General features: G+C 45.3%; 1 protein-coding gene and 1 pseudogene across 7 annotated transcripts; both read left to right on the top strand.

The window, feature by feature from the left end:
* Positions 1 to 45,058: 45,058 nt before the first annotated feature.
* ANKRD52 (ankyrin repeat domain 52) lies at positions 45,059 to 120,132 on the top strand. Of its 7 annotated transcripts, none has more exons than XM_088473041.1 (29): positions 45,059 to 45,270; positions 63,266 to 63,352; positions 69,079 to 69,157; positions 69,654 to 69,724; positions 70,481 to 70,681; positions 70,910 to 70,997; positions 71,361 to 71,503; positions 71,765 to 71,977; positions 74,250 to 74,328; positions 74,514 to 74,628; positions 74,745 to 74,827; positions 75,868 to 75,985; positions 80,376 to 80,444; positions 81,105 to 81,245; positions 89,833 to 89,880; positions 92,477 to 92,557; positions 95,264 to 95,375; positions 95,457 to 95,528; positions 97,499 to 97,700; positions 98,207 to 98,294; positions 98,629 to 98,746; positions 98,830 to 99,049; positions 99,168 to 99,255; positions 99,342 to 99,425; positions 100,850 to 100,995; positions 101,094 to 101,176; positions 109,151 to 109,233; positions 111,396 to 111,487; positions 119,062 to 120,131. In XM_088473041.1, the coding sequence occupies exons 1-29, from the start codon at positions 45,244 to 45,246 to the stop codon at positions 119,295 to 119,297; spliced, it is 3,267 nt and encodes a 1,088-aa protein (XP_088329167.1). In that variant the 5' UTR covers positions 45,059 to 45,243; the 3' UTR covers positions 119,298 to 120,131. The 7 variants fall into 7 exon arrangements, with proteins under 7 accessions (XP_088329167.1, XP_088329168.1, XP_088329173.1 ...); XM_088473042.1 differs by having other exon boundaries at positions 119,065 to 120,131; XM_088473047.1 differs by lacking the exon at positions 119,062 to 120,131 and adding an exon at positions 116,503 to 116,632.
* Positions 104,203 to 104,383, top strand: LOC148523477 (U2 spliceosomal RNA; annotated as a pseudogene).
* Positions 120,133 to 144,179: the final 24,047 nt, after the last annotated feature.

The raw sequence follows: 144,179 nt of genomic DNA on the forward strand, positions 1-144,179 counted from the left end.
CTTTCAAAAGCACTTTTGTGTAAAACATGACATTGGGGACACAGCTATAGCTCGTCTAATTAGGATTTAGGTAATTGAGTTCTGATGCCACTTACCACCAAATCTCACTTGTAAGATTACTTTTTAAAACAAGTTTTGTATTTTTTTTTGTATTTTATTGTATGTCACAGACATATAAACTAAAGTTTAAATAAAAAATTATGTCACCATTTAGTTACAATCTATATTACACTTTTATTAAGCATGATCTTAGGAAAATATATTAGGTATCTCTGTAAATGTTACAAGTAAAATACATGTAGCAGTGTATTTGTAATTTCATATTAATTACCTCTATGTAATAAGTGAGAAATTGTGTGTCCGTACGTTTGTCCTTTATGCATGGGCAGAATTTTGAAGCTAGCTCCATCAAATTTGGCATGGTGGTGTAGTTTGACCTGGATTAGGTTTTTGGCTATGTTTGAAGCTCGTCTGGGCAATGGAGGTCTACATGGTGCCCACCAAGTAGGCCGTGGAGTCTCTGATTTGAAATGTTGGTTTAAGCAAGAGCACTGTCTTCCAGTGCTTAAACTGCACTTATCTGAAGGCACAGGCTGATATGTACTAGTGGGGGGCAGGCAGAGATCCAACAGAAGAGCAGGAGTCGGAGGATCAAGTGTCACACTGCACCTGCACTGACAGTTACTAAGTTCCTCCAAGCACATGTAAAAAATTTAAGCTGCGGATGTACTTCAAGATCCATTCTTCAACCCGGGCATCGTAGGGTATCCCAGCTAGTTAATCATTACAATTCTGAGGTAAATACTTGAGCAGCCTCACAGCACTGAGGTTATGGGTTTGATTCCCACCACGGCCCTACCTGTGTGGAGTTTGTATATACTGTCTGTGCTTGCGTGGGTTTCCTTCGGGTACTCCGGTTTCCTCCCACACTCCAAAAATATACTGGTAGGTTAATTGGCTCCCAACACAAATTAACCCTAGTGTGTACTGTATGTGTATGCATGTGATAGGGAATATAGGCCCTCATTCAGAGCCGCTCGTTAGCGGCAGTACGCTCGTTCCGAGCGATGTTCGCACATCTGCGCATGCGTACGGTTTTTAGTACGCATGCGCGAACCAGTCAGTGCGACCGAAAATCGTTTGTACGCTATATAGCGAGTGCCTGCTATTTTGAGTGACAGAATGAGGCGTATGTGGGTGGTAACGGGAAGGTGCTTGAAAACGGGGGAGTGGAATTCGAACGCAGGCGTGCTTAAAGGTCGAAACGGGCGTTTTAAGGGTGTGCATAATTAATCCAGCAGCGTCATTGACCACGTCACTTGGTTTTTTTAAACTCAGAACTGATCGCAAAATAGCGGTTGAAAAAACCAACCACAAGAATAGCGAGCAGTTCATATGCTGTTCGATGTACTCGATTAATCTAATAAATAGCGGACATGACGTATGGTGCGAGCGGCCAGGGGGCGTTTTTATCAAATAAACGAGCGTATGTTTTGCCCGCTCGTTCAGACGTAGTGGTGTGAACAGACTGCAATGTGCGAACGGATCATTTGAATAGCCACCCCTTGTTTTTGAACGAACGACCGCAAATGGCGAACGGCTCTGAATGAGGGCCATAGATTGTTAACTCCACTGGGGCAGGGACTGATGTAAATGGCCAAATAGTCTCTGTAAAGCGCTGCGGAATATGTGTGCGCTATATAAATAGCTGGTAATAGGAAAAACCTAAAGCTATAGGTTTTTCCTATCTACAGTGAAGGTGCGTATCCACTACGCGACATTACTGAGCGGTTGCACGATTACGACATCGTAATCGTGCAATCGCTCAGTAATCGTCCGCAAATCGCGTATTTAAATGTCAGAAACGGCCAGCGATGTGTGTGCCCGCTGGTCGTTTTTGACATCTATAATCTGCCGTATATGCTGATGAACCTGATGATCACGTCAGGTTCAGCATGTACGGGGATGATAGATGTGCCTACACTGAACGTTCATTGTAGGCACATCACAGACTGAAACCACAGCACGATTACAATGTTGTAATTGTGCTCTCGTTTCTCCGTCTGTTATTGGATACGCCCGTTATGTCATTCAGATCAATTGCAAAATATATCGTATTCCTTGTAGAAGAGAGAAATGTGAAAATGGTCTGGTCACTTGATGGAAATTGCAATGGGTTACACAATGACCTTTTCACACTGCCCACTAAAGGCCGAATTCAAATAGCCGCAAGAAAAGTTTTGATTGCATGTTAATTACACTTAATGGATGTATGCTCTCCCTTTTAATACACAATTCAATTAGAAAATGCTTATTCCAGCGTTCGCGCAATAATTCTTGATGGTAATATCCGTGTTAAGCGTGGGTGAAAATTGGGAAATCAGCCTCTACCCCCTAAAATGCAAACTAATATTGAATAACAGTTCAGAAATCTGTAAGTGGCCAAAAGCAAAGTATTTGGGGTTCTTAAAATGTGTCAAATGGCTGTTATATGCATTTTTCAAAACCAGTGAAAAAATGATAGAAAGCAAGTGTTTTTCTGCAAAGTAAATGCTCTAGACAAACTTGGGGTGCATAAAAATGCCTTTAAGTAGATATTTGTGTAATTTTAAGCCACTTTTAAAAATGTGTTAAAACCTGTAATACCCCTTTTACACCGGAGCTAAAACCCGGGTTTTTGAAGGGTTAACCCGGGCAGCTCCCTGGTGTAAAAGGGCAGAGGGTTGGATCGCCGGGTCGAGTGACCCGGCAATCCAACCCAGGTAACTAGCAGGGTTTAACACGGGCGTAGCCCGTGAAACCCTGCTATGGGAACAGCGCACTCCGGGTCACGATGACCTGGAGTGCGCTGCTAGCCGGCCGATTGGTCCGGCTTCAGTGGCGCTTGGAGATGACGTCATCTCCAAGCGTCCACTTTCACTCCGCAAAAGCCGGGTCTATGCAGACCCGACTGCGGTGTGAGCGGCGCTGACTCGGGAATATCCCGAGTCAGCACCGGCAAAATTCCGGGTCTGATCCGGATAGGAACTTTGTTCCAACTCCGGGTCAGACTCGGAATTTAGGTGGAAAAGGGGTATAACTCCCACCTGCAATATTAAAAACTTCTGTCCCATTCATACATCACCCCCTTATACCTGTCCAACATCTTGTAACCCATTATTCTGCATTTTGCAGAATTTCACACCAAACATGGCAAGTAATTATTGGCCAAATTAAGCTAATTAAAAACTTCTTAGTGCCTAATTAATCATTAAGGAGGGGGTCCCAGTGGTTCTGAACCAAGTCCCAACATTTTTACTTTAAAATATAGATTTTCCCCTGCTCAGGAGACCTGAAAAAAAAGACACGTTAACTTCTATGGAGAATTAACGCACGTTATATAATTGAATAGCTTCATATTTTTGTCTTCTGTAAAAAGTCACATTTACACCCATTAATGGGTTATCGTGGTTAAATGAATTCTGCCCTAAGTATGTGTACATTTTGAGGACACACTGGAAAATGTTGTGTAATGTTTAACAAGTATTTCTTCTTCCTCCATTGGGGACACAGGCTTTAGGATGGGTATAGGTTGGTGAGTAGGAGACTGGCACCAAATAGTTAAAACTTCTTACCCATCAGTCCCTGCTCCCTCACCCCTATGACCTGCCCCCAGCCACAGGCAACTCAGTTGGTGCCGAGCTGAGGCACCATGTTTTGGGTGCTGCTGTTAAGTGGCCCCTGTAACTTTTATTTGAATTTATTTATAACAAGAGTGGGCAGTGCAGGGTGTCCTGTAGGACACCGTCACTGCCGCTCTAAAGTCCCCAGCGACGGTGGCGGCAGCACTGGCGACTGGGTCGTGACCTCCACCACGAGACTCAGGGTGCATATATGCACACCCCCACCCATAAGCCGGACGCATGGGGGAAGGCAGGTGCGGCTCCCTGCTTATATACTCGCAGGTTAACACCACCAGTGAGAGAACATTGGCAATGCTGGTAGTGTGGGTTCTAGTTGTCTCTGCTCCACACACTAGACCACCAGGGCACTGGGTAACAGAATGCCGCTGGGAGCTGTGAGGGCCATGTCCCTGGGGCCCATACCAGAGGGGACTTCCGGTTAACCCCTCCCCCTGCTCGCTCACAGTAGTCAGCTTGTCCCAGTTTGTTTACTCTCTCTCCCCTCCTATTGAGAAACGCTGGGCTTCCATTTACATAACGCATGCCTCAGCACATCTCTGGAGAGTAGTTGGGCTCCTGTCTCCATGTATACCTCACTATAGTTAGTCTGGTATACATTTAACTCCTTTCTGCTCTATTAGGGCTGGTTTGTTGAGCACTATTATTGGCCATTGGTCTGTGCCTTGAATGTAATGTGTGTAGTTTTATTTTTATGTCCTTGCGGAGTATGTATATATATGTGCATATATGATGTGGACATGTTTATAACTAAATACCTCATTAGTAAAGCAAGATGGAACTGTGCTTTAGGTGATAGTGATTGGACCGTTAATGTCTCGGTCATTTTGAAATTTCTTAGCATCAGTATGATCTGAGTTTTCTCTTTATAGAGAAAACAAAGGAACAGGGAGCGCTACTATGTATAGCAATAATGAACCTGAATAGGTTGAAAATTAGATGATTGAATATCTTGATAGATTAAAATAAACACATAAATTGAAAAAATTATCTAAAAATATATAGACATAATATAGTACATTGACACTGGTAATGGACCAATTAATCAACAGTTGATAGAATAATATACATGCATGAATTATAGTAAATAATAATGATAAATGAATCTGATTATTGGTAAGACATGTGCTTAATAGTCACAGTTCATCCTGGCCGGGAAACAAAAAATAGTGTGAATAAAAAGGTATACCTCTTGCGTAACTTTGGCGATGATGAGTACTCAGAGATGTGATACCAATTCAGAACAAATGTTAGTAATTCAATGGAAAGCTGTGTCTCATATAGGGATGTCTGTGATGATGGTGAACAGCTTAACCCATAAGCATCAGATGTATGCTGTCTGCCAAGGTGAAAAAAGTCACGGCAATGGTCCTGTGTGGAACAGCAAGCCGCCTGGTATAAAGGGTCTCCCGCGACGTGTGTGCCGATGCCCAGCACTGTGGAGCGGTCTCCCACAGCACGTGCAGCGGCCGTGCAGCTGCTCTGTGTGTAGCGGCAGTCGGGCAGCTGTTCTGAGTGGCAGGAATAGACGGGGTGTCTGGAATGTCCTGCCGCGTCTGCCGCTCTCCTACACTTATGCAGAAACGTGGTTCTAGGTGGCAAAGGAGACCGTGAAGTGCGGGTTGCAAGGAAAGTGGATCTGGCAATCAGACCGGTCCGATGATGAGAGTCCTGTTTTAATCTATCAAGATATTAAATCATCTAATTTTCAACCTATTCAGGTTCATTATTGCTATACATAGTAGCGCTCCCTGTTCCTTTGTTTTCTCTGCGTAGCACATGGATTAGCCTATCCATAGGTGAGCTGCTGTTTGTATATACACATTTAGTATTTGGTGCGCCCCTCATTGTGTTGGCTTTGGACGTTCGTTTGTCTCAGGGTTCGAAACACAATGGCATAGGATACAACCTCGGTGCCAGGTGTTTCATAGCAGTGCTGTGTGGAGCTTCCTTTGACCAGGGCAGTCAAGGAAGCTGGTAGAGGTGACCAATTACAGGTAAAGTGTATGTTAACTAACCAATTTGCAGCTGACCCAGTTAGAACCTTCTGTGGTCTGGTGGTCTAATCCACAGGTTTCCATTCTACAGGGTTCACATGTGCCATACAGCCACAAGTGCAACACTCCTTCACTTACTCAGTACGGGAGTGGCACATGTTAACCAGCGAGGACATAACTCTGCACAGGCCTTCCAAGCCAGACAGCTCTAGGCCTGACCAATTGTGAGTCTGCACCTCGGCCCAGGAGGATAGTCTCCATTAGTTTAAAAGGTTGAGGCTCTTGTAAGGATATTTCTGTAATTCTAAACAGAGCAGGCCCCTGGTCCAGAACCCGGGTACTTAGGTGTTAGCGGAGACTTCTTTAAGTACAATTGCTTTGGTTAATCCGCTACCAGCTATAGGTCTGGCATCTTGGGAATCCTCCTCCCTCTGGTGGTTGCTCTTGCCCAACTTATTACATTTTCTATCCTGGGCAGCTGTATAGTCTCCACAGAACGTTCTGTTCTAGTGCACATCCTTCGCATTCGCTTGGGTTGCTAGGGCTCGGGGCTGCTGAGCAGATGCCCTATAGGATGGTCTTATTTCAAGGGCCAAGTTTTGTGTCTTGTGGGACAGATGGGCTACTACTTAGTTCTGATAGGAGTATTAACTTCTTAGATGCTGACTTCTGCCGTGGTGGTCAGGAAGTCCTCTAGCTGCATTCCTGGCTGGCTGTCACGGGCTCTAGGAGCATAGAGGCTCTTCTGTTTTTAAAGATGGTCTGCAGTTGGACAGGACAGCCTCCAGGTAGCGTCTGCACCAGACCCTCTAACTTCTAGATTAGGAAGTTCCTCCTCTTTGGGCCCTCTTATGGGACAGTTGGCAGGTCCGTTGCCACAGGTTGGGGTGGAGTCCACCTGGACAACCCCAGCATGGGTGGATGGTTTCCGGGGTTTTACATAGTGTAGAGACCATGAATGACGCCTAACAACCTAGCTGACTAGTCACTCTGGGGTAGTGTTTGTCACGTTGCTAGTTTTTTACCTTGAGACTTACCCCTGCCAACTGTCCCGTGGATCTGTATGTGTAATTCGCCTGGGAGATCTGCTCTAATCATGTTGGCTGCAACACTTCTGTGTTTACATTTGGACTATGCTCTCCTTTCCACAGTGATTATTCACCTGGGCCCTTTTCTGTCTGTGAACACTGCTACCTTGATTGAAATCGCAGGTGTAATTCTGACTCTCAGTACTGCTGATATGATTGCTTCCTATGCATGTTATGCTCTCCACTACTCAGAGTGCTTCTGCCAGACCACCTGATTGAATTCACCAATTTCTGCCAGACCCAGGGTATAACAATCCTCCTCTGATAGCATTCAGTGCCTGAGCATCCCGTTACTTCCCGTGGTGTACAGATTGTGCTACTTCTGTCTCCCTGTGTACAAGTGTATCCCAGGCTTCCTGCTGATTCCCAGACTAGTTCATCCAGTAATCCTGCTGGCAGCTATACCTGGCACATCCAAAAATCTTGCTGTTTCCCAGACCAGTTCATTCAGTAATCCTGCTGATAGCTATACCTAGCGCATCTGGAAATCCTACTTGTTCTCAGTCCAATTCTGCAAGCCGACCTACGGGTACCCCGTACAGCTCAGCAAGCCTTCCTGCCGGTCCCAGTCTGGTTCCTCCAAGTATTCTATTGGTTCCAATCCAACGTTACAAGTTTCCTGTTCCTGTCATTTATCATCAAAGGCAGTTCTCACTGCCATACAATTCATATGCAAATAGAGCTATTTACATCATCCATGATTCCCAGTCAAGCTGGTCTCCGCTGAATCCAGTTCAACACCTGATTTACCTAACTCTCAAACACCAATCGTGACAGTGTTCCTGTCTTTGGATCTGCACAGCCCTGGTTTGAGTCTCATAGGGACTCATACATTAGTGGGTTTCCTGAAATGTGGGAGGAGCATTTAAAGCTCTGGGAGACTTTATTTGCTCCCCTCTGGCCTCCAGAATAATTGTCCTGGTCCCCTGTCTCTGAAAGTGTGAGCTCCTATACCAGCCTCTTACTGGTCAGGCGACAGACTGCTTGTGTCAGCCCATCCTTATTCTCTGGGCACTAGCGGGAACTTCAGGACACTTGCGTACCGCATGAAATCGCTTTGCTCCATCATACTAATTTTGAGGCCTGGGTGCTTCTTGGCCTCCTTTTAATATCCAGGATGCCTATTTACATGTTCCCATTCAACTCAGTCACCAGCGATTCCTCAGGTTTGCTGTTCAGAAGGAACTTTCCAGTTTCGGCCTTTGCCATTTGGACTTTTCATGGCACCTCGTGTCTTCTCGAAAGTCTTAGCAGTCATGGTGGCTCATTTTCGGAGCAGGGGGAATCCAAATTCTGCCCCATCTAGATGACCTATTTCTCCTGGCCCAGTCACCGGAGGTCCTCGGGGAACTCTTTTGTTGCACGGTGGGCCTTCTCTAGGCTCACGGATGGGTTACCAATTGAAAAAAAATTAAGTAAATATAAATACTCTCTCAGGAGATGTTTCTTTTGAAGGCCTTACAGGACTCCAGTGTTCAGCGGGTGTTTCTCCCTGCAGACAATGTGCAGGACTTACAGACCCAAAATTAGTATTTTTCTGTGTCACCGCCGAATGTTGGTACACACTTGCATGCAGCTTCCGGAATCTCTGGTCTCTACCTTTTGACATGAAAGAGTATGCCCACTTTCAATCCTGGCTTCTCCATTTGGAGTTTCTGGCCCGGTGGAGCAGGTCCCATTTGCAACTCAGGTCACGATCGATTTGTCCTCTCTTGGGAGGCGCATCAATCCTGGTGGTGACTCCAGAGGTCCCACCTGGTCAGGGGATGCCGCTCCTGGATTCAGGACTTGGGCTTCCTAACTGTTGCAAGTCTTTGGGAGTGAGGGGCGGTGACCTGTCATCGGATTTTTCAGGGTCAGTGGTCAGCTCAGGAATAGTCAGCTACTGATCAACATTCTGGAGCTTCGAGTGGTCTACAAAGCTATCTAGCTGTACCTCTCCTCCAGCATCATCCATTCCAGGTAGAGTCCGGCAACACGATGGCTGTCGCCTACATAAACCATCAGGGGGGCACTTCGCATCCTGGCGCCAGGTAGGAGGTCAGTTGCAGTCTCCTTTGGGCAGAACGGCATCTTCCGTCAATGTAGAGGTAGTCTACATCCACGAAGTGCAAAATTGGGAAGCAGCCTTCTTAGGTCGCCAGGATGTTCTTTTGGGTGAATATGCACTGCATCCAGATATCTATCAAGTCCTGGTTCTTCGCTTGGGGTTGCTGGGCAATGACGTGATGGCATCTTGGCACAATCACCAGCTACCGAGGTTCTGCAACGCACCAGGATCAGGATGCTTTTCTGGTGGACACCTTGCCGGTTCGGTGGGCCTTTCTTCTCATGTGAATCTTCAGTCCGATCTCTCTGTTTCTGCGGGTCCTCCGCAGGTTGAAGTTGGAGGGCGGCACAGAGATCCTAGTGGCTCCCTATTGGCCTCGAAGGGCATGGTACGCAGATCTTCAGGTCCTCTCCGTCGACGCTCCTCTGTGTTTTCTACTGCAGCTGGATCTTCTATCTCAGGGCCTGTGTTTCTATCCGATTCTGGCCATCTCTCTTTGACAGGGCTGTTCTTCAGACATCCATCCTGAAAGCTAAGTGGTTCTCCAGGTCATTAATACTAGGCTCATTGCCCAGAAACCCTCTGTGGCTAGGTTTGGAGGACTTACTTTGTCTGGTGTTCGGCTGGGAGCTGTCATCCCAAATCGTTCTGACTTTCTCGAATCCTATTTTTCCTGCAGGCAGGACTGGATTTGTCTCTTGTTGGTACAGGTTTCAACCCTTTCTGTGCTATTCCAGCGACAGTTTGCACTGTTGCCTGATGTTCGGACTTTCCTACGGCGTGTCCTCCAGGTACAGCCTCTGTTTATTCAGCGTGTGGCTTCATGAAATTTGTCTGTGAGCTTTATTGGAGCTCTTCAGTCTTCGCCTTTTGAGCCTTTGGACAGTGGCTGTTCGTTAACTTAAAAGGAAAAAATTATGCGCTTTCTGTTCAAGTTCTGTCTAGTATAGACACTTGCAGCTGACACCAGAGAGATTCCTGCAGAATACCCTCACAAGGAATATATAGATAGAAAAAAGGTGTCTGCGCTAGTGTCAATATATGAATCACAAGGCTGTGAAATATTAATATAACATATAAATTTATTAAACATATAAATGAACTGCAGTTCAACTTGTTATTAAAACATATATATCATCACACATAGTAGATACTTTGGACTGTGTACAGTGCAAAAGTGTGGCTAAATAAATGCAATTGTTAAAGCTCAGACACAATGTATCACTAATGGCTCTTGATCAATGTTGCAACCAAATATAGATCATTAGTCCCAGTGTCACAGTATGCATATGAAGATTGCAAACAAGGCAGTGTATTAGATATAGTCACCATACGTAGCCCAAGGCCAGAAGCGATTCCTCAATGGGTATAGTGTGTGGATTGCACGGTGTATAAAACCGGAGGGTCTCCTCACCAAATCCACGCTCCCTTGTCTCCCTTGTCCCAGTGGTGACAATGGTTCAACGGACTCCCCAAATCTTGCCCCGCCAGGAGCTCCCAATTGGTGTGTGGGAGCAGATGTATATGGCTGGGTCGCGCCGCTCCGGCTGCTACCGACCAAGGTGTGAGAGGGATAAGGTGGTTGTCCGGCTGTGGTTAGCTCACCGTAGCAGACGGGCTGCGGATGGGGGAGGTGAGACCGAGGATGCAGGCTCCACGTTTGGAGCCAGAGACAGCTTCAACTAGCTCAGGCACTAGTGAGTGTGACGGCAGAGACCGCTAACAGCCAGTGTGTAGGTATTCCAAATCTGGGCACATACTGTATGTGGTGGTGGAAAGCAGTCCACTCTATTCCTTGACGCGTTTCTCCCCTCTAACAGGGGTTTTTTCAAAAGGCAAGTGAGATGACATTCCTCAAGGAAAAAGGCCTTTTTTATTCTGTATCTAATTGATCAATTAGTTGTAATTCAATCCATCAGTGTAGCTACCATTCGTTAACTTACCTGGAAGACTGTCGTCTTCTTCCCAGGGGGTGTAGATTTGAGCATATTATTCTGTCTGTCTCAATTTTTGTTTTTTCTCCAGGACAGGGCTGTCCTTCGAACATAATTGAGCTACCTTCCTAAAGTTGTTTCCAGGTTCCACCTCAGTCAAGATATCGTGGTACCTTCTTTCCATGTTCCGGATTTTACATCGGAGGATGCCTCCTTGGAGGTCGTACGGACCCTCCGGATTTAGGTGGTTAGGACTAGAGATCCTCGTAGGACTGATGCTCAATTGTCCTGTACAACTTTCACAAACTGGGCTGGCTGGCTACTAAACAGTCTTTGGCCAGATGGCTCCGCTGGACTATCCGCCAGGCTTATGCTGTGGTGGACCTTCTGATCCCGACCTTTGTGACGGCTCGTTCTACCTGGTCAGTGGCAACTTCTTGGGCAGTTTGACATGGCGCCTCTAAAAAGCAGCTTTGCAGAGCCGCCAAGTGGTCCTTTGCCCATACGTTAAGTTCTACCTTTGATACCTTCACCTCCCCTGTTGCGACTTTTGGGGGTGAATAGGTGGTCAACGCAGATCAGGAGCATCCCCTCCCTTAGGAGCTTAGCTTTGGGACATCCCAGCGTAAAGTCTGTGTCTCCTATGGAGGAAGAAGAAAAGGAGCTATATGTGCTTACCTGTTAAATCCTTTTCTTCAATTCTCTGACACCTGGCTTGCGGAGCTTTGTTCTGCTTCAGGCTCCCCTATTTGCATCTGCTGTGTGTTAGGACCTGTATGTGAGGCGGTCTTCCTTCTCCTCCATCTTGATCCTTGCTTTAGGCTTGCTAACTTAACTGAGTTGCCTGTGGCAGGGGGCGGGAGCAGGGGCTGATGGGTAAGAAGTTTTAACTATTTGGTGCCCAGACTCCTACTCACCAACCTATACCCAGGCTGTGTCCCCTATGGAATCAAAGAAAAGGATTTAACAGGTAAGCGCATAAATCTCCTTTTTTTTTTTGACACAATTTATTTTAATATGTTCTGTTTATTAAAAAAAAAAAAGCAACAAAGTTTAAATCTGTACCATACTTTTTAGATCACTTATGTGCATTGTGCCATCCACAATTCTTGTACTATAGCTTTCCTTTATTTTTATTATGTTTTAAACACACCATGACGACAGGAAAATAGTTATGCATTGACAGCTGGGGATGTTCCTTTGCTAAAGTCGTGCGGCAGTGACAATATGTATGCTGCTCTAGGGATTGGCCCCTCAACTCTAATTTATCTTCTGCATTAAAGGTTAAAATCTGATATTCTGCTGGAATGTAGCAATTTGAGGCACAGTGGTCAACATTGCTGCGCTGCAGCTTTGGCACCATGGGTTTTGTTCTGAATAGGGCATATGGGTTGTTTATTGTCTGCCCGTGTTCCCTGGTGTTTTCTCCATTTGCTCTTGTAGTATGCAGTCATATTGTCGACATTTAGAATGTCGAGACTGTAATGTTGAATCATTCAGAATGTCGACAACATCGTCCACAATGTCAACATTTTTAAAGTGTCATCGACATTATGCATGTCTACCTTATCCATACTTACCTACTCTATTGAGAGTTGTTGGAGGCTCCCCAATTTTCAGGTAGCCACTCGCACCCGCAGAAGAGTGTCCGGATCTCCCACATCACACCCCCTTCCTAGTGAAGTGGGCAGGATGGGGAGATGATTGCTGGGAATCGTGGCTCCGTATGATAATTCCGAGAACTGTGATGGGATGGGGCCTAATGACATAGGAGCCCAGCCCCACCCCCCAAAGAGGCCAGCTTCATCTCCTCTCCGGGCTTCTCACGGAGAGGAGACCTAAAAAGTCGGCAAGTATGACCATGTTAGTGTTAGCATGGTGACATTCTCACTGTCGACATGTTGGGACAATGTCCACATTCAGACCATGTCGATATGCTTGTGTTGACATTAGGATTGTGCAACTGGTGTACCACAACTGCTTTGGTGTCTTCCCATAATCCATAAATATACTGTTAGGGCTTCTAACGATGTAGTGGCAGATATGTAGGGAGTACATCTGTTTGTGGAGCATATCTTGTATGTTTTTGCAGTGCACCTGCTCCAGGACCAATATACATGATGCAGAGTCATACGTATTTCAGTCGCATCTCAACTGACTGGGTGTAACTGAACTGTAATAGTCTTTCCCGCATAGAAAAAGTTTAAAGAGGTCATTGCAATTAAATATTCATGTTTTCAGTGTGTATGCTGGTTTGCCCTGATTATGATGATGACTGGCATCAAACTTAAGAATGGGTACACATTAGCTGACATGTACCCACATCGGCCAGTGTGTATGCACTACTAACAACCAAGCACATTCCCTTTTGGTCCTCAGTCGCAGCGTCAGATCGGCTCTACATGCAGCTCAATCTGACAATCTGGCTGACGACCACATGCGACTGGTGCCGACATGTCAGACATCGGATCATGTAATGTGTGCCCGTCGGTGGAGCGGTCATCAGTCGCATCGCTGTGTACAAGCATCATTAAGTGTTTACCCAGCTTAAGGCCCAAATTAAATTTGGAGTTAACGCAGATTTTAGTTTGCATCTCCAGAGTAGGTGCAAAATAGGACAAACAATCCCTGTTGTTGGGAATTGGTTCAGAACCCCCCCTTCCCCTTACTATAAGGTACTTACAAGTTTTTCGTCAAATCTACCTAATAAAGATGTCGTTTTTTAGGTGATTTTCTACAAAATGCTGAATAATGGGTTAGATAATGTGGGACAGGTATGCGAGGGTGTTGTATAGATGGTTCATAAGACTTTGTAGCTGGGAGTTACATGTGTTTTTTTTCAAAGTGGCTTAAAATGACATAAAAATTACCTTACAGACATTATAATGTACTCCAAAGTGCATTACAGGCTGTACTGTGCTGAAAACACTTAATATAATGTTTGCACTGTTGATATAAAAAAAAAGTAAAAATCAACCATTCGTCACCTTTTAGGACCCCAAATACTTTGCATATGGCCACTAACCGCCTACTAGACTACCCTGACATCTTATTGCCCATTTTTTAGGTGCTCAGGGTATTTCTTCAAATTTATCATGGGTTAAAAAACCATGCAGACTTAAGCTGGCCATCCACTATACAATTTTCTGTCAGATATCTGTCCAATCTGGCTGGTTGGAATGAAAACCTGGTAATGTATGGGAGCAAATTACAGTCAACCATATGGTTTTAAACACTGAAAAAAGGAGAAAAACAATTGTTCAAATTGGTTAAATTTGTGTGTTTTAACTTGTAACCAATTTGTCTGAACATCCAGTTTTTGCTATTTTCCAGTGTTTGTGAGCAAATGGATGACTGTCATTTGCTCCCATACATTACCAGGTTTTCATTCCAACCAGCCAGATTGGACAGATATCTGACAGATAATTGTATAGTGGATGCCCATTTACTGTGCGATCCTCATGATAAGCATTATCTAATTGAATAGTGATTATTACAAGAGTGCGCTAATGTAACCCTCAGAAAACAGCCTCTTAATGCGGCTAAATGAATCGGATATTGGGCATGCGCACCGCAGGAATGCGTACTGCTCTGCATTTGTGCGAATATACAGATTTATATCTGGGCACAAAACAGGAGCATTCGTGGTCTAGTTGTGTTCAACTCTGCATCAACTCCATAAGCTCTAGAGTCAATCAGGAACTGATGAGAATAACTGAACCTTCTTTGTATGGTATTGTATAGTATTGCATGATTATATGTATTATAATTTGCTGGATCAACTTTCAATTTTCAATGTGCATCAAATCGTGGATATCCGTAATGGAATTCTTAGTTATGGTTCTCCGAAACTGATTTTTTCTTTTTCCTCTCCCAGTTTCACTCTTAGGGATTAATCCAACAGTTTGCGAAGGGAGCGATCTGCCATTGCCAACGCCATTAAAACGCCAGCAACTGCACCGCATCTCGCACTCCCCTCTGCCCCCACCGGACCCGAATTTGCATAATTTTGCTCAGAGTCCTACGGGGTTGCGAGCACTTTTTTTGCTAATTTGGGCTGCCGCCAATTGTGGCTGTTGTCCTTAGTTCTGATTCTGTATCAGCAGTGAAGTATGTAAATGCAGGGCACCATTATTATCACCTTGGACAGCTTTGCGTAACATAGCATTATGCGGAACAAAAGGAACATTCCTTTTGGATTTACTTGGTGAATTCATATGTATAACTTTTGTTAGACAGTTTGTAATTAAGATGACTATGAATATTCAATATGTGTTCTTGAGAATGCTAGTTGAGTTCCTTTGGGTGTTTAATAGTGGATTTAAGATCACAGCTGCTTTCTAGCATAACTACTGGCTGCATAACATAAAAATACAGCCTCTAAAATGTCTAGTATTCTTTGTGTTGTACTGTATATGCCGCAATCTAGAAACTTATGAAAAGTGATCTGCAAGTTAGAAATGTTCTTTTTGCACACTGCCAGTGGCTCCCATATCACATATTCATGGGTGTCCTGTGGATAAGGTGCATTACAGTTTTGCTGTACTTGGCTCTGTGTTAAGGCCACCATACATCTGCAATGGATTGGGGCAATTCTCCATTTTACACTTCTTCTTATTTAAATACAGATTTTAACAGGTTAACTAACCACTTGTCTTTCTTCTAGATATTTATGTACTTTAGTTTTTGGTATTAATCTGGCTTTGTTTAGAAATTGAAACTCAATTTTTAACTTTGCTAGTCAAAGATTTGTCTTTCAATTATTGGTACTAGCAATTGGAATCGGTCTTTGTCTCCATCACATCTGATATTTTTGTTTCTTCTTCAGGGTCCATAGGGCTCCACAGGGATGTAGGTGGTGGTTGAGGACCGGGCACCACACAGTTAAAGCTTTCAGCTCCCAGGATGCACTGGTCCAACCCCCTATTCCCTGCCCCCGAGCCACCTCAGCTTTGTCGGTGCCCGGCCGGAGTCTGGTCACCATTATGCAGTGGGCTGCTTAGGCAGCCTAAATAGCTTTATTTTTATGAATTTATTTTTAGTATTATATCTGTTGAGCGAGCAGCAGCAGACTGTCCGCAGGACGTCTGCGCTGCCACTCCATCACCCCTCCAGGCGCCGCAACGGCAGCTTCAGCTGGGGATTTCGTCAGGCATCCGGGGGTCCTCGCTAGCCGGCCCCGCGGACAAACCCAGACTGCAGCACGGACACAAGGGGACAGGTAAGGAGGGTCATTGCTCGCGGTGACCCGCGGATTGGCAGTCATGCCTCCGGTCTCAGGGGACAGTCCGGAGGAGCTAAGAATGAATACAGGCTTTGTCCACAGTGATCCACTAGACCACCAGGGTAAATATGGAGCGGGAATACAGCGTTCCGGTGGTTAAAAAATCAGCATGGGGAGGTCGGCTTTCCCCATTAAAGCGCCCCCTCAGCTCAGGGCGCCATACCTCTGAGGTCTCGCTACCCTGAGCTGCTATCCTCCGACCACGCCCCCTCAGAGCTTTCCGGCGCCCATTTTATCCTGGCTCAGCCACAGCTCTCTCAGGGAAACGCTGGGTCCAGTCCCCCTACATAACTCTCCCTGGTGTCAGGTTATGTAGCGCTATAGCCTACCAGATGTTGAGTCACTGACCACAGAATCTGTGTAGTTGATTGTAGTGCCATTCTGCAGTTATATTTATTTATTTATTTTATTTAGTAACAGTTTCTTATATAGCGCAGCATATTCCGTTGCGCTTTACAATTGGAAACATTTATAGAACAAAACAGGGTAATAACAGACAGACATAGATGTAAGAGGGCCCTGCTTGCAAGCTTACAATCTATAGGGAAATAGGCATTGATACACAAGGACAGGTGCTATATATTGCAATTTGGTCCGGCCCGAATGCAGAGTTTTTGTGGGCTGCATGATCCAGTCACACAGGAATGTCGGCCAAATGTCTGGAGTATGTGAAAGAAAGACTATGTGAGGTTATGTGTGGACTGTGAGAGGGGATGTAATAAGACATGGAAGCTATGAAGGTTATGTTGTCAGTTCTGGAATCTGATAAGCTTGTCTGAAGAGATGAGTTTTCAGGGAACGCTTGAAGGATTGAAGACTAGAAGTAAGTCTTATTGTGCGTGGTAAGGCATTCCATTGAGTGGGTGCAGCCCGAAGAAAGTCCTGTAACCGTAAATGGGAGCAAGTAATGCGCGGGGATGAGAGACGCAGATCTTGTGCTGAGCGGAGAGGTCGGGTTGGGAGATATTTTGAGATGAGTGAAGAGATGTATGTTGGTGTAATTCAGTTAATGGCCTTATGTTTAAGTAACAGTATTTTGTATTGAATACGGTAGAAAACCGGCAACCAATGGAGGGACTGACAGAGCGGGGAAGCAGACGATGAACGTTTGGCAAGGAAGATAAGCCTCGCAGCTGCATTCATAATGGATTGTAATGGCGATAGCCTGTTTTTGGGAAGACCAGTAAGGAGACTATTGCAATAGTCAATGCGGGAAATGAGTGCATGGATTAGAGTTTTTGCAGTGTCTTGTGTGAGATATGGTCGAATTTTGTATATGTTTTTTAGATGTATGTAACGTGATTTTGAGACAGATTGAATGTGGGGAACAAAGGACAGTTCAGAATCAAGGATGACACCAAGGCAGCAAGCTTGTGGGGCGGGGTGGATTGTTGAGTTATCAACAGTGATAATATTGTATTTATGCATTGTATGTGACTTATGCTAGCGCTGCCTGTTTGTTTATTTCTCTATACTGTTAGCATATATCTTTCCCTTTTTTTTCTGACTTAGCCCTAACATACAGGTGTATTCAGGGTTTTTTCCAGTACCTCACATCTCTACAATTAATGTATTGGTGAGGGTTGTCGCATACAGTTGGTTACTGCACAGTGTCATATTTGTGGTGTGCGCTCCTGCAGCTTGCCCAAGACAGGATCAGTATATTGCATTCCTACTTGTATCTTACATACCCAGTGGCTGCATTATACCCAGTGCCATATTGTGTGCTATACTACTCTACAGCTATGTCTAGCAAAGGCAAGAGTAGCAAGCAAGCATCTGCACCCATACTGCTATCATACAAATTATGTGCTGCAGGCTTAAGTGAGGAGAATTTGATACAAGATGGGTTATGTGTTAAATGTTATACTCCACCAGGCCCATCAGACCCCAGCTCCTGCACAAGAGCCCCCCTGGGCTTCTTTTTCTAAGGTGCTGGCTACTATTACAGACTGCCTAGCGTTACCGACTGTAATTTCCACTATGGGGTTAGCACAGCAGGCAATACTTCCCTCTCTGGGGCTGCCACAACAGGTTCATGCAATACAGGTACCTCCTGTGCCCCCTCCTTGGGTAGACATTCTCTAGCTCGGTACAGAATCTGGTGTCTACCTCTACAGACTTTCAAACGAAGTTGCAAAGCGAGAAGTCCCTACCCAGTAAGCCTTCTAAGCGTCCTGTATTATCTTCACAGTCCACGCATCTCTCAGATTCTGAAGTGTCATCTGAGGAGGCAGAAGATACCGATCTCTCTAACACTGACTCCTCTCGGGGAGTCAGTCCACTCTAAACTTAATATTCCTGCCTTGGTGCGAGCTGTTAGATCCATGAGCCAGCCAGCCCCTAAATCAAAGCACCCACTGTTTAAACGACAGAAAGTGGCTTCAGCAGAATTCCCTCTTTTGGATCAATTCGCTGAACACATGGCAGCAGCCTGGCGGTCGCCTGGTAAGAGATTTCAGCCCCAAAAACATCTGGCCTCCTGTTATCCATTTCCTGCGGCTCATTGTTCAAAATGGGAGACTCCCCCTGCGGTATATTCGAATGTTACGCGTTTAATTAAAAGCGCTACGTTGCCTATCCCTACGGTATCCTATTTGAAGGACCCTACGGATAGAAAGGTTGAATCTTGCCTTAAATCAATATACTCTCTTTCAGGAGCTGTTGCCCGTCCGACCATGGCTATTGCATGGGTGGCTAAAGCTATGGAGAGCTGGGCTGATGCACCTGTAGACTCTTTTCCCTCAGATGCTTCTAGGGATCATATGTTTTTAGTTGCTCACATACGAGATGCAGCTTCTTATATTGGAGAAGCGACTTTGGATGCCAGTCTCCTAACTTCCAGAGTCTCGGCCACGTCAGTGTCTGCCCGCCGTACCCTGCGGCTACGCACATGGAAGGCGATCGCAGACTCCTAGAAAGGCCTAGAAGTGTTACGCTATAATGGGGAGATCTTGTTTGACCCAGACTTTGACAAGATTGTAACCACATTGGCGGCATCAAAAACTGCATTTCTGCCTTCAGCAACTACTACTGCAAAGCCTCAGACTACATCTTTTAGGTCCTCTCGTTCCTCAATGAAAACCTAAAGGTCAGTCCTTTCCTAGGCAGTCTGCTTCCACTAGGGCCGCCAAGCAGGCCTTGACCACCAGACACCCTGCTTCAAAATCTGAGGATAAGCCCTCAGCCTGACGGGACTGGCCTCCCACTAGGGGATCCCAGAATGGGAGGCCAACTTCTTTAGTTCGTCCAGTGCTGGTGTCAAACCACCACGGATGCTTGGTAAGAGAAGTGGTCTCTCATGGGTACGCCCTCTCATTTCTTCGACGGCCATACCCCACAAGTTTTTCTACACAGGCCCACCTTCAGACCCAAGCAAGGCCTTAGAAATCCAGAAAGCCATACAGTCCTCGCTGCAAGCAAGGGTAATTGTGCCAGTCCCACTATCTCAGTGGGGGACCAGTTACTATTGTACTCTTTCTGGTTCAAAAGCCAAATGGGTCTCATTGGCCTATCCTCAACCTCAAGTCCATGAACAAATTCCTCAAGGTACCCAGGTTCAGGATGGAAACCCTACGTTCCATCATCCTAGCTAAGGAGCCTGGGGACTTTATGGAATCTGGATATTTAGGACGCATACCTACATGTACCTATAGCACCCTAACATCAGCGATATCTTCGGTTTGCTATACTACAGCAACACATCCAATTTCAGGCTCTGCCCTTTGGACTATCAACAGCTCCATGGGTGTTTACCAAAATTATGGCTGTCATGGCGGCCCACCTGCGTGGTCAGGGTGTCCGACTGTTGCCATATCTGGACGACCTCCTGCTCTTAGCAGGATCCCCAGAAGTGCTTCACCGCCATCTGAGGCTAACCATTGCTTTCCTGCACAATCACGGATGGTTAATTAACTGGAAAAAGTCCTCCATGAATCCCTCACAGAATGATTTATCTGGGAGCCCTGCTGGATTCTTAGGATCAGTGAATCTTTCTGACATCAGACAAGATCTGCACACTTCAACTACGAGTGCGCAGATGTCTCCACAGTCGCCAGGTGTCGATCCACTCAGCAATGTGGGTTCTGGGATCCATGGTGTCCACCTTCGACATGGTGGAATATGCTCAGTTCCACTCCAGGCCTTTGCAAAGGCTGATCCTCTCCAGGTGGAACGGGTTACCCCATCGGACCAAAGCTCAGACAATGGTACTCTCTCCGTAGGTGCGTCTGTCCCTCTCTTGGTGGCTACTGACATCTCATCTAACCAGTGGATCCCGGACTGGGTATTCCTAACAACGGTCGCCAGTCCCCAGGGCTGGGACGCAGTGACCAGTCCACACTCCTTTCAGGGCCGCTGGACATCGGTCGAATCAACCCTGCCATCAACATATTGGAACTTCGAGCTGTCTACAGGGCCCTCATACTGGCCCAGAGTATACTTCACAGAAAACCTGTACAGGTACAGTCCGACAATGCCACAACAGTGTCTTACATCAACCATCAGGGAGGCACTGGAAGTCGGGCAGCGATGACTTGCTGACATGGGCAGAGAGTCACCTCCCGGCCATCTCTGCGGTGTTCATTCCGGGAGTTCTAAATTGGGAAACAGACTTCCTCAGCCATCTTGACGTGTATTCCGGGGAATTTTCTCTTCACCACGAAGGTTTTCAACTCCTAGTGAGCAGATGGGGCATCCCAGAGGTGGACCTCATGGCCTCCCGACACAATCACAAACTGCCAGTGTACAGGTCCAGAACAAGAGATGCCTTTGTAGATGCATTATCAGTGAAGTGGACCTTCCAGTTTGCGTACCTATTCCCTCCAGTCTCCCCCCTTCTTCCTCGAGTTCTTCAGAAGTTCAAATAAGACGGAGGCACTGTCCTGCTGGTGGCTCCAGCTTGGCCCAGACGTCATTGGTACACAGATATTTGGAGTCTCTCCATCAATACTCCATTCCTGCTGCCTCAGCAACCGGACCTGTTGTCTCAGGGTCCTTGCCTTTACCCGGACCTGGGTTGTCTTTGTTTGACAGCGTGGCTCTTGAGATGGTATGCAGTCGGGAAACCGGCGGACCTAATCCCGACAGCCGGCTTCCCGACTGCTTAATCCTGGTGAGGGTTAAATGGCAGGCATCTAGACGCCTGTCATTTTACTGACGCCGGGAGACCGGCGCCCGGCATCCTGATCGAAGTGATGCCGAGCACGGACAGCCGTGTGGGGGGTGGGAGGGTTAGGTTTAGGGCTCCCAGGGGGGATTTAAGGTTAGGCACAACCCTGGGAGGTTAGGGTTAGGCTAGGGGGGAGGAGGGTTAGGATTAGGCACCCCAGGGGGGGACTTAGAGTTAGGCACCCCCCCGGGGGACTTAGGTTTAGGCGGCGGGGAAGGGGGGTTAGGTTCAGGCACTGGGGGGAAGGTTAGGGTTAGGCACCCCTAACGGAGGGTTAGTGGGTAGAATTAGGTTAGTGAATACTTACCTAGGGACGATCAGGATTTTCATCCTTGTCGGCCAGCCGCTGTCGGGATTTGAGCCGCCAGCCAGGGGTCCGGCGGTAAATCATACCGATTCCCTTGAGATATCCCTCCTGAGGTCCAAAGCATTCTCTAGCTCTGGAGTCGAAACTATGCTCAGAGCGCGTAAGCCAGCCTTTGCTCGGATCTACCACAGAGTGTGGCGTGCATATTTGGTATCAATGGTATCGTACCAGAAGCTATGACCCCGAAGTGTTTAGGATTTCCAGAGTCCTGGCCTTCCTTCAAGCTAGATTGGACCTTGTACTACGCCTGGCCTTACTGAAAGTGCATGTCTCTGCTCTATCCTTTTGGTTCAAGCGTAGACTTGCTCCACTTTCTGATGTCCACACCTTCCTCCAGGGTGTCCTCCGTATACAACCTCCCTTTGTCCCTCCAGTGGCTCCTTGGGATTTGACAGTAGTGCTTCGTGCCCTCCAGGGTCCTCCGTTTTAACCCCTGGATTCTGTGGAACTCAAGTGGCTCACAGTGAAGACTCTTTTTTTTTTTTTTTACTTCTGGCTACGGCGTTCGCCAGAAGGATGTCAGATTGAGGGGCGCTCTCCTGTCACTCCCAATTTATGATATTCCATCAGGACAGGCCTGTTTCCTTCCTAAAGTAGTTACTAGTTTCTACATGAATGAGGAAATTTTAGTCCTGACCTTTCAATCACCAGACCTATTGGCAGGCGAAGCCTTCTTGGATGTGGTCCGTGCCCTCAGGATATACGTGGACCGTACCAGTTCCCTTCGGAGATCAGACTCCTTATTTGTGCTCTATGGATTTCACAAGAAGGGATGGCCTGCCAACAAACAGACATTGACTAGATGGCTTCGCATAACTTTCTCACAGGCTTACACGCAGGCAGGCTTTCCTGTACCGACTACTGTTACTGATCACTCTACTCGCTCTGTAGGTCCTTTGTGGGCAGCTCGCTGTGGCACCTCAGCTGAACAGCTTTGTAAGGCGGCTACGTGGTCCTCTCCATACACTTCTGAGGTTTTATGCCTTTGATACATTTGCCTCTCATTTGGGAGCCGCATTCTCCTCTCAGCTCAAGAGTGTCCCCACCCTTAAATTACTGCTTTGGGACTTCCCCAAGGTCTCCCTGTGGAGCCCTATGGACCCTGAAGAAGAAAATGAGTTATGGTAAAACTTACCTTTGTTAACTCTCTTTCTTTGATGTCCATAGAGTCCACAGGGAACCCGCCCTGCTGCACCTGGCTTCATAAGGGCTATGTTTCTGGTCACCGGTTTCCTGTTTCCTTCTCCGCGAGAGTTTGATTCTTGTGTGTACCAGTCTTCCTTCTCTCTTCTCCTCCTCCAGCCTTTGGCTTGGCACGAACTGAGGTGCCTCTGGCTCGGGGGCGGGGTATGGGGGGTTTGACCAGTGCATCCTGGGAGCTGAAAGCTTTAACTGTGTGGTGCCCGGTCCTCAACCATCACCTACACCCCAAGGTCTCCCTGTGGACCCTATGGATTTCAAAGAAAGAGAGTTAACAAAGGTAAGTTTTACCATAACTCTCATTATTTTGCTGCATTGGTTTCTTCTTGTTTTCCTTACTTTTGTTGCTGTAGGATACACACAGGTGACCTATAGCACTTCAGCTGTTGTGGAACTATTCCAAGCATGCTATTATGTAATGCACCGGCCGGTATGCTTACTGGAGTCTGGCATGCTGCTTTGTATCTTCCTGGTGGGGTTGGTGCTGCTGCACAGGTCCTTGCTGGGTGCTGCTGCGAAGGTCCTTCCTGGAAGCCTCTGTTGTGTTCTGCCCATGCCGGCAGTCATCTTGCTTCACAAGTGTGTACCTCCCCACTTTTTAAATATGAGATGGCATACTCTGACCCATTTAGCACCTGTAATTTGGGCCCCCATCTCCTGGCTCCTGCTATTTGGTTCCTGTTACTGGGGACCCGCTATTTGTTCTTGATTCCAGGTCCATTACCGTCGCCATTGCTGCCTAGCAATTCCAGCTTTTATCTCCTATACCTCTTTTATACCAAAGTTCTAGGTCTGACCCGGGGTGTGGAACAGGGTTCCAATCCGGATCAGACCCGGAACTTACCCCTTTCAAACTGCAGCGCCGACCCAGGATATTTCCGAGTCGGTGCCGCTCACACCGGAGCCTGGCCTGCAGTGACCCGGCTCTTCCGGTGTTGCAGTGGATGCTTGGCAATGATGTCATTTCCAAGTGCCAATGAAGCCGTCCTAACGGGCGACGTGCGGCACGATCCAGGTCATTATAACCCGGATCTCTCTGTTTACACTGCAGGGTGGCACGGGAACGACCCGTGGCCAACCCTGCAAAGTACCTGAGTTGGACCCGGGTGGATCAATTTATACAGACAAAAATCCCGGGTTCATGCGCATCAACCCAGGATTTTTAGGTCAGTGTAAAAGGGGTGCTAGTTTTCTTGGGTCTGGAGTTCTGGCACTGCTCCTGTGTATCTCTATGTTGTGTAATCCTAGTGCCTGCCAATCGCATGTGGTTCCACATTAGACTCCATGCCTCTGCTACAGGTACCGTCAATCCGAGTGACTGTATCGGATACACTATACTCCTGTACGATTCTGACACATGGTACTTGACCGGTAATGCCTTATGTTTTATTGATCTGATTAAGCTTAGTCTTTCTAAAACTCTTTTCTTCTTCAGGGTCCATAGGGCTCTACAGGGAGATATTGGGGTATAGGTGGAACCTGGAGGACTGGATACCAACAGCAATGTTTTTCAATCCCAGGATGCTCCTGTCCTTCCCCCCCCCTATACCCCACCCACAGCCTGAGTGCACTTCAGTTTCGTTGGTGTCTGGCAGGAGCTGGACCGCCATTATAAGTGAGGGCTGCATTAAGCAACCCAAGCTTTAATTTTATGATTATTTACTTTTTAATTTTTACCAAATGGGCGAGCAGCACCAGACTGTCCTCCAGACGTCTGTGCTGCCGCCCCATCACCCCTCCGCGGTGCAGTGACACCAAGCCTGTGCTAGGTTCTCCCGGTGGGGCTCCAAGGGGGACAAACTAGCAGGTTCCCTGGACCCCAGACTGCAGCCCGGAATCCAGGGGACAGGTAAGACGGAACCCCGTTCGCGGGGACCCGCGTCTTAGTGCAGTCTTGCCTCCGGTCTCAGGACACTGGCTCGCCCACTACTCCACTAGACCACTGGGGCATTAACATACTGGTGCAGAGGCATATTATTAAGGCCAGGGGACCCGGTGGTTAACGTCAGCCAGGGGATACGACACTCTTCCTGCAGCCCCTCCCCTAGCTCAAGGCGCCATTCCACTGCGGGCTGAGCTGCTCCTCCCTCACCCTCCGCCTCCTCAGAGATGCGTGGCAGCTATTTTAGGCAAGCAGGTCTCCGGGAAACGCTGGGTCCAGTCTCCCTGTATACCTCTCCCACGGGCCAGGTTATACAGCGCTATATCCTACCAGCCACTGTGATCTGTGTAGTTGATTTTAGTGCCCATTGCAGACGTAATGTTTTTCTGCGTTTGTATGTGACTTGTACTAGCGCTAATCTCTATTTTCTATACTGTCAGTTTATACCTGTCCCTTTTTGCTGCTATACCCTGACATACTAAGGTATTGGGGGTTCATTGTAACTCACATAAGCTATTTAAGTGTGAGGACTATTACATACTATATAGCACGGTTGCACACTACACTGTGCCATATATAGCGTGGTTGCACACTACATTGCGCCATATTACACATACTGCAAGGTGTTCATTGCACTGTATTATACTGTGTATTCTATTATTCTTGTGACTATGGCCCTCATTCAGAGCCACTCGCAAACAGCAGTACGCTCGTTGCGTTCCGATGTTGACTAACCGCGCATGCGTCGGTGTAACACTGTGCATGTGCGTACGGCAGATTGCGAGTTTTTTTGGCCTCGTTCGTCAAATAGCGTACAGGAAGTGACCTGTCAAATGTGATTGACAGAACAGGGCGTTTTTGGGTGTTGACGGGGGTGGAGATGGAAAAACGCAGGCGTGGCGAGGCGTTTTTGGGGCGTACATACATTAGCAGATGCGAGCGTAAAATGTGTACGGACCGACTCATACGTCACTGGATGATCCTCTTTCCCTTCAAAATGCTCGCACAGCTTAGGGTCTGGATTACTCGACCACATTGGCGATGGCCTTCACCTCCATCCCGGCACTCCTCGATGTTGCTGCGATTAATCGCGGGTGGTCTGAACAGCAATTAGTGGTGGATTGAAAACCGGCTTGGTATGTGTATTGAAAGTAGTTTTTTGTGTTAGCACAAAAGCGTACGCAGGTGGAAATCATAGCTGCTAATGTGATGATTACACAATCAATTTACGTACATTTGTGGTATTTTCTTTGTGGCTCAATTTGTTGGTTAGGGCCTATTGTAACAATAATGTCATCATGTTTTTTTGGTTTTTCCCTTTTTCTTTTGGCCTGTTGAATTTGCCTCGTTATGTTAAATTTGAAACGTTCCTTAAAGAGCCCTTTTTTTGGGAGGCATGTAAAATGTGGTTCTTGCCAGTTTGTGCCTTTTGGCCCAGGATTAAATGTAATCCATTGTGACAATAATGTGAGAATACAATGTCAGTTTTTTATTTTTTTTTTATTGCTCAAAGAAAAAAATCACAATTCTAAAATTTTTGGCCAAAGTTTTTTTGCAGGGTTCATTTCCAAAGTTACAATAATTGGGCCAAAATAAAAGATTTATGAAATGTAGAACACAAAATTAAAAACAATTCACAAGAAAGGAGAGGGAAGTTTTGACCAGAAAGGAATATGAGCCAAGCACAGAAGGAGTGTGGGAAAAGTCGCCATTGCTTTCACCGTTTTTTCACCCGTTTGGCTGGGGGAGGGAGGGCGCCATACCGGGTCCGGGATGTCATCGGGCTGGCCTGTCCAGAGGCAGATGTTGTGGCCTCTGGACTAGGCACAGGGCTAGGCACATTTGGAGGATTGGCTGATGTTGTGCCAGAGGTGGAGGATCCTGATGTTCCGGCAGGAAGGGAGGTCGGCTCCACCATGTGCTGGCGAACGAGCTGCTCCAGGGCATTGGCGATGCGGATGTTGGCCCTGGTATTTTCCACCAGGGCCTGACCAATGGTCACGTTGGCCACAGCATTTTGCTCCAGGGCCTCAGCCACCCGTAGCAGACTGGCGTCCATCCTCTGCAGAATCTCCGTATGGAAATCCGATTTGAAATTGAGTTCTGTGAGGAGGGCCACTGCCTGCGAGGGGGATTGCCCTGGACTGGCTTCTGCAGGGTCCTCAGCCGGATGTACTGGTTCCTCCCCTGCAGAGCCAGCAGAAATTCGGCGGCCAAGGCTCCCCTCTGGAGCAGACTCATCCGCCTGTGTCTCTGTTAGGAAAAATGAGAAAAGACTCACATTAGAATCTACATATTGGCCCACTAACATTTCAGAGTTGGTGACATCACAAGATTTACCTGGGACAACATGAGGAGCCGCAAAGTCTGGCATGTCCGTATCCATGTTGGACACGCCAAACACCTCCACAGGCTGCACACACCCCTGTGCCAGCTCTTCTAAATCCGTCAACTCCAATGACACAGGGGTGGGACCCCCACCTGTCCCCCTTGCATGCCTAGCCCTGTCCGACAGTTTTTGCTTTAGGCGATATTTGAAGTCGCCCCATCTGTGGGATAAAATGGAAGCCATTATCCTTTTGTTTAAAATGGTGTTTGTTTTTAGGGGGGGCAAGTGTTTACTTACCGCCGTTTGACATCCCGGGATTAATTTCAGTTTGGACGTATCATGACAATACCCCGGCATGTAAGCAGCAATGGATGGTATCATCAAGCTAAGTTGTTCTTAATTTTCTTTGGGGGTGGGTCCAAAGCCTTACATTCCAATCTTGCCATTTCAGGTTGATCTTGGGCAGATTGTTCTGGCCATGCTTCCGGAAGCCGACCAACCTCAATCTCGTCCCAGGCGTAGGCATCGTAGGCGTGCAAGGCCCCAGATATTTCGAACACGTGTCACCCTTTTTGGAATGCCCGATGATGAGGTTTTAAGACGCTACCGTCTTCCTCCCAAAATCATCATAGACACTCTCTCATTAATAGAGAGTGATCTTGAGCGGCAAATTGACAGTCCAACAGCAATACCACCACTTACGCAATTGATGGCGGTGTTACATTTCTGTGCCTCAGGATCGTTTCAAACAACGGTGGGAATAGTGGCGGGCATCTCACAATCCTCCTTTTCCAGGATCCTGAGGGCAGTGATGGAGGCACTTTTCAAGCACCTCCATCATTTTATTAAAATGCCTTTGGATATGGGTGCCCTTAGTGTGGCCAAGGCCAATTTTTACCAAATAGCTGGCTTCCCACACATCATAGGGGTTGTGGATGGTACTCACATACCACTTCAGCCTCCAGCACGGCTGGAGGCAATATTTCGCAACCGTAAACACTATCACTCCCTGAATGTAATGGTGGTATGTGATGCCTCCCTCCAGATCCTGTCCCTGAATGCAAAATTACCAGGAAGTGCACATGACTCCTTCGTCATCCGGCAATCAGGGATATGGCACAAATTAAACAACCTCCAAGCTGGTGATGCGTGGCTTCTGGGTAAGTGTAGACCTTTAGTACATAACAATGTTAAGCTTGATACACAGTGATCCTGATGTTGTCTATTCTTTTTCACAGGAGACAGTGGATACCCTTGCATGGCTGCTCACTCCTTATTTGGCTCCCACACCAGGTCCACAAAGTGAGTTTAATACCGCACTTACAGCCACCAGGCAAGTGGTGGAGCGCTGTATCGGCCTTTTAAAAGGCCGATTCAGATGCCTCCACCGCTCTGGTGGCGAGCTCATGTATTTGCCGGATATGGTTTCGAAAATTGTGGTCCTGTGTGGGATCTTTCACAACATCGCCATAAGGAGTGGTGTTCCAATGCAGCCAGAGGATGCCTTACCTGAGGATGGCCCCCCCGAGGTTGGTCGGAGGTCAGTATGTGGGGGGGCCATACGCGATGATGTGGTGGCCCGATATTTTAGGTAATTAATTATTGACCAAACAACAGTGTGTATACCCAATGTGTTACGGTTTTTTAGCGTTCATCTTTTTTGATATTAATTCTTGCACCATCTTCTGTTTGTTTGCATAATCTTTGGCACTCCCACGATGACTACTTCCTGCTACCCTTCAAAAACCTTTATGTGGAAACTTCTGGAATATATTCTGACACCAATATTGCAACGCCATATTTTTGAAATCATGTGGGCATGGACCTTCGTCAACCAGTTCTTGATTTGTTGTGTGTTTGTTTCCTGTTTTTGGTATGTGGTGTATTTCTGATTATCACTGTGTGTTTTGTTTGTGAGTGACCACTTTGTATTTTGATTTCTGTTGTGAATAAATCTTTGGAGAGTGTAATTTGTTTCCTTTTTGGGCACGTTAGAAGCAAGTGTAAACAAACTCCCAAACGTTAATTTTACCTAAGGGGTAACCCAGTAATGAAGCAAGTGGAGCTAAAATGTAATATGTTTTCGGGGTACTAACCAACACACCAAGGAATCCTGTACAATCAGTTGCCTTCGTAAGATTGTCCTAAGCAGTTTGGCCACCAAATAGGAACCTGAAAAATGGTGTAAACTATCATGTTGACCACCACAAAAAAGGAAAATGACATTGGTACTGGGAGGTGTTTCTTGTGCCTGTTTGCATTCAAAATACAACACACAATCTGTAGTGAGATTCTGTGGCAATCCTTGCTTGAAGAGTCTACTTATGTCAGTGTAAAGAATCTTGGATTTACTCCAAACGCATGAGACAGAGCTTGAATTAAAACTGATTTATTATGAAACAATTAGAAAAAAAATAAATAAATAAACTAATTCCTAAGGAGGACCAACAGATGGTCAAGGCCCTGCAGAAGCCTGGTGACCTGCTCCCGCATACGGGCCACACAATGAAAGATTTGTGCCCGACACCTCTGTTCCTCTGTGGGTGACAAAAGTTTGGGGATTAATAAATCGATAATGAAGCAACATTCTAAAAAAACACAAAACAAGCAAACCAAAAATTAAAAGCTTGTGGGCAAAAAAACCATTACACAGATAAAACCCAGCACCCCAAAATGTCGTAGGCCAAAAATACAAGGGCCCTAAAAAAATGCACACAGGTGTGATATGTGTATGGTGACATCAGCAGGAACAGGTAAAGACAACCTACAAAAATACCCTAAGGCGACAGAAAGCCAACAAAAATGGGGACGACACATGATTACATACAAACAGTTTGTGGTGGCCAAAAGAAAATTAAAAAACATACCGTTCTCCAAAAAGCCAGAGCCAGAAGCCACTCCCTGGACCACCTCGGAGGTGGCTACATTCCCCAAACCTAGGGGCAGGGTGTTTGAGGAATCCTGGGAGGGGGTATTTGGAGGAGGGACGGATGGAGGAGAGGGGGAATTGGGCTGGAGGGGAAGTAGACCTGAAATCTCGGTCACAGGGTCTGGGGAGGAGGGGGTAATTGAGGAATTGGGGGTTGGAGAGAGGGGCCGGGACCGGCATCTTGTCTGGCGATGCCGCCGTAGTCTTTGCTGTGCCCCTAAAAAATGAAAAAAATATTGTGGTTAGTTTCAACAGGAATCCAAAATAAAAAAAAAATTAAAAGAAAAAACAATGACTAAATAGGACAGACATGAAAACATGCACATGCAGATATGACTACAATGACTCAATAGGACAGACATGAAAACATGCACATGCAGATATGACTACAATGACTCAATAGGACAGACATGAAAACATGCACATGCAGATATGACTACAATGACTCAATAGGACAGACATGAAAACATGTATGACTACAATGACTCAATAGGACAGACATGAAAACATGCACATGCAGATATGACTACAATGACTCAATAGGACAGACATGAAAACATGCACATGCAGATATGACTACAATGACTCAATAGGACAGACATGAAAACATGCACACGCAGTTAGGGCCCACAAGATAAACTTGAAAACCACAGTCCAGAAAACTTACTTTCCGCAATCTGCATGCGAAAGCATGCCAGCAAGCGGGGTGTCCGCCGGTGCAGGTCCGACCACCTGCACTCCAGCTGGCCAATATGTCGGCGTGAGCCGAAGGAGCGCAGGCGTCGATGTACCTCCGCACATGCGGAACGCTTGCGCCTATTTGAGATGGGTGGAGGCTGACTGGTGATCCGCCTGTCCATCACCTCCGTCAGCACCAGCAGTTCGCGCCTGGTGAATGCGGCGGATCTCATGATGGCAATGGTGTTTTTTTGGCTAAATATTTTTAATAAAGCACCCCAAAAAAATTTGATTGGCTAATGTATTTGGGAAATTAACAGGACAAATTCTATTGGTTAGTGTATGAGTCATGTGTTCGACAGGGCCACAAATCTCTTGAGAGTTATGATAGGCTTGATGCAGTGACATGCGTAAGCAAATTTAAATAAAGAAATGAACCACAGAAAATTTGGGGGGAGACAAACAAATAGAACAATTGTTTAATTGGGGCTAACATGTCTTTTGAACAATAAAAGCGAAGGTTTCAGCCGTACGTATTCTGCGAGCAAATACAAACATGGACAAGATTAAAGTTTATTGCATTGTGTTGAAAAAAAAAAAACAATTAAGCTAATTGATACATTGATTGGCATGATACGATTGAGGGAGGTAGGCAGAAAAAACGAGCAGGTCATCGGAATCTGACAGTCCCACTTCAGGTTTGTACTTGTGCGTGCGTTCCGTTCAAGCCATTTCGGGGATGTACGCTCGCTATTTGGCACGCTCGTTAGTTAGAGGAGGGGTCGGCTGAGTTTGGGGCGGATTTTTTGCTGCGTACGAAAATACGAGCGAGTGCTTAAATTTAAATATTTTTGTACGTACGCCCAATTGCGAGTGGGTCTGAATCAGGGCCTATGTCTGGAAAGAATAACAAGCAGCCTGATGCTGCTCCTCCTACTCTGATAACTTGTAAGTCCTGCTCTGCGGGCTTAGCCACAGAGGACCTCATTTAGGATGGTCTGTATATTAAGTGTTACACAGCCCTAGGGGTGTATCTAGGGATCCGAGCGCCCCTGGCAAGGTAATGGACTGGCGCCCCCCTCCCTCCATAATTTCAGGAAGTGCCCCAAGTAGTAGTTCCCTCTATGCAGTGGCCTCAGTAGTAGACCACCCTATGCAGTGCTCCCAGTAGTAGTCCCCCTTATGCATTGCCTCCAGTAGTAGTCTCCCCTATACAGTGCCCCCAGTAGTAGTCTCCCCTATACAGTGCCCCCAGTAGTAGTCTCCCCTATACAGTGCCCCCAGTAGCATCAATCCCCCCATAATGTGCCCCCAGTAGCGGCCACCCCCTATACAGTGCCCCCTATTAGCCACACTCCCCCCCCCCGTGCTATGCCAGAAAAAAAAACACACACACAGAAAAAAAAAAAAGCAACTTACCTGATCCCCGCTCCTGCCGACGACCGCTGCTGTCCACTCCTCCGGACCCGCTGTCTATCTGCACTATAGGATGGTAGAGACGTCATGACGTCTCTCCCATCACCCGCTGTGGGGGGGAGCCGGAAGGCGGAGCTCATGAGTGAGCTCCAGCCAGCTCCCTTTGTGGACGCAGCAGCCAATGAGAGTCTGTCTGACTCTCATTGGCTGGCTGCTATCACAAACAGACAGCCGCCACTGGCGGCTGTGTGTTTGTAACTGTGTAGGGCAGACCGCTCTCACTGCGGTCTGCCCTACACTTGTGGGGCCCGGGAGGACTAGCGGGGCTAGTGCAAGCCCCTGGGATAGTCCACCCATTGGCTGCTGGTGGCACTGCTGGACGACTGCCCCCCTTTGGCCGGCGCCCCTAGCGAGTGCCATCTTGGCTAATGGGTAGATATGCCCCTGCACAGCCCCAGGTGCATCAGCCCCGGTGTCTCCCTCAGGACCCACCCTGGGCTGCCTTTTCACAAATGCTGGCAAAACTTGTGGACCAAGTAGCAGTCCACATGGTAGCTCCACCTACAGATCTTTTACCTCCCCCATGGATAGACGTACTGTCTACTTCAGTACAGACTTTGGTTAATACCTCTACGGTTTTTCAGCAAATGCTGCAAAAACCTACTAAACGTACTATGATATGTTCACCATCCACAGTTATCTGATTCTGAGATATCTGGGGAGGCAGAAGACGCAGATCTCTCTCACTCTGACTCCATCTCAGGAGAAGAGGAGCCACCTTCTAAACTAAATATACCTGCTCTTGTGAGAGCTGTTAAGACTATTCTACAAATAGAAGTGGATGAACCCGCTCCTAAGAAAAAACATGCTCTTTTTAAGCGACAAAAGGAAGCTCGGAATATGCCCGGTAAAGGTTTCAAATTCCAAAATGGTTCAGTTCCTTTTACCCGCTCCTAGCTACTGAGAGTTGGGAAGAGGCCCTAGAAGAGACTTTTCCCCCTGATGCTTCAAGGGAACAGCTGTCCTACATATCTCACATTAGAGATGCAGCCTCCTACTTGGGTGAAGCAGCTATGGATACAGCTCTCCTGGCATCCAGGATATCTGCCAATAGTGGCCCATCGTATTCTTTGGCTACGTTCCTGGAAAGCAGATTCAGAATCTAGAGTCTCTGCCTTATACAGGAGAGATCTTATTTGTTCCAGAATTGGATAAAATTGTGACTACTTTGGTGGCTATCAAGATGGCATTCCTGCCCTCTACATATAGTACAAAGCTGCGGACGTCATCATTTCGGTCCTTTCACCCTCAAGGCAAAGCCAGGGCCAGTCCTTTCCATTGCAACAGACATCAGCCAAGGCCTCAAAGCCTAGCACCAAACAAACCTGGGCTACTAAATGTCCACCTGCCAAGTACGAGGACAAGCCTGCAGCCTGATGGGGCGACCCCCCCGCCAACAGTTCTTTTGCACAGGACCTCCATCGGATCCAAGCAAGGTCCTGCTGCTCCAAGAAGACATTCAGTCATTACTGAAATCAGGAGTAATCATTTGTGTCCCCTCCTCACAAAAGGGCAAGTGCTATTATTCCACCATTTTCTTAGTTCAGAAGCACAATGGGTCTCATCGGCCTATCCTCAACCTGAAGTCTCTGAACAAATTCATCAGGGTGCCCAGGTTTCGTATGGAAACCCTTCGTTCTATTATCCTAGCTATGGAGCCTGGAGATTTTATGGTATCCCTAGACATTCAGGACGCTTACCTAAATGTACCTATAGCGCCTTCTCATCAACAATATCTCCGGTTTGCTACACTGCAGCAACATTACCAATTGCAGGCTCTGCCATTTGGCCTCTCAACGTCTTAACCAAGATCATGGCAGTTATGGCGGCCTCTCTTTGTCGTCAAGGGATCAGACTGCTCCCGTACTTAGACAATCTCTTGCTGTTGGCAAGCTCCCCAGAGACTCTTCACAGCCATCTGCAGGTAACCATTGCCTTTCTACAAATGCACGGTTGGCTGATCAACTGGAAAAAGTCTTCTCTTACACCCTCTCAAAGGATGGTACATTTGGGAGACCTCCTGGACTCTCAAGTTCAGAGAATTTTCCTAACGGCGTACAAGATTTCAGCACTACAGCACAGACTTCGCAGACTGCTTCACAATCGCAGAGTGTCGATTCACTCTGCGATGCAGGCCTTGGGATCAATGGTGTTCACCTTCGACATGGTGGAGCTCGCACAGTTTCACTCCAGGCCCTTCCAACACCTGATCCTCTCCAGGTGGAACGGGTTACCCCATCTGCTCATAACCCAGACGATGAGCCTCAACCAGAGGTTCAATTGTCCCTAGCCTGGTGGCTACAGACTTCCCACTTGAACCAGGGCCATCCCTTTTGGATCCCAGATTGGGCTCTGCTCACCACGGAAGCAAGCCTCTGAGCGTGGGGTGCAGTAACCGGCCAGCACTCCTTCCAGGGCCGATGGTCCTCAGTCGAGGCAGTGTTGCCAATCAACATCCTGGAACTTCGAGCCATCTACAGAGCTCAGAATATTCTGAAGAACAGGCCAGTACAAGTACAGTCCGACAACGCCATGGCCTACCTCAATCACGGCCATGGCCTACCTCAATCACCAACGGGGCACTCGAAGTCAGTCAGCAATGACAGAAGTGTCCCGCTTTCTCACCTGGGCCGACCGCAGTCTCCCAGCCATATCTGCAGTGGTCATGCTGGGGATTCTCAATTTGAAGGCAGGTTTCCTCAGCCATCATGACGTGCATGCTGGAGAATGGTCTCTACATCCAGAAGTCTTTCAGCTTCTAGTGGACAAATGGAGTCTTCCGGAGGTGGATCTCATGGCCTCCAGGCACAACAACAATCTTCCAATTTATGGAGTCAGAACAAAGGACCCCAATGCGGCCTTCATAGATGCAATGTCAGTGAAATGGAACTTCCATTTAGCGTATCGCTTCGCTCCAATATCCCTGCTTCTTCTAGTGCTTCGGAAGTTCAGACAGGAGGGAGGCACAGTCATGTTAATAGCTCTTGCCTGGCCCAGACTTCACTGGTACTCCGATCTTCAAAGGCTCTCTATAGATGTTCCTCTTCAGCTTCCTCTACGAGTAGACCTGTTGACTCAGGGTCCATGTCTTTAATGGCTTGGCTCTTGAGACATTCCTCCTAATGGCTAAGAGTTTTTCCAACTCTGTGGTCCAGACCATGCTAAAAGCAAGTAAACCAGCCTCAGCCAGGATTTACCACAGAATATGGCATACATATTTTCAATTGTGTGCGCCAAGAAACTATGGGGGTCATTCAGACCCGCTCGCGAGCAGCAGTACGCTCGCAAGCGGGTCGATGTTCCCCACTGCGCATGCGCACGACGGAGGGAGCTCCGTCGTGCGCATGCGCTTGACCCGGGGAGCGACGGGCTTTCGCACCAAAGGGGGAGTGCTGTCGATGTTGATTGACAGCACGCCCCCTTTGGTGGGCGTGCATGCCAGACGGAGGCGTTCCCATGGGAACTCCTACCATCTGAAGCCGGCCCCACTGACATCACTAGTGATGTCAGTGGGAGTGATTTTGGCTCTGATAGAGCCAAAATCACTCCAGGGCTTGTGGCAGGGAGACCCTACCGCAGGGTCTCCATCGCAAGTCCGATGGTCACGATGGTCAAGACCATCGCGACCATCTTTTTGGCCACTCGCATATGCTGTGGGTGGTCACCCACAGCTATACGAGCGGCCAGAAGGCCGCTCCATTTCATGGAGGAGGGCCCTGATTCAGAGCGAGCGCTCTGGTCAGAGCGTCCGGCTCTGAATCAGGCCCTATGACCATCAGGTCTTTTAAGGTTTCTAGAATTCTTGCCTTTCTTCAAGCTGGATTGGATCTACGCCTCCGCCTAGCATCTCTGAAAGTGCAAGTCTCTGCTTTTTCTATCTGGTTTCAGCACAGAATTGCTCCTATACCAGCTGTTCACACCTTCATGCAGGCTGTCCTATGAATACAACCTCCATTTGTCCCTCCTGTGGCTCCATGGAATTTGTCAGTGGTGTTCCAAGCACTTCAGGAACGAACCCCTGGAATCAGTGGATGTGAAATGGCTCACAGCGAAGATTCTGTTTCTTCTGGGTATAGCATCTGCCTGTAGGGTATCTGATTTAGGGGCGCTTTCATGACGCTCTCCCTTTTTGATATTTCATCAGGACAGGGCTGTTCTTCGAACACGCCCAGGCTTCCTTCCCAAGGTGATTTCTCGCTTCCACCTGAATGAGGAAATTGTGGTTCCGGCCTTTAATTCACCAGACCTCTCGGCAGGTGAGGCCTCTTTGGATGTGGTCCGTGCTGTAAAGAGCTACATGAACCGTACTGCTTACATCCGGAAATCGGACTCCCTCTTTGTCCTATATGGATTTCACAAGAACGGATGGCCAGCTAACAAACAGAATCTGGCCAGACGGATTTGCATAACTATCTAACAGGCTTACACGCAGACGAGCCTTCCTGTGCTGACTACAGTCTCTGCTCATTCTACTCGCTCTGTGGATCCTCGTGGGCAGCCCGGTGTGGCACCTCAGCTGAACAGCTATGCAAGGCGGCCACTTGGTCTTCTGTCCACACCTTTCTTAGGTTTTATGCTTTTGATACATTTGCCTCTCAGGATGCTTCCTTTGGGCGTAGGGTTCTCCTATCAGCTCAGGAGCATTCCCGCCCTTGAACAACTGCTTTGGGACATCCCCAATGTCTTCCTGTGGAGCCCTATGGACCCTGAAGTAGAAAAGGAGAGTTATGGTAAAACTTAACTTGGTTAACTCTTTCTTTGAAGTCCATAGGGTCCACAGGGCACCCGCCATGACGCTCCTAGCTTCTATGGGTTTTCTTCTTCTGGTCACTTGTTTCCTTCTCTGTGTGAGAGTGTGATTCCTCAGTGTACCAGTCTTCCTTCTCTCCTATCCTGCTCCTGTCTTGGGTTTGTTAACAAAACTGAAGTTCCCTCAGGCTGTGGGCTGGGTATAGGGGGTAGGACTGGAGCATCCTGGGATTGAAAAGCTTTACTGTTGGTGTCCAGTCCTCTAGGTCCTGCCTACACCCCAATGTCTCCCTGTGGACCCTATGGACTTCGAAGAAAGAGTGTTAACCGAGGTAAGTATTATCATAACTCTTATTTTTGAGATAGTGTTCCAAACAGAGATGCTGCTTCCACAGATAATTGGTGCACAAGTGGGAAATGTGTCTGGTTTTCGGTTTGATGTTTTAAGCTTGTGTTTTAAACAGTGACCTGAAAATTAGCTACTCTATGTTAAAGGTCAATGCTAATGCTTCAGGGACAGTGTAATAGTGAGAAGATGCAGTGCTTGGACATCTGTGCTCAACTATTGTTTCATTGTTTGTCAGTTGCTTCTAAATGTATGAATAAAACTTTCCCATAGTGACTGCTGCATTAATTACTATCCACTGGTATCCAGTCTAAAGGCCCCCATACATCAGCAATTGATTGCAACAATTTGCAATTTGATTGAAAAAGGGAAAGATTTTTATACACAATCGATTGCACATTAGTCAAGCATGAGGACAGACATTAGTGTTACATACCTAATGGTTCACATCACGGTGTAGGTCTGGCTCGAATGGGTGGGAGGAATGGAGGCCTACCTAACCTGGACATGGGGGGGTCATTCAGACCCGCTCGCAAGCGGGTCGATGTTCCCCACTGCGACATGCGCGAGACCCGGGGAGCGACGGGCTTTCCATCGCTCCGGGTCTCGCACCAAAGGGGGCGTGCTGTCGATGTTGATTGACAGCTCGCCCCCTTTGGTGGGCGTGCCTGCCAGATGGAGGTGTTCCCATGGGAACGCCTACCATCTGAAGCCGGCCCCACTGACATCACTAGTGATGTCAGTGGGAGTGATTTTGGCTCTGATAGAGCCAAAATCACTCCAGGGCTTGTGGCAGGGAGACCCTACCGCGGGTCTCCGTCGCAAGTCCGATGGTCGCGATGGTCAAGACCATCGCGACCATCTTTTTGGCTGCTCGCATATGCTGTGGGTGGTCACCCACAGCTATACGAGTGGCCAGGAGACCGCTCCATTTTCATGGAAGAGGGCCCTGTTTCAGAGCGAGCGCTCTGGTCAGAGTGTCCGGCTCTGAATCAGGCCCATGGACTTTATTATGGATATGCCCTTGTGTCAACACATAACTCATCTGAGTTATAGCAAATGTTCCTACTTCAAACTGCTTTATCTTTGATCAACATATTTTATATATTTTCAGAATGTCACCCAATGTGTCTCATATTATAGGGAAGGCCTATTTCTATAATCTTTGTACTTATATACTAAGTATTCTGTTGACTATTTTTTTCTTCACAAGTCACTACTCTGAGTAACTATTTGCTTTCCCAGGTTTGAAAAAGAAAGCCTGATAACTATCTAGACCCAGGAAACCTAACAAAATGCTTTGGAATGCACCTAGAGCAGTGGTTCTAAAACTCAGTCCTCGGGACCCCACACAGGTCACGTTTTCCAGGTCATCTAGCAAGTGCACAGGTGTATTCATTACTCACTGACACATTTTAAAAGATGCACAGGAGGAGCTAATTATTTCACTTGTGATTCTGTGAGACCTGGAAAACATGCACTGTTTGGGGTCCTGAGCAGAGCCGGTTCTCACGTTACGCATGGTACGCAGCTCCGTAAGGCGCCACATAGTGAAGGGCGCCTCAGCTGCGTACCATGCGGGCCACGGGCAGACTGTGTCTCTGTGACACAGCTGCACTGCGTGTGTAGCGCTGACCGGACGGAGTTTGGTCAGCGCTACACAGCACAAACACACAGCCGCCGGCGCCGGCAGCTGTGTGTTTGCTTTAGCAGCTGATGAGAGTCAGACAGACTCTCATCGGCTGCTGCTCCCACTGCCAGAGCCGGACATCTTCCAGCTCCCGCAGTGGGTAATGGGAGGGACTTCATTACGTGACGTCACTCCCATAATGCAAAGCGGCGGATGGAGGAGCTGATATCGGCGCCGGGACCAGGAGCAGGAGTGGGTTTCAGGTAAGAGGTTTTTTTTAATTTTTATTACGTCTCTACTGCGGGGGGGGGGAGAAGGTGGATTACTACTGAGGGCGCCACAAGGGGGGATCACTACTGGGGGCACCACAAGGGGGGCTACTACTGGGGGCACTACAAGGGGGGGCTACTACTAGGAGCAGTAGAGGGGGGACTACTACTGGGGGCACTACAAGGGGAGATTACTACTGGGGGCACTACAGGGGGGGAATACTACTGGGGGCACTACAGGGGGGGATTACTAGGGGGGGAATACTACTGGGGGCACTACAGAGGGGAATACTACTGGGGGCACTACAGGGGGGAATACTACTACGGGCACTACAAGGGGGGGGAAATACTATTGGGGGCACTACAAGGGGGGGATTGCTACTGGGGGCACTACAAGAGGGGGGACTACTACTAGGGGCACTACAAGGGGGGGGACCACTATATAAAGGGCACTGCATAGGGGGTACCACTACTGAGGGCACTGCATAGGGGGGGAGTACTACTGGGGCACTATATAAGGGGAATATTACTAGGGGCACTGCACAAGTGGGACCACTACCAGGGGCACTGTAAAAGGGGCACTGCATAGGGGGTACCACTACTGGGGGCACTGCATAGGGGGACTACTACTGGGGACACTATATAAGGGGAATACTACTGGCCCCCAGTAGTATTCCCCTTATATAGTGTCCCCAGTAGTAGTCCCCCTATGCAGTGCCCCCAGTAGTGGTACCCCCTATGCAGTGCCCCTTTTACAGTGCCCCTGGTAGTGGTCCCACTTGTGCAGTGCCCCTAGTAATATTCCCCTTATATAGTGCCCCAGTAGTACTCCCCCCCTATGCAGTGCCCTCAGTAGTGGTACCCCCTATGCAGTGCCCTTTATATAGTGCTCCCAGTAGTGGTCCCCCCCCTTGTAGTGCCCCTAGTAGTAGTCCCCCCTCTTGTAGTGCCCCCAGTAGCAATCCCCCCCTTGTAGTGCCCCCAATAGTATTTCCCCCCCCAGGGGCACTGCACAGGGGGGACCACTAGCGGTGGCACTGTAAAAGGGGCACTGCATAGGGGGGCGCCAAAAAATATACTCGCTTACCAAAAAATTTGGGCTAGGGCCGGCCCTGGTCCTGAGGACCGAGTTTGAGAACCTGTGACCTAGAGAGTTACCGTCTTCAGCCATGCACATATATCTAGTATATTGCGATGATGCTCAGGTACTAATACTTCTCATTTGTCCATCTAAATTTTCAGACTGCATTGTATCTGGGTCGTTCCCAGGACACACAACCCGGCTGACCATTTCACCCTTATACCCCTTTTGCACCACAGCTAAAACCCAGGTTATTGCAGGGTTAACCCTAGGTGTAAAAGGGGCTAGTGTTGAATTGGGTAGAGTGACCCGGCAATCCAATCTGGGTATTTTTCAGGGTTTAACACTGGAACAGCCCGTGTAACCCTGCAGTGTAAACGGGACAGGGGTTGTTGAACATGGGTCCCTTGTATAGGATGGTGATTTACGGATTTTCTGGCGCTTGTAGGTGTCATCTCAAAGCGCCTGCAGACCAGTTCCACTGCACCCATGTGCAGTGTGAACGTTGTCGAACCTGGGAATAACCCAGGTCAGTGCCGCGGTCTGTGGGGGCCATGTCCCGGGTCTGACTTGGTTTGGAACAGTGTTCCAAATACCAGGTCAGACCCGGGAAATTAGTGTAAAAGTGGTATATGCTATGACCCGGATTGTCCCGGCAATATCCGGGGTCAGAAGCTTTTTGCGAAAGGGGTATTTGTTAAACATTGTATTATTCCCACCAGTCTCCATGGGCGCCGAGAGGGGGGGGGGAGCGGGTACAGTTTACCTAGGCTTGCTAGCGGGGCCCGAGTCCGGAGTCGTCCCCCCTCCCCTCCCTCACAGCAGCTCAGCACACAGCTTGTGCTGGGCTGCAGTGTAAGGCTTCTGCAGCAGCCGGAGCCGTCTCCTATGGCTGTGGGGGGGGGAGTGATCACACTGATCGCGCCCCCCTCCTGCTTAGCGCCGGGCTGGGGGGCTTAGAGCGGCGCTGCAAAAGTTATATTTTTTTCTTCAAGGGGGCGTGGCCACACCTCCCGCAATTAGGCCACGCCCCCTCCTTTACCCGGGCTTGGACAGGCTCTCTACGGCCCTGGTGACCTGGAAAACGTGTACTGTGTCATGAGGACCGAGTTTGAGAGCCACTGGTCTACACCATCTTGCCTTCTGTTTCCTATTTCAGTATTTCCCGTTATTACTTTAAAGTCTGTTTTCTTTCTGAGCACATTTGCACCATCCCCCACTCAGGTGCAGTCTATCCCTACCATAGACCCTGTAGCCAAATGTTTTACTGTCCTGCTTTGGAGTGCACCTAATCTCTGAAACCTTAGATCTGTCTCCATATTGAATAGTCCTAAAGGAAGGCGCATTTTCTGGACTTCTTGCTCACAGTTCTCAGACAGTAGGCAGGTTACAAAAGCAATATTGAAGCTGTTAGGAGGAAGTGGGGAAGTACCCAAAATAACTATTTGCAGCCACCTGGCAAAGGTCTATTACAGTGGTTCTCAAACTCGGTCCTCAGGACCCCACGCAGGTCACATTTCCCAGGTCACCCAGCAGGTGCACAGGTGTAGTCATTACTCACTGACAGGGCCATAACTAGGGTAGTGTGACCAGTGCCATGGAACAGGGCACCGCAGGGCAGGGGGTGCTGTTTGGACCTGTCAATTTTCCTGTTGAGAATGATATTAATTTGTAGCTTCCTCTTCTTTTATCCTCAGCATCTCCTGGCCTCCCCTATCTCTGCCCTGGCCCTTCTCCATGAGGCAGTGGCGGATCCAGGGTGTGGGGGGCGATTGGAGCGATCGCCCCCCCCTAGCACAGTCCGCAAAGTGCACTGAGCTGTGCAGGCTGTGTTCAGCCTATGCTGTGACCAGACCACCCATTAGCCTCTGCTGCCAGTTAGCATTTTTTTAATATATAATTAATGGGCTCACGGTGACCCGTTCAGGAACGCTCCGTCCCCTCCACATAGATAGCATCTAGTACATAGCCGGCACCTGACCAGGAAGACCGTCAAGTACCGCATCTCCGCCTCCCCTGAACACAGGCACCTATCGGATCCATCCTGCTGGTGCACGAGCGCGCGGTGATGTCATGACGCCTGGCCTGCATGCTCGTGTGTCAGTGAAGAGCTAATGTGCTGTGCTGTGCTGTGAGCTCCCTGCACCCGAAGAAGGAGGACACCGCAACCCACTGTAGCTGACAGACTACAAACGTGAGCCGCTCAGCCTGTCGGTTGAAGAGGAGAGGGGGCAAGAGAGTTTTTTCTTTAAAAAAAGCAATAGAATGCTTTGCTTTTCTCCTTGAGCCAGGCTAGGTATTTATTATTATTCTGGCAGCAGCTAGCAGGCAGGGAAGGTGGGGTGAAAAATGCATGTTTTGGCGTTAACTTCTATTTTTAATCATTATTTTTATTATTACTAATTTTCTCATGAAAGGCCTAAAAGGGGCCTCTTTTGTAGGAATATACTGTTTAAAATAAATGCAGCATCTTATTTCTTTTATACCATTTTTTTATTGGCAGATGTAAAAAGAATATATATGTGTGTGTGTATATATATATATATAGTTATATAAATGTATACAGGTGACAAGTAATTCAATTGTTTTGTTCAGATGCCTGTGTGGGCCTGATAGCAGCGTGTTTAGCCATGTTGTGCGGAAATAACTGTGCAATAATAGCGTTTTGTCCAGCCAAGGCAAAATAAAAGTGTATGCGTGGCATAATATGTTATAATAGGCACTTCTGCTGTGTGACATAACGTGAATAAGGGACACTACTGTGTGACATAATGTGAATAAGGGACACTACTGTGTGATGTAACGTGAATAAGGTACACTACTGTGCGGTGTAATATGATGAACAGGCACTACTGTGGCGTAATTGGGGGTACTATTGTGTGGTCATGCCCCTTCCCAGATAGACCATACCTGTTTTTTTTCAGCGCGCTCTCCCTGCTTCAGTTGTGGTTGAGGGCAACAATGCTATTTATTTACTCATATCACGTGTAGGATTCCCTCAGTGTCTCTGCCCTCACCATCCCTGAAACTTCACCTCAATGTCTCTGTCTTAACCTTTCCTGTAACTCCCCCTCAGTGTCCCTGTAACTCCCCCACAGTGCCACTATCCTCACCCTCCCTGTAACTTCACCTCAGTGTTTCTGCACTCACCCTCCCTGTAACTCCCTATCAGTGTCCCTACCCTCACCCTCCTCGTAACTTCACCTTAAGCGCTCCCCCTTCACTCTCTTTGTAACTCCAGCAAAGTTTATCTACTCTCAAGAGTGACAAATTGGGGATGTCACAAGGACACGCTCCTTCTGGTAATGGGTTGGAAATGGGACCACCCATTACCAAATGTCTAGTTTCGCCTATGCTGAGGAGGGAGAGAGCACAGCCAGCTCCTCGCTCCCTGCTACTATGCTGGAGTGACCGACCAGTAGACTGTAAACCCTGCACACTTGCACAGTGGGGCTACTGACACTGTGCAGGGAGACGTTAAAGCTTACATCCTACACCGCTTGTATACTGCCCCTGCAAAGAGGGGAGGGGGGATGGGTCCTGCTGCCCTCAGGCAGAGGAAGCAGGGAGATGGCTGGGGAAGGGGGGGAACAGGGAGATAGCTGGGGCAGTGGGGAGCAGAGAGATGGCTGTGGGAGTGGGGAGCAGGGAGATGGCTGTTTCTGCCCCTGTTCTAGGACAGGAAGGGGGAGCAGGGAGATGGCTGGGGGAAGGGGGAGCATGGAGATGGCTGCTTGTGCTAAAACTGTGTATTCGCACATAGTGAATACATAAATATATACATTGCAATAATCAATGTGGCCACACAAAAAAAACCTGTAAAGGGGAGGTGTTGGGACCAGAAAGGGGAGGTGCCAATACAGGAAAGAGGAGCAGTCATAGGGGTAGATGTATGATAGCGGCACGTAACGTGCCACTATACCGCTTCCTGCTTCGCCTCTTTACTGAGGCGCAGCAGGAAGCACTACCGATGAGATGTAAGAACATCTAATCGGCCTGAGTGGGGGTGCGTTAACTTCCCCCTCCGGCGCTACCCGCTAGAGACCACAGCGCATCAGCCTAGTGCTGATGCGCTGCGTCTCTGTCCCAGCCGGCTCCACTGAGCATGCGCGGGATCTCGCAAGTATCGCGATATCCCCGCCTGCAGCCCTGCAGCCGGCAGCAGCCCCAGCAGGGACAGCGCTGTCCCTGCTGTGGGGATAGGCTAGCGCCATGCTGTAGCTGTCGATAACTACAGCCGGCCGAACGGTCATGCGGTATGCCCGTTTGTACATGGCCCTGCCGCTCGGCGCTGCTATGCGCCCCTGTCATTTACCGCCCAGACCCCCGATCATACATCGGGGAGAAGCGGTATCAGCGCACATAATGTGCGCTGATACCGCTTCTAGGCTTCATACATCTACCCCATAATCATTAAATCGCCCCCCCTTAAAGAACAGTCTAGATCCGCCCCTGCCATGAGGCCATGGCCCTTTTTCAGGTACTCTATCTAAAGTCCCTATTTAATAAATGGGGGGGGGGGGGTGCGCCAATCCTCTCTCTGGCACAGGGCATCAAAAAGTCTAGTTACGGCTCTGCTCACTGACACATTTTAAAAGATCCACAGGTGGAGGTAATTATTTCAGTTGTGATTCTGTGAGGAGACCTGGAAAATATGCACTGTTTGGGGTCCTGGGGACCGAGTTTGAGAACATGTGGTCTATTGCATAGAAAAACATGTGATATATTTCTTCTATTCATTTAAATCCGTTACTAAGTTGCAGAATGTGATAAGCGACCCACTTATTCTGAACAGAACGTGAGACTAAAACAGAAGTTCTCGCCGTTCCATCCTGTCAGTTTGTTGTGTGTATCTGCCCCGCACTTGCACCTGGATGCAGCAGGGGGCGCTGTGTGCAGTTTATGTTCCCCGTGTACGCCGCAATCAGGGCCAGCAGAAGGCGCTGTGAACACTGTCGGTAGGCGGGCCCTGGCTTCCTGCAGCAATAAGAAAAAGGATCGAGGAGGTGAGGCGCATCCTGAGCGCCCGTAGCCGCCTTCTGCAGCCCGTCCCGCGGGAGATACCGCCTCATGACGGGTTCTCCATGCTGACTGACCGCAGGACATGGGAGTCCTCGAAATCACTGACCAGGTGAGTGCAGCTGTGCGCCGCTGAGGGCGTTCGTACGGGCCGGTCCGCAGCTTGCGGCCTAGTCATCCCGCAGGCCTCCGTGTATGGCACAAGGCCCGCGCTGTGGGGAGTGAGACTGCGCCAGGCCTGCTTTATGTAACCGATGGGGAGCTAGTTCTTCCCCCTGCCTTAGCATGCAACTCCCGTGCGGACTGTGCTGAGATCCCCGCACGGCTGCAGTGGCCGGCGACGGCCCGCAGCACCTTTCCCGCTACCGATCCCCTGACCAGGCCACCGTTGCCGCGGCGCTCCAACCCCCGCCCGTGTACTAGAAACATGTTTCCGGGTGGAGGCGTCCTCCCCGGTCCTTTGCTGGGCTAGTAGCAGAGTCCGGGCTGCAGCGATGCGTGGACTGCCCCTGTCCGCCTCATTGTGCTGGTACTCCCCGCATACCTCTCACCCTCAGTCCGGCTCATAGTGCTAATTCTGCCTCATGCCTCTCTCCACGTCCGGTTCATGGTGATGATCTAACCCATATCTCTCGCCCCCTGTCCGGCTCATGGTTCTGATTCTGCCCCATACTTCTCGCCCCCTGTCCGGCTCATGGTGCTAGTACCCCCCGACCCCCTCTGCAATATATTTCACTCTTTGTGCAGATTACTCTCCCCATATCTCTCGCCCTCTGTCCAGCTCTTGGAGCTGATTCTGCCCCATATCTCTTGCCCTCTGTCCGGCTCATGGTGCTGATTCTGCCCCACACCTCTCTCCGACTGTCTGGCTCATGATGCTGATTTTTCCCCATACCAACCACCCTCAGTCCGAGTCATGGTTCTGATTCTGCCCAATACCTTCGCCCCCTGTCCGGCTCTTGGTGCTGATATTGCCCCATACCGCTTGCTCCCTCTCCGGCTCATGGTTCCGATTCTGCCCAATACCTTTGCCCTCTGTCTGGCTCATGGTACTGATTCTGTCCCATACCTCTCGCCCCCTGTCCTGCTCATGATGCTGATTCTGCCCCATACCCTTCGCTCCCCGTATTCATTTCCAAAGACTTTTCGCCGGTGCGGAAAGGCAATGCATTGGAATAGGTGGAAAAGATTCGCCTATGAAACTAGACCAAAAAAAGTGCAGAATTGGGGTTTTGGGGTGCAAAATTGCAGGAACTTTGGGGAGCTGCACCCTTGGGACAGCTCCCCAAAGGTAAACTCTTGTCAAAAAAAGTAAAAATAAAACTTAACACCCCCCAAAAAGTACTTTCATTTTGGGGGCAAAAAAGTACAAAGTCGGGGGACAAACTTAAAAACTAGCGAAATAGGCTCCAGAGGGTCCCCAAAGTATGCCCCAGGTGTTTTTAAGATTGCAGGTGGTTGCTGCAGGTGGATTTTTAAAGATTTTTAAAACTTCACATTAATAACTTTAAAATATGCTTGCACCCATTTTCATGTTCCCCAAATGTGCTGGGACTAATTATTTTCTCCCCCCCAAAAATTCTAAATGCTCTTCTTCACCACTTGTGCAATGGTCGCTAATTAGAAGCCATTGAGAGCATTTAAGTACCCCAAATACCTTCAGCAGGGCTATACAGGAGTATCCATAGTGAACCCCAATGTTAGTGCATCTTTTGGGGCTGTCAGTCTGATTTCCCCAAATCTGTCAGCACTTTTCGCCTTTTTGAGTTTCGCCGGGTCCCGCTTTCACGTCTTTTGGAATTGAACAGGGTGAAAATCAGCCGCGAGCACGTAAAGTCTTTTATCCAAAAACATGCGATGTAGGCGGAAAGTCCGGCAGGCGAAACTTAGCCGACTGTTCGCGGCTAATTGAATACGCCCCTTAAGGTGGGTACACACTATACAGATATATCTGCAGATGATGGTGGTTCGTACACACTGAACAACCATCTGTGTCTGCCCACAGGTCCTGCCGACCAGGGGGCGTGTCCCGTCCCCCTCCTTGCCACTGTGTGTGTACGGCGGTCTGCAGACGTGTCCATCGGCTGTGCAGCATAGCCAATGCGATATGTCGGTGAACGCCGACATATCGCAGGTACACACTGCCCGACGGGCAGCAGATACATTGGCTGATCAATTGATCGGCCAGTGCATCTGTCAGTGTGTACCCAACTTCAGTCTTGGTTCTCTTCAGCATTCACTTGTAAAATGGATAAAATGAAATTACAATGGCAAATATGTGATTACTCTCCATAAATTTTCATTTGCAGGCCCTGGGAAAACAATTAATCATTGAGATTGCAATATTGTTTGTAGGGTTCATGATATTTTATCCACATATGTAGAAGTGTGAATACATATGGCTCCTCCAATAAGTTCCAACAGTGTCTCTGCAATGTGTGAGTAGAGATTGGTTGTACAGGTTGAGTCTCCCATATCCAAATATTCCGAAATACGGAATATTCCGAATTACGGAATATTTTTAGTATGAGAATGTGAAACCTTTGCTTTCTGATGGTGCAATGTACACAAACTTGTTTTAAAGCACAAATTCATTAAAATTAGGGATGTGCAGGCTCGGATAGGTTCGAGTTTGCACGTGGAGTTCGGATTTTTCCCTCCAAAAAAACGGAACTCAGAACGAGGCAAAACGTCATCTTACATGGACGAACATCATCATTCCTGGTCTTTTGTCCAGGAATGATGATGTTCGTCCATGTAAGATGACGTTTTGCCTCGTTCTGAGTTCCGTTTTTTTGGAGGGAAAAATCCGAACTCCACGTGCAAACTCGAACCTATCCGAGCCTGCACATCCCTAATTAAAATACAGTATATAATAAACTTCAGGCTGTGTGTATAAGGTGTATATGAAACCTAAATTAATTTCATGTATGTACACAAACTTTTTTTGATGCTCAAAATTATAAAAAATATTGTATAAAATGACCTGCAGGCTGTGTGTATAAGGTGTATATAGAACATAAATGCATTGTGTGTTTAGTTTTGGGTCCTATACCCAAGATATTTCATTATAGTATGCAAATATTCCAAAATACGGAATAAGCCGATATCCAAAATACCCCTGGTCCCGAGCATTTTGGATATGGGAGACTCAACCTGTATTCTGTTCACCTAAATGCATGAGCAGTTTGGATAATTAGGGAAAACCCTTTCCCAACTCCGTGTGAATAGTCTCTAAAGCAGGGGTGTTCATGCAGCCCTCCAGCGGCTATGGATCTACACACACCCAGCTTGCCCTGCCACACGTTTTTAATTAGGGCATGCTAAAACTTTGGCCAGACACTGGGATTTATAGTTCCACAACAACTACAGGACCATTTTGAATACTCTTGCTCTAAATGCTCTAGTGTAGACAGCCACAAGCACATGTATGTAGAAAAATTCAGAAAAAGCTGCCGAACATTGTGTTCTCAGCATTGTAACTTAGTCAAATAGTGTCTCTCATGCAGAAAGTCACCAAGGGGCCGATTCAATGTAGTGCGGTGTTGATAGCGCCGGAAACTGAGCTCCCGGAACTATTCAACTCTGAGCTGGATCACCGTTTTAACAGTGGGGCTGCTATTAAGCAGCCCAAGCTCATTTTTATGATTTAATTTCATTTTCATTTATTCTAACTGAGCAGCAGTGTGAGACAGTCCTTTGGACGTCTGCACTGCTGCTCAATCACCCCTCTGCGGCACCGTGACACCAGACTGCTAGGTACTCCTGACGGGGCTCCAAGGGGGAACTAGCCATCAGGGCTCCTCAGTCTGCAGCCGGGACTCAAGGGGACAGGTAAGGCGGATTCCCGCAGTCAGGGGCCCGCGTCTATGCGCAGTCTTGCCTCCGGTCTCAGGAGACAGACTGGAGGCACTGATGTGGATACTGGTGCGTCTGGGACTCCACTAGACCACCAGGGCCCTACAAGCACTGGCGCAGGGCAACGATTAAAGCCAAGGGACCCGGTGGTTAATGTCGGCATAGGCGCTCTCCCTGCGGCCCCTCCCTCAGCTCAGGGCACCACTCCACTGCGGTCTTGCTGCTCCTACCTCACCCTCTGCCCCCTCTGACTCTCAACAGAAATTTTCTGCATTCAGGCCTCCGGGAACACTGGGTCCATTCTCCTTGTATAGCTCTCCCAAGGGCCAGGTTTATACAGCGCTATATCCTACCAGCCACTGCAGTCTGTTTAGTTGATTTTAGTGCCCACTGCAGTTATGTTGTATAATTTTGCATTTGTATGTGACTTGTGCTAGCGCTGCTGTCTGTTTTCCTATTACTGTCCGCTTATACCTTTCCCTTAAACTTGTTTTAAAGCACAAATTCATTAAAATTAGGGATGTGCAGGCTCGGATAGGTTCGAGTTTGCACGTGGAGTTCGGATTTTTCCCTCCAAAAAAACGGAACTCAGAACGAGGCAAAACGTCATCTTACATGGACGAACATCATCATTCCTGGTCTTTTGTCCAGGAATGATGATGTTCGTCCATGTAAGATGACGTTTTGCCTCGTTCTGAGTTCCGTTTTTTTGGAGGGAAAAATCCGAACTCCACGTGCAAACTCGAACCTATCCGAGCCTGCACATCCCTAATTAAAATACAGTATATAATAAACTTCAGGCTGTGTGTATAAGGTGTATATGAAACCTAAATTAATTTCATGTATGTACACAAACTTTTTTTGATGCTCAAAATTATAAAAAATATTGTATAAAATGACCTGCAGGCTGTGTGTATAAGGTGTATATAGAACATAAATGCATTGTGTGTTTAGTTTTGGGTCCTATACCCAAGATATTTCATTATAGTATGCAAATATTCCAAAATACGGAATAAGCCGATATCCAAAATACCCCTGGTCCCGAGCATTTTGGATATGGGAGACTCAACCTGTATTCTGTTCACCTAAATGCATGAGCAGTTTGGATAATTAGGGAAAACCCTTTCCCAACTCCGTGTGAATAGTCTCTAAAGCAGGGGTGTTCATGCAGCCCTCCAGCGGCTATGGATCTACACACACCCAGCTTGCCCTGCCACACGTTTTTAATTAGGGCATGCTAAAACTTTGGCCAGACACTGGGATTTATAGTTCCACAACAACTACAGGACCATTTTGAATACTCTTGCTCTAAATGCTCTAGTGTAGACAGCCACAAGCACATGTATGTAGAAAAATTCAGAAAAAGCTGCCGAACATTGTGTTCTCAGCATTGTAACTTAGTCAAATAGTGTCTCTCATGCAGAAAGTCACCAAGGGGCCGATTCAATGTAGTGCGGTGTTGATAGCGCCGGAAACTGAGCTCCCGGAACTATTCAATTCAGCCGCCGTTAAGTTCAACTAGTCTGATTTAAGTCGGAGAATACCAGTTCTCGTGACTTCACATGGGCGTTTAGCTGCGGGAACCGGCATGCTCTGACTAAAGTGCCGGCAACGAGGCTGTTAGTGCCGCGCTAAGCCGGAAACCAGCCTCGCGACCGGCACTTTCGTTGGATTCCTCCACGCACCCTCAGGGGGTGGGAAAAGAAAACCTTTAGTCGCCCTAACAGTGCACTGAATTAAATAGCTCCTCGAGCTCTCTCCGAGTGCTATAAACAGTGCGCTTAATTGAATTGGTGCCCAAATTAGGTCACTAGGTAGAGGCACAGCCTGATATAGTAGATGCCTGTAATATCTCAGCATTTTGCAGGGCTCTGGTTTAAAAACGATCACAAATGGCAAAAGTAGCCGCTCATAACTTTTAAAATGTCCTTCAATAAATGTAAGCAGTGCAAACGTATAATGGTTTCAATGAGAGAAAAAAGTCACAGCTAGTTACTGTGGCATTTTCATTTTCTTCAGAAGTAATAGAGGACGCTTGGGTAATCAAACCCATACCAGTCATTCCAATGTATGCAAATAATAACCCTTTAACATTATCTATATATCTGTTCAGATCTCTAGATATAATCAGATGTATATTTCTATAATAGTAAATATGATAAACAGGAGGGTGTGAGGAGAACTCATTTAGTAAACCTAACAGCACGCTGAATTGAATAGCTCTGGGAGCTCCCCCCTGGCGCTCGCTGAATTGATTCGCCCCCTTTTATTGAGTTATTGTACTGGGCTCAATTCAATTTAGCGCGTTGCTGACTAGCCCCGTGAGGGAGCTCCTGGAGCGATTCACTTCACCGTGCTGTTTGCTCCGACATTTGCCAGGTAAGGCGTAGAATGCTAGTTCTCGCAACTTCACATGGTGTTTAGTTGCGGGAAGTGGCATTTTCCAGCTAAAATGCCGGCTAGCGCCGCACTAAGCAGGAAACCAGCCATGCGGACGGGACTTAAATCGTTTATCTCCTCCTTTAGTCGGACCAAACAGCGCGGACAATTGAATCGCTCCGGGAGCTCCCTCCCGGGGCTATTCAGCATCACACTGAATTAATTGGCAGGTTCTGGAACAGGGGGCAGGTCTAGTATTATCGCAGTAAATGAAATGCCTGTGAAATCATCTTTCTTCTTCAGGGTCCACAGAGAGACAATAGGGTTTAGGTGGGACTTGGAGGACCGGACACCAACAGCAAAGCTTTTCAATCCCATGCTGCTCTGGTCCTGCCCCCTATACCCCGCCCACAACCTGAGGGCAACTCTGAGCTGGATCACCGTTTTAACAGTGGGGCTGCTATTAAGCAGCCCAAGCTCATTTTTATGATTTAATTTCATTTTCATTTATTCTAACTGAGCAGCAGTGTGAGACAGTCCTTTGGACGTCTGCACTGCTGCTCAATCACCCCTCTGCGGCACCGTGACACCAGACTGCTAGGTACTCCTGACGGGGCTCCAAGGGGGAACTAGCCATCAGGGCTCCTCAGTCTGCAGCCGGGACTCAAGGGGACAGGTAAGGCGGATTCCCGCAGTCAGGGGCCCGCGTCTATGCGCAGTCTTGCCTCCGGTCTCAGGAGACAGACTGGAGGCACTGATGTGGATACTGGTGCGTCTGGGACTCCACTAGACCACCAGGGCCCTACAAGCACTGGCGCAGGGCAACGATTAAAGCCAAGGGACCCGGTGGTTAATGTCGGCATAGGCGCTCTCCCTGCGGCCCCTCCCTCAGCTCAGGGCACCACTCCACTGCGGTCTTGCTGCTCCTACCTCACCCTCTGCCCCCTCTGACTCTCAACAGAAATTTTCTGCATTCAGGCCTCCGGGAACACTGGGTCCATTCTCCTTGTATAGCTCTCCCAAGGGCCAGGTTTATACAGCGCTATATCCTACCAGCCACTGCAGTCTGTTTAGTTGATTTTAGTGCCCACTGCAGTTATGTTGTATAATTTTGCATTTGTATGTGACTTGTGCTAGCGCTGCTGTCTGTTTTCCTATTACTGTCCGCTTATACCTTTCCCTTTATTCTACTATAACCCTGGCATACTAAGGTATATGGGGTTCATTGTACCTCACTTATATTTTTGAGGGCTATCACATACTATTTATTGCTGTTGCGCACTACACTGTGCCATATTATACATACATCTGGGTTGTTCACTGCACTGTCAGATTGTGTTACATTGTTCTTTCAGCTATGTCTGGCAGAGGCAAGAATAACAAGCAGCCTGCTGCTCCCACTTTGTCTTGTAAGTTCTGCTCAGCAGGCTTTGCTTCAGAGGACCTCATTCAGGATGGTCTTTGGGCATCTTGTTATACTGCCTTGGGCCCATCAGCCCCGGTGTCATCTCCTCAGGACCCACCCTGTTATACTTTTTCACAGGTGCTGGCAAAAATTGCAGACCACCTAGCGGTCCCTGTGGTAACTCCCCCTATGGGATGGCCACAGCAGGTACTCCCTGAAAATGCTTTGCCTTTCCCATGGGTAGGTGTACTTTCTACCTCAATGCAGAGTTTGGAAGATACCTCTACAGCCTTTCAGCAAATGCTGCAAAAGGAGAGACTCTTACCTAGTAAACCAACTAAGCGTGCTGTGTTATATTCCCAGTCCACCCAGCTATCAGATTCTGAAGTATCATCTGGGGAGGCGCAGAAGACGCAGATCTGTCTCACTCTGACTCCCCCTCGTGAGACGAGGAACCCCTCTAAATTGAATATACCTGCACTTGTGAGAGCTGTAAAATCTATTCTCCAAATAGAAGAGACAGAGCCCGCTCCTAAGACAAAGGAGCCCCTCTTTAAATGACAAAAGGTAGTTTTACCAGCGTTTTCTCACTCTGATCAGCTATCTGATCATATGAGTGAGGCATGGAATGTTCCCAGTAAAAGATTTTGGCTGCCTAAATGTTTAGGTTTCTTTTACCCTCTTCCCGCTACTGATTGCACTAAATGGGGAAGTTCCCCCCAAAGTGGATTCCTATGTGACACGTCTGGTTAAGAATGCTACCCTACCTATCCATACTGCAACCTCCTTAAAGGAGACTAAGGATAGAAGGATTGAAGCTTGTCTGAAATCTATATACTCTTACAGGAGCTATTACTCGTCCTTCCAGGGCTACGGCCTGGGTGGCCAGAGGCCCTAGAAGAGACATTTAATTCTGATGCTTTGAGGGAACAGCTGTCCTACATATCTCACATTAGAGATGCAGTCTCCTATTTGGGTAAAGCAGCTCTGGATACGACTCTTCTAGCTTCCAAGGCATCTGCCACTTCTGTGGTAGCCCGCCGTATTGTTTGGCTCCGCTCATGGAAGGCAGATTCGGATTCTAAAAAGGCATTGGAGTCTGCCTTATTCTGGGGATATCCTGTTTGGCCCAGAATTAGACAAAATTGTGACTACCTTGGCAGCTTTCAAGATGGCGTTCCTGCCCTCTGCGTATAATGCGAGTCTCGGATGTCATCCTTTTGGTCCTTTCGTCCTCAAGGAAAAGCTAAAGATCAGGCCTTTCCAATGCATCAGGCATCAACTAAGGCCTCCAAGCCTAGGACCAAATAGACCTGAACGACTAGACGTCCACCTACCAAATCTGAGGACAAGCCTTCAGCCTGATGCGGAGAGCCTCTCCCTGGGCCTCCCAGGGTGGGAGACCGATTTCTTCAATTCGCCCAGTGCTGGCGTCAACCACATCAGACGCCTGGGTAAGAGAAGTGTTCTCCCACGGATATGCCCTCTCCTTCCTGGGGTAACCCCCCCAGCAGTTATTTTGCACAGGACCTCCATTGGACCCAAGCAAGGCCCTGCTGCTCCAAAAGGCCATTGTCCTTACTGCTCTCAGGAGTAATAATTCTGGTCCCCTCCTCACAGCGAGAGAATGGCTATTATTTTACCCTTTTCTTAGTTCAGAAGCCCAATGGGTATCATCTGCCTATCCTCAAGTCTCTGAACAAGTTTATCAGAGTGCCTAGGCTCCATTAAGGAAACCCTCCGGTCTATTATCCTGGTTATGGAGCCTGGGGACTTTGTGGTGTCTCTGGACATTCAGGACCCTTACCTATAGCGCCTTCTCATCAACAATATCTCCGGTATGCTATACTACAGCAACATTACCAATTTCAGGCTCTGCCTTTCAACGGCTCCTCTGGTCTTTACAAAGATCATGACAGTTATGGCGGCCTATCTCCCTTGTCAAGGGATCAGACTGCTCCCATACTTAGACAATCTTTTGCTGTTGGCCAGCGCCCCAGAAATTCTTCACCGCCATCTGCAGGTAACCATTGCCTTTCTACAAACGCACGGTTGGCTGATCAACTGGAATAAGTCTTCCTTGACACCTTCTCAAAGAATGGTACATCTGGGATCCCTCCTGGACTCTCAGGTTCATAGAATCTTCCTAACAGCAGATGAAATCTCGGTATTACAGCACCGGGTGCACAAACTACTACACAGTCACCGAGTTTCAATTCTCTTTGCAATGCAGACCCTGGGATCCATGGTGTCCACCTTCGACATGGTGGAGTTTGCTCAGTTTCACTCCAGGCCCCTACAACACCTGATCCTCTCCAGGTGGAAGGGCTGCCCCATCTGCTCAGACACCAGACGATGGGCTTGTCCTCGGAGATTCGCCTGTCCCTAGCCTTGTGGCTAGAGACGCCCAACTTAGATAAGGGATGCCCTTTTTGGATATCGATCTGGGCACTCCTCACCGCAGATGCAAGCCTCCGCGGGTGGGATGCAGTGACCGGCCAGCACTCCTTCCAGGGCCACTCCTTCCAGGGCCGCTGAACTCCAGCCAAGTCTGTCTTGCCAATCAACGTCCTGGAATTCCGAGCCATCTATAGAGCTCTCACTCTGGCTCAGGATATTCTTCAGGGCAGGCCAGTACAAGAACAGTTTGACAACATCACAGCAGTGGCCTACCTTAATCACCAAGGAGGCACTCTTAAGTCGGACAGCAATGGCAGAAGTGTCCCGCATTCTCACATGGGCCGAACGCCATCTCCGCAGTGTTCATCCCAAGAATTCTCAATTGGGAAGCGGATTTCCTCAGCCGTCACGACGTGCATGCAGGAGAGTGGTCTCTACATCCAGAAGTCTTTCAACTCCTGGTGGACAAATGTGATCTACCGTATCTGGACCTCATGGCCTCAAGACACAACCACAAACTTCCAGTGTATGGAGCCAGGACAAGGGGTTCCAACGCGACCTTCATGGATGCATTATCTGTGAAGTGGACCTTCCATTTGGCGTACCTCTTCCCTCCAATATCCCTTCTTCCTCGGGTTCTTTGGAAATTCAAACCGGAAGTGGGCACAGTTCTGTTGGTCGCTTCGGCTTGGCCCAGACGCCATTGGTACTCCGACCTTCAAAGTCTCTCCATAGACGTTCCTCTTCAACTTTCTCTACGACTAGACCTGTTGTCTCAGGGTCCCTATCTACATCCGGACCTGACCCGTCTGTCTTTAACGGCTTGGTTCTTGAGACATCCTACCTACGGGATTTTCTAGCTCTGTGGTCCAGACCATGCTCAGAGCACATAAACCGGCCTTGGCTAGAATTTATCACCGGATATGACATACATATTTTCAGTGGTGTGCTCCTAAAAACTGACCTTCAAGGTTTCTAGAATACTTGCCTTACTCCAGGCTGGACTGGACGTTTGATTCCACCTAGCATCTCTGAAAGTGCACGTCTCTGCTCTCTCCATCATGAATCTTTCAATGCAGAGTTGCTCCTTCACCAGATGTTCACACTTATCTGCAAGGTGTTCTATGTATACAACCCCCTTTGTCCCTCCTGTTTGCTCCGTGGGATTTGTCAGTGTTTCTCCACTCTCTTCAGGAACCTCCATTCAAACCCCTGGAGTCAGTAGATGTTAAGTGGCTCACTGCAAAGACCGTTTCTTCTGGCTATAGCATCTGCCCCTAGGGTATCAGATTTAGAGGCACTTTCATCAGGACAGGGCTGTACTTAGAACACGCCCTGGCTTCCTTCCCAAGGTGGTTTCTCGTTTCCGTCTTAATGGGGAAATTGTGGTTCCGGCCTTTCAGTAGCCAGACCTCTTGGCAGGTGAGACCGTGCTCTGAAGATCTGCGTTGACTGTACTAGTTCCATCAGGAAATTTGACTCCCTCTTCATGCTCTATGGATTCCATAAGAAGGGATGGCCAGCTAACAAACAGACTCTGGCCAGATGGATTCGCATGACTAAGTCTCACAGGATTACACAGAGACTGGCCTTCATGTGTCAGCTTCAGAATCTGCTCGCTCTGTGGGTCCCTCGTGGGCAGCCCGATGCGGCTCCTCTGCTGAACAGCTTTGCAAGGCAGCCAGCCAACTGGTCTTCTGTCCACACCTTTCTTAGGTTCTATGCCTTTGATACATTTGCCCCTAAGGATTCTTCCTTCGGGCGCCTGGTTCTCCTCTCAGGAGCGTCCCCGCCCTTGGACAGCTGCTTTGGTCCATCCCCATTGTCTCCCTGTGGAGCCCTATGGACCCTGAAAAAGAACAGGAGAGTTATGGTAAAACCTACCCTTGTTAACTTTCTTCAAAATCCATAGGACCCACAGGGCACCCACCCTGACGCACCTGGCTTCTATGGGTTTATTCTCTTGGTCACTTGTTTCCTTCTCTGTGTGTGTGGGGTATAGGGGGGAAGGACCAGAGCATCCTGGGATTGAAAAGCTTTGTTGTTGGTGTCTGGTCCTCCAAGTCCCACCTACACCCCATTGTCTCACTGTGGATTTTTTTCTTGCCATGCTTTGGACACTTGGGGGCCGTTTCAATTCAGTGCACTGTTGATGACACCGGGAGGGAGCTCCTGGAGCTATCCAATTCAGCACGCTGTTAGGACAACTGGTCTGAGAAATCCAACTAAAGAGCCGGCCACGAGGATGTTTTCTGGCTTAGCGCGGCACTAAGAGCCTCGCGGCTGGTACTTTAGTCACGAGAACCAGCATTCATTCTCAGCCTTAACACCCAGGTTAAGTTGCGAGAACCGACGTTCTCCAACTTAAGTGATTGTAGTCGGAGTAAACTACGAGGATAATTGAATATCTCCGGAACCAACTTCCGGCATTATTCACCTTGCTCTTAATTGAATCTCCCCCTTGAAGTTTGTTTGAAGCTGCCCTGCTGTCACTGCTTTCCAATGCATTATTTTTAATTTCACTTTGGCTTAAACAACATTAAGTACTTATAACTAAGTCTTGACAAATTAAATTTAGTGAAATGCACTTGTTTGGAGTGGGATTTGCAGGTACTCAACCCTGGTCTATGTTGTAAGCTGAAGACAACCGTGAGTTAAGTTATATGTGCATCTTTTTTGGTTTGCTTCTAACAGGCTCTTCTACCCTTTTTGGTCTTTTTATGTACTGTTTTTTTGTTTGCCCATCTTTTGTTCTCACAGTGAAGCCACGGACCGAGAAAGCCCTGTATTTATCCTATATATTGGCCTACTTATAAAAATTTGATATATATATATATATATATATATATATATATATATATTCCACAAAAAAGTATGAGGGTTGAGGGGACTTCAGTGGACTACTGTCCTAACTCCCATCTGTGTTGCTTCAATGATTATTTATCAGACTCCTCCCACATTATAGGGAATGGAAGCCCTGTGAAGATAGGAGTTGAGATGCAACCAGGATTAATTGCGGCATGAAGGGCTTGCAGAGGACAGCTACTTAGAGCATAGAATCACATGGTGACTTATAGTATTGTCGTTATTGGAATAATAGCCTAAATGTGTGTATCCACTAGGTTATTAAAATGAGCGATTGAATGATTAAGACATTGTTAAAGTTCACAAATCGTGCATTAAACTGTCAAGCGACCAGCGTGCGTGCTCCCGCTGTTTGTTTTTGAGATCTATCATCGCCTGAACATGCAGGCCAATCTGCCGATAACGACAGGCTGTGCGTGTTCGGGGATGAGGCAGGGTGCCTGCACTGAACGACATATCGTTCACTGTAGGCATATTATCCACTGTACAGGATGGAGAACAATTGCACGATTACAATGTTGTAATCGTGCAGTCGTTCCACTCTCGTGTAGTGGATTTGCACCTTTAGAGGCCTAAAAGACTGGTCACTCGTACCTCCTCTGCAAGGCATCTTCAGATGCTAGTGTTCACTCTAGGTCTGCCGGCAGGCAGGGTGCCGTACCTAGAGCAAGGGCACTTCTGCGCGCGCCCACAATGGGGGCGTGGCCAATTAAAAGGGGACGTGGCTCTGACTTGTCCCCTTTTCGTCACTCTTGGGGGCGTGCCCGGAACTTGCAGACTTGCCGGGCAGCCCCAAAGCGCCGTGCTCACTGTGAATGGATGCCGGGCACATGCGCCCGTCATCCATTCACCGGCGGTGACCACTGTTCTGCCGTTTTCCCCACCTGAGGGACACTGGCCTGCGGGTGGAGGACAAAACCTGCAGGCTGTTTCAGCGGGGGGCGGCGCCCTGCTGAAACAGCCTAGCGGGAACGCTAGATGCATCTCTTTCTGGACTATAATTTCTACATTAGTTACCAATTTGGTCAATTACGCCCTGTAATTACCCTGGCATTCTCTTCAGATGTTATATACAAAATTTGCTTCTCCATTCTTAAGCCGCGTATTCACTAGACGATGTAATGAACAATATTGTAATCGTTCATTATGTTGTGTAGTGGACATCGAGCCAACCCGGAATGATATATCATTCAGTGGCGGCACCCTCCCTCATCCCCGAACCTGCACAACCTGACGATATCAGACACTTGATCCCAGCACTGCTTTCCACAGCAATAGCCAATAAGAGTCTGACTCTCATTGGCTGCTCTAACAGACAGCGTTGTGCCTGTTACTGCAGGGGGACGCGCTGTGCTGCAGCCAGCTGTCAGGGATTGGCCACAGCATAGTGCGTCCCCGGGGACCCGGTAACTTTAAAAAAGTGAGTCCCCAGTGCCCGACATTGGGTAAAATATGTGCTATAGCGCGTATTTGCGAACACTGATATAGATTGTAAGCTCCACTGGGGTAGGGACCGATGTGATTGACCAAATACTCTCTGTAAAGCACTGCGGAATGTGTGCACTATATAAATAACTATTAATACAATAATAATATTGGTGTACCCCTAACTCCTACTCCATATGAATAGCTGACCTTAAATTGCCGCTCTGCACTTTGACATTCCACCACCATCGGGCAGACCTGACATTCAAAGCTTCCATCCTCAATTGGTGCTTTCAGCTGAGTGAGAAATGTTTCCAGTCATACAATGTTACTCATGCATGCTAGAGGAAAAGATCAACATTACCATGGCAATATCATGAAAGCAATGACCTAAAACAAATCCATGTGTTGGACAATTATAAAAATCTTTAATTAAATTTTTTCATTGGCTTGCTTCTCCAGTCTTCTGTTAATAGTCATGTCACTAACATGGCAACCTCAGTTACGTGATATAGTGAGCAGTGAGGCTTTGACATGTTCTTCTGAGTTTTGTCTGCATTGCAATGTAAAATAGTCTCCCTGTGGTTGCACATAACTTGCTTAGAGGTGTGACTGGTACCATACAAGTCTACCATCCAGAGAGCTTTTAAAAAGGAAATAAGTTTGTAGGTCCACTAAGTATATTAATCCAAAAAAACACCTACTGTATGTGTGAGAGAGCTGCTCTAGGGGAATTATTAAAACAGATGCCCACAGATAATGTTCTTGGCTATGAATGAACTTAGGGACATATTCAATTAGGTGCGAGAATAGCAAAAATACCATACTTGTGTGTTTTTTGTTTTTTTATTATTATTCCATTAGGTGCAGGTTTTTCATTTCCTGAGCAGCAGGAGGCTTTTTTTTTTTTCTTGCAGCCCCAAAGCACAACTGTGGTCTGGAATTGCTCTGGGACCCCTGCGGCACCCCAAATCGCCCCCCACCCCTCCAACCACCACCACCTTCTGACTAAGCATTTGGAAGTTTCCAATCCGCTCAATCAGTAATTACTCATTTTCTGAAGCTGCGTTGTCTTCGTCCAGCGTCTGGGTCCAGTCTTCTGCAGCAGTTTTGTGTGTGTTTGTGTGAGCCCCCTCTTCTCCCAGCAGACCCCTCCCCAATGCAAAGATGGGAGATGACCAGAAGCCGCGGAGACCACCGGACTTAAGTATATATATTTTTTTTTTTCGGGACGCAGGGTTTATTAAGCAGAAAACCCTGCGTGCATATATATATATTTTTAATTTGATACCGTGGTTATCGGGAGTACGCATTCCCGCTGCAATCACACACACACACTTCTCCCCAGAATGTTTTTGTATCCGGGTGGGGGCCATCCCAATTATGCGCACGCCGGGAAAAGGGGTATCCCATACCATTCCAGCCCAACAGGTCTCAGGATGCTCCCCCACTGGCTCTCAGTCAAAAGTGCCCTTTATACAGTGCCCCTGTAGTTTTCCCCTCTATGTAGTGTCCCCTGTAGTTTTCACCTTTATACAGTGTCCCCTTTAGTTTTCACCTTTATTGATTGCCCCCTGTAGTTTTGCTTTGCTCTTATGCAGTGCCCCAAGTTGAAATAGTGCCCCTATGCAATGCCTTCAGGCTGGTCCCTTATGCCGTGCACCCAGGCTGAAGTAGTGCCCCTATGCAATGCCACCAGGCTGGCCCCTTATGCCGTGCCCCCAGGCTTAAATAGTGCCCCTTATGCAGTGCCACCTGACTGGCCCCTTATGCCAGCCTGGCTTAAATGGTGCCCCCAGACTGGTCTCAGCCCAGAACTCACCTTAACATGCTCGGCGCTTGCGCTCCCACTCCCGTTGCCTCGCTCTGACTGGATCTGATAGATCCAGCAAGCGTGCAGGGCAGGCTGCTCACGTCGCGGGTGATGTCGTCATGTCACCCTCGCAATCACTGGGATTGCTTGCCTCTGAAGCGATCGGAGGCTTCTTTATCTGCAGATATATCTGTATAGTGTGTACCCACTATTACTCATTTTTGTCCTAACAATAGAAATTTTGTTATTTAACTACTTTTCTGGTTAATGTCACAATAAAGACACTTATGTACTGAAAGGCAAACTAACCTATTCGATTGTAAGTGTAGGCTATGTAACACGTATGTGTTTGTGCATGTTTAATTTGAGATTACTTGAGGATGGAACTGAGCAACCCAGCTCTAAACAAATTCTGCAGAACTAGCAAGCTGAAGGAAACCTGTTTTTATGTAAATCCCCTCATCTTAAGGCTCTGCTAGGTTTCAGCATTGTATTACTTTGGTTACAGTGGGTGTAAAAAATTCATAACGTCAAAACAAATGGATGCAGTGAATTAGGTCGACATTCATAATGTCAACAGTTATGAAGTCGAACTGTTGAAATGTCAACATCTGAACTGTGTACATGTGAATTGCAACATTCACAGAATGTGGACATTCGGTTTAGGGATAGAGCCAGTGCACTCACCAGAATGTTGCTCTGTCCGATGACTCTGCCGAAACTGAAAGGTAGGTCACCGCTAGACCACCAGGGATGAGATGTCCACATTCTATCATGCCGACATTACATCAGTGTCTACATAATGAATGTAGACATTTCATACCAAACCGAAATCAAATCTTACATAAAAAAAATTAGGACAACAAATAAATAGTTATTTATAAATCAGAGCAATTACTAAAGCCTTTGATGGCGCTAGAAGAAACATGATACTGGTGTAGCTGAGACCTGAGAAGATAATGGAATTGTGAGTGAAGATTATTGTTGAGAGCTGGGTGGTGGTGAGTTAGGAGCAGGCCAATTTGTAGGGTAACAGGCATGGTTACAGGGAACACACTTTGTATCACCACCAGGCAGGTTTAGTCATTGGCTTAGCTCTAGCAAGTAGAGACATGTGGCAATAAGGCAGCACCAGCACAGTCCCTAGGCATCTCTTCATGTGTGTACCATACGAGAGCGGATGCCTCCATCATGTCCTAGACCGTGGGCATTCCTGGGAGGTCGTCCGTACTGTGCGGAAAATAAGGTCATCTTAGACATGTTATGGAAGTGTCGGTGAACGTGGCTGCGCTCAGTTGTAGAGCCGTAGCCACTGAGACCATGTTTATATGCAGTTGAGACGGAGATGCTGTCTGCCATAGACTGGTGCAAGGATTGGTGGTTCACTGGTTCGTGGATTGTTCAAAACCACCAATGGAATTGCACTGTCCAGGGGTATTGAAAGTGGGCATCTGAGGGCTTGCTTGATTGTACACAAGTGGTAGGCTGAAACTAGCATTTACATATTACCGCTGCTGCAACTCCACAAAAGTTGCCGATGCGACTGCAGTAGTGTGCATCTTTGAATCTGGTCCATTGTGTCCAGGACACGAGGAGCATCTGCTTGCAGGATCCGCACCTAATAGGCTGACTGCATGAAATTACCTTTGAAAGACTGAGATGTTATTGGTCAGTTTTTGAAGCTTGCATGTATGTGAAAGCAGCCTAAAGATTGGTGGTTGTGTTGCACCCTAATGGACACCATACCTGACCAGTGCCTCTAAATTGTTACCCAAACTATTGTACTGTGAAAATATTCTCTCGCTTTAATAATAAGTTTGGCAAGATGGTTTTAGATGGAGGTAAAGGGGGGGTTATGGGACTAAAACAAAGCATTGACACATTAATATATTAAACTATTAATGCATTTCTTTAACCGTGAAAAAGAAGAGTAAACTGTGGTCATAAATATTTCCTCTCTAGCATCCACTGGTCCAAGCAATATTCAATCGCAACATAGAAGAAATACAACAGTTACTGTCAAGCCAGAAGGAAAATGTCAACGTTTTGGTGAGTGTCGCAGTGTGTGCCATCAGTCAGTGTTCTGTTTGGTTATTCAAATTTGTGAGAAACCTTTTTTCTTCCTTAATGCTTCCTTCCACTGCTCCGTATTTAAAATCCTGATTACAATAAACAAAAGGCCTTGTTCACACAAACATGGGGTTTAGATAAATGGATAAGAACAAAAAACATATTTTTAATGCGTTGTGCTTTTGTCAACACAGTCTCTTACTTGAGTACTCATTTATGTATGCAATGCATTTTTAATTATTGTATTTTAATATCCATTTTCACTTTGCACTTGTGCCCAAACATGCATGTAAAATGCTTGCTGCTCATACAACTTGGCTGGCTACCATTACTACTGGTGCTGCAAAGTTTCCTACACGAAAGCCACAACTGGTCTGGTTACACTATAACAGAAATTTGCAGTGTGGCATCCTCTTGTTATATTGGGATATAGGCCCTCATTCAGAGGCGGTCGGAGGATGCAAGCGGTTGCTCAGAAACTGGGCGGCCGCTTGCATCCTGACCGCCCGCCTCTGTTTCGGTCGTTAGGCTGTGGGTTTACACCCACAGCTCTTAACGACCGCTAGGGTGATGGTCGCGATGGTCATAGACCATCGCGACTTACGACAAGACCCTAGGGTAGGGTCTCGCTTGTTGTAAGCCCCGGAGAGCTTCTGGCTCTGTCAGAGCCGGAAGCTCTCCACTGACATCACTAGTGATGTCAGTGGGGCCTCCCCCCAAACGGCACTCCGTTTGGGCTACCACCCCCCCAGCCCGCCTTCCAAACGGGGCGAGCTGTCAATCAACATCGACAGCTCGCCCCCTTTGGAAAGAGACCCGCTACGACCGGCGCTCTCGGTCGTAGCGGGTCTCACGCATGTGCACGAAGGAGCCGGCTCCCTCGTGCGCATGCGCACTGGACAACCATCGAGGCGGTCGTAGACCGTACGGCCGCCTCTGAATGAAGCCCATAGTCCCTGCCTGAGGGGGGGAAAAAAAGATAGGCCCCCTCCCTCTCACTAGAAAAAAGTAGTCTACAGCCGATGGCACTGGGGCTTTTCTCACCACCACTGGCTGATCAGAAAACAATGACGGGGAATAGCATTTTAAAATGTACCACTACTGGTCCTTGCAATCCCTGGCAGCCATAATGTGGTTTGGTTGTGCTGGCGCTAGTAGAATTACAAATGCCGGTATACCCTTGACTGCAATACCACATAAGAACATACTGTGTGTTTGTATGTGCATACATTCAGGGGCATATTTAAATGTGTGTATTTTTTTGTTTCCTGCGGCGCAAGGTTTTTCTTGCAATGGTTTTCTTATTCAATTGGCTGTGAGAAATTCAACCACAGTGATTTCTATATAGATTAACGCTGCTTTTTCCTCACCGCTTCAGAGCAGGTGCTAAATTGGGAAAATCTCCATTTTAAGGTAAAAATGTCAGGGCTTGGTTCAGAACCTCTGGAACCCCCTTTCCCCAATGACTAATTGGGCAATTGGAAGTTTTCAGTTAGCTTAATTGGTCCAATAGTTACACGGTATTGGAGGCGAAAGTGGCCTCAAATTAGCCCAAACTTATTTTTTCTTCTTTTTATTTTATGCACCCCACATTTAAATAGAGCACTTATTTAAATGAACAAAAATAGCTTTGTATAATTTTTCAAAACTTTTAGTTGACCTCAAATTACCCCAAAATCTACTTTTTTTTAAATTTATTTATTTATTTTTTTCCCAACACTTCCATTTAATTCCCATTTAGTTAAACAATTTTTTCTTATATGCTAAAATCAGTAGTTAAAAATTTTTAAGCTCATTTTTCTTTCTTCTTTGAAATGGTAAATAACATCTATACTGTTACTTACTTTTTTTTGGAGGGGGGGGGGGCTGAACAGACTGATTTTCACATGTTTTAAAAAAAACAATAAAATAGATTTTAATTACGTTTTTGTGGGAGAAAGTACCGCAACCAATTTAATCGGGAGTTTGATGAAAAATTGGTTGCGATAGCCGCAGTAATTTTGCCCGCAGTAATTCCATATGCACCTCAGTGGCCACTTCATTAAGTACACATTTCTAGCACTGGTTAGGATCCCTTTGCCCTAGAACAACCTGAATTATTTTTGGCATGGATCGAATAAGGTGCTAGAAAAAAGTTATTGCAGGTTTGTCAGCTGCACATTTATGCTGCTAATCTACCATTCCACCATATAGAAAAAGAGAATTTGACGGCAGATAAGAACCACTTTGCCCATCTAGTCTGCCCCATTTTTAAACATATTATTACCTCAACCCTTATTGATCCTTACTTCTGAAGGATATCCTTATGTCTATCCCATGCATGTTTAAATTGCTCTACTGTCTTAGCCTCTACCACCTCTGATGGGAGGCTATTCCACTTGTCCACTACCCTTTCTGTGAAGTAATTTTTCCTCAAATTTCCCCTGAACCTACCACCCTCGAGATTTAGAACATGTCCTCTTGTTCTAATACTTACTTCTTTCTTCCTTTTTTTTTTTTTTTTTTTTTAAATTTAGTTTATATATGAAAATGTTTTGGTTTCCATAACAAAACACAAAAACATAATCCCACCCCCAATAAACCTTGAAATAAAAAAAATAAAATAAAAAAAAAATTTGCATTCTACATCCATTATCGTATAATCTCCTGAGAATAAATATCTGCGCAATACCTCTGAACCATAGAAAACAGCGGAAGAACTACAAATATAGATGCAGAATGCCAAATCATCATCATTGTGCCGCCCCGCCGGGTGCCAATCCATCAGCGTCTGAATTCTCTCCCCCCCCCCCCCCCCCCCCCCAGGCAACATAGTGGGAAAAAGCAATCCAAGGCCCCATAGGAATACCCTCATATTTGTGAATACAATTTCGTTTAGTATATAGAAATCGTTCATGCCCCACAACTTCATTCATCAGCCCACACCACTCGGCAAAGGTAGAGCCCCTAGATGCCATCCAAGTGCGGGCAATACAAACCTTTGCCAAAGTCAATGCATTAATTATATATTGGCCCTTTAAATGATTAACGCTGTCCAAGAGACCCAAGCCAAATATACACATTTTAGGGAATAAAAGGGGAATTACTCCTGTTCTAGTGAGACAACTGGTGACTCTGGACCAAAACATACTTCTCTTTCTTTGAAGAATGTCTCCTTCCTTTATCTTGTTAAAACCCTTTATATATTTGGAGCAGAGAAGGGATAGGGGGGACATGATAGAAACATTCAAACTATACATATTAAGATCTTTTTAGTCTTTCCTGGTACGTTTTGTGGTGTAGACCTTCTTTGTACAGTCTCTAATGTATTAATATCCTTCTGGAGATGTTTCCTCCAGAACTGAACACAGTATTCGATATGAGGACGACCAATGACCTATACAGTGGTATTATCACTTCTTTCTTTCTGCTACTGATTCCTCTCCCTATGCAACCAAGTATCTGGCTTGCCTTCCTTGTTGCTTTGTTACAATGTTTTCTTGCCTTTAAGTCACCTGAAATAGTGACTCCTACATCCCTTTCCTCTTCAGTAGTTTCCAGTATAATGCCATTAATACTATATTTAGCCTTTGGATTTTTGAGACCCAAGTGCATGATCTTGCATTCTTTGGCATTAAACTGTAGTTGCCACGTTCTTGACCATTCCTCTAGTCTAACTAGATCATCAATCATCTGTTTTACCCCTCCTGGTGTGTCTGCCGTGTTGCATACCTTTGTGTCATCTGCAAAAAGGCATAGTTTTCCTTCAATACCATTTGTAATGTCACAAAGATATTAAAAAGCACTGGTCCAAGTACAGATCCCTGAGGTACTCCACTGGTAACATTTCCCTCTTGAGACTGCACTCCGTTTACTACAACTCTGTTTCCTATCCTGCAGCCATGATCTTATCTATTCAACTAACTTTGTATCCAATCCCATGCTTTCCAGTTTATTTAACAGTCTGTGTTGTGGAACAGTGTCAAAAGCCTTACTAAAGTCTAGATAAGCTATATCTATGGCCCCCCTTTATCTATTTCCTTAGTCACCCAGTCAAAAAAGTCAATAAGATTTGTTTGACATGATCTCCCCCCAGTAAATCCATGCTGTTTGGGATCCTGCAAATTGTTTGATTTTAGATAATCTACCACTTTATTTTTAGTGTTTCCATCAATTTCCCAACTACTAATGTAAGGCTCATTGGTTGGTAATCCCGGCTGTCTACTGTCTCCTACCTCCGGCTGCATAGAGCTCTCCGGTAGTAGGGTCTATGCGTGGCGGAGCGGCTTCAGAGGGATAGTGGTGTGACCACAAGGGGAGGGGGGGTTTTGTTGTACTTTCTGGCTCCATTATTTTATGTCAAATGTGGTCCGTTATTACTGGAGGGTGTGGGGTGGAGCAGGGTAGCTGTGCAGAGCAGTGAGGAGGCCTCCATTTTACTGTATCCATTCAACCGTGACCATTTTGTGGACAAGTATAGTGTGTATAACACACACAGCTGTGCTCCTCACTCCTGTCATTTTTTTTTTTTTTTGGGGGGGGGACGGTGGCCTGGCTCCTAGATTTTAGAAAAATTTGTCAAGCCCTGGCATAAACCACATGAATCCATTGCTTCATCTCGCCTAGTTATTACTCTACCATCTGCATGTCAGAACAGGCAACATTTTCTACTTTTCATCTTTCCACTTTTGGTGAGCCTCTGCTCGCTGTAGCCACAGCTGTGTTCTTAACTGACAGGAATGTAACCTAATGTGGTCTCCTGTAGACCATTCACTTCAAGGTAGGTTTGATGATCTGTGCCTTTAGATATGCTCTTCTGCATACTACCTTTTTTTATGTTACTGTTGTCTTCCTGTCAGCCTGAACCACTCTGATCATTCATTGATTGCTCTCTTTTTATCAGGTGTTTCTGCCCACAGGAATGTCACTAACTAGATGTTTTGTGCACCATTCTCTGTAAATTCTAGAGACTCTTATGTGACCAGAAATTAAAGGTTTTAAAATGCTCAAATCACCACTACCGACACAAGCAAGTATAGCATGGTCGAAGTCACTTAGATCACATTTCTTCCCCACTCTAGTATTTCGTTTGAACAGCAGCTGAACCTCTTGACCATATCGGCATGCTTTTATAAATTGAGTTGTTGCCACTTGAGTGGCTGATTTAGATATCTGCACTTTATCTATTAAAGTGCCCACTGATTGTGTATGTATATCTCACTAATAAACGTCACCTATACAGTGTATTTAGGAATATCTACTTAAGCTGGTATTAAAAAAGAATATTCATAAAAGCTTAATTCAAGGCAATGACCTATGTATGAGTCCTAGTCCTTTAAATGTAGAGATCTCTACATTTAGTCTTTTTCAAAAGTCCTGTCCTGCTGGAGTTGCTTGTGGTGACTTTCTTCAGGAGTTTTTCTGCAGGATCCCATATACAAACCTCATTGCCGTTAATGGAAGGCTGCCTTTTTAGGGGCCATGACTTAAATACAGGGGATCTTTTTATAAGAATACGTCTTTTAATAGATTGATTGCAATATAAACATATTGGTTAACTTCAATCTTTTCAGCATGAGCATTTCCCACTGATTGACTGCATTGTTCCCATGGTTCATTTAGGCTGGAGAGTACTTTTATTTTCTGAAGACTTTGCTAGAGCTGTGGTTTCTACAACAAAGCTCACACGCGGGTCTCTCTCATCTTTTACTTTATCATTTTAACAGGACCAAGAGAGACGCACTCCCCTGCATGCTGCTGCCTACTTAGGAGACTCGCCAGTTATAGAACTATTAATACAGTCCGGTAAGATGAGTTTGGATTCATGGTACATTGTTTTAAATTTGACTGACTGCTATCCTTTATTTCAAAAAGAAAATGGTAATAGAAAAAAAAATCTACAAAACTGTGGACACATTGATGGTCAAGTGATGATAAAGTTAAGTGTTCACTGATATAGCAACCTAGCCAATCGGATCATCAAAATGTTCACAGCAGCACATGTTCCAGGAGCGGAACAAGCTCTTCTCGTTGGAGGCAGTGGTCTCCCAACTTGTATCATTTTGTTAGTGTGGAGAGGTACTGCATGTGTCCTAATGAGAGGGGGGGGGATTTTAATGCACCTCTATTGAAACATTCAATAGAGGTTCATACAGCCAGCATAATGACTTGTGTAGTGAATTTGTTATAGTATAGATGGTCTTGCAGGTTTATATTTTGGTGTAATTTAGCAGTTTATTGCAAAACTTAATTATATCTTTTTTTTCCCCTTTGGTGTGTGTGTGTGGTTTTCCCTTTTTAGGTGCTAATGTTAATGCAAAGGATTCACTCTGGCTTACTCCCTTGCACCGAGCTGCGGCTGCACGAAATGAGGTAATTGCTGTCCTAGATTCCTTTGTTTTAGTGGCCATCTGGTCTTCGAGGTGTCAAAGAATGGCCTTTGCTTTAATCTTCATTAAAGCATCCCTCCAATGACTTACTCTTAATAATTGCACATTACAAAATTTGGACATTACATATTTGGGAGGGATGGCACTAGTATTATTATTATTATTATTATTATTATTATTATTATTATTTTTTCATAATTATTATTGATATGTGTTTGAATGATTTTATGTAAAACATCTTTTTTTTCATAATAAAATTGTTCTCTTATCTAAAAAGTTATCCTGGTATTTGGATGTTTTTTTTTTTTTTTTTTTACAAACCTCTTCTGAGGTAATAGCGCCATCCCTCCCACAAAATCAGCTAGTCTGTTGTTTGAGTTGGTGTTTCCTTCCATGTGGTAGGCTTGGAGGCTGCTTATATCCAGTTTACTGCGCATTGGTAATATACTGTCCCGAATTTGTATGAATTACATAATTCACTAAATATTTTCTCAAAGTAGTAGACTGTTTAATTCCCTTTTTTAATTTGAATGTTTTCTAAACCTAGCCTTTTCTGTTCATAGTCTTTCAACTTGCCATTGGAATTTAGTGTTTTGGTTTTTTTGTTTTGTATTTGCTTTTTGGTATGTGTGTTTTTTTGTTTTTTTTTTCCTTTTAATCAGGTCACACACAAACTGTATTATGTATGGGATTATACTAGTGTTGAGTTTGACATGTAACCATTTTGTGCACAATTTAGAGGGCAATCTCGCTCCTGGTAAAGCACTCTGCTGACGTCAATGCTCGGGACAAGAACTGGCAAACTCCCCTACATGCCGCTGTTGCCAACAGAGCAATTAAATGTGCGGAGACCTTAATGGGGCTGATGAAAAATGTCAATACAGCAGATCGCACAGGGCGTACTGTACTCCATCATGCTGTTCTTAGCGGCAGTATAGAGGTATGTATTTATATAAAGGTCCAGTACAATAGCACATTACAAATTTCCTCTGGGGTAACACTAGCATAGTTCCACAATAACCCACATTTGGAAACAAACTTCTTCTGACTTCCTGCTGCATCTGGTATCATAAGCATACAGGGTACAGGGTGGCTAGAGAGGATCACAAATAACCATGAGTACAGCCATGTGGTAGTTCTATAGTAATGATGTATTCATACTTTTCAGATTGTTGTAATGCTTCTGAACAGGAGGGCGCACCATAGCATTTCTGATAAAAAGGACCGGCACCCCATAATGTATTCATCTTACCTGGGTAAGTGTCACTACAATTTTGGCCAATGTTTGTCCCCTTAACCCAGTGATTCCCAACCTCGGTCCTCAAGGCACACTAACAGTCCTGGTTTTGGTGATATCCATGCTATAGCACAGATGGTTTAATCAAAATAACTGAGGTACTAATGAAGTTGCTTGTGCTCAAGTATGGCTATCCTTAATACCAGGAGTGTTAATGTGCCTTGAGGACCGTGGTTGGGAACCCCTGCCTTAACCCCTCCCCCCACCCCTTACCTTAGTGAACATTGCTGCTTTACATTTGTCTCCTATTTTGCCAAAAACTTGGGACTATAAAACTTCCCTCACCGTATAACATTTGGCCCATGGTCTTTATCCTTTTCAGGACACCTGGAGATTACAAAGCTGCTGATATCTCAGGGAGCTGATGCCATGTCAAAGGATAAGAACGGTTACACCCCCCTCCATGCAGCTGCTTCTAGCGGAAGGATTGATATTGTGAAGTATTTGCTGAAGCTGGGTGTGGAGGTAAGAAGGAAGCTGCTCAGATTGTCCTTCTATTTCTACTTGCGCAGGTTTTCTCGTAGATGATTTAAAAAACAAAAACCTAATAAAAGCCTTTTAATGATACATTTGGATAACCATAGACCCCTTGTTTCTATATAAAGTATGTACACTCAAAATGCAGAAGGCAAATACAGTTGTTTTGTATTTAGACTCGATGTATCCTTGTGTGTGTTTTTTGTTCTTTACTGTAAATCAAAAAAGTTTTATTGTATCTCCCAACAGATAGATGAACCTAATTGCTTTGGAAACACTGCCCTGCACATTGCCTGTTACATGGGTCAGGATGCTGTGGCCATCGAACTGGTCAACAACGGCTCTAATGTCAACCAGCCCAATGAGAAGGGCTTCACCCCTTTGCACTTTGCTGCCGTTTCCACGAATGGGGCACTGTGCCTAGAGCTGCTAGTCAACAATGGAGCTGATGTCAATTATCAGGTACATTTTTCTTGAGGGGCAAATGAAGGCTTTCCAAAGAGATCCTCACAACACTACGTTAATTGTAAATCCTATTGAAACACTTGAAACCGTGCATAATATGAGCGTTTCGGTGTATGCTCAGGTGCACTGAAAAGTCCATATTAGTTTAACATTGAATGACAGGAGCATCTTAAATGGACGATTGAATGCACGCATTTTCCTAATTTCCCCCCATTTGAGGAAAGTATCAATTGTTTTCCCCAGAGTGGTCTGCACTCGGAGAGCTAATCATTTCCTAATGTATTGTAAATAAAGGATGGGACTCGGTCTGCTCACTGTTTTTGTTTCAGTCTGTGTTGAAATAATTGGTTTAGTAACTTCCTGTCAAAGTGCTCTTTAAATTCAGCAAGTAGGATGACTTCATATTAACCTAACAGTAAATGGTTTTTAGTTACTTTAGATAACGTTTAGATCAGTTATTTAAATGATGACAATAATGGATATCTATTGGAGCCTTGACATATCATTATCTCCAATGGTTTCAGCAAAAAGTGCATTTGTTTAGATTGAAAAATGAAAATGTTAACCGCAAGGAAACTGACACATTGTGGAAAAGTTTTTGAGGTCACTGATGTGCAAACCACTTCCTGAAAAGAATGGTTTAAATGCACTTTTTCTGTCAATCCATTATGGGGACTTGGCTATATAGTGGGGGGTGCATTATTGCGGCACATAGCTTATTGAGGCGAAACCGGAAGCAACAGTGACAAGATGTATTAACATCTAGGCCACCAGAGTGGAGGAGAGGACTCTCACCTCTAGTTATCAGTCCCGTAGCGCATCGCTGATGCTCTGCCTCCTAGCTGGCCCCAATACTCATATGCGAGTTCTCGCAAAAACAGATCTCTGGCGCCGCTCTTCTGTCAAGTACCGCTGGACTCCCTACATATACTGGCAGGTAATCCTGCTGAAATATTAAGAACGATAGGCCACAAAAAAGTTATCTGCTCTCCTACATGTAGCTATTCCATGTAAGTGTCAAATAGAACTATTTATAGTGCATTTGACATTTATCACATCGTACATGTACCCCAAAGTCTCTTATAGTACGTTGGTACTTAAAGGGAATCCATTTAGCCACGGCTAAATGCTCAAAAGTGTCAGGAGCTATTATATCCCGCGGCTAACGCTTGGCAAGGCGTAGGTTTCAGGTTAAGTGCCCAGAGCTATGCAATTACCGCATGCAGTGAGCCCCGAGGGTGCACTTAACGTGGATTTTTGTTCACACCCTCCTGAGGTGCCAACAGAAACCTGCATTAAGTGTACCCTCGTTGCTTTCGGAAGTCCTGCGGACAGTTGAATTCCCCCCCTACATATGGTGGAAGTTTCTTTCATATCCAAACTGGGTTTTATGTTTTGTCTTCCCTTTTCTTCTTCTTCTTCGTGCTCAGAGGACAGGGTGCTAATTTGGCTGCTGCGGCCATAATGAACAATTTATTTTTTCCTCCCCAATTACTGTGTTAGGGCTGATTTACAGATGCTGCATTTTTGGCAGTAAACTATCAGCAGGAGATGAAAGACACCCATGAACAACTATTTCAGACTTTCTACTTTTCCCAGGGGGAAAAAATATGAACACATTTAGGACATACCACATATTATATATTTACACATGAAGTTGCTAATTAAGGGATACCTGGACAATTACTGATGAGATTGAACCCCCGGTCTATCTGGAAATGGTCCTAAGCTCTAGTCTCATGGTTGGTTCTGATATATATAACTCCCAGTGGATACTCGTCTCCAGGTCTTCTGTTCAACACCTGGTTGGCAGAAGGTGTTTTTATTCATATGACTATAATCTCACAGGCAAAGGTTAGTTGGGGAAGTTGGAAGTTGATAGTTTTTGTAATAATTGGTCATCTGGAACCTAAATCAAGGTGGTGGTCTTCTCAGGAAAGAGGCTGGTAATATCATACAAGGAGCCAAGGCTAATGTTCCAGCCATCACAGCAGTTACTTTTCTGGGTCTGGTTCTAAAAAGTGACCTGCAAGTGGAAAAGGAGGAGTTAACACTTTAGTACATTTAATGTGCCAGTATCCTGAAGGGGAATCTATATCCCCAGGGTCTAGTGTCCCTCAATGGACGGCCAACATGATTTAATGTTGGCACAAAACGCTCATTTTCTCACATCTAAATCCTTACTGACTTTAAGGTAAAATTACTCTTGCTTAAACCTTTCCTATATTTTACCTTTTTTGTTCCCCCCCCCCCCCCCCCTTTTGTGCAGAGTAAAGAAGGGAAGAGTCCTTTGCACATGGCTGCCGTACATGGAAGGTTTACACGTTCCCAGATTCTGATTCAGAATGGTACGTTCCTACTCTTACACAGCCATCTTTTTTCTGTGTGATCGTGCATACACCTCATAACTTTCTCCTATGTTCCCACACAGGTAGTGAGATTGTGCATACACCTCATAACTTTCTGCTATGTTCCCACACAGGTAGTGAGATTGTGCATACATCTCATAACTTTCTCCTATGTTCCCACACAGGTAGTGAGATTGACTGTGCTGATAAATATGGCAATACTCCTCTGCATGTTGCTGCTAGATATGGGCATGAGCTGCTAATTAGTACATTGATGACAAATGGTGCTGATACTGCAAGGTAAGGAGGGACGGACAGGGACTTTTTTATTGTAGTCCTAAAAGAAAACCTTGAGATCAAATAAAGTTGGTAAATGTCTATCATGCTAAGTGTTAATCCTGTTTTGTTTTCCCCAGACGTGGAGTTCATGGCATGTTTCCCCTGCACTTAGCTGTCCTTTTTGGGTTTTCAGACTGTTGCCGTAAACTACTTTCCTCAGGTAAACTACTCAGTTAAAATGTATGTCATTCAGTAAAAAACATTGGGCTCGATTCAATTGCCCGCGATTTAAATAGTCGCCTGGAGATAGCTCCCGGAGCTGTTCTATTCTGCGTGGTGTTTAGTCGGAGAATGCCCGTTCTCGTGACTAAACACCCTGTTTAAGGCGCTAGAACGGGCATTCCCTGACCTAACTTCCCGGCGCGATGCTGTTTTCCAGGCGGGAAGAAATCAATAGTCGGGCTTAGCAGCGCAGTGTATTGAATAGCTCTGGGAGCTGATTCTAGGCGCTATTCACTTCGCGAAGAATCTAATCGAGCCCATTGAATATGGATTACAGTTTAGAATCTGTTGGTGTTTGTTGGAGGCAGATCACTGAATGGTAGGGAATAAACACACTCTGTTTTACATGGGGCTCTGCTGCAGGATGTCAAGATGTAATCCTAGCTCATTATCTCTATGTCCAGGTTAGCTCCCCTCTGTTGTATATGAATCGGCATAGACCTCATTCACAGGCTTTACACCCTTTCCCCACTAAGCTTAATCTGGGAGATGTATATCTTCTCCAGGGGCAGCAGTCTCCCTGCTGCTGCAGCCAATAGACATTTATCTTTTCTTCCTTGGGCCAGCACATTAGCAGGTTTTTAGAATTCTGCTAATTATGTAAGAAACTGGTCCATTGGCACTGCTCTTCTCCAGTTCTCACATGCAGCCAGCATACCACCAGGCTCCCCCTCATGGAGCTAGTCTGGAGACTTCAGGGAAGCTAATCCAAGATCTGCCAGATACTGTACACACTAGGTCACAAGTGATTGGGGGAAAGGGAGGAGTGGGCACACAATGTGCTGCCACTCTGCTATATATATAGCAGAGTGGCAGCACAGTGCCATTAGTTGCATCTAAATTCTTCTATTCATTTAGACTTATTGTACAATAGCAACAGCCTTCTGGTTGTACTAAACTGAAGTGTTTTGCATTGTGTTCTGTACGTGAACTCAATGTGCTCTGCAAGTTCTCTCCATTGTATTTACCCCTTTCCAGGTCAGTTGTACAGCATAGTGGCCTCGCTGAGTAATGAACATGTGCTGTCTGCCGGATTTGATATTAACACACCTGACAACCTCGGGAGGACCTGCCTCCACGCTGCTGCTTCAGGAGGGTGAGTCACTTGCTGAAGCTCCAGAGCTCAGTGCATTTGTTACTAAATTAATTGTACATCCGGAATGTTAGCTCTGATTAGGGCAAAACCCTAAATTTAGTGTTCACTCTAGCTCCGGCGGCAGTCAGGGCGCCGGAGCTAGAGAGGGCACTTCCGCGCGCACCTGAAAATGGGGCATGGTCTATAATACGCGTCCCCTTTTCGTCACTCTTGGAAGCGTGCCCGACACTTACGAACACGCCGGGCAACCCCCAAGTGCTGCTGACAGGTAAAATAGATGCCGGGCGCATGCGGCCAACGTCTATTCACCGGCGGTGACCGCCACACTGCGATCCGCGGTTGAAGGCGGCACTCGCAGGCTGTCTTAGCGGGGCGGTGAGGGCAGGGCGCTTTTTGCCCTCCAGAACAGAGCTAAAACAGCCCAGTGGGAACGCCAATATTTCCTGGCCCTATATCAGAATTTTAAGGTGATGCAATCCGTCCTTGCAATTAAATAATTTTCTTCTTCAGGGTCCATAGGGATCCACAGGGATACAATGGGATAATGTGGTTGGAGAGATCCAGGCATCAAACAGTTAATCTTTCAGCTCCCAGGATGCCCCAGGTCCTCCTCCACATATACCCCGCCCCTGGCCACAGGCATTCAGTTGTTCGTTTGGTGCGGCAGGATTCAGACGCACCTTTGTAACATCCAAATAATATTTTATTTTATTTCTATGTTTTTGGGTTAGCAGTGCTGAGCGTCTGAATTAAGACTCCTGCACTGCGAATCTACCTCCACGGGGCCGCAACATCAGTAACGTCTCTCTGGTTATTTTGGCTGATCACGGCAGAGCTTGCTAGCAGTGATGCTGTGGCCCAGACTGCAATCAGACACCTAGGTCAGAGAACTAGTGTCTCAGGGGTATGCCTTCACTTTCTGGAGGCATCCCCCCCAGAAGTTTTTTTGCACTACTTTCCCATTAGATTCTATCAAGCCATTGGCTCTCCAGGAGGCCATTTACTCCCTGCTGCAGACAGGGGTGATAATCCCAGTTCCTATGTTTCAACAATGAAAGGGTTATTGTTCCAATCTATTTTTGGTCCAGAAACCAAATGGGTCTAATGGTCCTATTCTAAATCTGAAAACCCTCATCAAGTTTATCCGTGACCCAAGTTTCGTATGGAAACTCTTCAGTCAATATATTTGTGGATGGAACCTGGGGATTTTATGGCTTCCCTGGACATTCAGGATGCGTATCTGCACCTGCTTATTACGCCATCCCACCAACAATTTTTATGGTTTGCTGTCCTGCAACAACATTACCAATTTCAGGTATTGCCCTTTGGTCTATCAACGGACCCTCGGGTCTTAACCAAAATAATGGCGGTTATGATGACCTACCTCAGGCGTCAGGGAATCTGAATACTACCATACCTGGACGACTTTCTGATATTGGCACAGTCTCCAGCTGTTCTCCAACTGACCATTGCCAGCCTACAGACGCACGGCTGGATCATCAATTGGTAGAAATCCTTTCTCCAACACAGAGGATGGTACATATGGGTGTATGTCTGGATTCGGCACAAAGGGGGTTTCTACCAGAGGACAAGATTGCGGCCCTATCATTGCAAGTACGCAAATTGCTACTCAATCAAAGGGTATCCATTCTATCAGCAATGCAAGTCCTGGGGCCAATGGTATCCACCTTTGACATGGTGGATATATGCTCAGTTCCACTCCAGGCCTCTGCAACAATTGATTCTCTCCCGATTTGAACGGACAATATCATTTAACAAGGTCCCCGCTGATCCTTCTTACTCCGGAGGTTCGTCTTTCTCGTGGTGGCTACAAAAGGATTATCTGGACAAAGGTCACCCATTCTGGATTCCAAATTGGGTCCTTCTTACGAAGGACGACAGTCTTCGTGGATGGGGTCAGTGACAGGTCATTAGACCTTTCAGGAAAGATGGACAAATCAGGAAAGTCATCTGCCCATATACATTCTGGAGCTACGAGCAGTAAACGAGCACTTATCATGGCACAGGACCTGCTTCAGGGTAGGCCGGCCAAGATCCAGTCCGACAACACGACCACAATAGCCTATCTCAATCATCATGGAGGCACGCAAAGTCACGTAGCCATGAGGGAAGTCACAAACATTCTGATCTGGGCAGGACGTCATCTTCCGGCTATCTCGGCAATAATCATCCGGGAGTCCTCAACTGAGAAGCTGACTTCCTAAGTTGTCAGGACATACATGCCGGAGAGTGGGCTCTCCACCCGGGAGTTTTTCCACTCCTGGTGAACAACTGGGGCCTACCAGACGTAGACCTCATGGCCTCACGTCACAATCACAAGGTCCCCAGGTACAGGTCCAGGACCAGAGACCCCCTCAGCCGCATTCGCGTACGCACTGGCAGTGAGATGGGACTTCAAACTGACGTATCTCTTTCCTCTGATTTCCCTCCTCCCAAGGGTCTACAGGAAATTCAAGCAGGAAGGCGGAGCAGTGATACTAGTAGCTCTTGCGTGGCCAAGACGCCATTGGTTGTCCGACATACTGAATCTATCCATAGACACTCGTTTCCTCTTCCTCTATGGCCGGATGTTAGCTCAGGGTCCCTGCCTGCATCTGGACTTTCCTGCGTACTTGCCTTTCTCCAGGCTGGGTTAGACTTCAGTCTCCGCCTGGCCACCCTGAGAGTACAGGTTTCTGCGTTGTCAGCTTGGTTCAAGCGGAGGATTGCTTCTTTGCCGGATGTTAGAACTCAGGATGTTCTCCGAGTTCAGCTACCCTTTGTCTCACCGGTGGCACCGTGGGATTTGTCCTTGGTTCTCGAGGGGCTGAAAGTTCCCCCATTTGAACCTCTGGACTCAGTAGATTTGAAATGGTTGGCAGCGAAGACACTTTTTTTTTTTTTTTTTTTTTCTCCTCGCTATCTCTTCTGTACGCAGAGTCTCTGATTTGGCAGCCTGCTCCTGTCGCTCCCCCTTTTTGATCTTTCACCAGGATAAAGCTGTTCTTCATACATGGGCGGATTACCTTCATAAGGTAGTGTCCTGTTCATGTGAATGAAGATTGTGGTTCCAGCTTTTCAGTCTTGAGACCTTTCTGAAGGTGAAGCCTCCCTGGATGTGGTTCGTGCTCTCCATATCTATGTGGATCGTACAGACTCCTTTACAAAATCAGACGCTCTTTTTGTGTTATGGTTTTCACAAACGAGGATGGCCAGCTTACAAACAAACTCTGGCTCGATGGTTACGTATGACTATCTCTCAGGCTTGCGCGCAGGCTGATCTCCCTGTTCCAAACACGACGACAGCACATTCTACTCTGTCTGTGGGACCATCATGGGCGTTTCATCATGGTGCCTCTGCTGAGCAATTGTGCAAGGCAGCCATGTGGTCATCTGTCCACCCCCTTCTTAGGTTGTATGCCATTGATACTTTTGCCTCTCAGGTTAATTCCTTTGGGCGACTAGTTCTCTTCCTTTTCTGCTCAGGAGCGTCCCCACCCCAAGGGGAACTGCTTTAGGATATCCCCATGGTATCCCTGTGCAAAACTGAATGCCTGTGGTCAGGGGCGGGGTATATGTGGAGGAGGACCTGGGGCATCCTGGGAGCTGAAAGCTTAACTATTTGGTGCCTCGATCACTCCCAATCTCATTATCCCATGGTATCCCTGTGGACCCTATGTAGTGTTCAAGTGCTGCGGTCACTGTGAATGGATGCCGGGCGCTCATGCCCAGCATCCATTTACCGGCGGTGACCGCTCCACCGCTGTTTTCCCCACCCGCGGGACACTGCAGTCCTCGGGAGGGGACGGAACCCGCAGGCTGTTTCAACGGGGCGCCGCGCCAGAGGGCAGGCTGCTTTCTGTCCTTTAGAAATAGGGCAGGGCGCAGCGCCCAGCTGAAACAGCCTAGCGGGAACGCTACTATGCACCTCGAAGAAAGAGTTATCAAAGGTAAGTCTACCATAACTCTTATTTTCTATGTGCCACGTAACCGCTGCATTCCCTACAAGCTCTTTTACTGGACTATGAAATCTGCATTCACTGCATGAATTTGCTAGTTTTTAGATGTATTGAATTGTGCAAATATTCATGTAACAGTGTTTGCAGTGTAGAACTGTAATCCAGCTAGAGCTATTCACTAAAACATTTTCTGGTATGAGCTCATATTCTTCATGTTTTGCTGTAGCACATGTTGACATTGACCTCTAGCATTTCTTTAATTGTGGTGCACATCCCACTGGAGAAGGTGGGACTACTGTGGTCTACCTGGATTTGCTTTAACTGCCCCATGCATCATTGATCAGTTGTGATTGTGTAGAATGCGTCTTGTATCCTGGCCAATGAGTATTCAGCTACTGCTGTCTTACTGTAACCTCACAATTGTTTTGCAGAAACGTTGAATGTCTTAATTTACTGGCAAGCAGTGGCGCTGATCTGATGAGACAGGATAAATTTGGAAGGTGAGTTTAAAAACTACATAGATACTATGTTGTTTATATGGATATGGATTTTGGTATATGACCCAAGAGTGTTAGGGGTAAATTTACTAAAGTGAAATTTTTTTTTTTTTTAGAAGTGAAGATGTTGCCCATAGCAACCAATCAGATTCTAGCTATTTTCTTCTAGACTGTGCTAGTTAAATGTTAAGTAGAATCTGGTTGCTTTAAGGCAACATCTCCACTTCTAAAAACTCTCACTTGAGTAAATATACCCCTTAGTACCATATTATGTAAATAGTATCTAGCCATCTTGATTTTAGTGCATTTATTTTGTGCTCTTAATTGTTAATGTAAGGTTAAAATACATGTTAAGGGGCTGAGTAAGTAGTGGGGAGTTTGTACTACAAAAGGGGCTGATGCAGAATCTCTTGCAAGTCCGTTTTGCTGCCAGATCTGTTGCAACTACCGCGATTCATTCGACGCATGCTTGTAGTGATGATGAATACCTCCACAAACGGATGGATAGGGGAGGTGTGGCTGCAGGTGTCTGTGGAACTCTGCATATGAATTAATGGCTGCATTTATTTCCATGAGTCAATTTGTGGCCAAATTGCGTATATCTGATGCCACTCCAAAGTGTCTAAAGTCTTTTTTTTTTTTTTTGTGTCCCCTTTATGTTAGGACTCCGCTGCACTATGCCGCTGCTAATGGCAGCTACCAGTGCACGGTGACTCTAGTCACAGCTGGAGCCAGTGTTACTGTGGCAGACTTCAAAGGCTGCACCCCTTTACACTATGCTGCTGCTTCAGACACCTACAGGAGGTGAGTACCCATGTATTATGAAATCACAGCTATATTTTATTTGGATGGCATATATAAGAGAATTAGAATTTTGCTGATAGTATTGAGTTTTTTTCTTGCAAAAGTTCTGCTTGTTTAATTATATACAATTGTTAAAAATTGTGGTATATAGAAGCCCAATTCTTGGCACTGTTTCTTTTCTCTGTTTAATGCTGTATAATACTTTTCACAATAATTCTATGGGCAACACTGAGATATAGAATGATGGCTCCTTATCTCCCTCTAAAGGACCCTCTTACCTCTTTCTCTCTCACATTACCCAGTCCTGTTTTATTTTGTTTGGGCCGAAGTGTAATGGAAAGTATTGGCGCTATATAAATGTTAATAAATAACCCCATCCAGAAGGATGCTCAGGTTTTTATTAGAGTGCTGGCCAGACTGGGTTCTCCTCCTGTTGCTGCAACATAAGCACTTTTTTTATTTACCACCACCTCCAGCTGGCTCCTGTCCTGGAGCTTCCTCCTTGTTGCCACTCTGTTCCTGTTGGGTTTTTCCCGGGGGCCTGTTTGGCTCCTGTTAGACCTGGGTCCCTGCCCTTCTATCCCGCCATCAAACAAATGCAGCAGCGCCTTAGGGATGTTCCGTCAACTTCCTGGACGTCTGTGAAAAGGATGTGAATGCCGGGAGCCTTCAGTGCAGTTGGGAATAGGACATAGCATGGATGTTAAGGATTTCTCTGTCCCACCACTTTCAATTTCAGGCTTTGCCTTTTTGATCTGGCGAATACTCTGGGTGTTCACAAAACAGGTTGAGTGTTGGTGGTTATCCCATATCTGGATGATGTCTTTTTCTGGGGGCATTGCTAATAGACTTATTTTCTTAGGAAAGATGGTATTGACATTCCAAGCTGTGCACTTTGCATGGTCTATTCAAGTCCAGTTATTTTGCTCAGTGTCCTTATTTATTCTTCATAGATAAATTTCAATATATTCATTCTCTTTCCTCTTGAGAGAAACTTTGCTGTCATCCTATAATATCTGTGGCATCTCTCTGCCAAGTGCAGTTCTCATTTTGCTAATACCTGTTTTCATTTAACATCCGCTATATTCCTGGATATATTTATTCTTTGTGTAATCCATGGCACAATGAGAACTGCACTTGGCAGAGAGATTCCACAGATATTATAGAAGGATGACATCTAGTGGTAATAGAAGATAATAGGAGTATGTGTGTAACAACTTTGAAACATTGTGTGAAATTATGAAATTGATACTTTTGTAATTACAATGTTTCTCTCAAGAGGAAAGGGAATGACTATACTGAGATTTATCTATGAAGAATAAATGAGGTCACTGAGCAAAAATAATTATAAGTTTAAGAGAATAATTCAGAACAGGAGCCACAGCTTCGAATTCAATTTTTATATCTATGAGCACAATATCTTGTCTTTCTACTTCAGGGTCCATAGGGGGTCCACAGGGTTGACCTTGGGGGTATAGCTGGATCTGGATCCATGGGCACCACGCAGTTAAAGCTTTAGCTGCTCCCAGGATGCACTTGGGTCCGTCCTCCTCTATACCCCGCCCCCGGCCACAGCACCTCAGTTTGAGTTGGTGCCTGGCCGGAGTCGGGTCACCTGCGCAGGGGGGCTGCAGGAGCAGCCCCCAAAAGCTTTCTATTTTTATTTAAAAAAAAAAAAAAAAAGAGCCTGTTAGATTTTTATTTTAAAACAGAGGCTCTAGTGTGGCAGCGACGGGCTGTCTATACAGACGCCCACGCTGCCGCTCTCCTTCCCCGCTGGCGCCGCGACGCCAGTACTGCACTGGGGATCGCGGCGGGAGGCCAGAGTCCGTACTAGCCGGACTCTGGGTCCCTCCCTGGACTGCTGCCGGAGTCGCCGGGGACAAGGTAAGCCGCGAGTCGCCGATTAGCGGCGGCTCGCGGGTTTTGCCTGCAGATGCAGTCCTTTGCCCCCGGTCCTAGGGAACAGACCGGGGGCCGCTAGCGGTGGCGGCGGGCTCCCCCTCTGAGGAGGAATAACCCGTGGGACCACTAGACCACCAGGGATATATGGCAAGCGGGATGCCGGCAAGCCCTGGGGTTACTATGCTAGCCAGGGGAGGAAGCCTTCCCTGTCAGCGGCTCCTCCCCTCAGCTCAGCGCGCCTTTCAGCACGGAGTCTGGCGTCGCTGAGCTGCAGTTACTCGGCCACTCCTCCTCTGAGGTCTCCAGCAGCCATTTTCTCACAGTGGCAGCGCAGATCTTCAGGGAGCACGCGGACCGGTCCCCCTGTGTACCTCTCCCCTGATTAAGGACAGCGTACACAGCACTATAGCCCTCCCAGACACTGAATCTGGGCAGGTTGATTGTAGTGGAAAGGTGCAGTGAGTATATCTTCCTGCATGGTATGTGACTTTTGCTAGTGCTGCCTGTCTGTGCTTATTTTCTACTTACTGTCAGCTTATACCTATCCCTTTACTTCTCCTACAAGCCCTACAGGTGTGTGGGGGAGGGGCGTTTCTACTGACCTCACTTATATAGATCACGTATTTGTGAGGTCCGTCACATACAGTTGTGTGCTACTCAGTGCCATATTGTGGGCTGTTGTTCAGCACACCGGTGAGTGCGTTTTACTTCTACCCTGGTGCCAGATATATAATATATTCTGTCATGTCAGACGAGGAGGTTGAGCGCTCAGTGGCTCCGGTGTTGGCCTCCTGCGGACGCTGTTCTGCAGGAGTAGATAGGGAGGATTTGTCACAGGATGGCCTGTGTAGTCGATGCCAAGTGGCTCCTGGCCCATCCAGACCTTCTCTGGCGCAGGAACCACCGTGGGCGATGTTTTCTCAAGTGCTGGTGTCTATTGCGGACCGTCTGTCGGTCCCGACTGCTCTCCCTACTAGGTCGTTGTCCCAGCCGACCATCCCCCATTCCCCGGGTGTCCTGCAGTTATTGCGGAGTCCTCCTGGGTCTCAGTCGGTGGGTCCCTATGCGGGGTTGCCTATGTATATGCAGGCTTCCCCTGTGCCGCAGCAGCCTGTGGTACCTTTTCAGGCCCCTATGGTGACTCCTCCACCCTGGGTGGGTGTGCTCTCCAACTCCGTGCAAAATTTGGCGGCCGCTTCCTCAGCTTTTCAGTCAATGTTGCAGACTGACATGCCTTCTAGGATTTCAAAACGCCCACTCATGACACGGGCTGCTCAGGTATCGGACTCAGAGGGTTCCTCAGATGATGGGGAGGTCCCTGATGACACTGACTCGGACGCTTCGGTCCAGGAAATGGATACCAAGTCGTCCATTAATGTGCGAGCACTAGTTAGGGCGGTGCGAGCTATTCTTCTTATAGAGGATGAGGCACCGGTTCCTAAGTCGAAGTTTCCTAGTTTCAAAAAAACTAAGGTGGCTTCTGCGGTGTTTCCCCTGTCGGATCAGTTGACGGATCATATGGCGGTAGCTTGGCAGGCGCCCAGTAAGAGATTCCTTCCTCAGAAGCGGTTGGCTTCTAATTACCCCTTCCCTGAGGCACATTGTAAAAAATGGGATACTCCACCGGCGGTGGATTCCCATGTCACCCGTTTAACTCGGGGCGCCACCTTACCATTACCGTCGATATCCTCGCTGAAGGATCCCACGGACAGGAAAGTTGAGACTTGCTTAAAGTCTATTTACTCCCTCTCCGGGGCGGTGGCCCGACCGTCCATGGCCATCTCCTGGGTGGCCAAGGCCATTGAGGGGTGGGCCAATGCATTGGAAGATACCTTCCCGGACGACGCTCCGGATGTCCAGCGGGCGTTGTTCGGACAAATGAGGGACGCTGCTTCTTACATTGGAGAAGCTTCTTTAGATGCTAGTCTGCTGACCTCGCGGGTATCTGTTGCAGAGGTGTCTGCCCGCCGATCCTTATGGTTGCGGTCCTGGAGAGCGGACTCTGATTCAAAGAAAGGTCTGGAGGCCTTACCTTTCAATGGGGAATTACTATTTGGTCCGGACTTGGACAAAATAGTGGACACCCTGGCTAAATCCAAGTCGGCCTTCCTCCCTTCGGCGGCACTGCCTGCTAAGGTTCGGAGTTCGGCTTTTCGTTCCTTTCGGGTTCAGGGTAAGGCGAAAGGTCAGTCCTTCCCGAGACAGTCTGCGAGTAAGACGGCCTCTAAACCCAAGAAGCAAGCCTGGAGTGCTCGGCGCCCTTCTTCCAAGCAGGAAGATAAACCTGCGGCCTGATGGGACGGGCCTCCCTCTGGGGGACCTCAGAGTGGGAGGCCGACTTCTTCTATTTGCCCAGTGCTGGCACAATACCACCACGGATGCCTGGGTTCGAGAAGTGGTCTCCCAGGGGTACGCCCTGTCTTTTCGGCACAGACCACCCCACCAGTTTTTCTGCACAAGTCCTTCTCAGGACAAGACCAAGGCGTTACAGGTTCAGGAGGCTATAGAGTCCTTGCTGAAAGCAGGGGTCATTGTTCCCATTCCTCTATCACAACGAGGGACGGGGTATTATTCGTCTCTGTTTCTGGTGCAGAAACCCAATGGTTCTCATCGCCCTATCCTCAACTTGAAGTCTCTGAACAAATTCCTCAGAGTTCCCAAGTTCAGGATGGAAACGTTACGTTCCATCATTCTGGCGATGGAACCGGGGGATTATATGGTGTCCCTGGACATCCAGGACGCCTACCTCCATGTTCCGATAGCATCTTCACATCAGCGGTATCTGAGGTTCGCTATCCTTCAACATCACTATCAGTTCCGGGCGCTACCCTTTGGTCTCTCCACGGCACCGAGGGTGTTCACGAAGATTATGGCGGTCATGGCCGCACATCTTCGGAACCAGAATGTACGGCTGCTGCCGTACCTGGACGACCTGCTGTTGCTGGCGAGCTCCCCGGAGGTACTGCTTCAACATCTCCACCTGACGATCGCTTGCCTGCAAGCACACGGGTGGTTGATAAATTGGAAAAAGTCCTCCCTGATTCCATCACAGCGGATGGTTCATTTGGGAGCCCTGCTGGATTCGCGTCAGCAAAGGATCTTCCTGACTCCGGAGAAGGTCGCCTCCCTACAGCTGCGGATACGCAGTTGCCTGAGCCGTTGCCGCCTGTCGGTCCATTCGGCTATGAGAGTTCTGGGGTCCATGGTGTCGACATTCGACATGGTGGAATTTGCCCAGTTCCATTCCCGGCCCCTGCAGGCGCTGATTCTATCGGAATGGAACGGGTTACCTCACCGGATCCGCTCTCAGGTGCTGGTGTTGTCTTCGGACGTTCGGCTATCTTTGGCTTGGTGGCTTCAGACAGCTCATCTGGTCGAGGGGCGCCCATTTTGGATCCCGGACTGGGTCCTGCTCACGACGGATGCCAGTCTCCGGGGTTGGGGGGCAGTGACCGGCTCTTTGTCGCTTCAGGGCCGTTGGTCAGCGGAAGAAGCACTTCTCCCCATCAACATCCTGGAACTGCGGGCAGTATACAGGGCCCTGCAGTCGTCCGGCCCCGCTCTTCACGGAAGGGCGGTACAGGTGCAGTCCGACAACGCCACCACGGTGGCGTATATCAATCACCAAGGCAGAACTCGCAGTCAGGCAGCGATGTCGGAGGTGTCTCGTATCCTGACTTGGGCGGAGGGTCACATTCCAGCGATCTCGGCGGTCTTCATCCCCGGAGTCCTCAATTGGGAGGCGGACTTCCTCAGCCGTCACGACGTGCATCCCGGGGAATGGTCGCTTCACCCAGAGGTGTTTCAGCTACTCGTGGACAGGTGGGGACTGCCGGAGCTGGACTTGATGGCCTCCCGTCACAATCACAAGTTGCCCGTTTACGGGTCAAGGACAAGAGACGCAGGTGCAAGTCTGGTGGACGCGCTGTCGGTGAAATGGACGTTTCACCTGGCGTATCTGTTTCCTCCGATATCCCTGCTTCCTCGGGTTCTGCGGAAATTCAAGCAGGACGGCGGCATGCTCGTGCTGGTAGCTCCGGCGTGGCCCAGACGTCCTTGGTACTCCGATCTCAGGAGCCTCTCCATCGACGCTCCGTACCTTCTTCCTCAGCGTCGGGACCTGTTGTCTCAGGGGCCCTGCCTTTACCCGGATCTGGGTCGGCTGTCTTTGACGGCGTGGCTCTTGAGACAGCCGTCTTGAGGTCTCGGGGCTTCTCCAGTTCGGTTATTGGTACCATGCTCAGGGCACGCAAGCCTGCTTCAGCACGGATTTATCACAGAGTGTGGCACACTTACTTTCAGTGGTGTGAGTCCAGACATTATGATCCTCAGGTGTTCCGAGTTTCTAGGATCTTGGAATTTCTTCAGTCAGGATTGGATCTCTGCTTACGCCTTGCATCTCTGAAGGTTCATGTGTCCGCCTTGTCCGTGTGGTTTCAACGGCGGATTGCAATACTACCAGACGTTCACACCTTTTTCCAAGATGTTCTCAGGATCCAGCCTCCCTTTGTGCCTCCTGTGGCTCCTTGGGACTTGGCGGTGGTGCTACGGGTCCTGCAGGGTACTCCGTTTGAGCCTCTTGAGGCGGTGGAGCTCAAGTGGCTGACATTTAAGACGGTTTTTCTCCTGGCAATTGCTTCGGCCAGGAGGGTGTCTGAATTGGGGGCGCTTTCCTGTCGCCCTCCTTTCCTGATTTTTCACCAGGACAGAGCGGTGCTCCGCACTCGTCCTGAGTTTTTGCCCAAAGTGGTCTCGAAGTTCCATATTAATCAGGAACTTGTTGTGCCAGCTTTTCAGTCCCCTGATCTTTCAGCTGGTGAGACTTCCTTAGATGTGGTCCGGGCGCTTAGAATTTATGTAGACCGGACGGCTTCGATTAGGAAGTCTGATTCCTTGTTTATCCTCTTTGGTTTTCACAAGAGGGGTTGGCCTGCCAACAAACAAACGTTAGCCCGTTGGCTTCGTTCCGTTATTTGTGAGGCTTATGCACAGGAGGGCTTACCTGTGCCAGCCTCTGTTAAGGCTCATTCCACTCGTTCTGTGGGTCCCTCTTGGGCTGCTAGACGTGGCGCTTCTGCTGTTCAGCTGTGTAAGGCGGCCACTTGGTCTTCAATTCAAACGTTTTTGAGGTTCTATGCGTTTGACACCTTTGCCTCTCAGGATGCATCCTTTGGGCGCCGGGTACTCCTTTCAGCACAGGAGCGTCCCCGCCCTTAGTTGTACTGCTTTGGGACATCCCCAAGGTCAACCCTATGGACCCTGAAGTAGAAAACAAGAGATATGGTAAGAACTTACCTTTGTTATCTCTGTTTCTACGAAGTCCATAGGGTCCACAGGGCGCCCGCCCTGACGCACCTGGCTTCAAATGGGCTGTGTGGCTGGTCATCGGTTTTCCGTCTCCCATTTCTGTGAGTATGGTTTCTTGTGTGTTCCAGTCTTCCTTCTCTCTGTTTAGTCTCCTCCTCAGGCCTTGGCTGCTTACCAACTGAGGTGCTGTGGCCGGGGGCGGGGTATAGAGGAGGACGGACCCAAGTGCATCCTGGGAGCAGCTAAAGCTTTAACTGCGTGGTGCCCATGGATCCAGATCCAGCTATACCCCCAAGGTCAACCCTGTGGACCCTATGGACTTCGTAGAAACAGAGATAACAAAGGTAAGTTCTTACCATATCTCTTGTTTTATTCACATTCTATATTTTTAATATTTCACCTCATTGAGATATCGAGGAAATATCTTTTTAATGCATACTAATAAAGAAATATTCTTTTTAAATCATATTTTGATCCTAGTGCACCCTGAGAAATGCTCTTTCTATTGAATATTTGTGATATCCTCTTTTCTGAGCAATGTTTAGCACCTCATATGTATTAGTTAAAGGTATTAGATTAAGTATATAAGAACAATATTATGAACATTGTAATACTGGTGCGGGATTGTGTTTTCTCATTTTGGGTGTAGAACAGCTGATCAGCTAGCTGTTCCTGGCTGGCACACTAGTCCTCAGTGCATACTTTTCCAACATTTTACAAATTCAGTGTTTTTGCAGCTGAAGATGCCACTTTTGGGCATGACTAGTTGCGCACTACAGCTCTGTAAGCCGACTCTTTGGGTTGTACCTAGGGTCTAGTGGCCCCCATGAAATGACAGAGAAAATGGGACTTTTACACTGAATCCTATTCTCTGCATTCATTGGGGGACACTGCTTGCCCACACAATTAGTACTTTAGTTGTACTGCAGGATGGGGGATATTGAAGTTGGAAGAGACTTGTAGAATTTTTGATATGCCGACATCCTATTGGAGACTGTATTAGAGTTGGCCTTCAAGGGTTTATAGTTCACAACCATTGATGGTTAGGGCTCGGAGGCAAGTGTTTGCCATTGATGGCATGAAGCTGCATTGGTTGTGTTTTATTTTATAATCTAATCCCTGCCGTGGCAGTGCACCTTTGTGCATGTCTTAACCACCTATGTGCACATGTCCACCGTCGATGGTTTCAACCATTGAAGGGTTTCCAACAATTGTAGTTATATAAGCCATGGCCCAGGTTCAGATAAAAGGATTTATTGTGAGTATATAATTCCCATGTCCTGTATTACTTTGTGGGTGTTTGAGTAATAAGCAGAATGTTTGTTACTGCAGTTGACTAATTCAGATGATGGTTACGTGTATATTTGTTTGGCAGGGTTCCCCATACGGTTTCAAAGGCTTCAAACCAGACAGAGCAGTCCAGGTAATATTAAATTCATATCCATTGTTTCACTAATTGTTTAACTTGCTCCCTGTGCCGACTTACTTTAAAACATGGATGGGGAACCTCAGGCCCGAGGCCGTAGAAGGCCCGAAGATCATTTGGTCTGGCCCTCTGAGCTTTTTTGCGCTAGCCTCATCTGGCTAGCAGTGTGCCTAGAATGGCACCCTGCAGCCAGCAGTGCCGCCTGGAGCGTCCTTAGGATGCTTCAGACGGTCACACCGCTGACCTTACAGCTCCATGGATCATCCTCGGGATGCTCCCGACATTGCTGTAATCACTGGCATTGTGGTCCCGCCCCTTGTGATGTCACAGAGGGGGCATGGCCCGGCACCAGGCCTGCGAATAATGTTATATATCAAAATGGCCATTGGCAGAAAAAAGGTTCCCCACCCCTGCTTTAAAAGAACAGTTAGCTCTTCCTGTGTCCAAATAGTTGAGATGTTTGTACACAGTTATAGTGAATGTGGATGAACATGAGATAAAGGGCAATCTGATATACATTATAATGTAAATGTAGAGAGTGTGTTTCCCTGAATCAATGTGTTGAACTTGGTTTGGAATAGTTCATCTAGTAATATTTATTTGATTTTGGTTAAACTAAAAAAGGATGATTGGACAAATATAGGAAATAGTGACTTTAAATAGGTCCCCTGCTTGCTCCATTAAAAAAAAATAAAAAAAAAAAATACCAAAACAAACCCCTTGTTAAATTGTAAGAAACCTGGAAGGCCAGGTGTGGGCTGTCAAAAACTGACTACTCCTATACTCCTCCTCTTCCCTTTTGGAGGAAGTGCTGATTTTTATTTTTTTTTCTTCCTGCTTTCTTTGCATTGTCTAGCTTCCATAGTAAGTTGGCCTAGTGGGTAGCAGGTTTGTGTGAAACTACAGAGGAGCATAGCCTGCTCTACCTTTCCTGGTTATACTTCCTATATGAGACCCTTGCATAATATGAGCACCCCTAAATCCACTACTTTAGATGTTCAAAGTTATGTTTGTTCTTTATGTCAGCTCAAACTACCAGGGGTAAAGCAATGTCCCCTCTATATGCAATGTGCTGCACTGCAGGCCAGACTGAGCTCCCTGGGGGAGAGAACGCAGGTGTTGCAAGAACTAAGTGGACCAGTTTCCACTACTGTCTTATTTTTCCTTCAGTCTGGTCCTTAGAAGTGATGCAGGAGCACCTCAGTTGCAGCAGATTTGTTGGTCCTAGAAGCCACAGAAGCTAATTATTTGGACTATTTCTTACATGTGAATTTAGCTCCCTCCCGGCCACTATGTTGGCAGGGAATAGCCTCATTAAGCAGCTTCTCTTGTGCCAAGTGCCTGGTGCAATGCAGCTATAGCGCGCCGAGCACTCTATGAAGCCCCTCTTTAACGCAGGTTTCTGCTCGCACCTCAGGAAGGTTCAAGTAGAAATCAGCCATAAATACAGCCTTCGAAATTAATTGATTTGCTCCCTAAAAGTTTGGAGTATGGTGGAGGTGCTACGTGATTTACTTGGCTCTGGATCCCCCCACTCGCAACGTCTCTTTAAGTTGTTGTGGGAATTGGCAGGTCCAGATAATTTTTTCACGCTTTTTGACCTTTGATCACTTTTCAAGGGATAACCTGACATTATACGATCTTCCCTCACCAGTGGGACCTCATAGTGTCTCAACCACTTCTTCTCCCAAAAGCTGTTTCCACCTCTGTCCAGCTTCTTTCCTTGGGATAAATATGAGATGAATTCCACTGCTCAGTGGTCTAGGCCACAAGCAAATCCCCTTCCTAATGTCCTGGTTATACAGCAGCACCATGAATCCCTCCTCCCAGGTCATGACGTTTCTCTATAACAAGGACATGCATTTACACATCCCCTTTCTGGTGGACAGTCTGTTCATCCTCCCTCTTAGGCAGTGATTGTTGTTACCACATGACACGATGGTGGTGCTCACTGTGGATCATGGTTATCCTGTTCCTGGATGATTCCCTGGTTCAAGTAGTCTCCAGAGGCTGGTGATCAAACATCTCAAGCTTAACCATCCAGTCCTTGGAAATTGCTAATGCTAGCCAGTCACTAGTCTTCTCTGATCTCCTGTACCTCCATATTAGTACTGGGGCACGCTCAGCAGCACCCAGGACATGGTTTAAGCCACTTGACTCATACAATGGATTGAGGTGTGAACAATCATTTAATGAATTAAAATACTTTATAGACAAGTGGAAGGTGGCTGGATGTAGACTGAAAGAAACATGTCCAGCTCTTTCTCTGGAATAGTGACTCTAAAACTGGTCTTCAGACCTCTTGTATTTCCTCGCAGCAACTGAGGTGAAATTATTGCAGGTACCATAGTGGTATAAATAAACTTCCTGCATTGAAGTCGGCGAAGCTGCACTCTCTGGGAGGGCAGTTGTATGATATAGAGTATGCAGTTGTCTTCCGTGCGGTCATACATGTATTACTACATTCACATTGATTATATGCAAGTACCTAGGGCTCTAATCAGAGACTTTGGTTGGTCTGTATATGATTATTGTGTATTCAAAATGTTTGAGTTGCACTTCCTCACCTGTCTTTGTTTCTTTACCTGCTCAGAGCGGTGGACTCAAACTCTGGAACAAGCCAGGAGTCAGAGGAAAATGTTGAGAAAGCTTCACTAGAAAAAGAGGCTTTCTTGTGAGTGCTTGTCAATGTCACACAGTGTGAATATACAATTCATGATTGTATCTAGAATTCATTTATTTGTTGTCTTTTATCTTGCATCTACTAAAGTGTGTATAAATGTATATCTGTTTACAGGACTTAACCATGAGCACAATATGTAAATCTATTCCCCAGACCTGCTTTTCCCTTCTTGTTTATGGCTACCAGCTCCCACAAAATGTTATTACTTGCCTATTGGACATTCCGACTGTCCAGAATCTGATGCGGCCTACTTCTTTGCTTCATCCTATCTTGTATAATAATGACTGCTCTTACATGTAAGAGAGAGAACTTTTATGGAAGTAGATTCCTTCGTGTTATATGGGTTGCATAGTGTTTATTAGCTTATGGTAAACTCTTATTTTATGGTATCCGGATTAAAGAGTGACCCTGTCTATAGAGACTCTATAGACAGACACCAAATCATCGACGGGAACAAATGGTCAACACATGTTAATGATTTTACTAACATTTTTAAGGTTAGTGTTAGGTATTTGCTGGAGGGTTAGGGCTAGGCTACGTAAGGGGACGGATTAGGGTTAGGCACTAGTGGGAGGGTTAGGCTTAAATTACAAAATAACAATGTGTCGACCATATGTATGTCGACCTATTGTCTGTCTACCATCTGTTGTCGATCTATAAGAGTGTCTAACTAGACGTTATCAGTCTTCTATACCACACCCCTTATTTACATGAGGCCTAACACTACAGATTCATTCTTCTTGTACCACTTAAGCTGAACTTCCCTTGCAGTGGAGTGAATTAAGTCCCTTCACCCAGGAAATTGAGTGCACACATTGCCCAGTCTCTTACTACAGTATATCAAAACCCATCTCTTTGGGTTTGAGTATCTTCTAGTCTTGGCAGTATGTGTATAAAGGAACCCTTTACTTTGTCAGTTTCTGATCTGCATATTCTATGGGCTGGGTGCACCCTTATATTTCAGCTTGAGATGTGTTTTTTCATGGGCAAAGAACTTTGCTAGTCTGCTAAATTAATATGCTTGGCACATGTTGTCTAATACCCCTTTTACACAAGAGCTAAAACAGGGTTAACCCGGGTAGCTCCTTAATGTAAAAGGGGAGAGGGTTGAATTCCCGGGTGGAGTGTCCCGGCAATCCAATCCAGGTAATTTGCAGGGTTTATCACGGGAATGACCCGTGAAACCCTGCAGTGTAAACTGCACAATCTGGGTCACGATGACCTGGAGCGTGCCACATGCCAGCCGGCTTCAGTGGCGCTTGGAGATGATGTCCTCTCCAAGTGTCCACTTCCACGCCGGAAGAGCCAGGTCACTGCAGACCCGGCTCCGGTGTGAGCCGCGCCGTCTTGGGAATATCCTGGGTCAGCGCCAACTAAATTCCGGGTCTGATCCAGTTTGGAACCCTGTTCCAACCTCCGGGTCAGACCCGGAATTTAGATATAAAAGTTACCTTGTGAATGTGACTGCTTTTGGCATGCAATGTAGGAAAGTTCTACCCTTCCTGTTTGCAGTACACCCCCCATCTTTAGACTGAGATGAGTTTTTCGTACTCATTACCAAATCCTACTCTCTCTAAGTAGGAGAGAGGGACTACCAGTCTCCAGGGTTCCTTTGTAAAACACTGATTTTTTTTCTTTTTGCCTGCACTACTAGCCACCCCCCAGGCTTACCCATCTCTATTCTGCCACATTTCTGATGCCATATGCCCCGATCGCAACAGCTCCTTTGTGCGCACACTCTGTGTAACGCATGCGCTGTAGGGATTCGCCAAAGTTTTGGGGCATTTGCAAAAAGATTGCTCAGCTACTTGAACATTGGCATTGTGTGTGGCACAGAATCAGGCCCTTAATGTCCCAGTAGGCAAATGATGTAGGTGAGAGTATTTGTTAGTGTCCTTCCCTTTTTTAGTGAGGAGTTGTACCCCAGATAACGTCCATGATTAACTTCATATATAATGAGTGAATGGATCGCAAGTATTTAAAATGCATGTCTCCAAAATTATTATATACATTGCTACTTATAAAGGTTTCCATTTTTCCTAGTTGGTGCACAGGTATAGTCATTACTTGCTGACACATTTTAAAAGATCCACAGGTGGAGCTAGTTATTTCACTTGTGATTCTGTGAGGAGACCTGGAAAACATGCACTGTAGGATATTATAGATGTGCCTAATTTCTATTTATCAGCTTAGTTGTTGATATCTGATATTGCCTTCATTTAACTACTTGGTTGTCTCTGACAACTCCGCATCATGTATTAATCCATGTGCTGCGGTAGGTTTTCTTCTAAATTATAGAAGAAGTCTATATATGATTTTCTGGGTGTGGCATAAGAGGTAAACATTTAGAGGGTTGACACCAGAACTTTGACTGGTTCTGAATGGTTAACACAGTCAAAAGGTCGACATTTAATGTGTTGAGACTTTTTTTTTTTTTTTTTTTTTAAATCATGAAAAAAACGTGTCAACATTTTGGTAATGACATATTTAAACGGCGATTTTTTTGACCGTGTCGAGCATTTAATCCTATTGACTTTAATGTCTTCAGAATGATGGTCGACCTAATGACCATATCGACATTCAGAATGTGTCGATCTTCTGAATGTTGTCCTTTCTATTGTTGACCAATCGACCGTTATCTGATTATCCTCTCTGCTGTTACAGATGTGTATGTATAACGTAATTCTTCCCTTACAGCGCCTTAGAATTTTTGCTGGACAACAATGCCGATCCTTCAATTCGTGATAAACAGGGATACGCTGCTGTTCACTACGCAGCTGCTTATGGCAACAGACAGAATTTGGAACTAGTAAGTATCTCTACATTTTTTTTTTCTCATGTATTTTGCTTCTGCATGAACAAATGTTGATAGTATCTTTTTGTGTTAAAGCTCCTAGAGATGTCATTTAACTGCCTGGAGGATGTGGAAAGCACTGTACCAGTTAGCCCTTTGCACTTAGCTGTAAGTATCATTGTAATTGCTATAACAAGCACTCAGAAACTCTGAAATGTGCTCTTAGAGCTTGCATGTATGTTGGTGAATAAGCCTATACCACCTTCCCTCTAAGGACGCCAGATGGACAAAGGGTATTAGACAGGACAGGGGACGCTCTGTCTCGCTCTGTCTCGCTCTGTCTCGCTCTGTCTCGCTCTGTCTCGCTCTGTCTCGCTCTGTCTCGCTCTGTCTCGCTCTGTCTCGCTCTGTCTCGCTCTGTCTCGCTCGTTGTTTCAATAGCTTCTAATTGACGTCTTTGCACAAGTGGCATTAAGCAGTATTTTTTTGGTGAAAATAAGTAGTCCTGTCAAATTTGGGGTACTTGAAAATGGGTGCTAGCATCTTTTAAAGTTGCTAAACATGAAAAGCGTACCTGTTACATGCACCTGCAATCATAAAAACACCTGACGCAGACCCCCAAGAAGTCTATTTCGCTGGTTTTTATACTTGTCCCCCCACTTAGTTTTTCCATGGAATTTTTTTGACACCGTTGTCCTTTGGGGGCTGTCCCAAGGGTTCTGAGAGGTTTCCCCACCTTTGCACCCCAAAATAAAAATGTAGCACTTCTTTTCTCCTGTTACTCAGTGGCAAATTTTTTTCACCTATTACATTGTGTTGACTTTCCGCATAGGCGAAAACAGTCTGGAATTGAATACGGAGATAAGTTCCGACCTGGCGAAAAGACGCAATCGGCTATACCTTTTTCGCGGGAAACTGCTTTTCCCTTCTAATTGAATACGGCCCTTTATCTCACTTCACTTTATCTAATGGTGTATACAGACTCAGATGAACGATTTTAACCAACGATTTGAATGATTTCAGACCGTATTAAAATGAATGAAATTGCAAACACAGACTGTCAGATACCGTTATCTGACATGCTGGAACGCGCATCGGTCATCGTTGCAGGCCCACATGTCAGATTTTCTTTCAGATATGAATGATTTTTAAAATCGTTATCGTTCAGATCTGAGAACAAATCTGACCGCGTGTGTGTGCACCATTACTGTCATTTTTCAAACACAGCCTGGAAAATTACAGAAGCTGATTACTACAGACTTGAAGAGAGAGAAAGTAGAAATATTGTGCAAAGTAACCAATTGGCTTCTAAGGGGTATATTTACTAAAGTGTGTGTTTTTAGAATTGTAGATGTTGCCCATAGCAACCAATCTGATTCGAACTATTGCCTTCTATAAGGTGCTAGATAAATGTGAAGTCAAATCTGATTTGTTGCTATGGGCAGCATCTCCACTTCTAAAAACCCGTAGTATATATATCTCTAAGTGTAATTTCATAGACTGCTAGATAACTTACATTTAGGAGGAGATGTACTAACTAAGCCTTGGAGAGCGAGAATGTACCAACAAATTGGCTTTTAACTGTCACTTTAAAGACCGTTTGAAAAATGACAGGAGCTGATTGGTGTGCACTTTATTTCTCTCCACTTTATCCCTCTCCAGGCTTAGTATATATTCACCCCATAGTCAGAAGCTGGTTGGTTGCTTTGGGTCTCTTCTCTCTCCCCACTGATTCCTCCCCCCCCCCCCCCCCCCCATGGGCTTTGTTAGTTAAAAAAAAATTCAGTTGGTGAGGTATAGAGGGGGAGGAGCCTGTGTATAGAGGGGGAGGAGCCTGTGTATAGAGGGGGAGGAGCCTGTGTATAGAGGGGGAGGAGCCTGTGTATAGAGGGGGAGGAGCCTGTGCTGATAGTTTTGGTATGATAATTGCTCAGGCCCCCTGTGACACTGGCTATACCTCCCAGTAGGTAGGTAAATATCCTATTTACAGGTAAATATCCTATTTACAGAAATAATGATAATGCACACACTATCGTCAGATAAAAATAACATAAAGGATATCTACTTTTATTATGTATATATTTCACTACTATTATTATTGTCCGAGCCAATGAAAGAATATCCCATTATGTTTGCAGGCCTATAATGGTCATTGCGATACCCTAAAAGCTCTAGCGGAGACGCTGGTGAACCTGGATGTTCGTGACCACAAGGGCCGCACTGCGCTTTACCTCGCCACAGAAAGGGGTTTCACGGAGTGTGTGGAGGTTCTGATGAGCCATGGGGCATCCCCTCTCATCAAGGACCGCAAAAAGAAATGGACACCATTGCATGTAGCAGGTAAGGACCGTGTGCTCATGGATGTATTTCCGGTTGTATATTTATGTGAAATAAGATGCAGGTGCGAGAGGCTGACTATTACTTTGATAAGTAATCAAATGGTCAGCTGATTTATATTAAATCCAGATATCTAAGAAATTCAATTAAGCTACGTGCTCACCAGGAGCAGAGCTGGTGGTAGCAAGTCATTTATTTAAAAGTAGTCATTATATTACCTGTTCTGACATATATAAGTCCAAAGATTCCTATGGTGAAGAACGAGCGGCACTCCCAGACAGTGTGAAAATATAATAACATATCTCTATCCGTTTTGTACTTTATTTTTTATTTGTTTTTTTTATTGTTGTTTCCAAGTATTGGAAACCATTGAAAGAAAATCTTTGAGAGGCTCAGACAAGATTACGGTCAACGTTTAATGTTTTGATGTGCACTAAATTGCCCAGATATTCTTGGTAACATTATTAATTGGACTTCTGATTATTATTTTTGTTTTTTTATTTCCCAAGCTGCCTCTGGAAACACTGATGTGCTGCACCTGCTGATCGACAGCAGTGAGAGACCGGACATTACTGATGTGATGGATGCACATGGGCAGTGAGTTCTTAATCAGCTCAATGTCTATACTTGAGTGTCTGACGCATTCATAAACTTATGTTAATTGCCTTACAGCCTTGTCTATATAGTTCTAGAACTTCTCCGTTACTTTGGTATCCATAGAATTCCTGGAAGGAATGCATCATCCTAAATACAGCATAGTTATAAATATATAAAAGCATTTGTCATTTTTCTTTGCGTTGTGCATTAGGTTTGTAGGTCATGACTGTGCAAAAGGCTGTTTGTCATTTACACCCCTGTGTAAGCTTTAAGCTCTTGGTTTGTAAATGCGCATGTTTATGGGTATTAATGCAGTACAATGTACTTGTTCTAGAACCCCCCTTATGCTTGCTGTGATGAATGGACATGTTGACTGTGTTCACTTGCTGCTGGAGAAAGGAGCCACTGTAGATGCTGGAGATAAAAGAGGGAGAACCACACTACACAGAGCGGTGAGCAGAGTAATTATGGTTTCTCCCCAAGGTTGGGTGGTTTTAATTTGGCTGTAAGTTTTTTTTTTTCCGTGTGCCCGCAGTCAGTTACTGGTTGTGAAGACTGTGTGGGGGCTCTGCTGGACCACGATGCCTTTGTGCTGTGTCGGGATTACAAGGGACGCACACCTATTCACTTTGCTTCAGCTTGCGGCCATGCTACACTGGTGCACGTGTACTTGCAGGTTGCACTCTCTACAGACCCACTGGATGCAGTGGTGGATTACAACGGATACACTCCCATGCACTGGGCTGCTTACAATGGTGAGATCTAAATGCCTAATATTCTCTGACAGAAACCTATCAACCTAATCACATTTTGGAGTTTGCTGCCACTTGCATATGCTGTATGATCAATTGTCTTGGTCATTTTATTTCCCAGGGCACGAAGATTGTTTGGAATTGTTACTTGAACACAACCCATTTGCTTACCTCGAAGGAAACCCTTTCACCCCTTTGCACTGTGCAGTGTAAGTTTTTCTAGGACTTGCTTTACAGTGTGTAACAAAAATACCTGAAATTTGTATTACACCTCTTATTTGCGATATCCTTGTAGAATTAGCAGCCAAGACGGTACGGCTGAGATGCTTATAGCGGCTATTGGTGCCAAGATTGTGAACAGCAAAGATGCCAAAGGGAGGTTCGTATAAACAGTGTGTGCAGCTTCTTATTCATTCATCAACTTACATGAACTAATAAGTTTGTATTTACAGCCAGTGCTGGTTTCTGATGTACTCTGCAAATGATTTTGTTCTGTTACATTTACTGCACATGTAAACAACTAATTATCCCAAAATAGTTTGTCTCATTCACTTGGCAGACAGCGGAATACCAATCTTTGCAAAGCATGTTATTTGGAGTTCATTTATTTAAACATAAGTTGTGGACATGTCCCGTGTCTAACCTTTCAAACAGATTGCTATTTTTATACATCTCTTAGTGATATAAGGGGGGAAAGGAGTACAGAAAAGAAAAGAGGAGGAATTGGGGACATCACGGTGATCCTTAAATACAAAGAGGAATCTATCATTCAGTGTATCCACAAATAGACATTGGAGAATGACAGTGTTTAAAGAGTTGGTTCTGGATAGTGAATGTTTGTGTTACCTTTTATAAGACTGGAAGAATCAATTGACCTACAGGGCTGGGAATTAGCGATCCCGTCATTTGAATGTTCAGATCATGGGAACCATTGGACCATGGGGGAGGATGAATAGGTAGATAAGGGAGTGTCAGTAGTCTCCATTATACAGGCATATTGCATTTTAAGGGTGGGACACAGCTTTCTTCTTATCGTGTTTAGGGAAGACTTTAGGATTGGTGTGAAAAGGACATGGGAAGATAAGTGTAGAATAGTCAGGAAAACACAGGTCATGACATTCTTTGATGTCCCAATCTTCAGAGTGACTGAGTAAGAGGCAATCCCAAAACACGTGATATGCTTTCAGAATCTGAGAGCAGGAATTAGTGTTGTGGTCACAGTTTATGAAGTTGGGATGGGGTAAAATACAATCTATGTAATTACTTTACTTTAAGATACGTACAGCATGGTGATAGCTTGTAGGCATCTTATAAATGGATTCTCACTGCTGTGAATATAGGTAGCCTCTGACAACTTAAAAGGGGGCTTTTAGCAAATGGCTGAATCCTTTTTCCTGGGAGCCCTTTTAATGTCTGGAAACTTTATCCGTTTAGTTAAGTTAAAACTCCTGTTGTGTGGATCATTCTGCGTTTATAAAATAGGTGGTGTTCCCTTGCATTTTGTGTTGTACATCAGGATCCCAGCAGAAGGAAAACACTAGATTTTTTTTCATTTGACCAATAAATCCTGATAACGGAGTTATGTAGTCACCAGCTACCACCTGAGGTGGAGATGCTGGTGCGAGGTAACTACGGAGTGGAGGTGATTACCAGCTGTCTGTGACCCCCTGCATTCCTTGGAGAAAAAGGATTAACATTGTGACAAAATCTGTGCATGTATCTGAAATAATGATTGCTATTATATTTATAGATTGAGATGAACACTCACTCTTTTTCCATAACCTTTGCTTTGCTGCTCCCTAGGACTCCTCTTCATGCTGCAGCCTTTGCTGACAACGTGAATGGTTTACAACTACTGCTGCAGCACCAGGCTGAGGTAGACGCCACTGACAAGTCAGGTCGGACGCCACTGATGACAGCAGCAGAGAACGGCAGAACTGCAGCAGTAGGTAAGATGCAATTTTGCCCTGATGAAGAAGTCCTCCGAAATAAGATGGTAATTCTCCGATGGATCTGTACTAATCATGATTTCTCTTCTGATTTTTAGAGTTCTTACTGTTTCACATGAAAGCAGATTTAACTGTGATGGACATAAACAAGAACACTGCTCTTCACCTAGCCTGCAGCAAGGTGCCTGGATCTGCTTATTAATCAGTCTCTGGAATAAGGGTTTTACCATTTCAGTGTTTTTACCTTTGGATACTGTGATAATAAATTTCAAAGACCCATTTCCTGATTACCGATTGTATAAATAATGCTTTTACTCAACTGAGGTTACTTGTGAAATATGATGGCATTATCTTTTGCAAATTAGTACTTAGTTTACATTTTGGTTTTGCATTTTGTTCACCACATTCTGAATGACCTGTAATGAATATGTCCTTAATTAGAGGTTTGAAAGGTTATAGCCATCTGTGTTCCTTTTATACAAGCTCTGAGTTTCTATTAATATCTTTGTTAGAATTATTGTCATGGCATGTTGGAGCTGCCATATCTGTTACTCACCGGGTCAGCTATGGCTCAGTGGTTAGCAGGCCTGTAAGGGTTTTAATTTAAAACTTTTAGTACGCCTTAATATTTCTAAACCATTAAATATTGGTGCTCTTTCAGAAGACAATAAATCTGTTTACAGAAACAGATTTATTCAAGCTTCCAATCTGTATTTGTCCAGAGTTTTAAGGAATTAATATACAGTATGGTGATGCTAGTAATGCTGCTTTCTCTTAACCTTAGTTCCTTTATCTCCTCCCATAATTCTCCTTTCACTCTTACTGAGTGATCATCCTCTCACAATGTTATAGCTTGGCAGTGTGGCCTAGTGACCTGGGATCTGGCTGACAATTAGGGGAGGCATAGTGATGTTTTGGAGGCATTAGGTGGTTCACAAAGGACAGAAAACTGACAAGATGGGGGATACACAACTGTAGGTGATTGCACATCTCTTATGCTGGGCATATATTATACAATTATTTGGCTGATCGGACATGCAAAATCGGCCAGTATGTTGGACAGATCTGATTGGTCCGGGCACTGCCCTGCCGCAGCTGACCGACCGATTGACTTTTTCCCTTTTTCACAGGGGAGAAATAGGGAAATGTCTACTCCCCAGGGAAGGAACGCAGATATTGTGTGCCATACGCTGACATATCTCTGTGTATGGCCATGATATCTACTGGGTGTTAGGCTGTCAGATAAAAATGTCTGTCGGTCTGTTTCATATTTCTCCTTCATCCACTAGTGGACACTGGCGTATACACATGGGATATAGACGGGTGATGAGTGGAGCCTGGCACTTTAAATTTCTTCAGAAGTTTAGGGGCTCCTCTCCCTCTGTACCCCACCCGAACTCAGTTTGATTAAGTGCCGAGAGAGCCGGATGCAATTCCAGGGCTGTCCTCAGCCATTTGTTTTTCATTTATTTTTATTTATCTTCAACAGGCAGATTGCTGGCTGCGTCAGTCTGCTTGCACCGTGGGAGCCACCGTCTGGACTCGCCACAGCTGCCTGCGGCTAGTGTCTGGGTTCCAGAGCCACGGGGTCATCAGACTCTGGGGAGACTCGCCACAGCTGCCTGCGGCTAGTGTCCAGGTCCCCACATGCGCACCGACTGGCAATGCAGTGGTAGGTATTCCAAACCCACCTTGAGTAGCAAGGGGGTGGGTGAAATATAAGTCACGGATTCTAAAAGGAGAGAGCCAATGTTTCTGTATTATGCTGAGCTCACTAATACTCTCCTGCACTCATCCTAAGGAATGCAGCTGAAATCGCTAAAGCGAAACCGCTCTCTATTATAAAGAAGCTAATGGACATATACCATCAATCATATGGGTTAATAATTTTCCCGGCCAGCCCTCTATCTTCCCTGCCATAACTGAGCTCTGCTCAAGGGCAGAAGCTTAACTAAGCAGGGACACTGTTCTATATACCAGTGCTGTGGCTCAGAGTGTTGCTGGAGCTCTGTTTACTATCAGTGGTCCCAGATCCAGCTGTGTAACGGCCCTGTGTGTCCATCCCGCACACAACGGTCAGTCAGGCTGCAGGAAGTATACCACCATCCTTGATTAGCAAGGCTGGTGGGCATGTCAGGTGCAGGACCCCCAGCCCGTTTAGGTTGCTACGCGCCTAAGTTGTCAGGAGCGCTGATGCCTGCAGGGCAGCTTTATTAGTGGCATCATGCGGCTGCTGTTGCTGGGCTGATCTTACTGCAGCAATGGGGTGTGAACCGATGATCTTACTGATCTCACAGCGGTGCACTCCCTGCTGTAGCTTCTGTGTGACAGTGTTTAAGAGGCTTCCGGTGCCCGCGATATACTAAGCACTTCCCTGCATATATGATTATTTTTAGCAGTCCCGGGCTGGGGGCGGAGCTTAGCGACAGTGCTTGTGCACTACTGCTCAGGTGGCTGCGCCGGCGTTTTCTGCTGCGTGACAGCTTTTGTCGGCCAGCCATTCTAAAGGCTCAAGTAGGGAGATGGACTCTGCCTCTCCTACCCTTTTATAGCGCCGGGTTCTCCTGTATTTATATGGAGACTGGCTGTGTAATTATAGCGCGGGCTTGTCATGTCTTGTGTTGGCCATGTTGTAGATTTCCCCCTATTATCTGGGGCTATTCTACAGTGACAGTGCGACATGCTGAGCTGGGTTGCCCTCTCTGAGATGTGCTGGAAACTTTCTTTCCTGTATACATGCCTGGGCTGCAGAGAAATCTTGCAGTAATTCAGGCAAGGAGTAATAATATACATTAGAGATTCCTAAGGATATTCCAGGTATATGTGTGTGTGTTTTATATATTTTTATATATATATATATATATATATATATATATATATATATATATATATAATGTACACACACAAAATATATTGTGTGTATTAGCACTTTTGTGTGCTCCAAGGCACACTTAATCTACTGCACGACATGCATTGCCTGCGATATATGGGTTTTCACTTCACCACCAGTTTGGATATACAAGAGGGCTTCTTGCATAACATTCGTAATAGGTACTGATGGGTTCATTACACAAGCTACTACTGTTTGCGTACTCTGTTCTTCAGGTTCTTATGATAACTACAACCTAGGGCCAGGTCCAGGGAAGTAGCAGTAGTGTTCCTCGATCTTCTCTGATCTAGAAAATATCATATTATATGGTCTCACAGATCACTTCTCAATTCGGCTATGATCCAGTGTAATATCTGTTATCAGTTTAATATCTGATACGCCCTTTTTCTAGGGCCCCTAGGTGAAGCAATTCCGCAGGTGGAACTTGCATGAGCAAAATTTTGCTGTTGGCTATTTTACCTGCTGAGGAAAGAGACCTCCTCATGCATATAACGTAACCTCACGCCTCTGGCGGATAGATACACTAATTGGGTTGATTCTGAAAGCTTTGAACTCTCTCTCTCCTTTAGTAGATTGGTTCGGGAGACTGTCTGATCATATTTATCTACACATATATCTGTATGTAGATCCCCATTGGACAACTCTCGGATTATGGGGCTGTGAAGTCTGGTATCTCCCTGACCCAGTCTATTTAGTCTGAGAGTTCTTGTAGTTTCCCAGGGGACTCTGTCCTTACAATGTTGTGATTGTTTTGATCTGGGGTACCTTGAGGGACCATAAATGTCTCCACTACCAGCTCTGCTAGTCTTTTCACACAGGGCACAATTCTTTCAAGAAGTAGTTCAGGTCTCCATGACCAGAATGTAGACGTAGAAGCTTTGACTACATACGGAAACTTTTGGTACACTACCTGCAGGAGAGTGCTGGTGTCTGACGTTGATGAGAGGTCAGTAGAATCCACAAAGGGACCATACGACTCCAGGTCGCTTGCAGGTAAAGAGCTTGCTCTACAGTCATAGGCAGACACGCTCGACACAGATCCCTTTACAAGGGTAACAAGCTCACAGGGTGACATCGCACACATAACATTACACACAAACGGCTGTAAAAGCAGACTTCTGTCCCTGTAAGGTACCTCTATTCTCATCAAGACCAGATCCTATTCTACTAGTTCTATCCCCCTAGGTCGGATAGCGCTGGTCAGACTAGCTAAGGTTTTTAAATTTTGTATCTGTTAAACCTCTCCTTATCGTATTATATCCATTAGAAGATAGAGAATAATTATTTGTATTAATAGACTCCTCCTTCCTTCCTGGAACTATACACATTGCCAGCCGCACTCTGTGTGTTTGGATCATTCCATAAGCATTCCACTGCAGATCTCCCTGCTAAGCATGTGGTGCATTAGGGCTATATTAGGCATGTTGGCAAGTTCCAGTATCCTTGCTTAGCTGCATCTCCACCAGAGGGGATAAGCTTTATCTGTCAATGATCATTCCTTAGTTTATCTACAATAGTTTGCTAAGGTGTCTAAACAAGCACCTATGTGGTAGGGCAGTCCTACTCTTGTCTAAGTGAAAAGAGCACAGTTTGTTATTCGAGGTGACTACTGTTGGTGTTTTTACTGTCTGTTCCTTTTTTCGTTCTCTCTATTCTGGCTCACCTGGGTTTGCTCTGTTATATCTTATTTTTTTTATTTTTTTTTTACGTGGGTGGTCGTTCCGTCCTTATTTGGGGAATTACGGAATGCGTCCTGTCTTCCAGGTTTAGTGGCCCTCTGGTTGGTATTAAGGACCATCAAGAATTGGGGGTTCTGCACTACCTAGCCTACTCTTGAGTTTCCTGTAGGTCACTCTTGGGGGGCCAACTTTGCTACCTTTTTTTTTTTTGTTTGTTTGGCCTTAATAGATTTCATCAATCCTTAACAGGGCACAGGTCATCCTAGTTTCCAGGTGTCCCCATCATCAATCAGTTGATTGGTGCGCAAGTGATCCTAGTCGACAGGTGACCTTGTTTCTTTACTCCCATCGCGATCCTAGCTGGTGCGTTTTAATGCGGTTTACCATTTAGTCCATGTCCTCTCCCAGTGGTCCAGTGACTCGGGTTCTCGGCCCTCTCTAGTGCTTCTCCAGGTCAGTCTACTAGTGAGTCTACTTAATCTAGCTGAGTGGGTGCTTGTTTTTTTTTTCCGGTTGTTTCGCAAGCAACCTGTGACTGTCTCCATTTGAGCTGGACTATATTCACCAGATCTGGTTCATATTTCTTGCACTATTGCTCTTTGGTTTCCGGAGTGGCTGTCGCAGCCGTGGTTGTGAGGAGCGAGGTTAGCCTGATATCTGCTTTTCCTGTCCAGAATCTGAAATTGCTTTCGTTGCCAATTTTTCCATCTCTAAGCTGGTCTCCTGCCTCTTGTTTTGTCACGATGTGGCTCGGTGTTCTGAACATTGTTCTTCTTCCTGACCTACAGGACTTTTGCAAGAAGTTGTTGAGACCAGTTACCTTGGTTTTCTCCTCCTGTGTGAGAAATCTTCAACCTGGTGGTTAGTTTTCCTGCTTAACTCATTTGATTCCTTCACTAGGATGGGCTTGGTTTTCTAGCTTAGGGGACCGCTAGTTTGTCCTGACTGACCGAGGTTGGCTTTGCCTTCGCACTGTAACGTCAGAGCATGATGTGGTCCTGTCCATCACTTTCCATACTTGTTCCTAGTTCGGGCTGTGCTTAGCTCGAAGCCAACCTCCTTATATCTGGTAGGTCTCCCTTGATGGTTCTTTTTTGTGTTTTTTTTGTTTTTGTTTTTTTTTGGTCAGCTGTATCGGCATCTTCTAGATATTGCGTCTTAATTTTTTTCTTGAGTCTTGTCCTTATGTTGCTTTCAGGCTTTGACAGAGTCTTGTTAGTGCCCTCTGATACTGTGTTTTCTGTGGCTTTCTCGGGGACAGTCAGGCATTGCACTTCTACGTGTCTGCTTGCCAGTTGGCTGTGTGGTGCCCAGTTCAGGTTTGTTTGGTTCTACCGTTTGTCCTTGACGATCCCTATTTACTGTCGACAAGTTCTGCAGTTCTCAGCGCCTTCCCACCCGGGATGTCAGCTTTGGGACATCCCCATTGTGTATTCTCCAGTGTCCCCTAGTGGAGAAAATAGGATTTTAGTACTTAACATTAAATCCCTTTCTCCGAATCCATAGGAGACACTGGACGCCCTCCCAGCGCTTTTCCTTGTTGCAGTGTCTGGTAAGTTTTCTGTTACATCTTGTAGGTCTGCAGTGTCTCTGCTTCAGACCGATGTTCGCCATTTTTTTTTTCGACTTTTCTTAGTTGGTTCCTCCTGGTCTCTTCTCTCCGTCTCCACTCGGCCTTGGTTAATCTTAACAGAGTTCGGGTGGAGTATAGAAGGTGAGGAACCGGCTAAAACTTCTGAGGAAATTTAAAGTGCCAGACTACACTTATCACCCGTCTATACCCCATTGTGTATACTCCAGTGTGCCCTATGGTTTCAGAGAAAGGGATTTAACCGTAAGTACCAAAATCCTATTTTTTGGGCCTTTTATTGCAAGTATTATATTTATGTATTAAATATTGGGGAGGTGGACATTTTAATAGCTCTTTTAGGTATCGGAATGATTTTGTAATTAACTAAAATAACTTTTTCTTGTATTTTCTTGTATGTCAGCGATGTCACATTCTGCCAAAACATTATGTAGTTTTTATATTTAAACAATGGTCTTGATGTTTTGCCACTTTAGTGCCAATGTTTTCTACATGTTAATATGTTCTGCTCCTTTAACACTTTTTAAATTTCACTGTAATTATAAAATAATTGATGTCCTAAAAAAGTGTTCCTCTATAGCATATATAAGTGCTAATTTTGGATGGGTAATGCTGGTTTGTGCAGTGTTTGTCTATATATGGGATTTGAGGATTGCAGTAGAACTCAGTCTGGTTAGCAATAAGTGAATATTGAGAATTTGGGATCTTGCGTCCCTCTGTTACCATCTCTAAAAAAAATGAAGCTATTGTGTAACAGTGGAAATATAAATTACACTGTAGTACTATAGTACAGTAGATTTATATTTTTTCCTCCAAGAAATGGTCAGTAAAAGTCTTATTACAAAAATAACTTTGTTTCTCTGTATTAATTTTTGTTGTCCTCTGTTGTTGATACCACCCTTCAACTAACGGGTCATGGCATGGTACCCAGTCTCAGGTTGTGGAATTGCAGAATTCTTATGACTTTGGCCCATAATCAATTAGACGTGAAAAGTCGGAAAGGTTTCGCCTGTCCGACTTCCCGCCTACATTGCCAGTTTCAGAGGCGAAAACTTTTCCTTGCGCGTCCCCGCTTTTCGTCCTATTCAATTCCAAACCACGCGAAAACGGATAGCGGCGAATGCAGGACAGGCGGTACTATCAGAAGTGGGGAAATCAGCCTGTACCCCAAAAAAAGATGCACTAACATCAATGTAGATGTGTACTAATAGCCCTAATAAGTGTTTGGGGCACTTAAGTAGTTTAAATTGCTTCTTATTAGAGTCTTTGCATAAGGGGTGAAGAATGGCATAAAGCACTATTTTTTGAAAAAAATAAGTAGTCCTGTCAAATTTGGGGTACTTGAAAATGGGTGCTAGCATATTATGTCTCAAAAGTGAAGTGTTGAAAAAAACATAAACGCACCTGCGGCATGCACCTGCAATCCTAAAAACCCCTGACCCACCCTTGCAGAGCCCCAAGAAGTCTCTTTCACTAGTTTTTATGCTTGTCCCCCCACTTTTTACTTTTTCGCTCCCAAAACTAAAGTACTTTTTTGGGGTGTTCTGAGGTTATTTTTTTATTTTGTGCAGATTTGTCCTTTGGGGGCTGTTCAAGGGTTCTGGATGATTTTCCCCACGTTTGCACCCCAAAATAAAGATAGGTGAATCTTTTTCGCCTATTACATTGCATTGAGTTTCCGCTTAGGCGAAATCATCCTGGAATTGAATATACTTTGAAAACAGGCGGAATGTCCGAATCCGCAGAAACTTTTTGCCTCTAATTGAATACGGTCCTCGATTTAAGTTACTCTAGGACAGAGGAATAATCCGCCATATTTCTCACCATGCAGGTTATATATAGAAGAAGCATTTCTTATTGTATTCGCACATTTCTATTTAAATCTTAATGCTGTTGATGTTCACATCTTGTGTTTTTTTGTTATTATTTTGGTATTAAATTTTAGAAGGCCAATTTGGTACATCTGTTCAGCTCCCTTCATCTGATTATTCTTTCCAGGGTCATGAGAAGTGTGCCTTGCTGCTTCTAGGGGAGACCCAGGATACTGGCCTTATCAATGCAACAAACAGCATGCTGCAAATGTGAGTGAAGTTGCTATAAGCCCTCTCTTCCCTTGTATTACTTTTTCAACCTGGTAATGTAAGGTATAACAATTCTTGCATTATGCATGTGTTCCCACCTTAGTAACTGGTCACTGCCCAAAACCAAGCGTTGAAATTACATTATTTTTTTATTATTACCAGTTATTTATATTGCGCACACACACACACATACCACAGCGCTTTACAGAGAATATTCGGCCATTCACATCAGTCCCTGCCCCAGTGAAGCTTACAATCTATATTCCCTATCAAATGCGCGCACACACATGCACACTAGGGTTAATTTTGTGCTGGGAGCCAATTAACCTACCAGTATGTTTTTGGAGTGTGGGAGGAAACCAGAGTACCCGGAGGAAACTCACGCAAGCACAGGGAGAATATACAAACTCCGCACAGGTAGGGCCGTGGTGGGAATCGAACCCATGACCTCAATGCTGTGAGGCAGTTATGCTAACCATTACACTGTCTGTGCTGCCCAATTTGTACATTCCAATTTGGGCATGCCCGAGTCTCATTTGGCTGCACGTGCACTCTGAGAGCCGTCATCTTGTGACCACATTTACCATTACGCTCTATTATATCGTGAACTATTAGCCTGGCCTGTTCACATGCGATTCCATCAAGCCTAGGCTGGGCTTTCCTTGATGCGACCGTGTCGGAGCACACTCGGCCAGCCGCCCCCAGCCTCCTCCGGCCGGGCGGTGTACAAAAGGGGGACATTCTTTCAGCAGCCCGTAATTAGGAAAGCTACAGCTTTCCTGCTCTGCCCTAGCTACAGGCACTGCTGGGAGGGGCTGCGCTTCCACTTGCCAACCAGATGGCTATTCTCTGTCAGGAACTTCAGTCCCTCTGTCTATCCGGGCTCCGTCTCATCCCCTTTCACTGCCTGCCCCCGGGAGAGCCAGTTATACACTGTCCGGACTGGTGCAGTTACTCAAGTGAGTGTGTCTCTCCGGGTCCCAGCATGGACCGGACAGCTGAGAACTACCTCCTCTCCGGTAGTCGGCAACTGCATCCCAGTCCTGGGGCTGGGCACCTACTCTGCTCCCCGCACAGTCAGTGACACCTCTAGGACAGCTGTAGCCCTGACTGCCCCTGGCCCTCTATACTGTAACCTGATGCCCAATACCACGACCTGAGCCCAGCAGTCATAGTTTTATACAGTTAAAAATTAAAACATAAAAATTTTGGAAAGGGCACTCACAAGTCTTCATCCAAAAGGCCAAACATTTAATATTCTTACATAATGGCAAAGCGTTGACGTTTCGGAGCTGATTGACTGTGATCCTGGTGTGGATATAAGATTGTCTTGACAAAGGTCCTCTTGTGGGACTGAAAAAAAAAATCGACACTCTGTTTTATCATTATGTCAGCATATTAAATGTTTGATCTGTTGGATGAAGGCTGGTGAGCTAGCCCCCTCTCCCTCTCCTCCCCCCCCACCCCCCCATTTTTTAAATAAAAATCCCCATTTGATTTTGTTTCAATTGTCAAATTATGTAAACAGTTGACATTTAACCCTTATTCTGTATAATTATTTTATACCGAACGTAAAATATGCATATTTTTAAATACAATTATATTGAATCATGTTTAAGTATCTATTTACATACTCTGATTTAAAAAAAAAAAAAAAAAAAAATGTTGGTGTTTTTGTTTTAAAAATATTAGCCACTTAAGTAGTTCATTGCATTATTATTACTCATATTTTCATTCATGTCACTTTGTGGCCTTTACACCACACTTGTGTATGGTGATATGTGGCTTACACCTGATGAAGGCAGCCATTCTGTAGACTGCAACAATATTCATGAGATCCCACCAATCTGTTCATTCGGAACCAGTTAACATCACTATGGTATTTCATGGGTTCTGTTTATGGGACACTGGTTCCTAGTGAACTGGGGATCTATTCTTATTAATCTTGGTTCAAACAGGAAATACCTGCCAGACAATACAAGCTCTTTAATGCATGATCTTGTTGTCAAACTTTGTTATCCATCACTATTTTCCTTGGGTGACTATGTAACTTATGGCTACCTATAAGACTGTAGTAATGAGTGCACATAAATTGGTTTATACTGTTGAATAATGATTGAAGGAGTACAATGTTTTCCCACATTTTGTTGTTCTCATGTTAGGCCGCTCCATATTGCTGCCCGAAATGGGCTTGCATCCGTCGTCCAAGCTTTGCTTACAAGAGGAGCTACTGTTTTGGCTGTGGATGAGGAAGGTGAGACTTGTACTCCCCTATCCTGTAGAATAGAGACATTTTGTGCAGTGGCCCTGGATGCTTATTGAATGACATAAGTGATCAGTTACATACATACATACATACATACATACATACATACATACATACATACATGGTATAGCTCACCAAAATTCTGAAGAAATATTAGCATCAACGGTTTGCTTTGTTAGAGGAGACCCATTCCCCCATGCAATCGATCAAGTGTAACCATGTTAAAGATGCCACACCGCACCTTGTAAAGAGGCCTATCCTTGTAGACAGTGTGTTGGCCTTATGGAAACGTAGCTCCTTTTCAGCACTTTGAGTGGTGGATGCTATGGTTAAATGATGCCCAGGAGTGAGTTTATGTAGGGCAGCTCAAGTGGAGTCACTGCATTCTCTTTTAGGGAATGTGATATTTTATTGCTCCTATCAAGTGTGGAGGAAACATAGAAAAATGCAGTTAATCCCCTTTCCAGCCTGAAATGTATTAAAACTTTAAAGAAAAATTACTATAAATTAGGCATAGGGAAAAGGACAAGGCAAATCTTATTAAAATAAACAAAAACAAACTAGGGACAGCGCTATAAATCACATCTCAAATTATGGCTGGAGGTGACACGTTCTAATCCAACAGGTTAGCAGTACCTTCCCAACACGTGTAATAACTCTGCTTGGATATCTAGAACAATTGTAGGTTCTATAATGTTAGTTTGTATGAAATCTGTATTAATTATCAATAACTGGTGACTGTTACACAATGCCATTAGCACCATTTTTGCACCAGACTGTAGACAAGAAGATAATTGCTCCCCTCTTCTTTGTAGAGGACAGCAGGCTCCCATTGTCGCTGTCTACCCAATCATGTGCTGATGCTTTTTGTGCAATAGGTGAGGTGGAGATCTAACAACCAGACTCACTGGTGGGGGGTTCCACCAAATTGGTTGACCATGCCTGCGTGAGGTGTTTGTCTCAGCACATGCAGAGCTGTTTTAGGTGTCCTAATTTCCTCATGACCTAACGGGGTTTTCTCCCTCTCTCACTTCTTTGCGAGGACATTGGACACTTATCTCTACCTGTAGCTCACATTAGGCCTTTGGGCTTTACTGCTATATCACCAGAGGAGTCTGTTTACAAATAGGCCTGTCAGACTCGCAGCAAGGAGAGATTTAGTGCCGTCCATCAGACACTTTCTAAAACTTCAGAAAGACAAGGAGTCTGCTATACCTGACAATTTTCTGGCTAAAGGGGCACATCCACTAGCAGACTGTGAAAAGACCGCACGATTACGACATTGTAATCGTGCAGTTGTTTCACAGTCTGTGCTGTGCCTAAACTGAACGATCAGTCATTCAGTGTAGGCAGCCTCCCTCATCCCTGAACATGGGCAATCTGTTATCTGCAGATTGACAAGCATGTTCAGGCGATGATAGATGTCAAAAACAACCAGCGGGAGCTCGCATCGCTGGTAGTTTTCGACAATTTCATGGCCAATTTGAGAACGATTTATCGTTATTATTCAATCGGTCATTTTAATCGGGTAGTGGATACCAGCCTTAAGAGAAGAAGTCTTCTTACCCTTCATTTGGGTGACCTATTTTGTGAAATGTGGATCAAACCTGATGATGGATGCCAGATCTCGCGTGGGTTGCTCACTTTTTCCTTTCCTTAAGCTGGCCATACACGCTACGATTATCGGGGCGATCCGCCCAATATCCGCGGATCGCCCCAATAATTGTAGCGTGCGTGCGACAGTGTTAAATATTGCTCGGTCAGGCATGCCGGATTGTCCAGCATGCCCATCCGATGCGATATTTAGGGGCTAAACTGTAGGGGCTAATCGGGCAGTGTATGCCCAGCCGCGGCCGACAGACCGACATTTCCTGTGTTCCTTCCCGTGGAAGGAACAGGGAAATGTCTCCTCCCCCGGGGGCGGGACGCAGACGTCGGGCTAATACACTGTGAGTAATCTCAGTGTATACCGCAGACATCTGCAGCTGGCAGACTGCCAGATAAAATGTCTGACAGACATTTTATCTGGACGTGTATGCCCAGCTTTACTGCAAGGACATGGATAAATTGTAGTTGCCGCCTAAGATTGAATGGTCCCATAGCACTTTTATATTGGAACTCAATCATTCTGAGTCCAAATGTTGAGACCCTGTGGGATAGCACAGATTGAATAGTCGAGGCGACTGTTAACCACTGATGCAGGGTTTACAGACAAAGAGGTCCAATTCAGAGGGGTGCTGTGTTTGGATTAACATATCTGGAAGTGGTATCCAGAGCTACGTATCCCAGGGGGGGCGAAAATTCAGCTCCATTGTCCCGACACAAGGGTTGTGAGCAATGTTTCCCATCTCTAGTTCTCAGGTGCCACCTCATGTTTTCCAGATCTCCTAGTTGGTTCATGGGTGTTTTAACCACTAATCTTGCTAATTTTTATTTCGAAAATGTTACCAAATTTTGTCTTTATAAAAAAAAAAATTCTGTAAATAACTAAACCTGATTCAGTATAATTTTTTAACAAAATGCAAAAGTTTTAAATAGGTATTTCCATGATGTGATACTAAAAATTTTTTTACAATTTGGGGGACATTTCTGAAAAACAATAGTAGTATAGTTTTAAAAAAACTACTGTATTAGTGTTGATATATTTACACACACAGTGTGTAAATATATATATACACACAATATATATTCTCATCAAAAGCGGCACTTGAGTCTTGTAAAAGTGCAAACAATGCAGTGATTTATTCTATCATCATCGACTTTTCGGGGTAGCACACTCCTTCAGGATGCAAAGTGTACATTTGTTTTTGCATCCTGATGAAGGGGTGTGTTACCCCGACTGTGAAGCCCTGCTTCTTGCAGGGCTTCACAGTCCTGCAAGAGAAACCAGTGCAGCAGCAGTAGGTGGGCGTTCCTGAGGATCGTCCCACACTACTGTGATGATGCCTGGTGGGAGCGGCTGGGGTAACAAAGGGGCTGCCAGATCACTGTGGCCAGCAGTGATTGGGAGACTGGGGAGGAGCCGCAACTACAGAGAGCCACGGTTGCATTGCAGCTTCCGGGTCATGCTGGGCAGCCCGATCACTCTGCGGTTGGAGCTGCAGCCAACAATAGGTGTGTGTGGGGGGGGGGGGGGGGGAGGTGAACCGCGGACGCAGAGGGACCGAGACTGGTAGCTGCGGGATGATTCTTCCCACAGCCTCCAAGTGAGTGGGCTTTTCTTACTGGTCACATCAGATGCAACCATGTCTGGGAAAGCCCAGCCTGGTGTTGCATCTGATGCAACCACGCCAGGCAAGTGGTTAAAAGATCCACAGATCTGCAAAACCATGCAATGTGGGAGGTCGCTGGAGCTGGGAAACACTGGTCTGGAGGACTGTAGACTACTTGTTTCGTTTTCTGGGGGTGTTTTATTCGGGCCAGAGCTAGATTATGATAAACATTGCCATGAGAGAACGTTACTTTCTACCCACACTTAAATTTTGGGACAAAAGGAGAGAAACCCAAGACCTTTTAAGGCGAGGCATCAATCCCACAGAGAAGAGTTCTCGTGAAGGTCAGCATGGAAGCGGGCTTCGGCAGCTTAGTGTCCAGCTCCCAAGCCTTCCAAGAAGCAGTCTATGTGACGGGTTGCAGCAAGACCACCCGGGCTATCAGGTAGAAGGAGCGTATCTGCTGCTTTTCAAGGTCCATTGCTCAGGTTCCACCACAGACATTTGGGGATAGGAACAGTAAGCTGGGGTTTCCTAGATCTCCTGAAGTCTCCAAGCAGTTCCACTGATCTTCCAGAGACAACACCTAGCCATTTAGTTGGGGAAGTTATTTCACTATAAATTGTTTTTCTACCTGAACTTGAAAGCACTAAACGTTCAGACTCTCAATGGGCCGATTCAAGATGGAGTCTTTGAAGTCTGTCATCAACAGCGTTGATGTGGGACACAATTAGGGTGTCTATGGACATTAAGGACACATACATCCATGTTCTAAACCTTGAAGTGACTAAATACAACTAGGCTAATAGCATTATAGATACTCCAACTGATATAACTAACTAAGCAGAGTTATTACATCACACAGGTTGTGGAGATACAAGGTACTGTTCATTTGTCATGCAAAGAAGGATTATCAGGCTGTAGAAGAGGGTAAGGCACAATTGTTTTACTTTGAAGAAGACACTATACTGTGATTAGACCTCACTCATATAAGGAAAGCTAATGTATATATAGGGGAAGGTCAAATAATTATCACAGCTAATATACAAGTGGAGAAGACCTTAAAATCATCAAATAAGTGATTTACTTTAATGATGGAGGATATCCCATTAGGTTCAAATAATATTTATATTTATGTGACACTTCTGTCATAGACAAATGTTATAACAATGTAGATGGTCCGGCACTCCTTTCACAGATTATAAACTCGACAAGGTGCCCTCACAAAACAATAGTATATTCAGGATAGATGGTGATAAACCGAAACGTTGTTCATATTGCCTGAGTCTGCTATTTTGTTATGGACAAGAGTGCCGCATCTCTCGTTAATATAAATATATAAATACACACCTGTAAAATATGAGCCATAAATTCAAATAAACCTTCTTTGCATGTCTGTCTATCCTTAAGGATCTGGCAAAACCCTTTTCTCCTTGGGCTACAGATATAGGGTAACCTTTGGCGCTGCCCATGCCCAATTTATTTGAGTTACTGTTAAATTGTTGGCAGATATTATGCCATGAGTCTCATTGGGAGGAAAAAAAAGTCTCTTGCTCATTTCTACAAATACACTGTAAAGATGACCCTCTTTAGATTGCTATGGTACAATAACATTTCTGAATGTACTGTATGTGATTTTTGTGTGCAGGGCTTTTTTAATATATAGTTTTAGCAACTTGTAGTTGTGTGGTGGAATTTACCTGAACATGCTTTTTAAATATTAATGTAATAGAGTAGACTGTATAAATCCTATCGAAACTAAATATCTGAATTACACTTTAACATTTACAGACCATCCCCGGGGCAACACCCAGCAGAAAACTGGTCCACCCACCATAGATGGGACCTCACAGTTTACAGATCTCTCTCCCACTATCCCCTCTACAGATGCTTAATTGTGTCCCAGAGAGACAAAAACACATTGGACCCTTTAGAAACTCTTGCTGTATAGGCCTAAATTTTGCCCCAGTATTTACTAGAGTGAAGGGTTGGGTAAGGGTTCCAGGGCTTAGATGCAGGGTACCAAGGAACGTAGTTGAGAAGGTGTTTTCTTAGAACGGGTAGTTAAAGAAATATACAGCTGCAATAGGAAAACATGAGCACTGTGTCATAAGGTAGTAGACCAGGAGGCACCAAGAGATTAGTTTACACAACCGCAGGATTAAATATTTTTAAATGGTCAGAAACAAGTCTTATGGAGCGTACACACAGTCAGATTTGTCAGACTTGTCAGATTTGTCAGATGAACGATTTGAACGATTTTACCAAAGTTTTGAACGATTTGAATGATTTGAACGATTGAACGATTTTTGACTGCATTAAAATGAATGGAATCGTCCAAGTCTGACTGCAAACCCATCAGATGTCAGATATCGTTATCTGACAAACGGGAACGCGCATCGTTGATCGTCCATCGTTCAGGCATGTCAGATATGAACGATTTTCCTTCAGATATGAACGACTGAACGATTTTTAAATCGTTATCGTTCATATCTGAAGGAAAAATCTGATCGTGTGTATGCACCATAAGGCGTCAATATATTAGGTACGCTTTGCGAGTAGCGAGTTTGTTTCATGAAACGCGATGACTTCGCACGAATGCGCGCACCTGATGATTCTCCAATCCAATAAAAAAATGGCTACTCTGTGTACTCGCAGCGGAGGTTTGCAAAATGACTGCCAAATGCGATGTGAGAGATGCATGAAAAAGTGGGGAGACCCTACTGCACCCCCCCTCCCCCCCCCCCAAAAGAAAAACTAATTTTGTTAGCAGTACCGTATAGAAATCTGTTTGTGAGCATTAGGAAAGTACTGAAGGTTTTTATATGGTGTCAAATGGCTGATTTATGCTTTTTATTAGAGATGCAAAAAAAGATAAATAGCAAACATTTTTTCGTTTCTCAAACGAATTAAGCGAAAATTGAAAAAGTAGGAAAAAGGTGATTTTGAGGGCACTTTGAAAAATTATAGAGAGAAAAAAAAAAAATTCAATAAAAAAAAAATGTACTTATTGTGCTAATTGGAAACTTCCAATTGCCTTCTTCATTAGGGGGGGATGTCCATGGGGTTCAGCACGGTGTCCCGACATTTTAACCTTTTAAAATAAAGATTTTCCTTTCCATCTCTCACCCTCAGGGAGGTGCGAATGGAAAAATGCGAATTCACTGCGAGTTGCTAATTGGATTGCAAAATTAATTTGCTATGCGAATTCGAAGCTAAAACCGAACCTCCCAATTCACACCTAATTGGATTGCCCCCTGGTTAACTTGAAAGTCAGCTTCATTGCTTTAGTAGATTATTTTTGTTGAGATCTCTGTTAAAAGGAGACAGACAGTGGTGCCTAAGGAGTTCTCTTTTTGGCTTAGAAGTTCCTGATGTATCTTCAAAATATATTTTTTTTTACAATTTAGGTTAAACATGGTTCTGTTTTCTAGGACAATGAGTACTAGTGGCAGTATGCACTGATTCACAATTGGCCAAGATGACAGCAGTTAGATTATAAGATTCATTGTATTAAACCTAATTAAAGTAAGATGACCAGTTGATGCTCCCCCCCCCCCCCAACCTCCTGCCTCCGATCTCAACTTTAGTCCTCATGGGAAGAGGCCTTCGCCTACTTGAATAAGGTTCCATTAAATTATCAGTTACTACAGCTGACCAGGCTTGGACCATTCCAGGCCTTTGTCATAGAAACCTATATGAGGGCCTGATTATCGGGAATTTGCACGTGCGCAAGACCCATTCTGCGAGTGTGCAGAATGGGTCCTGCGTAGTCGTACGAAGATCCTTCTATGCCTCTGCCTGGTTGACAGTCAGAGGCATTTAAGGGACGGGGGCGACCGGCGTTTCCGGAAATGGAGCGTCTAGGGGCAAGCCCAGGGGCTGCGGCAGTGTCCTGTGCTCGTCAGCCTGAGGCTTTCTCAGCTTGCTGGTAGCCCGGCGCCATCCACCGTCACGACTACCGATGGTTGCGATGGTGATTCCAGCCTGCGTGCAGCTTTGCAATTGCAATCCTTGCTGAATCACCCCCTTAATAGGTGTTCATAGATAACAGGAGGTGGTTTTTCAAATTTCTTACCAAAAACCCCAACATTTTAAATAAGAATTATTCTATTGCTTAGACTAAAGCATTTAACTTCCTTGATTATTGAAAACAGAGTAGAGTGGGTGAGCTATGGATTTTTAACAGGTCAATTCCTATAGGTGAGTGGGACCAAATGTCTTGGTGGATGCTGTCCTGGAAAATGTTTACTTTATGAATCTGTCTGATGCTGTGTTTGATATATCGGGACTCTGCAACACTGTATGACAGCTGCTTTTTTTGTTTGTTTTGTTATTCTTTCTTGACAGCAGGTCACACCCCAGCCTTGGCCTGTGCTCCCAACAAAGATGTAGCGGATTGCTTGGCACTTATCCTATCCACCATGAAGCCTTTCCCACCAAAAGACGCCATCCTCCCATTCAGCTTCAGCCTCCTGAACAACTGCGGCATCGCTGCCAAGACTGCCCTCCCTAACGGTGGCGGCTGTGCCTACGCAAAGGATCGGCATGGTTCCATTGCCATGGATGGCTGCTATTCTGAGTAGCTCCTCCCCGCACTGCGGGTTACCCAAAACCTTACTTTAATTTATTTAGTGTAATACTTATAGGGCACTTTAAAGGAGAACAAGACACAACAATTGCAGAGGTATAAGCTGTGCCTGGGCTTTCTTCCTACCTTCACCTGCTCTCTTGAGCTATCCTGCCCTGCACTGAAGCTTATGTAATATTGTACCTTCCTTGTATTTGGGAAGGAAGCCCAGGTTGGGTGTAATGGAGTTTACTGATGGGGTACATCCTTTATTCTGTTGTTCTTAATCTGATTCCCTTGCTTTCACAATTTCTTGTGTGAAGGTGGAAGAAGGGGCTCTATACATATTTTCAAGGTTCAATTCATGTATTTGCTGCTGGAAGGTCCTGAAAGCCATTATACAGTTTTAAGGGTCACAAGGCCTTAATATGAATTTCAGGGGCAGCTTAGTAATTCTGTTTGGGTGGCAGGGACTATACGGGCAAGCAGCACCTTAATGTTCAGTTTCGGTCACAAGACTGGAAGCACTCATATTTCCATTTACTTTACAACCCTTTTGAAACTTGCGGATTATGGGCACTGCAAAGTTGCTTGCTTTTCTCTTTATGCAAATGAGGTGCTGTAAATTAGCCAGCTGACGGATCTTCAATTGACATTCCCACTATGCACTGCTGCAAAATACCCCTGCCAGTTAGGCACTTTAGTAATCCTGTGTTTCTACTGCTTTTATTCCTTTTCTGGTCTTCCCATTATCTTACTCCACTAGATGTTGTATCTGCCATGTCATCAGTATTTGAATTATTTATACTAATCTTTCAAACTCCTAGGGGGGGCTGTAACTTTCTTGCAGTCTGCCCTGTGGCTTTCTAGGCTGCATATTTTTGTTTTTCCCATCTTTCCTGTCTGGGATCCACATTGTTGCAGTCTCTTCTATTCAGAGTATAATTTGCACTTGAATTACACTTTTTAACCTAAAGCGATGTTCTAATAGGGGAGTGAGTTTATGTATGACAGATTATTTTAGTACTAGTTGTTTACTTGAGCTTATATACGAATTGAAAGGTTTTTTGCATATGTGTTTTAATTATCAAAATATAAGAGTGGTGCTTTTTTTTTTTTTTTGCTTTTTATATATTATTCATGCAATTATTTTAGTATTCATAGAGCAAATATTAGAATGCATTAATCCTAACCATTGTTCTGTGTAATGCAATAAGGTAAGGCATATAGGGGCAACTTCAGCTCTGCAAGTTTCCATGACTGTTACTAAGTTTTTTGGGAACTATGGCATGCGCTCCAAAATAGTGTTTTGTTTTATGTCCCCTTTCTGGTTTTATATTTGCCCTACATTCTTAACCATTTCTGACTTGGTACGTATTTAATGAATTATCCTTCTTCCTTTTTTTAGTTTTTTAGCTACCAAAAATATGTAATATTGTATCTTGTTACGGCTGCCAAAAGAAACCTAGTCAAAAGGGAACAATTGTTAATATAAGAAGGAATATACGGTGCTATGAGTTTTTTTTTTTTTTTTTTTTTTTTTTTTTTTTTTAATAATTTTTTCTTTTAGAGCCTCTTCTCCTTGCCCATATCCAGTATCTCCTTTTTTCTTTTTTTCCTTATTCTGCTGTAAAATTTTTATATATATATATATACACACACACACATACACACACACACACACACACACACACACACACACACACACACACACACACACACACACACACATATATACATTTTTTTTTTTTTTTTTCATCAAGTGTCCAACTGCATTTCATACACGACAGGATGATCCAGGTGACCCAACTTTCACCAGACTCCTAATCAGGCTTTCTATGTAATAGATACCATAAAGTCCGATTGAGTACATTCCAGACCAGTGTTGTATAACTTTGTACTACAATAGCTTCAGATCAATCCAAAATATACAACTACTGTTGTATTCTTGAATGTAGTCAGTTGGTTGACAATTTTTTTTTTTCTTGTGCTTGAGGCACAAGTTCACTTTAAAAAAAAAAAAAAAAAAAAAAAAAAATCTGTATAACAAGGTTTAGAGAGCCTACAAATTCATGTGACTTGCTGCATATTGAGTACAATAGCTTTCAATGTACCTATAACCCAGAAATATACATTTATTTGTTATAGCCTATTAGTGTATTCTGTTTTTCATCATGGCAACTTTAAAGTCCTATTCCCTCTCCCTTCATAAAATATATACATGTCCCAGATATCATAGCGATTACTATTACACACTTGATCGTTTACTGATCTACCATAGTTGAAGACCTCCACTCATTGGTAGAAGAGCATGTTTCTTTAGATCTTCTAGAAACTGACCTTTTTTTATCTACAGCCACCATGAACACCATATAACTGCCACTTCATATAGGTTCCATTAAAAGCTATTAGCAATTTATCAACATATAAGCCTTCAGTATGAACGTCGGTACTATCCTCGATGCAGCTTGCCCATTGTCCTACATCAGCGCCCCCCCCCCCTTCATTGTTACTGCATCTTTAGATTTCCTGTTCCCTCCGCAGTGTTGGCACATTTGCTTTATATATAAACACACATTGAGAACAGGAGGTGCTCCAAGTTTTCTTTAGTGTTCAGGGCCGTGACATAATTTGAGCGCTTTGGTGCATTTACAATGAGGCCGTGCAGAGCCATGTTCCAAGTAAAAACTCCTGCTTTCAGTCATATTTTGTTTGTACTACAAGAGACCCTGCCAAGTTGCCTTACTTTGCTCTTGCGTGAGGTGGTATATCTCTGATTAGACCTTGCACTAGATCAGTTATGTGAATTATCACAATTACTCTGGATTTAAAACAATATTTGGAAAAGGAGAAACACTGGATTTTAAAGAAAAAATGCTTGTCAGGCATACATAAACACGAATATTAAATTGGGAATACAACATTGGATTTATTTGGACAATTTTTTATTCTGAGCAATCTTGCTTCAGTAAATAAAACAGCCTTATTAGCATTATTTTTATTACAACATTTTATTACTTTTAAGCAGTTCTTACCTATAAAGATGACGTATGCTGCTGAGCAGTATTACATTTATTCTGTGGAAAAGCAAAAGATTTTAAGATGCCTCTTTCTTGAACAGTACTGGTTACTGTTTTCTCTGGCCCCCCGCCCCCCTCCCTAATAAAAATAAAATACACTTGTGTATCAACATATGAAGCAGTAGACTCCTTTTATAAGTCACGTACAATTTCTCTCTCTCTAAATTATTTTGGATTAGACAGAGCAGTTTGCACTAATTATGACATGGGATTTATGTATCTTGATTATTGAACACTTTGGTTCTAAGACTACAAATTAAATCATAATAATTTAGACTTTGCAGAATAAGAGTAATAGTTATAATAGAAAAAAAAGATAAAGGCAGTTTCTGATGTGCTTATCCTTGCAGTGGGCATGAATTCTGCAGATTACAAAATTTTCTTATCAAAGATTGGAAGTCTTCATTTCCAAAAAAAAGTTTACCAAAAGCACACACACCTTTGTAATTATGCTTTCACATATCCCCTTTATTGATTATTAAACTAAAGTGTTACTTTCTTCAGTCAACACAGATTACCTCAGTTTGCTATTGATGTTAAAACTTGAATGGCTTGCCCTTAGTATTTACTGCAAGGGAGAGTCACACAGGCCAGTTTTCATAATGTTTGCATATAGTGTTCAGCGATGTTATTTTTATCCCCCTCCCTTGCATATAATTTCTACTGTGTGCCTTCTTAAAATGTAGCATTTTCTGTAGATTGATCTTTATGCAGAGTGGAAAATCTAGGAATATTTGTCTGTATAGGCGATAAGCTGACATTTATTCTAACTGGATAGATAGGACTGTATTTAAGGACTGCCTCCAGCAATATCATGTGACATTATGCATTTTGAGCTTTTGTCTCTCGTTAAAACGCGTGGGACCAAAGATGCTGAGTGGCAGTGTAAAGGGCTAAGATGTTTAGTTGTGCAGAGTTTTTGTTGGTTGAACACAATAAATTCCTGGCCCCTCCCAAGTTTACGCTTTACTTTACTTTATTATAACCTAGCGTTCTAGATTGTTGAACTCTTAAATTGTTGGAGTTATGTCATGTATGTTACAGTTTTGCACATAATTATGGGAGATAAAACCCTTTAATGTGGTATTTTGCACTCTAATACTGCCTTTGTAGAACCTGCTAGTCACTTGTTTAGCAAGAGGATCCCACAGTGCTAATAGTTGAATCATTTCACATGTATTTTTTCCCTTTCTCTCCTCCCTATGGTTTTGTTTGCTGTGTGTTGACATTTCCTTTTGTCTTTTTTTTTGTTTTTGTTTTTTTGTTTTTTTTGCTTACCCATCCCCTCCCTATTTCTGCATGTTGAGAAAATGAGACAATCAAAGTTCTGTGAAAAGGGCTTTTAGCAGATTTGGCCTGACTGTGCGAATTCTTTTTCTGCCCCTTCTTTTACTGGTGGGGGCATGTTGCAGCAGTTTTCCCCCTCCGTGTTTTCTTACATGTATTAAACAGCTCTGCTTGGTCTTGTTCTCCTTTAATGTATATTAAATGTGCATTGGCAGCACAGTGTGACAATTCCAAGTAATAATTTTTTAATGTTTTTTTTTTTGTGGGGAGGGGGGTGCCGGGCGAGGGATAAGCAGAGGATGGTGCATAATATTGCTACTGGAGGGGTCATGTCCGGTTACCTAAGTGCGTTGTTTACAGGGCTGTCCTGAAACTTCCATTCCTATCTCCCTGGTCCCACCCTACCTCCAAACTGTGCAGCCATTTTCCTTGGGTATTATTTATTCGTGAGAATGGTGACTGAAGTTTTCACACAGCAAGTTATTATGCCAAAGTACCCCTATTTTCGTTCCTGCCCCAATGTATTCCAGTCCTTCATCACCTGTTCAGTGAGCATTGGAAGCCGGTGAACTCTTTTTCTGGGCCCTGTTTTGGGTCTTGCCCTTCTATGCCACTCTTGTAATGGAAGTTTCTTTCAGCTCCTAATGCAAAGCACTTGCTTCATTAATAAGCACTTTCTAATGACTCTGTCACTGCTGCTGGTGTCTGTAGCACATTGCTGTTGCAGTGCACTCAAGATCCATGCAACAGTGTTAGGGGTAAGGTGTGTAAGGGTTTGATTTCCCTTAAGAACATGAGTGAAAGGTGAAGGGAGGGAGTGAATGTTGACCTGTCCTTCATTGCTGTGCTCACTCCTGAGTGGAGAAGATGGTATTGATGGACAGTCAAGTTGATATTTTAAGTCAATTGGAGGGAACTTTAAATGACACAAAACAGCACAAATGCATTTCACACACAGGTTTACTTGCACTGCCACTGTATAAAGAAGGAGCTACATCCATTTGGATAGCTGTTGTGAGCCATATCGCTGATTGTATCTTCTGACGTGATATACCGAGATATTAAATTGACATTTGGTTGGCACTTATTGGATAAGCAATGGTTGGTTGCCATTGATTTGAACGAATTTTATTTTCTCTCTAACCACTAACTGTTGTATTGAGTATGTTAATACACAGACACACTCAGATGTTCTCAACTCTGGGAGCAAGCTAATATGGGTACAGGCAGTGTTCTGCTTCTCTTATACATAGGCTTGCTGAGCTTTGATGTACAGTACACCTCTTTGAGAAGCCAAAATTGTGATCCTCTTACATTTTCTATAGGGGTGAGGCTGCAGATTGATTTTGACCCCATTCCCATATTGCATTAAACTGGACCAAAGCAGGAAAACTACTGGTGTTTTATTTTTTTCCCTTACATTTCTGAAAGCCTAAACTAAACAATCTAACCTCCTGAATAAGGTTCAGAAACAGTGTGCTAGCTTTTGTCAGAGTAACCTACATGGATCTGACAAGTGGGCCGAGGACAAAGCTTGCATGTTGTGGTCATTCTAGCATACAAAGCCATTGTAATGACTGGTAGCCAATTTTCTGATCTTAATATCTGTTCTAGCAATATATTCTAATTTCCTGCGGGAGTAATTGGTTGGATTACGGGTGACTTTTTTTTTTTTTTGAGGTTTGCACTTAACTGCAATAAGTGATTTACAATTTAAAGTTAACCAAAAGTGAATATTAAAACAGTGCTGCCCTCACCCACTTTTTGCATTGCATAATGTATTTTTGGGGTAATTGACGGCGTCTTTCATACTAATTACTGGAAGTTTTTTTGTTTTTGTTTTTTATAAATCCCAGCCTGGAAACCAAAAACCGCATGCCAAACCTGGGCCCCTGTAGACCCCTTGTCCTTTATCACAATGCTGGAAGTTCAGTTAAGGAAAGTATGTGTATATTAGATTATTGTTGTCAAAAAATCTTCTGTGTGTCATTAATCCTATAAAGATATAGTATATGGCGCTGACCAGTGATTATGCACTATAGCAGTGGTTCCAAAACTATCTTGAATCACGGCACCCTAGAGTATCGGCATTAATTTCTAGGCACCTCTAGGCCAAAAGTTACTTATTTAGAATTCCCCAAAAACTATTCAATTAAGTAAATTGTGCTCATCTATCATTCTTAGGGACAGGTATTTGATGGTAGACAGGGTAGCACTTCTGTTTGTCTACACATAGTTGGCAGCCACCAGTGCTAGTTTTGCCTATCACATTGACCATAAATCATTTGGTTTGCTCCTGGGCCACCAACCCATGGCACCCCTGCAAGTGCCACAGCACCCAGTTTGGGAACCACTGCACTATAGGGCAGCCACTTTTTTTTTTTTTTTTTTCTTGGCTGGAAAATGAGTGAAATATGTTTCCAATATAAAATGACTTTCCTTTTGCTAGTTCCCATAGCACAGGTATAATAGTTATCATAGATCAGAGGTCAAACGCTGATTTTATGCAACGTTTTTGTTAATTGAGCAGAACATTGTCTTGTAAGAAGGTAATTTCAATGTGGGGTGGACTGCACTGTACTGTGCCTCATAGCCTAGAGGTTCCAAAACGCGGTCATGAAGGCACCGTAACAGTTCATGTTTTAGAGATATACATGGTTGAGCACAGGTGGTTAAATCAATTAACTGAGGGTACTAATTAAGTAACCTGTTGTCAAGCATAGATATCCTTAAAACCTGGACTGTTAGGGTGCCTTGAGGACCGAGTTTGGGAACCTTTTGTCATAGCCAGTTCCCTATAAGCTCCATGCAGGGCATAGACATAATACACAGTAGTTTGGGGCCCGTCCAGAAGTAAAACAGTGGATGCCTTTTCCATAGAAACCAAAGCAAAACACTGAGCTGTTCAGAAGTATATAGGCTGAATGTTCCTTCCTGCGAATCTTCCTATTTGTCCTGCTTGCTGTTGAGGGAGCCAGTAACTAGTTTGTTTTTTTTGCGCGCATTTATTTTGAACTTCAGCAACAATGTTGTCTTTGTTGGGCATAGTGTGCTTGGCTGTGGTTAAATGACTTAATTATCAAAAATAAAACTAGAAGCCTCAAATGATTGCATTTCTTTAGTAATGGAATTGGAAGCACAAATAATATGGGGGGTGTGGAACAATTTATCAATACAAAGAGTTTTGAAAAAAAACCCAGACCTAGTAATTGCCTCTGTCTCCTGCAGTAAGAGGCCTCATCTCTTTTGGCTACCTCTATTCCTTGCCCTGTTGCCACTGCTGTTATGTTTGCACATTGTCTCTGGTGAAGTCCAGAGTTTTGGACTGTGGCAATAAAGTCATAATGAAGCTGTATTGCAATCATATAATACTTTTATTTTAATAGAGGCTTCCTGATGGAACCCAACTGGAGCAATCCGGCCTTTCTTTACCTGTCTATGTATATATCTCATTACCCTGTCTGTAAATGCTGCACCCTACATAAGTGTTGTAACTCACCTTGAGATCCCTAAGCTGGGACTGAGGTTAATGCAACAGACCTCGTTTTCACAAGTCTGGTAAATGACACTGAACTCTTAGTACTGCTATTGTTAATAACGTTCCTTCTACACCTGACAGCACATATGCACAACATAATGAATACTAACTGGAGTCTAGTGCTTCCAACCCCTGCCTGCCATTGTGTGTATTGGTGGTGACAGTGCAAACATTTTAACCCAGTGATTATTTCAAATGGCTTTTTTTTTTTTTAGTGTTTGTGTGTTTCTTGTCTGCTGTGAAATCTGTATGCTTGTGGTTTCTCACTAACTTCTTCCAATACACAAGGAAATAAAGCCTTCTGTGTGTTCTCCTGTTTAGTAAAAAAGAAATGATACTAGCACTTCTTAAGCAGCTATGAGTGCGTATGTGTGAGAAGCAAAATAGAATACTGAATCGTGGCTTTCTCAGGCCATAGTGCCCACCTTTTCCTCCTTTGCGCAGCCAAATACTGTGTTTTATGTCCCTTTTAAGTTTTTAATCCTCTGCAAGTTGTTGGGCCAATGAGAGATGCCTATACACATGTATTTCCTAGGTGTTACATGCCACAGTGCTTCCATGCTGATCGCTTACAGTCAGATTTTGTATGTCAGGCGAGCATTGGCTCATCTTTTACCCTCACTACCCAAACTTTAAATATCTGAATTGTGCCATAGAAGAACAACTCAGGGATGTTTAATGGCAAAATAAATATGTATAGAATCTCATGTGTGGCTTTCATCTGCGAGTTGTAATCGGCTATAGCATGGATTGAGCAGAGGAATTGTCCGGAAGAGCCAACAGTCATATCCAAGATCTGAACGGCGGGACAAAGACCATATAGCTTGTCTCTATATCATTTATTGTCCTTAATATCCGTCTGCTTGGCAGTAGAAAAATCACGGAAGCATTGTCTATTAACAAAACTAATCTCCTGCATATGGTTACTTGACCATTTTAGCTATAATTTTGACTCATTAGGTTCCAGATTGAAGAGGAACAGAAGCCCCAAAGCTGATTTAAACTACTCATTGTTTACACCTAGCATTAATAAGTGCAATAGACATGACTATATCATATAACTGATGTTTTCTAGTTCATGTTTTTATTCAGATCATTTCATTTGGTGTTATAATGACATTGAATGTAATTAACACTAAGGATGTCTGTAAAATTATTATATACTATAGTACACTTAGTGCATCAATTTTGGTTTAATGTTTTATGTCTGATATGCATAAAAATATAACAGTTTGAGGCCATTAACTTTTTTTTTTTTTCTCCTACCTCTTAACATTGTGTGGTTCTGAAACCTGTCGCTTACCATCGCTTTTATGCCTGAAATGTAAGAGGGCAATGATTTCACTAGCAAAATACGGCTAGTTTTAGAACCCAATGCTTAGTAAATAAGCCCATCTGTCTTTGTGCTGTCTGCCTTCAGCTTCCAGACTATCAACAGGTGAAGCCCAATGGTTACTTTGCCTGATAGACTGAAGTAAATGCTTCCCACAGGGCATCGTTTAAGGAAGCTGGCTATTCTGATCTGAAGTGCTCTCATGTGAGAGGGGAGTTTTCCATAGTTTTCCAGGCAATCCTGTGACACCATCCTTGAGCTTTATATCCACTGATGTGTAGTGTGTATGTATGTGCACGTGTGTGGCTTTGATATTTTTATTAATAATGCTATTAAAATCTCCACTCCTGCCTTTTGATATTCTGTGTTACTGGCGCTTTATAGATATTGCTGACATTCATTCATTGCGTTCATACGATACAAAACCAGGAAATTAAGTGTAAAAAGCATCATTGAAATGCCGGTAGGTCTCTTCATACGTAGATGGAGGTGGCAACCATAACTTTGGATGGGTCGCTAGACCCTCCATTCTGTGATACCTATCCTAGCTTGGCACTCAGCTGTGTGATATGCAACCTCATTTTTGTTCAATGATTTTTAGATACTTTTTAACACCTTGGCAGCATTCAAACTGCAAATTAAATGAGGATGGAGGGGTTTCATGTCCACTACGCAGTAGTCAATGCTGCTTGTGCCCATGCTATTATGAACAACACTGCCTTTGTATCTAAGTTGCTGCTTCCTTGCACAGCATACAGTCATTGGAAAGGGGAAGAAGTTGATGCTCTCTCAATGGGATACCAGCAATCAACACAGAGCCATCATATATCTGTTAAGATGTCACGTACTGAACCTGTAGGTCAGCAGTTTCCAGCCAACACACGTTGTTAGAATATTGTAATACACAGAACTAGAGTTAATTTTATAAATCAAAACTAAATTAAAACAAATTAGTTGTATTTCACATTGGGATGAAGATACAATAGTGGAATCACATGTAAATTTAATTTTAATCTGCGCTCTAGGCTGGTGTCAAGGTCCAAAAAATGTTCCCTTTCACGCTGGGTAGTAACCACTGCAGTCTTTATACTGCCCAGTGCAGCAGTTGAAAGCATGGCCTTTCCAGCCTAGTGTATACTGTGCTGTTGGAAACCTCTGAGCTGCATAGAACTACTGATTATGGGGTTTTATGCTGTAGATTCTATATTTCAGCTAGTCCCTGTTAATGTCGGCCTTGTTTTTTGTCTGTCATTGAGTGCTGCAAAGTCCATGTAAATCATGCTTTACACAGTGGAAATTTCACCAGCATATAATTCCTCCCAACCTCTTATGTCTTCTGTGTGTTTTTTTTTTTTTAAATATTTGTCGGCCGTTTCTACTCTGGACCAATAGCAAAACAGATTGTTTTGGCTAGAAACCAGTGACGTCACCAAATCAAGAGAGACTTTGGGCCGCAATAAGGTCACTGCTTAATAGTAATGAGTAATCAGTTTAGCCTACAAAATGGCTGCATTCATAGGCTGACTGCTATTTACAGCACAATTTCTTTTTCTTCTACCCTTGATCTTCGTAATAATTTGCCATTTCTTAAACAATTATGGTATGGGACATTTGATTTATTTAGCAAAATGTATAGAAATGCTATTTTTTTTTCTTTCTATAATGTTAATTGGTGGTCAATTTGGCTGCAACTTACCCATGAGCTTGAGAATCAGGCAGCTATTTATACTTGGTGTGAGAATGAGACATTTTAGTGTTTGCGTCCTCTTTGAAAGGGGGAACCACAGTTGCTTAGGAACACAGCTTGGAGTACTATTTACGTTTTCTATTTTTGGGTTCATGTTCAAGTCCAGTCTTTCAAAGCTAGAAGGGACACATTGTACTGTACCATGCAGATGTAGTAGAGAGACTTTTTTGCACAACACCTAGACCTCTTGAGACCTTTACATTTCTGTGCGTGTGAGTTTTTGGGGCATTAATGGCTGTAAGTACTTAACATGTCTGTGTTGCTGTTGTCTATTTAGTGGTAATGAATGTGAGTTTATTTCTCACTGAAGTTGCAGGATTAATTTTTATTGCACTTTTATGGCAGGAAACAAGTCTCCGCTGGATGTAAAGTTTTGTTTTGTTTACTAAACACAAGTCCAGGTATGATGAGCTTCTGTGACTATAGTGTTGTAGGCTTCTTCTGTAGCGGTAATAGTCTGGCATTTCCATCCAGCTTGCACAAGTCAACATAATGTGAGTAGTCTTTTCCATTCTTTGTATAGGCATATTTAAACTTCCATGCCACTTTTCCCTGGAACGGAGTTTAATTCACAGTATCGTGTAAGTGCCTATGAGAGTATTCTGTCTGTCATGCAGCCGTCAGAATCTAACCAGGCAAAAGCCAGGTTTCAGCAAGACCGTAACACAGTAGAAAGATGTTAAAAATAGGTCCTGACAACTGTTCTGTCCACAGGACCGGTTTTCAGGAATTCGTATTATTTTTCCTTTTTATCAAGCAATTTAGATGCAGGTTCCTAAAGAAAGGAAAATTATTATGTGGTCTCCTCTACAGAGACTTTAATATGTTAGAGATAAGAATGCACTAGTTTTTGAAGTGAATTTTGCTTCATCAGTCAATCAAAGCAATTTGTTGTAAATATTCATTATCTCGGAATGGAGGTCAGAATGATTTAACAAACATCTAAAGTTTGCGCATCTTTTCTAGATGTTGGCTAGATAAACAAGTAGTAGGTGTCTTATTTGGGGATGAAATCTATCTGGTGTTTGAGACTGCAGATGAGATGTCATTATAAACCTCTAGAAGTACCTTTTTTATGTAATTGTGGATTTCCTTATTTTGGGGTTAGAGGATAAAAATATTCTATTTTGCCTCAAGCAGAACATTTTAATGTTTGTTGTGTTAGTTTTATTGTACAGTATTAGTAGTAGTGCTAGTAGCATTAAATCCATTACTGACTTCAGAGTAACTTACCCAAAACTCACTCTCGCAACACCACAAGATATTGCCAGACACCTTTTTGCCTTGACTCCCACAAACAGGATAAACCTGGACATGGGGAAGCTAAAATGTTTTTGTGTTTGTGGTTTTTGTTTTTTTTCCCTCTTTGGAAAAGGTGGGTTCTTGATCACCCTCAGGCTCACTAAACCCCTGATTACCAGCTGAAATATTTTAATTTGTGAATGGGGTGTTTTGAAGTGCATATTGGTTGCAAATTAGATGCCTCTGTAATCCTATTGGTCACTTATGTTTTGTTGCAGCTGGGTAATATTGCTGTGATGGCTGCTCACTGCCTCATAGTTATGGTATATCATAGTAACACAACTACGGAGTGCCTGCGTGGCCTCCCTTGCTGTGGCTGTGCCTTTCTACCCCACTTGCAAATGTTCAGTCTTCTAACAATATTACTGTTTGTTAGGGCAGGGGTGGGGGGCAAGGGAGAATGTGTGCGCTGATCTACATTTATTTTGTTTTCTGACGCTGTGGCAGTTATAAATTGGGGATCACAATACAGGAGAGTGCATTCAAAACTTGATCTCTTTTCTATAAAATTCACTGCAACCAAGTCCTGCTGCTCATATTGTGGCTTTGAATCAATTCTGTTTATTAAAGAGCTTTAGCTTCTAATGTGAGTGGTCTGTGCCTTATTTATTCATTATCCATGTATTTGTGAAAATATAAAAAGAAATACTAAAAATGAATCTGACTTAAGTTACTATCCAAAGAACATAAATCTAGAATTGACGTACCATGTACAAAACATAATTAGTTGCAATATTGGAACAAAATCTCATTTGTCAAAAAAACATGTTAACATTTAAATAACGCTTTTAGAGTAAAGGTGCGTACACACGTAGTGTTTTTTTTTTTTTTGGATGACTGAATGATAACTATATAGTTATCGTTCAGTCGTCCAAAAAATCGTTCAGTTTCAGCCACCAAAATGAACGAAAACTACCAATGCGAGCTCCCGATTGTAGTTTACGTTCATCGCCCGAACCTCCCATCCAACCTGACGATATTGTCAGGTGGAACATGTTCGGGGATGAGGGAAGGTGGCCGGCACTGAACTAAATCGATCTTGATTTTGTTCAGTGTTTGTGCTCAGTGTCGTTAACAACACTGAGCACACCCCTGCCGGGGACACACGGGACAATGTGGCTTATGGAGCGAATCATTTAGACTAAAAAGTGTCCTGCAAATGTAATGGGTTGTTATTTCAGGTAAGACCGGATAACTACAAATAATTGTGTCCTCCACATCCAAAGGGGTTCAACTGTAAGGAATGACTCTATCTAGTTCTGTACTATACTAAATGGAAATAAATGTTTTTTGTTTTTTAATGGTGCGTAGTGGGACAAGGTGGAGAGGTGTTTAGCGTACCTGAAGGTGCATTGACATATGAATAAATTACAACTCTCAAGCGGGGTCGGTGGTCTTCAGATTGCTACCACTGTACTCAGAGACCTGTGCCAGGTGCTTTCTGTTTGCTGGGTTGCTAGGCATCTACAGTAGTACCACAGTACACAAAGATCTCAGCCATAACCAGTGCATCATGCAGCAAAGTTGCTAAAGATGGCATGCTCTACACACTCAATGATTATTATTGCTTTCGCTGGAAAATGAAACCCACACGTGGACATTTTCATATGGTTCATGAAAATTAAAATGCACAATTCATTCAAAGGGGGTCAGTTCACTTGTATGCAATGCCTGTGATGTGCAGTTGGAACACCAGCGCCGTTCCACTAACTGGATCAAAGTAACTATTAAATGAATCATGCAAAATTGTATTGTTTTGCATTAGTTGTTAGAGGTTCCACCCCACACCCTTGCCCACTTATGTAAAGAATATATAAGTGTATAAACACTCATTGGTTACAAAGGTGAACAATAAAGGCAAAATAGTGACACACTTGGCTAGGATGAGTGAAGACAAAAAAGATTAAAGTTTCACAAAAGGTAAGTTAAACTCTGTGGCCACTTTGTTAAAAAAAATTTATTCGGTAGATGTACCCAAGTAGTCAATCATGTGGTAGCAACTATGGATGAAAGCATGCAGATATGGTCAAGAGGCTTAGTTGTTATTCAGGCCAAACACCACAGTAAGGAAAAATTTAATATGAGTGACTAGGGGTGGAATGTGTTATAGCCCGCCACTAATCGCATACATAGCGGTGGTTAGTAATGCCGTATGCATGTACAATTGCAGTTAACATCGCAAAGGACAACTTTTCATAAGAGCTGTCATTTGCAGTCTGAGGACTTCTGTGTTTATGACCTGGGAGTCCTGAACATGCGTGAGCCATGGGGGACACTGGCAGGAATTCTATTGGGCAATGCAATTTATAGATGATATTGCCTATATGGTACAAGTTCGGAACAGTTTCACTTTCCAGAGCTTGATGCATATGGGGATAGCGGTCAAACCTCCGAAAACAGTTTTCTGCGTTTTTACCGCATTTTGGGTTTCCAGCCTTTTGAATGTAAGATGATTGCTGGTCCCAGATAGGGTGACTTTAATGTCTCCCCATTTAAACAAATATCTATGCTGTATCAATTCTTTAGAAATGTTGAAGTATCTGGATTGGATACAAAATAAACTGTCATAAATGAGCCAGATCAAGAGAGTGCACCATTTGGCTCCTTTTACCGGAGATTCAGCAGCATCACCTGTTAGAACTATTACACAGAGACTGCTTCATGTCTTCAGAAGTAGTGCCAATGTTTCTTCTTTTGATGTATTGTGCCAAAGGTAGATGTTAATATATACATTACCCATTGTTACGATTGTCGGGGATCCAACACCCAAGAATCCCTGTGGAAAAGCGGTACAGACAAGGTGGAAAGAGAAGTTTATTAATTGCCTCGGACAACTAGCTGAATGCCGATAGAAGTCTCGTCGATGGTAAGAAGACACAAGTGGAGGCATTTGCGCCAGATAGCTGTAGCAGTTGGCCAACTGGTGAAGAAGCTGGTGCCAAAGATTTGGCTGAGTGGCTGGGCGGAGCAGCTGAGGCTGATGTTGCGGCTAGAGGCCTAAGTCTGGGCTGTGGGAGAACTGCTGGAGGGCTAAGAAGCCGGGAGTGCAGGCTGTGGGAGAACGGCTGCTGGAGTGGCTAAGAGGCCGGGAATGCAGGCTGTGGGAGAATGGCTGCTGGAGCGGCTAAGAGGCCGGCAATGCATGCTGTGGGAGAACGGCTGCTGGAGTGGCTAAGAAGCTGGGAATGTAGGCTGTGGGAGAACGGCTGCTGGAGCGGCTAAGAAGCCGGGAATGTAGGCTGTGGGAGAACGGCTGCTGGAGCGGCTAAGAGGCCGGGAATTTAGGTGTGGGAGAACGGCTGCTGGAGCGGCTAAGAGGCCGGGAATTGGGAGAACGGCTGCTGGAGCGGCTAAGAGGCCGGGAATGTAGGTGTGGGAGAACGGCTGCTGGAGCGGCTAAGAGGCCGGGAATGTAGGTGTGGGAGAACGGCTGCTGGAGCGGCTAAGAGGCCGGGAATGTAGGTGTGGGAGAACGGCTGCTGGAGCGGCTAAGAGGCCGGGAATGTAGGTGTGGGAGAACGGCTGCTGGAGCGGCTAAGAGGCCGGGAATGTAGGTGTGGGAGAACGGCTGCTGGAGTGGCTAAGAGGCCGGGAATGTAGGCTGTGGGAGAGCGGCTGCTGGAGCGGCTAAGAGGCCGGGAATGTATTTGTGGGAGAACGGCTGCTGGAGTGGCTAAGAAGCCAGGGAACAGTCCACGGTGAAATAGTTGGGAGAAAATAGCTGACCATGCAGCTGAGCCAAGCACTGTGAAATTAACGCTATAGCTGGCAAGGCAGCTAGAGTCCAGTGTGTAAAAATAGAGGAAGCACTCGTGACATTGGAGGAGCCCAGCCCAGGTCTCAGATGTCCCGATCTTGGCAGATACAGTGGTGAGAGGAGAAGGAGAATCTTGAGCCATGTACAAGTGCTGGACTGGACTTGTAACACCCATATCCATTAACATTGTATAAGCTGTTATTTCTCAACATTCTGTATTTTCTAATCATAATAATCTGAGAATACAACATTTTGGGTAAATGAATACTTCATTACTGCCTGTTATCGCTTCTGCAATTGTTCACTGGCTCCCTTTTTTAGGCTTTTTGATACATTCAGAACCTGGAAGGAAATCAAATAGTTTATTCTGTCCACATTTGTTGATGATATTTTGCTCTACTTTCACAACCCAAAAGAGCCATCCCTTTCTTTGTAGAAAAATAAATATTGTAATATACATCTATATCAGGTGTTACAGGCTATATCAATAATATAGAAGTGCTACTAATACTGATGACAAAGAAAGGTTAGAAAGATGTCTTTCTTCAGGGTCCATAGGGATGCACAGGGATACCATGGGGATATTATGGTTGGAGAGAACCATGCACCAGTTAAAGCTTAAGCTCCCAGGATGCCTCGGGTCCTCCATATATACCCTGCCCCTGGCCACAGGCATTCAGTTGTTCATTTGGTGCGGCACCTTTGTAACGGGACTGCTCAGGCAGTCCTAAGCTTTTATGTTTTGGGTTGGCAGTACTAAGCGTCTGAATTAAGGCGCATATACTGCGACTCCATCTACCTCTGCCAGGCCGCAACACCAGAAACTGGGCTGGTGATTTCGGCGAGTCGCTGCTGAGCTTGCTAGTAGCAATGCTGCAACCTGGACTGCAACTGGATGCACGGAGATGTCGGGTAAGGCGGTCCATCACTTACGGGGAATCGTGGGTGGCAGTCCTTGCTTCTGGTGTCAGACGCACCAGAAGCTGCTGCAGTTGGCCCGGGATTGTCCGCGTCCTCATTACACCACCAGGGCCTTAACATCTGATGCCACAAGGCCAGCATACCCGGCTGGTTAACGCAGCTATGGGGTAGGCGCATCTCTGACCCAGACGCAGTCCCTACGAAGGGTTTCGCGTGTCTGGGTTGCTCCGCATACCCTCCACGTATATATGAGATGCACAAGTGCACTGCTGTAGCTGTTGGTCTCAGGAGGGTTTGGGTCAGTCTCTGTATACCTTTCTCATGCTACGGTATACAGAGCTCTATATCCTACCATTCTTTGTGTTTGTGTAGTTGATTTAGAGTCCTTTGTAATCATATTACATATGCATTGTATGTGACTGCTAGCTGCTATTGACACTTTTATTTCTGTCTGTCAATTATAACTATCACTTTATTGTTTCCATCCTTTTTGTGGTGGGTTTTTTTTCTTGAGTACTTCGCATTCATTTGAGATTTTGTGAAAGCTGTCACATAGCATTGCATTTATTACCTTTATGAACATGTCTAAAGATAAAGGGAAACAGGAGGGGGAGCCCCCTGTGCTGATTTCATGTAAATCATGTATGGCCTATATGTCCTCTCAGGACGTAAAGGATGGTTTGTGTGTTGTCTGTTATAAAGAGCCACCTCACCAGTCCAGTTTACCTGTCTCTGGACAAGAGCCATCTTGGGTATCATCTTTGTCCCAGGTAATGAAGCAATTTGTATATGGTATGGCTGCTCCCACAATGCACCTCATATGCATCCTGGAAAGATCTTTTTGGCCATTCTAGTCAGAGTATGGCACCATCTAATGTTGAAAGCAGACCTGTAGTTACTAAGGCGCCTAAGTGCAAGTTATCCTTTTATCAGTCTGCTCAACATACGGATTCAGACGCATCATCAGCGGAATCAGATGATGCGCAGGGTTCTCCACCTCGGAGGAGGACCATTCGTACACAGTGGATGTTCCTCCTCTGGTGAGGACTGTTAAATCAGTCCTAGATATTCAGGAGATGAACCAGCTCATAGTAATAAGGTTCCAATGTTGAATCACCACCAGAAGGTGGTCAAGACAGAGTTCCCTGTATCTGAACAGCTCACTGAGCTTTATGGTTGAGGCATGGGGTAACCTGGATAAACGGTTTTATATGAATAAAAGAATAACATTGTATCCTTTCCCAGATTCTGTATGTACTAAGTAGGAGGTACCTCCTACTGTGGATGCTCATGTAATGCATTTAATCAGAAATACTACATTGCCTATTCCATCAGCATCTTCTCTGAAGGATGCCATTGATAAGAAAATTGAAGCATGTCTTAAGGCAATATTTTCATCATCTGGAGCTGTTACTTGTCCAGCTATGGCTGCAGCCTGGGTAGCCAAAGCTGTTGAAGAATTGATGGGGGCATTGGAAGACTCTCCACGTGATGCTACCAGAGAACAGGATGTATATCTCCCAGATACAGGAGGTGGCTTTCTGTCTGGGAGGAGCTGCAGTAGATGCTGAAATGTTAGCTTCTAAAGCATCAGCAGCTTCAATAGTGGCACGCAGGGCCCTTTGGTTAAGATCCTGGAAAGCTGATATAGGATCAAAGAGGGTGCTAGAAGTCTTGCCTATCTATGGAAATGTACTTTGTGGTGCAGAAATGGATAAAATTATAGCTACTCTAACAGCTTCAAAATCCGCAGGTCTGCCATCTACGGCGACTATATAGTCTAAGCAGGCTTCTTTTTGGTCCTCCGGGACGAGCAAGGGAAGTCTTCCTCTAGGTCCACTAGTTTTTGCAAGGCGACAAACTAAGGTCTGGCCCACCAAGACGTCCAGCTTCTAAGCTGGACGACAAACCTTCAGCCTGATAGGGCAGGCCTCCTGGGGGAGTTATGCAGATTATTGGCATTAAACAACCGATGCCTGGGTCCAAGAAGTGGTCTCAGGGGTATGCCCTCACTTTCAGGAGGCATCCTCCCCAGAAGTTCTTTTGCACAGATCTTCCATCAGATGTGGTCAAGGTCTTTGGCCTTTCAGGAAACCATTCACTCCCTGCTACAGGCGGGGGTATAATCCCGGTTCCTGTTTCGCTACAAGGACAGGGTTATTATTCCAATCTATTTCTGGTTCAGAAACCGAATGGGGCTTATCGCCCTATACTAAATTTAAAAACCCTCAACAAGTTTTATCCATGTACCCAAGTTTTGGATGGAAACTCTCCGATCAATTATTTTGGCCTACGGAGCCAGGGGATTACATGGTTTCCCTGGACATTCAGGATGCATATCTGCATGTTCCTATTATACCATCCCACCAACAATTTTTACAGTTTGCTGTCCTTCAGCATCATTACCAGTTTCAGGCTCTACCCTTTGGCCTATCAACGGCTCCCTGGGTATTTACAAAAATAATGTCAGTCATGATGGCCTATCTTAGGTGTCAGGTAGTCAGAATTCTGCCATATCTGGATGACCTTCTGATATTGGCACAGACTCCAGTTGTTTTACAAAGCTATCTTCAACTGACCATAGCCTGTCTATGAGAGCACGACTGGATAGACAATTGGAAGAAATCATCACTTTCTCCAACACAGCAGATGGTACATTGGGAGCTTTGCTGAATTCTCAGGCACAAACAGTTGTTGTGCCAGAGGACAAGATTGTGGCGCTGTCTTTACGAATATGCAAGCGAAGGGTATCCATTCTGTTAGCAATGCAGGTCTTGGGATCAGTGGTATCAATCTTCAACATGGTATGCTCTGTTCCATTCCAGGCCTCTGCAGTTGATTCTCTACAAGTGGAACGGACAGTATCATCTAATAATGTTTCAGAGGATCATTCTCACTCCACTCCAGAGGTCCGTCACTCTCTACTGTGGAGTCTGAGAAAAGATCATCTGAACAAAGGGTGCCCATTCTGGATTCCAAATTGGGTGCTTCTCACCACAGATGCCAGTCTTTGCAGATGGGGAGCAGTGAAAGGTCATCACACCTTTCAGGAAAGATGGACAAATCAGGAAAGTCATTTGCCAATAAACATTCTGGAACTGCGCGCAGTGTATAAGGCACTTATCATGGCACAGTACCTGCTCCAGGGCAGGCCGGTCCAGATTCAGTCCGACAAGGCGACTACAGTGGCCTACCTCAATCTTCAGGGAGAAGTTACGCAGCCATGAAAGAAGTGACAAACGTTCTGAATGGGTAGAACGTCATCTTTTGGCCATCTCGGCAATGTTCATACTAGGAGTACTCAATTGGGAAGCAGACTTCCTAAGTCGCCAGGGCATACACGCCGGAGAGTGGTCTCTCCATCCGGGAGTGTTTTAGCTCCTGGTAAACAAATGGGGTCTACTAGCGAGAGATCTCATGGCGTCACGTCACAACTACAAAGTCCTCAGGTACAGGTGTAGAGACCCATCAGCAGCCTTTGTGGATGCACTGGCAGTAAAATGGGACTTCAAGCTGGCGTATCTCTTTCCTCAGATTTCTCTCTTTCCAAGAGTTCTCAGGAAATTCAAGCAGGAAGGCAGAACAGTAATACTGGTGGCTCTGGCTTGGCACAGATGTCATTGGTTCACCGACATACAGAATCTGGCCGTAGACAGTCCGTATCCTCCTCCTCTATGGCAGGATCTGCTTTCGCAAGGTCCCTGCCGGCATCCGGACTTACCTCGTCTGGCTTTGACTGCGTGGGACTGGAATCTTCCATCCTAAGAGCAAAAGGGTTTTCTAGTTCTGGAATTCAAATGATGCTTGGGGCACGGAAGCCTGCCTCTGCCCGCATCTATTACAGTTTGGCATTCTTTTGGTCAATGGTGTTCCCATAGGAAGCATGAACCTTAGGTTGCCAAACTCTTTTGAATTACGGCACCCTAGAGTATCAGCATTGTTTTCATGGCAGCCCTAAGCCAAAAGTTTGCTACTAAGTAATTCAAGAAAAAAATGAGTAAGTAAACTGTGCTTGCCTGTCATCCTTAGGTTCAGTTATGTGGTGGTGGATAGGTTTGCACTTCTGTTTGTCCACATATTTACATTACATTGACAATAAATAATTTGATTTGGTGCTAGACCAACAACCTCAGGCACCCTTGCAAGTGTCCCGAGGCACCCCAGGGTGCCACTGCACACAGTTTGAGACAGTGCAGAAACCTGCACTCTCAAAGTGGGCAGGCAGATTCTGCTGTTAGTGTGGTTCCTGAAGTAGGTTGCCTCATTAACAGATGTTAGAATTTTTTTCCTAGGAGTTCTGTGTGTTCAGCCTCCTTTTGGTCCACTGGTAGCACTGTGGGATTTCTCTTTGGTTCTTAAGGGGCTACAAGCTTCCCCATTTGAACCTCTAGACTCTGTAGATTTGAAGTGGTTGACAGCGAAGACACTTTTTCTTCTTGCGATCTCTTTTGCTCGCAGAGTCTTTGATTTGGCAGCGCTTTCTTGTCGCTCTCCATTTTTGATTTTTCACCAGGATAAAGCTTTTCTTCGTACAAAGGAGGGTTACCTTCCTAAGGTAGTTTCCCATTTTCATGTAAATGAAGAAATTGTAGTTCCAGCTTTTCAGGCTCAATCTTTTTGTAGGTGAAGCCTCCCTGGATGTAGTTTGTGCTCTCCGTATCTGTGTAGCGCACAAACTCTGTTAAAAAATTAGATGCGCTTTTTGTATTGTATGGTTTTCACAAACGAGGATGGCCAGCTAATAAGCAGACTCTGGTTAGATGGCTATGCATGACTAGCTCTCAGGTGTACACACAGGCTGATCTCCCTGTCCCCAAGCACTGTGACAGCACATTCTACTCGGTCTGTAGGGCCATCGTTGGCATTTACTTGTGGTGCCTCTGCTGAACAATTGTGCAAGGTAGTCACGTGGTCTTCTGGCCACACTTTTCTTAGGTTCTATGCCTTTGATACTTTTGCCTCTAAAGATGCATCCTTTGGGCTATGAGTTCTTTCTGTGCAGCAGCGTCCTCCACCCTAGGGGAACTGCTTTAGGACATCCCCGTGGTATCCCTATGGACCCTGAAGAAGAAAATTAGAATCATGGTAGACTTGCCTAGATAACTCCTTTTCTTCAAGGTCCACACCGCACCCACTATGCCGCACCTGGCTGCATGGGTATTTTTTTCTTTCGGTCACAGATTCCCTAATTTTGTATAACAGTGTTTCTGGTGTACGATTGCTCTTCTCCTCTTTCCTGCTCCTGCCTTGAGGCTTGTTAACTAAACTGAAGGCCTAGGGGTGGGGTATATATACATAGAGGAGGACCCGAGGCATCCTGGGAGCTGGCTTTAACTGTTTGGTGCCTGGATCTCCAAACCTAATATCCCCATGGTATCCCTATGGACCTCGAAGAAAAAGAGTGATCTAGGTAAGTCTACAATTTTCCCTTTTACTCGTGTCAGGTCCCGAGTCCCTCAGCCACCACACTTACCAGTCCACGCCTCTGTGTTCCTGGTGGGGTGTCGCAGTCTCTTATGCAGATGCAGAGATGGTGTTCTGGAGGTTTGCGGCTGCTGCATTCTCCCCACTGTGGTCTTGCAGATAGGCCGGGTGTTTCCTCTCCGGCTTTCCCACTAGCTCTGTGTCCTGGGTACTGCCATGTTGAAGGAATGCAGCTGACCACTGCGTCACCAATGGGAGAGAGACTTATGATCCCAGAGCAGCATCCACCAATAACAGCTGCTCCAGGGGTATAAAGGTTTCTGCAGTGGACTCTGCAAGCTGCCAGAACAACGTTGGTCTATCCTGAGCCTTCTACTTTGTTCCTGAAATCTCTGACTCCTGCTTTAGTTCCACTGTGTGTGCGCTGCTTCCCGAACCAGCAATTTATTCCCAGTTATAACGGACTCTGTCATCATCTGCCTGCCTATGGTTCCAGAAGGTTCCATTCCATCTCAGCAGCACCAGTCTTTAACAATAGCCGGCCCCAGCCTGGCATCCTGAGCACTAGCTGGTCCAGCTTGACATCCTAAGCCAAAAGTCTAGCCCAGCTGTTATCCTGAGAATTACCAAGCCCAGCATTTAGTGCTACTTTAGATTGAACTGGTGCCCTTACTTCAACTTCATCCACTCCCAAATACTTACCGCTGTCCAACTCCCTCCCATACAGCCTATGAGTAAGGACGATATTCATCCTCTCTTTTTACATTCCAGCTCTGCTCAGCATGCTCCGGAGTCTACTCCGAGTTTGGCTAAACCCAGAGTTCTGACAAGTCTTGTGTATAGCTCAATCTCCCTGTCATCATTTACAACTCTATGCTAACAATGTCCCACGATTGCTTAAGGAAACTACAAGCAAATTTCATAAATGTAATAATCTTCCTGTGTCAATCAGGGGTAGATGTCACTTAAGTAAAATTATAGCTTTCTTCAGTTATTCTATAGATATATAGTATACATGCTGCCAAATCTTTTCACTAAGCAAGATGATATTAACATATTTGTTTTTAACAAACCTTTGTACCTGGGGGAAGCCCACACAAGCACAGGGAAAGTCTATAAACTCATCCATGCTGAAACCATTTGGTAGGGGTGGGGGTAGAACTTGTATGTGCCCAAACCCAATCGTCATGGCCCACTCACTGTATAGACATTAGGGATATTCCTGCCAAATCAGGTGGGGAAGTCAAATAGGTAATAAGCCACCTGTGCTCATGCATGGACTGGGAGTGGGCCATGAGCACACTTTGTTAGATATTGCCAAGAAAGTAGCAAAATTAAGGGAGCTTTTCACACACCTAAATGTTTGAATGTCTAGGCACTCAAATTACCAAATATCACCAATTTCCTTAGGCCATTTTTCTGAATTTACTTTCATAAATCTGACCTAAATAACTGGTTCTGTTGCCACTTCTACTGAATTGACCGTATCAATGCTGTCAATATGAACGTCCTCCTGAGAGTACTGGATTTATATTAAAAGCTCCTGGTCTGTGTGTCACCCCCATCTCCACATATACTGTACAAATCCTTGAAATACATTTCACATTTTTGCACAATTGTTTCTCAATAGCATCTTACTGCGCATGTCACTGTGTGATCGGCAAATGTTCAACAATGACTTCTGTTCCACCAGTTGGTTGATACAAATGTCCTACCTACTGTATCTTCTTTTAAGACCTTACCTTGAGCAAACAAAAACATACACAAATTTACAAATGACCAAAATGTGGCAAGAGTCACGTATGCACTGTTATTAACACCTACTGGTAAAGTCCACTCTTGACTCTTGTCATTAATTACCATCTTTGTAGATACCTTGTTGTTTCAAAGGCAACATTTCCACTGAATGTTTGCACCATTTATCACCATAACAAACATAAAAAGCCAGATACATACTCGTATGAGGACTATGACACCATAGACTATAGTATGCAGAATGCTTTTTAACCAGTGGTGGGTTTTACCTAGGGGTTGTAGCTGTGCTCACTACCATGCACATGCCACCCTCCTTGGCTGTTAGGTAATTAATATGAAACAATTGGTAATTCTTTTAAAACCAATTTAAATGTCTTATCCAATGGTGGCTCCTCCCTTTTTACTATTGGAGGGAGGGCTTCCCAAGCTCCAACCAATGCCTCGGAAGTGCCAGTGGTGCACAGACCCTATACATTGTCCATGCACGAAATAAGGACTTGGAGAAGAAAAAAAACAATAACACTGGCGCATGCACAGAGAACCAATATCGGCTAGGGACTGCATCTGCTGCACTCCCTAGAAGCAGAATAAGGCTGCTGTAAATAAAACAGATGCAGCTTCCCATTGGAAGAACATGCTGCTAATGACAGTCTCAGGGGTAGAAAACACCTCTCCCTGGGGCTGCCTCTCTGACATTAGCAGCAAGTGGTTCTAATGGGAAGCCACTGCTAATTCACATACTGGGGAACTGGGG

This window comes from Taudactylus pleione, unplaced genomic scaffold, assembly GCF_031769625.1.
Source record: "Taudactylus pleione unplaced genomic scaffold, aTauple2 ptg000130l, whole genome shotgun sequence".
In the NCBI taxonomy this organism is placed as follows: Eukaryota; Metazoa; Chordata; class Amphibia; order Anura; family Myobatrachidae; genus Taudactylus; species Taudactylus pleione.

Bases quoted from the DNA above. Each gene is read 5' to 3' on its own strand.
- ANKRD52 (XM_088473041.1), top strand. From the start codon at position 45,244: ATGGGAGTCCTCGAAATCACTGACCAG. The intron at 70,998-71,360 runs GTAAGTGTCACT...TATCCTTTTCAG, and splicing joins AATGTATTCATCTTACCTGG to GACACCTGGAGATTACAAAG. The intron at 92,558-95,263 runs GTGAGTGCTTGT...CTTCCCTTACAG, and splicing joins CTAGAAAAAGAGGCTTTCTT to CGCCTTAGAATTTTTGCTGG.